The sequence below is a fragment of the Acomys minous genome, assembly GCF_964271855.1.
Source record: "Acomys minous genome assembly, chromosome: 9".
NCBI classification, from domain to species: domain Eukaryota; kingdom Metazoa; phylum Chordata; class Mammalia; order Rodentia; family Muridae; genus Acomys; species Acomys minous.
In genome coordinates, this window is record NC_140490.1 from 119,649,942 (window position 1) to 119,794,120 (window position 144,179).

At 41.4% G+C, this 144,179-nt stretch overlaps 3 protein-coding genes across 5 annotated transcripts; 1 reads left to right on the forward strand and 2 right to left on the reverse strand.

Annotated features, from left to right (window-relative positions):
* Positions 1-4,788: 4,788 nt before the first annotated feature.
* Positions 4,789-20,210, forward strand: LOC311605932 (uncharacterized protein; the record flags this gene model as incomplete). Its single annotated transcript, XM_084796767.1, has 4 exons — positions 4,789-4,939; positions 6,478-6,585; positions 6,963-7,096; positions 20,088-20,210. The coding sequence occupies 4 exons, from the start codon at positions 4,789-4,791 to the stop codon at positions 20,100-20,102; spliced, it is 408 nt and encodes a 135-aa protein (XP_084652893.1). The 3' UTR covers positions 20,103-20,210.
* Positions 16,726-117,702, reverse strand: LOC311605453 (immunoglobulin gamma-1 heavy chain-like). 3 transcript variants are annotated; one of them, XM_084795975.1, is made up of 10 exons: positions 117,583-117,702; positions 107,037-107,393; positions 74,278-74,634; positions 70,679-71,035; positions 33,739-34,095; positions 30,140-30,496; positions 27,445-27,762; positions 26,677-26,991; positions 21,684-21,798; positions 16,726-20,668 (listed from the first exon to the last, which is right to left on the reverse strand). In XM_084795975.1, the coding sequence occupies exons 1-9, from the start codon at positions 117,653-117,655 to the stop codon at positions 21,686-21,688; spliced, it is 2,604 nt and encodes an 867-aa protein (XP_084652101.1). In that variant the 5' UTR covers positions 117,656-117,702; the 3' UTR covers positions 16,726-20,668; positions 21,684-21,685. The 3 variants fall into 3 exon arrangements, with proteins under 3 accessions (XP_084652101.1, XP_084652102.1, XP_084652103.1); XM_084795976.1 differs by lacking the exons at positions 107,037-107,393; positions 117,583-117,702 and adding exons at positions 84,128-84,261; positions 86,226-86,382 and having other exon boundaries at positions 26,659-26,991; XM_084795977.1 differs by lacking the exon at positions 26,677-26,991.
* Positions 57,265-67,883, reverse strand: LOC311605456 (signal-regulatory protein beta-1-like). Its single transcript, XM_084795980.1, has 3 exons — positions 67,198-67,883; positions 62,223-62,337; positions 57,265-61,207 (listed from the first exon to the last, which is right to left on the reverse strand). Exons 1-2 carry the CDS (start codon positions 67,520-67,522, stop codon positions 62,225-62,227), a joined length of 438 nt encoding a protein of 145 aa, XP_084652106.1. The 5' UTR covers positions 67,523-67,883; the 3' UTR covers positions 57,265-61,207; positions 62,223-62,224.
* Positions 117,703-144,179: the final 26,477 nt, after the last annotated feature.

The following is a 144,179-nucleotide window of genomic DNA, read 5'->3' on the forward strand; positions in this document are numbered from 1 at the left end:
CTCTGCCCCTCTTGTCCCCCTGCCCCAATTTAGATCACCCTGCATGCACAGATTACAAGCACACACTACCAAACCCAGTTAGGATTTCATGGTTATTGCAATCTTGCTTTCATACATTTAAGTAGAGTTAAAATAATTATTTAATAAGTGCACCAAAATTTTCTATCTAATAAGATGCACTGAATACAAATACTTCTAAAACTCCAGGACTACAGCTTTCTTTTATATATGAATCTCCCATCTATTGAATTAACCTCCTTCTAGAAGTAACATTTCAAAGGTAAGACAAATCTCACTCTCTTGGGATATGGCGTTTTATGACTAAGGAAAAAAAACCAAAACAAAACCCAACAACATCTTAAAGGTAGTGATAAGATTATAGCAAGTTCAGAAAGCTTTTAGTGATAAATATTTAGGAAAAAAAAAAGAACATTATTAAGCCTTTCCAGACAGCAAAACAAGTTGACTCAGTTTCAGTGTTAAAACCCAATGTTCCATGTAGACAAAGGTACACTATCTGCTTCTCCACTAACTACACAAATACTAATAGCTATCTATGCCTTCTTTGTTTCTTTTTAAGATAATGGATTTTTGGTATAGGTGTCTGACTAAGTGGGTAAGAACATTTGGTGTATAAGCAAGAGGACTTGATCCAAATACTCTGGATCTGACTTAGACCAGTGTGGCTGTGTGTGCCTGTGTCTCAGAGCTGTGGGAAATGTGGAGAGACAGATCCCTGGGGTCTGCTGGCCACCAGGCCAGATAGTGTCCCAGGGAAACAAGGCAGAGAGACACAGAGCGAGACACCCAGTGTCATCCTATGGTGTGGTTCTCAGCCTGTGAGCCACAAGCCCTCTGAGGGTCACAACATGCTTCCTGAGGGATCACCGCAGGCCATCTGGACAGGCAGATATTTACATTATGATGCACAACAGTAGTAAAATCACAGTTATCAAGTAGCCATGAATGTAATTTTATGGTTGGGGAGTCACCATAACATGAGGAACTGTATTAAAGGGTCACAGCATTAGGAAGGTTGAGAGCCACTGTCCGATGGCCTTGACTTACTTAGGGTTTCCATTGCTGTGAAGAGATACCATGAGGATGACAACTCTTTTTTGTTTGTTTGTTTTTGTTTTTGTTGTTGATTTGAGACAGGGTTTCTCCATGTCCTGAACTTGCTTTGTAGACCAGCCTGGCCTCGAACTCATAGTGGTCCACCTGCCTCTGCCTCCCAAGTGCTAGGATTAAAGGCATGCACTACCATGCCTGACTTTTGTTTTTGTTTTTGTTTTTGATGACATCTCTTATAAAGAAAAACATTTAATTGAGGGTGGCCTACTGTTTTATAGATTTAGTCCATTATCATTATGGAGAAATTATGGTGGCACGCAGGCAGGCATGGTGTTGGAGGAGCCTAGAGGTCTACATCTTAATCCATAGGCAGCAGAAGGAGACTGTGTGCCACACTGGCCTTAGCTTGAGCATTAGAGATCTCAAAGCCTACACCGACACCTATTCCAACAAAGCCACACTTTTTAATAATGCCACTCTCTATGGGCCAAGCATTCAAACACATGAATCTATGGGGGTGTAACTATTCAAACCGCCACTTTCTACTAGCTGTCCCCATAGGCTTGTAGCCCTAACACAATGCAAAATATATTTAGTCCAACTTCAAATGTATCACAGTATCAACAATGTTTAAAAATTCAGTCTTTTTTTTTTTTTGAGATTCATGCAGTCTCTTAACCCTATATTTATCCCCTATAATATCAAAATCAAAAACAGATCACATACTTCCAACATACCATGGCACACTCTATACATTACTCTTTCAAAACATAAGAGAAGGGAGCACAGTGAAGAAATACTGGATCAAAGCAAGACTGAAAGCCAGCTGGGCAACTCCAAATTCTGCATCTCCATGTCTGATGTCAAAAACACTCTTCAGATCCCCAACTCCTTCCAGTTTTGTTGACTGTAGCACACTTACTTCCTTTGGGCTGGGTCCACTCCTGGTTAGCATCTTTTTTGGGGTCTCCAAGGAAATATAGGATTCACCTTCCCAGCTTCACACAACGACCTCTCTGGGCTTCCATGTAGGGACACCCCTGCCACACATCTGGCCTCAGTGGCTTTCCTTAGTCATGGAGAGATGGAGATTCCATAACCCCTTTCTTGTATCTTTGACCCTAAAGCCATGTGTCTGAAGCTGCCAAGTTCTGCTACTTTCTGGGGCTGGAACACAGTCCCATCTTTCAATTACATCTTCACCAGCTTTCCCTCTTTTGATGGTTTCCTTCACTGGCTAAGCTTGACTGTCCTGGAACTTGCTTTGTAGACCAGGCTGACTTTGACCTCAGAGATCTGCATTCCTCTGTCTCCGAAGTGCTGGGATGTGCTACAATTCCTGGACCCAAGCTTTTCTTTGATTCCTTTTCACAAGTTGGAAGCAAGATGTGAGGTCTTGGCCCGAGGTCACTATTCCCTTAATTCCATTTAGTTTCTTTAGTCTGCTTATCTTCTTGAATACTGGATTTAGCTCCATTCCACTTCCTGGTGCCCTTTAATCCCCGATCCATAGATTTTGTACTTTCCTTTGCTCAGCTTGCTTCATTTCATCAAAATGCTCTTCTTAAGAGTGAACCTAGGGTCAGAGTCTATGCTAGGCTGTTTTGAGATTTCCTTTGCCAATGTTATCAATCTAAATCTCTTCACCTTAGCCTCAGGCAGATTCTTTGGACCAGGGCAAAAAGCAGCCACATTCTTCATCAAATTTTCACAAAACAATCTGTAGGCAGCATACTACAATTCTTCTCCTCGGAAACTTCTTGATCTAGCCTCCCACAACTCAAATCACCCTCAGTATCACTGTCTTCCATATTCCTGTTAGAATGGGTCATTAAGTCCCACTTAAATCATTTCATTGCTTTCCTAATCCAAAATCCCAAAATCCAAATTCCTCTGGAGCATGGCTATGCCTATCACAGCAGTACCCAGTCCCTGGTACCAATTTCTGTCTTAGTTTGGATTTTATTGCTATGAAGAGACATCATCACCAAGGCAACTCTTATTTAAAAAAAAAACACAACATTTAATTGTTGCTGGCTTACAGTTCTAGAGGTCCAGTCCATTATCATCATGGCAGGAAACATGACAGGATGCAGGTAGGCAGAGTGCTGGAGAAGGAGCTGAGGGTTCTACATCCTGACTGGCAAGCAGCAGCAGAAGACTGTGTACAACAGTGGGCATAGCTTGAGCACTGCAGAAGTCAAATCCCACCACAAGAGTTACATACTTCCTCCAACGCGGCCACACCTACTTCAACAAGGCCATATCTCTTAATAGTGCTAATCTTGGTGGGTCAAGCATTCAAACATATAAGTCTATGTGGGCCATACTTATTGGAACCACCACAGGCCTATATATAAACACACAAACACACACCACATGCACATATTGGTGAACACACACACACACATACACACACACACACACACACACACACACACACACACAGAGAGAGAGAGAGAGAGAGAGAGAGAGAGAGAGAGAGAGAGAGGAAGAGAGATTTAAAAATTGTTCAGCTCTCTGTGTAAAGGCACTTGCTCCCAAACCTGATAACCCTTCCCTTCCCAGAACTCAAAGAAAAGTGTCCTCTGACCTCCACATATGTGCCACAACACAGATGTGCCCATATACACAACACATAAGTTACTTAGCTTCATGTTTTAAAAAGAAAGTAAATGTAAGTTACTTTTATTTTAAAGACTCCTGGAAGTGTTCCAAGAGCTAGTTGTGCTGATCAAAGTGTGCTGATCAGGTGTTGAGAGATGGTGAAGAGTATCAGTTGCTTGTCTTTAAAGCTCTTGCCTCTCTTTGGGGTGAGGTGGGAAAAAAATCCAGAAAACATTTCTTTGTGAGAAAGGACACGAAGTTGTCACAAAACTCTCCTAGTTGCTTTCTGCCCTGTCTCCTTTTTGCCCTTGGAGCTCTGGAGCTAGCTAAAGCTAAGTGTGAGCTAGAACAGGCGTGAGGATGGCTCTTCTGACTTAGGACTTCTAAGACTGATCTGTGTAGGCATAAGGTTATTGTGCAGTTTAAATTCTGATTTCCTGTCTAGATGTTGTATAAACTCTGCTCCCCAATTGTCCTCCTGTTATGTCAATAAAGCAGCTTACAGCCAATCAACCAACAGGGGAGAGAATAGGGCTGGACTTCCTGCCAGCTAGGGCAGAAGGAGTTAGGGATTGAACCCCAGGGAGAGACCCAAGGAAGATCAGGAGGAAGGCGCTGGGGCCAAGTAAAGCTACAAAGTGCAAACATTGCTGGGACATTTTCTGAGAGTAAGACAGGATAGCATAGAGGGTTAAGAACGGACTTAAACTGCTCAGATTGTGCTGTGAAGACTTGTATTATAAAAGAGTCTCAATTATTTGTGTGATAGCCCGGTTAAGAAATAAGCTAAGAGAAACAAACACTGTTTTATAAAAATAACCTCAACAGGCTTGAAGGCAGGCAATAAGCAAACTGGACCAAGAATAATCATTAGGCTGTTACATACGAAACACATTTGCTCTGGCCACATTCATGTAAGTCAAAATTTCAGAATTCCTAGAATAACTTCAAGGTAGTAGTAAGAGACCTAGCAGCAAAAAGAAAGAATATTTACAAAGCCACAGGCACAGCTTCAGGAAACGTTGCAAGGTTCTCAACAGAACTAAGGGAGCTTCTGAAGCCAGATGATGGTTCCCTAAGGCAGGCTGTCATTGTCAATGGCAACAAATGCCTTCTGATGAGCTACACAGGACTAGGGGTGTAACTGTCTCAACCCCACTCTCTTTATCAGAATCAGCTGATCAGAATCATCTAGATACCAGTGACGCTTGCAAAGTAGAGGGAAGAAGCAGATATCAGAGATCCAGCCTGGGACCAGGTAAGGCCATGGCAGGGGGAGTGGAAAGGACACATACTCAGAGACCAGACTACCAAGGCTTTTGAACTGATTAGATTTAGAGTCATGTTGGGGACAATAGGCCATATGGCCAGTGTTCAGCCATCTTGTTAGAGCCTGCACCTTTATGTCTCTGTTTTTCCCAGAGCTTGCCTTTCACCAGAAACTAGCTGACCCTGCTGTGGGTCAGCAGTTAGACTAAAGACAGATAGAGATGGAATAACCTTGTTATGGTTTAGCAGTTAGACTAGACAAAGAAGGAGCCAGATACCCTGTGTGGCAGGACGTTATGACCCTGCCTGGAATTCCCTGTGTTTTGAGAAAAGCATGCAGCTGGGTTGCTATAGCAACATGCTTCCCTACCTTCTGAGTTATAAAAGCTGCTGCCTGACTAATAAAGTTTGAGAGTTTGATCAATCAGACTTGCTCTCCTTCTTCGTGTCTTGCATTCCAACAGGTGAACCTCCTCCCGAGTTTTAGTCGAACCCCGCAGGCCGGGGCAGAGTCAGGAAAAGCCAAAGATGAATTTTCCATCATTAGAGCAAGTTACCAGACTAGAATGAGGACGGCATCATCCGGGACTGTGGTCTCTATTGTATTCCCAAAGGCACGGGTCCTTGGGCAGCCAAGGCAACCTATCAGCTTGTGTGTGGCGGAAGAAAAGCATGAAAGGAAGATGAGGATGAGAAGCAACTTTGAGGGAGGGAAGATTGTGTGTTGTGTAGTTTTATACATAATGAATTTAGAGTAGTATACATTGACCCAGAACCAAGAGGAAAGCTCTTGAATGAATGTAGCGGCTCCTGCCTGTAATCCCAGGATTTGGGAGGCAGAGGCAGGGGGATCAATTCCAAGGCCATATAGCAAATGTAAGACACATTAAAAACATGTATGAAAGCACCAAACTGAAAAGTATTACTTTGTATTCTAACCTAAAACTTAGTTTTAGAAATAAAGCTTGGTATGGTGTTGCATGTGTGCAATGTTAGCGCTTGGGAGAGAGACAGGAGAATCAAGAACTCAAGGTCTCTTCAGCTGTATAGTGAGTTTGAGATCAGCCTCAATTTCCTGTGATCTGGACTGAAAAAAAAAATCAGAAAAATAAAACTCTACTGTGTGATTAAAAAAAAAATTGGATGGCATTACACCAAATATGAGCTCATTCTAATGCCAGGGTCAAAGCACCTACTACACACACATTTTCTTTTTGTCTAACCTTACTTAGCGTGCCTTTTCATCATTGTAAACAACGTTAGATTTTGCTTATTGATCCTTTCTTTGTACCATTTACCGAGGTTTCATACTACGCATTAGAACAGGACTGAGGTAAAACGGCCTATCAAAGTACATCTCAGCAAACAGTAAGCCGAGACAGGTGTACTACCCACCGCCTTAGTGCCTCAAGCCACCATGACTTCGGAATAAAAACTGATATTTGGTTTTCACTAAATCTTTTACGTTTAAAACAGTCCTGGATATGGAGTACTATTAAAGTCTCCATTTTACACGACTTTTTTCAGGCCTAAATAAATATCCCAGGATCAAACCGTGGCACAGGCAGAATCGGAGCCCAGGCTACAGAACCACCAAGCACAACCAAACTGCCAGCCCTATTAAATCCCAAAACAGTACGTAAGTATATCCATGGGACCTGCCTCTGCTCACTCCTAGGGCACAGAGAACGGGGAAATAACTGTCTCGCCCAAACATCTTTTAGATTTACCTCGCAGACAGTGTTATGAAACTCTCTTCTGAAGCTACAGCATCTGCCACCACCTTTGAGCAGCCCGCGTGCTTCCCCGACCCCCCCTGCCCTGCAGCATGCTGGGAAACGTAGTTCTAACCAGGCCCTGAGTTTGTCGACAGACAACCAACACTCAATCCGGCTCGCCACTACGCCCATCAGCTCTCCAATGCCGCCCTCTGCCGGCCTTTCCCTAGCCTCCCAAATTGTGAGCGGATTCTGGGTACCCCGGATGTGAGATTTCTTTTTTCCGGATTACAGTTCGACGTCCGCACATGGTTGCGGGTTATTTGGGTGTTGTAGTGGAGCTACGATTCCGCTGCTGCCCCAAAGTGAATGAATCGAGCCACATCCGGAGCCATGGAGAGACAGAGCTTGAAGGAGCTGCTGGCCAGGTAGAGCAGAAGGCGGCGGCTGAGGAGAAGCTGCCCTTGCATCGTGGTGCATAAGTTGCTCGAGCAAGAGTTCCAAATTGGCCAACCTGCTGGCTTCAGCGGGCGATTTCCAATGTGCTGCTGTCTTTCTCTTGTGAGGCAAGACACATCCCAGGGCGCTCGCTTTAGGTGGCAAAAAGAAAGGAGTGCCTCACCAAGACGGGAAGAGGTGCAAGTGGTAGTCTTCCCACTGCACTTCCCACTGAACCAAGCTAAGGGTTCAGTTGTGCACACTGCAGGCATGTGCAGGAGGTGGAGGCTGCCCTTGAGCTTGGCATTGAAGGAACAGGTTTGCCCCCCCCCCCCGTGTTGCTTTTAACTTTAACTGTCGGTAGAAGTTGTACATGAAGCCAGTGACCTGAGTACTAATGTAGAGTGTGCTTGAAAAAACAAAAAGCAATTACAGTGGTTACAGGAACCACTTGTATTAGGAAAATTCAAAAGTTCTTTTGGTGGTAACTATAATATTAAAAACATAGTGCAACTAATGTTGCTTAAGGTGGTGCATTTGGCCAAATGAACGCATTGCTTTAAATGATAAACTGAAACCACACTAAATAATGGCAATTAACCTTTTTAATCCAGAAAATACTTTTCATTTTGTTTATAACCCGTGGTATTTTGTTTAACTGACATGGGTTTTAGTTTAGCTAGTGCTGGCCTGGAGTTCACTATGGACCGGAGGCTGACCCGGAACTCAAGGCTTTGTGGCTGTGCCCCAAGTGCTGAAATTATAAATGAGCGGTCACATCCAGAAGGAGATTTCGTGTTTCTTGCTGTCCTGGATGTTTCCCCCTGTTATCAGTGTCTAATTTTGATCTTAATAAACTTATCTTTGCATAATTATCTCCTGAAAATTACTAATAACTAATGCAGAATCAAGGGAGGGGACATTTTCTGTAAAGAAAGTGGCCATTATGCGCTTTTTTTTTTTGATTGGGCAGTTGATAGCGGTTTGGAGCTGGGAGTTGGGCTGTCTGTTCCTGCTCCAGGGTTTCATATTTATAGGGTTACCTCTAGAAAATGCAAGGAAAGCTCAACTCATTTCATAGTGAGTAATAAAAGTATGGGCTTTTAATGGCTTTGGATAAAGTTCTGATTAAGTTCGTTGGGCCTTCTTTACTGAACTCTTCCACTGGGGGCATGGCAGCTGAGGAGCCACAGAGCCTCGTCCTAAGTGTCCGTGAGGCTAAAGGCACCTTGAGAACTTTATCAAAACCAAAGCTGTAGGCAGAGACTTAGCATTCAAAGGCTTGCTTTGTGAGTTGTTCTTACTTCTGGAAAACAGGCCAAAGCTGGGTCAGGTTATCTTGCAGAGCAAGTTAGAGGCAGGTGTTTTCCCCTTGGAGTTCAGCCACCAGGACTGGCTGGCAGCTGGAGTCCAGCAGCTGAAGGACAAGGACAAGGACAAGGGAACTGCGATGGCCACAGCTGCACGTGGCCACAGATGCACCAACTCACATCTCACACTTGCTGAGGCACTGGCTGAGTGCAGTGTGAGTACAGGCTGCTGCACCAAGGACGCCACAGTGTTTGCCAACCCCTTGGTGCGTCTAGGCGAGTGGAATCAGGATACGTAACAGAATTCAGAGAAGCAATTGTCACACTGTGTGCTGGGCTGTGCAGGGCCTGACACTGAGGTAGGACAGGATAGTGCAATGTGGCATAGCTACCGTGAAGCAGATAGTCTCCAGAGAAGCTGGCCTGGTCCCACGGTGCAATAGAATTTGTATTGTTGCTAAGACAGTTGTCGTGTGGAAGCAACACGTGTATACCAGGTCTCTGTGCAGAAACCACTCTGTTCCGAGAGTACAACAATGGAAGGCCGAAGAGCCCAGGCTACGTAGAGCCAATGAGTGGCTAGGCACATGTCGCTGGTCTCAGCAGATGGGTTGTGGAAGGGAAAAAACCACATGCAGTTACCCTCCCTGACTGGACTCCTTCCAGAAAGGCCATGTAAGTGAATAGCCAAGTGCCAGAGTCAGCCTTGGAAACGGAAGGTTGAGGAGAGGAACTCTGGCAGAGGAAAGAGCCACACCAGAGGGAGGGTGCAGAGTCCGGGCCTGCCCTACCAGGAGGCAGTAGCGACTGAGACATAACTAGGAAAAGAGTTGATGCACACATCCCAGGTAGCATACACCGCATTCCTGCTATTGGTGGCAGGAAACGATCTTTATGACAGCTCTGGCACACTGATTATTAACCTCTAGTGTGGAGAAATAATTTGTTCAGCGTCACGTAGCTAAGCAGCGGAACAGCTGTAGGTTGAACCTTGGCTTTGCAGGCCTTGTTCCCCAGCCTATAATGAAGTGGTAAGTTGTGTTCTATCGATAGCAGAAAGCTACTAACGCTCTAGTGTCTCGGGATGCCTTGTGGTAAAAAAGTTACACGTGGCCAGGTAAATCTGGGGAAGCTACTTCTCACTGAACTGATGTCTGTGTTAGTGTGCAAAGTGCTTTGAGAAAGTCTTGCAAGAAGGGTACGTGCTTGCATTGTTTTGTGGCAACCTGTGCCACCTTCGTATTTTTAAAGAGCAGCACTATATCCCTTAGGACCCATGTCACCCGGAACGTGTTTGCTACAGCTGCATGGGAAAGGGGTATGGGGTGAGTGCAGTTATGCAGGCACACTCTGGTGCTGGTGGGAAGTGGAGGGAAAAGTAGAAACGTGGAGTGAGTTTTGAAGCAGTTTATTTTACGTGTACTACGGGTGTCTTGCCTGCCTTTGTGTGCCTGTGCATCACTTGTGTGCCTGGAGGGCACAAGAGGGCATTTGACTCCCTGGAACTGAAGTTACTGAGCGCCCTGTGAGCCACCTTGTGGGTTCTGGGAATCAAACCCAATTTCCCTGGAAGAGGGTTGGCGTTGAGCCATCTCTCTAGCCCATGGAAGCAGCTTTAGTAAGGAAGGCGTGCAGGACATTGGGACACAGAGGAAGTGTTCCTCCTTGGGGCCTCAGAAGACGACTACCCCAGACCTGACAGGGAAGACTCAGAAGACTACCCCAGACCTGATAGGGAAGACTCAGAAGACTACCCCAGACCTGACAGGGAAGACTCAGAAGACTACCCCAGACCTGACAGGGAAGACTCAGAAGACTACCCCAGACATGACAGGGGAGACTCAGAAGACTACCCCAGACATGACAGGGAAGACTCAGAAGACTACTCCAGACCTGACAGGGAAGACTCAGAAGACTACTCCAGAACTGACAGGGAAGAACACATTTATCTACAAGTACAGAGGAACTGTAATCCATCAACACGGCTGCTCTGGCAAGGGCTCACATCCCAAGACTTTCTAAGTCTATGTGATCTGGGCTGGAATACAGGCATGGTCTGGATTTCAGTCTGCTATGGCTGGGAATACAGACATGCCCTCAGTATACACTTTTCATTTCTAATGACTAAGTTAAAGTTAGTTTGTAGAAGGAAGCAGCCTGTTTTGAAAGTGACTCTAACTGAGGGGCAGACAAAGGGATGAACCAGAGAAAGATTTGGCCAGAATGAGTCAGAGGTGGGATATTCCCAACTCTCGGGGGAACAGCACAGGAAAGAGAGGCGACTTCAGAGCAGCACAGGGTGACTATGAAGTAGGACTAATAGAGTAGTGTGTGTGGCAGTTTTACTGGGACAGGACAGTTCTACAGAGAGAAATGGCCCAAGAATGAGAGTGAGCCAGGAGATTATAACATATTGCCGGAGTTAGTTTGAAGCCAAGCAGAGCAATTCAGTCAGAAGCCAAGAGAGAAGCCAGATTGAATCAATTAGCTTGGAAAGAGGTTTGGGCCAGTACAGCTGAGTTGAACCAGCCAGGGAAAGTTCAGAATGAGCTAGAAAGGGTGAGTTTACTCAGCAGTAAGTCTCAGGGGCTGAGACATTCTAGTCCTAAGTTAGTGGATGGAGGCTGGAAGCCGAAGCGTTCAATGTTTGGATTCACAGATTAGATTGTATGGAGGCTAGAAGCTTCCAGACCTAGGTCAAGAAACAGACCAGAGAAAAGAGTGCTCTGGGCTCAGTCTAAATTGTGTATGTGCATAACTTGGGTACAGCTCTCATTCCCCCCCCCCCCATCTGAGGAAATAAAAACACTTACATAGAGGAAAGGGGAAGGGAAAGAAAGTGGATCCCAAGCAAGGAAATATCTAGGGCAGAGTTCATGATGTGCAAGGGAGGGAGGAGGTGGGAGCGGAAGGGAGGAGAAAGGAGCTAACACCCAGGGCTGAAGCAAGAACAGGGGCCAAGTGGGCAGGGCTGGGTCTGCACTTTATTTACCGTAGAATTAGCTTTAAAGGAATGAGGTCATTGGGGGAACAGACCTAACGAAGAAGATGCCGTCCAGAAGTCAATTTGGAAACTAGTGAACATCTGAGTCGGAAACGATAGTGGAAGCAGAGTGCAGGAAAGACTGAGAGATAAATGGAGGACTATCTGTGGCCTTGGTATGTGAGACTATAAATGTTAAGGGACAAAGGAAGATGGCAGAAGGCAGGCCTGGAGCAAACCCAGTGGGCAAGATGTGGGCAGAGCGGGCAACAAGCAGGAGACGGAAGGGAGCATTCAAGGCTAGCAGAGAGTCTTGGAACTTAAAGTTTTACCTGCCTACTGGTCTCCACCCTTCCATTTCAACCTATACTTTATTTTTTTAAATTTAATTTATTTACTCACCTTACATCCTTCTTGTAGCCCTATCCCTCCTCACCTCCCAGTCCCACCCCCCTCCTTCTCGTACATCCTCCTTCTCTATTCGCCACAAAAGGGAAGCTCCTCCCTTTCCATCCTCCCTGGCGGCTCATCAAGTCCTATCAGGACTGAGTGCGTGCCCTGTGGCCTGGCGAGGCAATCCTGCCCCGGGGAAGTAATAGAGAAGCTGGCAACAGAGTCTGTGTCAGAGAAAGGCCCTGCTCCCCTTACTGGGGGACACAACCCTGAGCTGCCGGTCAGCCACGGCTACGCCTTTGCAGAGGTCCTGCGTCTATTCCGTAACCCTGAGCTGCCCATCAGCCACGGCTACGCCTTTGCAGAGGGCCTACGTCTATTCCGTAACCCTGAGCTGCCCATCAGCCACGGCTACGCCTTTGCAGAGGTCCTGCGTCTATTCCGTAACCCTGAGCTGCCCATCAGCCACGGCTACGCCTTTGCAGAAGGCCTACGTCTATTCCGTAACCCTGAGCTGCCCGTCAGCCACGGCTACGCCTTTGCAGAGGGCCTACGTCTATTCCGTAACCCTGAGCTGCCCATCAGCCACGGCTACGCCTTTGCAGAAGGCCTACGTCTATTCCATGTATGGTCCTTGCTAGGTGCTTCAGTCCCAGCAGACCCCTCCAGGCCCTGGTTAGTTGGATCTGTTGCTACTCTTGTGAAGCTCCTGTCACTTCCAGGTCTTCCGCCCCCGCCCACTTTTCCACACGGTTCCCTATGCATCGCCCAATGTTTGGCTGTGAGTCTCAGCATCCGTTTCGAGGTGCTGTTGGGTGGAGCCTCGCAGAAGACAGCTCTGTTTGACTCCTGTCTGTAAGCATAGCAGAGTATCCTTAATAGTGCCAGGGGTTGAGTCTCTTCCTATTGGGTTGGTCTTGGGTTGGGGCAGTAACAAGCTGCAGGACATGGGTGGCCACTAGGTGGCAGCCATGACTTATGTTTGTCTTAACATCACTGCGTTCTGAGAGCCCTTGTCCTCCCCTTTACCTTTCTCCTCCCTGAGTGTTTTTGTTGCAGATTTGAATTATGGTGCGGTGGAGGTGGAGATGAGGCTATGAAATCAAGCATTTGCCCACACCCCGCTGAAGCAAAGTCCTATGAGCCATAAAGAAAAACAATGAATAGGAGAAACTGAAGCCAGGGGGAGGGACTGTCCAAGAAATCGTTGATGTGGCATAGAAGGGAGGGAAGTTTCCAGAAAAGAACAGTGGAAAGTGCATAAGTGATAAGTTTCCTGGAGGAGAATGTGCTAGGTTTGTGTGCTGTAGAGACAGGACCAGCTTACAGAGCCTGAGGCTGTGGTGGAGGAGGCAGTGGTGGGACATGAGTAGCTCACGGGGGGAGGCTGGTGGTCTGAGAGCTTCTGGAAGCTTAAGTGCAGTTTGAGGATAAACTAAATACTTTGAAGATGTGTGGAGAATTGCATAGAATGTTCCCTCAATTGGGCCAAGAGCTGAGTGGGATGAGCCACATGGTCCAGTCAAAGCTCCTGACCTGCCTCACAAATCCGGCGCTCTATCAGTGTGTGGCCTCAGCATGTTTCTCATCGCTGTGTGAAGTCCTTGGCTAAGTAGAGCTTGAATAAATAACCTCATGAAAAGGATTATCTGATAAGAACAGACACTACACTTGATCTTAGCCGAAAGGTGGAAAATTAATAAGATGTGGGGGAGAGGGGAGGGGGTGGCAGAGGGGTGTGGGTGGCAGGGGTGGGCGCGGCATGACAGAAGGCATGCAGAGGGAAGAGGAACCATGGGCAGGGGTGTCTGTGAGACAAGTTGGAGACCTGTCACAGGGTCGGTCTTAGGAGAATATGGGGATGACTTTAGCTGAGACTCCTAGCAGAGGGCGGGAATAGAGACTGAAGAGGCCACCCTCTAACCAGACAGGACTCCTAGTGGAGGGAAGGGAGCACCAACTCACCCACAAAACCCTTGACCCAAAATTCACCCTGCTTATACAATATGCAAAGATAAAAAAAGAGTGGAGATTGAGGGAATGTCCAACCAATGCCTGGCCCAACCTGAGACCCACCCCATGGGAGAGAGCCAAGCCCTGACACCATTAAGGGCAATGTGCTATGCTTGCAGACCAGCATAGCTGTCCTGTGAGAGGCTCCACTCAGCAGGGAGTTTAAACAGATGCTGAGACTCACAGCCAGATGTTGGGAAAATCAGAAGGAGTCTTATGGAAAAGTGGGGGTGGGGGGAGATGGAGGGGTAGGTGGATCCAGAGGGGACAGGAACTCCACAAGACCAACAGAGACCACTGTCCAGGGCCCAGGGGGCCTTGAGGATACTGACGCACCAACCAAGTTGCATGGACTGGACCTAGGCCTCCTACAAAGACTTAGCCAATGGGCGCCCCAGGCTTCATGTGGCTCCCCTAGTAAGGGGAGGGGGGCTGTCTCTGACATGGACTCTGTTGCCTTCTTTTTGATCACTTCCCCCTGACAGGACTGGCTTGCCAGGCCAAAATGGAAGAGCGTTTGCTCAGTCCTGATGTGATTTGTTGTGCTGGGGTAGGTTGTTGTTGTTGGGGGGGGGGTGACTCCCTTTTCCTGAGGGGTAAAGGAAAGAGAAGAGGGGAAGGAGGGAGGGAGGATGAGAATGGGGGGACAGTAGGGAGGGGCTGTGATTGGGATGCAAAGTGAATACATAAGTAAGTTTGACAATTCAACTTATGAGAAAAGGATTTTCTGACGTGCTGAAATGACGGTGATGTGTTGGCTTTTGCCACCGGCATTGTTGTGGGTGTGGGATTTTTGTTGGTTTCTGTTCTACACTCTGCCAGCTGCTACTCAGTTCAGTTTAGTTTAGTTTAGACTGTCCTGTAAGAGGTACTTTAAGGCTTTTCACTTTTGGCCTTCCGTTTCTGTTTGTATCTTCCTTTTCCCTAGATGCTAGTGCCCAATTTATTCTCACACTTACTCCCAAGGTAACACACTGTGAGTTTTTACATCAGCTTCAGTTTTTCTTCCCACCACTGGCGTGTACATTTCAATGAAGTGTGGAAAATGGAAATCAAGGCATGTCCGAGACAGGCTGATGAAAACAGCTGCCTCTCATTGTGAAACTGGTAATACGTAGTTTCAAATGAATGCATGTTATTTAATGCCATTTATGCTTTCAATTTTAAATACAGCATTCTTCAAAACTGAAAGTACATTTATGGTCTTTTATGATTATTTAGTTTCTTCGGGAGGCAGGCTCTTGGGTTAAAAGACAACTCTAAAAGCTAAACTAAAGTGACTGCTAGAAGAAGAAAAAACCTTGCCTGTATTCATTTTAAAATAATCTATTTCTTAATAATAAAAATAATAACAAAAGCTTTCAGCTCCCATCATCTTAATCCTTGGCCAGACTCTGTGGTTCATAAAGTTCGCTGTAGCTTCATCATGACCCCAGGTCATCACATGGTTGGCACCAAAGCTGATTTTCTTCTTGGAAGGAGGTAAGCGGAAACACAGGGAGGCACAAAAGGAGAGGTCAGCCCACACATGCTCCTGAACAGAAAGCAAAGCTGGTCTGATGAGGAGTCAAGAGAGGTCAGACCTCAAGGCCTTTCCTGCTTGGTAAGTGGTTCACTCTCAGGGCAGATGGGGCCTCTAGCCATAGCCATGAGGTGGATCCAGCATCTAAGGACCCTGGGAGAAGAGGCACAATTCTGTTATCACCCATTTTGCTCTAATTGTTTTGGCCTTTTTTCTTTCTTTCTTTCTTTCTTTCTTTCTTTCTTTCTTTCTTTCTTTCTTTCCTACTTGAAGAATGGTTTAGAGAAAGATAACTCTAACCTACTGTTTGACCTAAACTTTAGTAGCAGCAGCAGCAGCAGTGGGACTAAGAAAGTTTACAAACCCATGAAGGAATCAGAGAAACGTGGATGTTAATAGGATGCCTTTGCTTTCAGGGAACATGTTTTGTTGTTGTTGTTGTTCTTGTTGTTGTCTGGTTCTGGTCTCTTTTTCTTTAACATCAAAAGCTGGGTGGTACAAATTGTTCTGTAGCCTCTCCTTTATCTTGTGGCTGACCAGACTGAGTACAGATAAGCAGATTGAGAAGAAAGAGCCCAGGGAGAAGGCTTAGGAGAAAAAGACACTTAACATGCAAGCCTGGTGACCTGAGTTGGACCTCAGAACTTGCATGAAGTTGGCTCAACTCCACAAAATTGTCCTCTGAACTCCATATGCATGAGAGACGGTCATCGTGCACACACAACAATAGTAACAACTTCTTCAAATGGGAAATTTATTGACAGCCTTTTATTGCCTCGATATAACAAGTAGCTTTACAGGGGGAAAAATCAGTTTTAAAAAAATATTTTAATATTGACCTACATTTGATGTACAACCATTAAGTGCCAAAAAGTATACATTTAGGTAAGAATGAAAGGAAGATGTTTATGTTCACTGCTGGATTTTATTATCAAAAAACAATTATTGAGGCATACTTTTTGATGCATGCTCTGATGCTACTTTCTGCACCTTTGGCTCTCAGACCCTAACCTTGGGGAAAAGCAGCAGATTATGCCTTTGATGAGGATTTCATTGATTCATTTGAAAGTTCTGCTCTTCATCATTGCAGATAGACCATTTGGGTTAGCGGGAGGAAGTTTGGAATTTTAGGTCATGGTGTCGCGGTGTGAGGGAGGGAAGGATTCTCACTGGCGTTTGGTAGGTCCCCGTGTTGGCAGCCCTGTCTCTAGACTGGCTGGTTGTCTCATTTCACAGCCACTGTGGAGTTTGGGGAGAACACTTGCTATTTTCTCTCAGGGACTCAACCTGTTCTTCCATAGAATGGCTCTCAGTCGACCTTGAGTTTCGTGTCTTCCCTGGGGCATGTGGCCAGCACAGACATGTTATTTGGCCAGCACGGACATGTATTTTGGAAGACACATGCTCTGTGGCTTTCTAGTGTACAAATTTACACCAAAAATAGTTTAAGTGTTCCGCAGGGGCACTAGTGATGCTCTAGTCTTTTTTTCCCTCTCATTTCTACAGCACATTACTCATTGAGGGTCTGTTGTTAGAAAGATTCTACCTTGGAATCAGGAACCATTCTCAGTTTAAGTTTCGCCCCTATGCTCCCGTCTTCTGCCCCTGCTGTAAACAGCCATGGTAGAGACTTGAGGGAGTCAGTGACACATCAGCTGCTCTGACATGAGTGAGGAATCAGCAGGGGGCAGAGTAATTGGAGTCTGGCAAACGGAACCCACTGGTGAAATCGTGCTGGCATCACAGAGAGAGGCGAAGCTCAGAAACTTGACAAAACTACAAATGCACAGGGCCCAGCAAAAGCAGCTCCTTCCTATGCCTGTTGCCAAGAGGGAATAAAGCTGCCTTTTAGAGACAGGATGTGTGAGTGTTTCTACCACAGGTGCTGGGCAACTTGATCTCTGGCTCTAGAGAGCCTAGAATCCCAGAGCTCATCGCTGTTAATATGGCACAGACTTCCCACACAGGTATGATTATTATACACATGTTAATATTGACACAAACATCATATATGTGTGTCACAACAGAGTTCATATATTCAACACAGATTTATGTTCCGGTAGACCCAAAAAACATAAGTATACAAAACCTGTTTGTAATAGACAGCATATGTGTTAAGTATGCATGCATAGTAACCATACATATGTTAATTTATTACAATAAATATAAATTCACAAAAACCATATTTCTACATTTGCAGATAGTATGCATATTAAACACTCATGTATGTTAACCACACACCCATGTCAGTGCAGCCATGTATATTCAGGTCTAATCAGAACTCTGAGTAATTAAGTGACTTTCTCAGTGTCACATAACAAGGTGTAGAAAAATGGCCAGTAGTGTGTGAGTAAATGACATTTTAAAATTGAATAAGAAATAAGCCCTGAGACACACCCACTGATGGCAGGTGGATGGGTGGGCGTGACTAAGATGAGCAAGTGTGTGGTGGAGAAACAGGAGAGAAAGATAATCAGAATAGTTTGTGCACAATGAAGAGAGGAAGAGCTGGAAATTTAAGCATGGCGAGGAACAGCCTGATGTGCGTAGCCTGCACTGCCACCTGAGGCCATGGTGAAGTTCCTGCCTGTGTTGTCCCTGAGGGTCATGTCTGAGTCCATGGCCTTGCAGCAGCAGGGGCCTGTGTCTATGTCTATAGCCCATGTTATCACCAAAGGCCAGGCTGACATCGCTGATCTGGGCTGCTGCCTGGGGGCCACCTTAATATCCCAGGGCTACACCGAGCTGGCCATGTTCTCACCAGCTGGCCCCACCCAATGCTGGTCATGCAATAGTGTGAGGGTGAGTGTGAGAAATATGTCTTCCAGCCGCTTGCTGCTGTTGAATGGTTATTTAATATTGAACTATTATTTTAGTAACGTCAGCGGTTATTCCTTAACCAGCCTTATGCTCAAACAGAGAAGCCAGGATCTATTTAATTAGCTTATACCACAGTGCTGTGCAGTAATTACTCCATCCTAAACCGCTGTGCTAGTATAGCTTATTCACATCCAGCTCGTCCACATTATACTTGCTTTTAAATAATATCCTAGGCCCAATTCATTTCTCTTGATATTTCCCACTCTTTGCTCATGGCTCCATCCTCCCCCATTCCTTCCTTTTTCTCCTCCCCTCACTGGACCAGGATGTCACACCCTATTCTCTGTTATTGCTCAGCATCAGTTAGTTGGTTTTTATTGGCAAGAAAGAGAACAAATGGTGACACGTTTACACAGACTTGAAACTGGAGATACTTAGAATAAACATCATAAAGCAACGTCCGACTGATCCAGAGAGAGGGTAGAGGAGTCAGCATTTGAATGAACAAGGGTGAACTGCGCACAGTCCACAAAAACATCATGCCAACACGTTGCCGCAACAGACAGGAGAGCTGTCCCCTTCCAGTTACAGGACTTGGGAGAGCCAGCCCTTACCATGGATAAGCAGCACAGTAGACCTGGCACTGGTGGCAGAGGCCATCAAGAGCCAGGCCCAAGGGCGCAAGTGCAGGAGAGCTGGTAGGCTCAAATCCAGAGCATTGAGTTGTTGCATTCCAGTCTCTACTCCATCTATGAACTGCTGGAGCAAGAAGGAGGGGACAGTTCTGCAGAACCAAAGGTGCGGGATCTGCCTGGACACGGGGCAACTGCAATATATCATATAGGAGCCTTGGTGAGGGTCAGGTACTGACCTTGGTGAGGGTCAGGTACTGACCGATAGGGCAGCAGAAGCTAGAGGCCCCAGTTAGAGCAATGATTCACTGCAACGAACATTAGTGAGAAAAGATATTTAGGTGAAAGGGCATACTGTGTGACACACACAGCAAGATGTGTTTTTTTTTTAATTTTTTTTACTTTTTGTTTTCTTTTGGGAGGGAAGATGCGAGGGCAGAAGGCAGATATGGAGGGATGGGAGAGATGAATATACCGGGGTGCATGATGTAAATCTCACAAAGAATTAACAAAAAGTTTAACAGAAAGAAAGAAAGAAAGAAAGAAAGAAAGAAAGAAAGAAAGAAAAAAAAAACCCAGAGTGATACAATAGTACTTTAACAACTGCAAAAACCTTCAGATGCAATTTACCACAGGAAAAGTACAGCAAGGCAAGTGACGATCCTGTGTAAGAAAGCGGGGAACATGAGTTTATTAGGAGCACTGCACAGCGACGCTTTATGTTACAACAAGAATGAGTGGGCGGGGGCAGAGTACAAGTGTCTCTAACATATGCAGCGCACAGGGCAACCGGTGTATAAAAGACACACGTACAAGTGACTGAAGCGTTGCACAGGGGCTTATTAGTAAAACTCAATGAACTTCTACTATAGAGAGTCCTACTCCCACTCACGGCAGTTGAGAGGTTCCTTCATACATCTCCTGTGTGGCTTACAGTAGAAGAACAGAGGATATGTTCCCATCTAAGTTGGGATTTTTTTAGAAAACGTGGTGAAAATGGTAAGCTCTTTTTCAGTTGTTAAATCTATTTACAGCAACATACCCCAGGGGAAACCTCAGCAAGGGAAGTGGTGATTTACACTGAGGAAGCAGGTCTCATGAGTTTACTACAGGAGCTCTGCACAAAGACATTTGGGCAATCAATTCTGACTTCTTCTGAAAAAAAAAAAACAGTTGGCAGAGTTTGTTATATTTTTGTTCTACTTTCAAAATTTCCTCATTGGCTTGTTCGTTAACTGTGTCTATTTCATTTTGCACTTCATAAATGTGTTCAATTGCTTCTTGTTGTTCTTTTTCTTCTTTACGCAGGCTAGGAGAGGCTGACTTGTTCTCCAATGTTGGAGCAGGAGCCTGTTTGGATTTCTTGGGCTGAGGCAGGAACATAGACTGCAGTTTCAGGGCCAGGGCCTGAGGGAGGTGGCCTGAAGGCAGAGGATAGAGACCTGATGTTCACAGCAGGAAGAAACTCGCGGGCCCTTTTCTGATAGTTTTGGCTTTTAAAATATTTTCTATCCTCTCTCCCTTTCTGACATGTGGCACTCCATCCACCATGTGTCTGACACTGTGCCTTCTGAAGCAGAAAGCCTGCTTACCCTTTTTTTTTCTTCCATTTTTCTCCTCTGTGAGATTGCTGAGATTTACACTTTGCCTGCACTGAGAACTTTTCTATATGCTTGAATAGATTGTCCGTGATTGAAGCATATCCTTAAATTATTTTAATAATGACAATAAGAACCCCAGGGATAGAGCCCGATATGTACAGCATCAGAGCTCTGGGATAACAATGCTGATGCAGAGGCACAACAAGAAAGTCTGTGTTGGGTTGTCCTTGTAAGAGAGTCATTAGGAGCAGCTGTCAAGGCTCCTAACCACCTCCTTCTAGACTGAACCTGTGAAAGAAATGTGATGACAGATATTCAGGGAACAATATTGTGGAGGATGAAGGGAAGAGCTGCGTACGATCACCTCTCACTCGATACTTCTTTCATTACCTAGCCATTATTTTAATGCTACAGTTTCCCTGGTACTGCTCTTTCCCAGCACTCCTGTCCTGAGTGGATAAGACGCCTATGTCATAAAAGTGTCATCTCAGCCTAGATCCCAAGTCATGCGGTTTTCTGAATCAATTCTTCATGATCACAGAGAGGCCAAAGCAGGGACAGTCGTTACCACAGCCATCTGAAATGTCTAAATTCTGTCTCATGGTGTACATTGCTGTTTCCCATGGGCTCCTTGTCTTCCACTTACTGTAGTAACCTCAAGTAGGAGCACGGAGGCCAGCAGATCACATCCTACCCCTTGTGCCATGCCCTTCACATCCTCTGGCTCGCTTTGAGCACCCTTGTTGATTCTGGACTGAACCATTCTGCCATATGCACACACTTTCTGGGAGCTTGGGATATCTCAAAGGGTTTGGTGGAATTCATGGGAAACCTCAGAATCAGGCCATTACCACAGACCCTGACACTGTGTGGGAACGACATGGCTTCCTGATGGCCCTTTCCCTTCTACGTTAGTCTGTACCCTGATATCCATCTGCTGCTTGTAAAAATGAGCATTCCTGTATTCTAGGATATTTAAATCTTAGTTCCTACTTGGTGGAACCATTCAGGAAGATTTAGGTGGTATAGTCTTGCTAACGGAAGTATATTATTGAAAGTGAGTCTTGAGATAAAAGCTTTTGCCATTTTCAGTTTGTTCAATCTCATTCATGCTTTCTGCTGCAACGTGAGGAATGTCAGTTTTATGTTTTGGTTGTCATTCTTTCCCAGCATGATGGACTCTGTTCCTCTGGAATAGTAAGGGGGAAAATAAAGCCTTTCTTCTATAAGCTTTCTTCTATAAGTCATGGTGTTTTGTCTTAGTAACAGAAAATTAACAAACACACCTCCATCCCTAACTTACCATCAGGCCTTCTGCTTCTTGTACCTGTACATGGCAGAGGCACCTATTACGAGCAGCAGTTTGTGTCCAAGGAGCACAGCTACCAGGACGTTAGTGGTATCTGATGTCTTCAGTTCTGAAATCAAAGAGTAGGAGGAAAAATTAGGAAAGACACATGGAGCGCATCCTCGGCGGTTTTCTCTTGGCTCATCTGTGGACTTGTAAAGCTATGCAAGATCTGGGGATTCTGAATGTGTTCTCAGCTCCAGTTCAGGGCATCAGGCAGAAGCAGAAGACATGACAACAAGGTTCCCGTTTCTCCATTGGCTCTACCTCAGGCCAACAACCTGTCCTTCTAAAGAAAGTGGTTAATAATTTGTAGTCAGTGTCCCATGGCATGTGATTTATGAACAAAAGTTCACACAAAGAAGATGAACATTCAAACCGACCCCATTGAAAGACTGAGAACCTGTTCAAAATGTCAAGGAATTAGAGAATTAGGCATGTTTCAGGTCCAGAGCTATGTCAGGGAATCAGAGAATTAGGCGTGTTTCAGGTCCAGAGCTATGTCAGGGAATCAGAGAATTAGGCATGTTTCAGGTCCAGAGCTATGTCAGGGAATCAGAGAATTAGGAGTGTTTCAGGTCCAGAGCTATGTCAGGGAATCAGAGAATTAGGCGTGTTTCAGGTCCAGAGCTTTGTCAGAGAATCAGAGAATTAGGCGTGTTTCAGGTCCAGAGCTATGTCAGGGAATTAGAAAATTAGGCGTGTTTCAGGTCCAGAGCTTTGTCAGTTATCCTGGGTCATGTTCAAGAAGATATGATTACAGGAAATGGATACATTAATCAAAGAAGATGCAGACTCTAAAAAGTTTCTAGCACAAATCATCTAAGAAATTTGGGATAACGTGAAAAGAGTAAACCAAGAACAATAGGAATAGAAGAAGAAAATGATGACCAGCCCAAAGTTCCATAAAATGTCTTCAACAAAATCATAGAAGAAAAATTCTCTAACCTAAAGAAGGAGATGCCTATACATGTAAAAGAAGACTACAAAACACCAAATTTATTGGACCAAAATAGAAAATCCTCCTGCCACATAATAATCAAAACACTAGCCATTCAGAACAAAGAAAGAATACTGAAAGCTGTAGGGATGAGGGCCAATAACATATAAAGGTAAACCTATTAGACTTCTCAACAGAGGTTTTAAAGGCCCAAAGATCCCGCAGAGATATCTTACAGACCCTAAGAGACCACAGATGCCAGCCCAGACTACTATTACCATAATTTGAGAAAACAAGACTCCATGACAAAACCAAAATTAAACAATATATTTCCACTAACTGATCCCTGTGGAGGATACTAGAAGTAAAATTTCAACACAAAAAGGGTAACTACACCAAACAACAACAACAAGAACAGCAACAGCAACCCTTAGGAAATAAATAATTTTGAACCACTGAAAACAAAAGAAGGGAAACACACACTTAGACTACCACCACCAATATCAAAATTACAGAACCCAACAACCATTGGTCACTAAAATCTCTCAGCATCAATGGAATCAATTTCCTAATGAAAAGGCACATGCTAATAGAGTGGATGTGAAAACAGGGTCAATCATTCTGCTGCATAGAAGAAATGCACCTCAGCTACAAAGGTAGATATTACCTCATACTAAAAGGCTGGGAAAAGGTTTTCTAAGCAAACAGACCCAAGGAAGAAGCATGAGTAGCTATTCTAATATCGAGTAAAATAGACTTCCAGGCAAAATTAATCAAAAGAGAAGGGAAAAGGCACTTCATACTCATTAAAGGAAAATCTACCATGATTATGTCTCAATTCTGAACATCCATGCCCCAAACACAAGAGCACCCACAGTTGTAAAAGAAACATTACAAAACATTACTGAAGCTTAAATTGCACATTGACCACCACACACCCCTCTCACATCAATGAACTCGTCCAAAAAAAGACAGAAACCAACCAGAAATAATGAAACTAATCGACATTATGACTCAAATGGACTTAAAAGACATCTGCAGAACATTTCACCCAAACACAAAAGACTATATCTTCTTCTCAGTATCACACAGAACCTTCTCCAAATTTGATCATATGCTTGATCAACAAATTGAAATAACCCCTTGTATCTTATCAGACCAAAATGGATTAAAGCTGGAACTCATCAACAGAAGAAACAAGAGAAAGCCTATAAACTCATGGAAACTGAAAAACTCTACACAATGACCACTGGTCAGGGAATGAATGAATAAATAAATAAAATACTGTTTAGAATTCAATGAAAATGAAGGAACAACATACCCAAACGTATAGGACACAATGAAAGCAGTGCTAAGAGGAAATTTTATAGCACTAAGCGCCTTCATAAATAAATTGGAGAGATCACATAGTACCAACTTTATAGCACATCTCGAAGATCTAGAACAAAAAGAAGCAAACACACCAAAGAGGAAAAGACAGCAGGAAATAAACTCAAAGATGAAATCAATAACTTAGAAACAAATACATCAATGCAAAGATTTGACAAAACTAAAAGCTGGTTCTTTGAGAAAATCAACAACATAGATAAACCCTTAGCCAAACTAACTAAAATCCAGAGAGTTAATATCCAAATTAACAAAGTCAGAAATGAAAAAGGGTCATAACAATAGATACAATAAGTCCAAAAAATCATTAGGTCTTACTTAAAAAGCCTATATTCCACAAAACTAGAAAATCTAAATCAAGTGAAGAGTTTTCTTGATAGATTCCATTTACCAAAGTTAAATCAAGATCAAATTAACAATGTAAATAGTTCTATAACCCTTACGGAAATAGAAGTAGTCATTGAAATCTCTCAATACAACAGTACATCCCATCACCAGAGGGCTTTAATGCAGAATTCTACTGTACTTTAAAAGAAGATCTAATACCAATATTCTTCAAACTATTCCACAAAATAGAAACTGAAGGAACATAGCAAAACTCATTCTGTGAAGCTACAGTCACCTTGATACCTAAGCCACAAAAGATTCAGCCAAGAAAGAAAATGTCACACCAATCTTCCTCATGAACATTGATGCCAAAATACTCAATAAAATACCTGCAAACTGAATCCATGGGCACATAAAAAAATATCCTCCGTGGGATAGAGCCAACCCTGACACTATCAAGGATACTCTGCTATACTTTCAGACAGGGAGCCTAGCATACTTTCACCTGGCAAATTGAACAGATGTTGAGATTCACAGCAAAACATTAGGTGGAATAGGGGCAGCATTGTGGGAAAGTGGGGGAAGGACAGAAGGACCCAGGAGGTACAAGAACTCCACAAGAAGACCAATGAAATAAATTAACCTGCCACCGATGGGGCTTGCAGAGATTGAAGCTCCAACCAAGGACCATGCATGGGCTGGACCTAGGCCCCTTACACAGGAGTAGGCAATTGACAGCTTAGTCTTCATATGGGTCCTCTAGTAAAGGGAACAGGGGTTCTTCATATGGGTCCTCTAAGGGACCCTCTAGGCAACAGGGGCTGTCTCTGGCCTGGACTGTGCTGCGTGAGTATTGTTCACTTCCTTCTGTCTAGGCCACTTTGCCAGGTGACAAGGAAGAGGTTGTGCTCAGTACTGATGTGACCTCATGTGCTGAGGTGGGTTGATGGGGGCCTGCCCTTTTCTGAGGAGTAGGAGAGGAGGAATAGGGAAAGGGGGGAGGGTGTGAAAAGGGAGGAGAAAAGTGAGTCAGATACAATCAGGATGTATGTTTAATAAAAATTAACAATTAAACAAGCATAAGATTGATGGGTATTAATGGAAAAAATTTACTGAATGTGATAATGATATTGGTTTGGATGAAAATATCCTTATATATTTGATCACTCACTGTGGACTGTGTTTACACTTTATGAGCACACATGACAGAGACATCATGGGGTGTAATTGTACAGCATCTACATAGTTCTTACTGTAAGGGACCCTGTGCTTTCTCATCTTTACTGTTTTAACAGGTGTGTACATAGAAAATTAGGCGAACCAGTGTTTATCCTGCAGAATTGCTCACAAGGAGGAGTGTATGCCAAGGAACCTAGGTTTTTCAAAAGGCATTTGAGCTGAGGGCCCCTCTTATTGTTTCACAAAAGGGAAATAAAACATATTCATATAAATGCATGTCTATGTAACTCAAGATCCTAAGGTAGTAGTAAGTTGAGGAGAAATACTTCTCTAGAAAATTGGTCTTATACTCTGTGTATTGCTGTGCTCCTGGGGACATTGCTTTTCCTTTCTTTCGTTAGACCAGACTACATGGTCTCAGGGCAAGAACGCAACATCCCAATTCTTTTTCTGTTGCTAGATTCCCTGATTGCAAAACTACTGACTCATAAGGTGGTTGAAGAAGGGCAAGAGATCGCAGCTAAACTGAAAACTTTATGTAGTAGTAGTGCGTTCATGGTCACATGTATACATGTGTATGTGTGTATGTATGTGATATATATTATAAACATACATAATATACTATATGTACCAATTCTTTCAAAGGTGTTAGAAAGGAGGCTCCTCTCATAAGACCTCACACTCAGCTGTGTCCCTAAGCCACTGAGAAACTACAGGACTTCAGTAGGACTGTTGAAGTTGAACTCCAGTGAGCTCACAAATGTTTATGTAAAAATCTAAAATGACATGGAGTCAAAGAAGATATTGAAAAGGAAAGATATGAACTTGAGGATGTAACAAATGTTAGGTTAAAAAAAAGGAGAAGAATGAAGAGACTAGGGTTGGACGAAGTCTTTTTTTTTTTCTTTCGGATTTATTCTATGATGTGAAAACATCAGTGGAAAGATGTATTAGACCTTTGAGAAGTTGGGAATGAAATTTGACTTAAACATTTTACTTTGTAGTTGTCAGGATTACCCTACCATTAACATGACTGCTACCTTTACATAAAAGCGGCCAAATTTACACACAGCCAAGAAGGTGGAGTGGAGACCTCACCAGACATTGTGGCAGTACCTTGCTCCGTATGATGTGCCATGGTTACCACAGTATGGGTTTTAATAACTGTTGCCTGTCCATCATGCTCAACCAGGCATGTGAACAACATGTCCTTCTCATGGGCAGACATGGTCACCAAGAGCCAGCTGGTCCGGCTGTAGGTTCCATCCTTGTTTTCTGTGAGTGTAGAAGCCACTTCTGCCTGGGACATATTTCCGTTCTTTAGCCAGGTCAACTGAAGGCTCAAAGGATAGAAATTCTTCACCTGGCAGGTGACATTTACCAGATTCCATATCATTGTTGGCTGCTGGCTGATCTCTACCATGGGCAAAACTGCAACAGCACAAGCAGAACGTGAGGCAGAGGGAACTGAGGTGCAGACAGACCCCAAAACAGAGTCTGGGGTGATGAGGACTCACCCCTGATGCAAATGTGGTCATGGGGACAGATGGAGTGTTTGTTCCAGATTAGAGCCAGCACTAAGCACAGCTCCTGACTTTCAGAAGCTCAGGCAGTGATGGGGTGAGGATTCTAATAAGTAAAATTAATAAGCATAACGCCTGTGTACACCAGGAAAAAATGAATGCCTAAAAATGCTGTGCATGAGTTGTGTGGATCATAATTAGTATAGTTTTAATTTCTTCTGTTAAAATAAGTACAATTTCCTTCAGGTGCTCATCATAGTCTATGACACCCTCTGTGCGATATACATGAATATTTGTGGGGAACTGTGGATAAACCAATCTGACTGGATGTGAGCTTGCTCTGGGATTCCGAGACATCTACCTCGAATGATGTCAGACAAGTTGGCAGTTCCACGGAGAAGTCCTCCTCGCAAGCTGGCATGGGAAACTTCACAGACAACCTGAGAATGGACATCCTCAGGGCTCAGCACCATCTGGGCTATGCTGAAGATATTGTAGGAGGGGCTTTCTCCTTCAGGGTTCACAATTGTTTTGAAGGGAGAGAGCTCATTTCCATTTTTGAACCACTTCAGTGAGATGTTCCGAGGGGAGAATCCATGGGACCTGCATGTGAAGGTCACTGTCTGCCCAGGTGCAGCTCTGGCTGCAGGACCCGAGACCACAGGAGGAGATGGTTTAGCTGTAAACGAGCATGCAGACAAGGATGTGATTGTGATGGCCAGTACTAATAGGGTAACATTATGAAGAACCTTCCTAGACAATGTCGCAATTGTCATGGTTTACTGTGGTGCTTGGGATTAATACCAGAGCTTCAGTCACACCAAAGTCCTTCTTTCCTCCCATGTCACCCCTATGTTCCAGGCATAGATGGTAACTGCTCATCCTCCTCAAAGTTTTTTCCTCCAGGTTTTGTCTTGGTCCCTTTTGTGGTATCCTTTGTTTTGTGTTCCCAGAGGTTAGCAGAGATGCCCAGGGGAAACTGAGGAAGGGCAAGGCTAGCTGCAACTGTAGCTCTAGTCAACGAAGAGTTACAAATGTATTTAATAATTAATATAATTTACTCCTGCTAGCCTCCTCACGAAACCTTGACAACTTAAGGTAAATGTTTCTAGATTTACATCTACTATAATCCAGTGTTGGGATCTGTTTTCTGGAGTGCTTAGCAGAAGCAGGCCAGAGGACTTACAACCTTGGCAAACTCTCACACAGCCTTGAGGACTTAGCAAGATACTTCTGTTGGTTAAGAAAGCTTATTATTAATTCCAGGTATGGATGTGGAGCTTGATATAACTCTTTTACCTAAAATTTGAAAAAAATCCTAAGCATATAGATAACTAAAGCAATTGTTAGCATTTGTTTCTGTTCCAAGAATCCTCTGGTTCACATGTATGTATACTGTATAAAAGGTGTGAGAGAAATAAACTCGGGGCTACAGTATTTACTGTTAGTCCTCCTGAATACTTGTGTTTTTTCTTATCTCTTTTGCTATATCTTGTCTATCTTTTCCTATGTCTTTTTTATTTCTCCAGCCTCACACCACGTATGTAGTTACTGGCTGATATTGTTCCGAGTGACCTCTGGCATCCCAGAAAATAAAATACATGGCTGAAGTGCCACAAAGCTGGAACCCTTCCTGAGTGCTCCAGTTGTGTTTCCTTCCTGCCTTCCTTGCTTCCCTTCTATCTTTCTTTCTTTTGTTCTACCTATCCGCCATTATGTCTAATCTGTATCAAATCATAAATTTAAAACTGAGAGCCCAACGGCCTGCATCTCCAAATATGGGCTTCACGTGGACTTAATTTTAGATTTAAAACAAACAAATAAATAAACAAGCAAACGAGATTACCTTCTGTGAAGGAGGTAGAATAGGTTCATTTTCTAATTGTTAATCTCAAAGGACACAAAGGAAAGCCTGCTGAGTAGACAGAAATAGTCTCCTCTCCTAAAAACACCCTGGGTCTCCTCCCTGAGAGGTAGTTCTTTTGGCTTTAGGTAGTTGTGTTCAGCAGGCTGGGCCCTGATATTCTGAAGCATAAGGAGCTGTCATCCCTCAGCTTGGTGTCTTAACCAGCTCTATCAAGGGAATAATCATGTATCAATTGTTGCCTCAAAGCATGCATTTGATATGTCAGATGCTAGTATACCCATATGGCAACAAGTAAAGGAACATGGACCTAGGGTTTTCCTGTTTTCCATAGAATTCCAAAAAATAGCCAGGTGAAGACCCACCAGCCCCGCTGTGACTTCTTTGATATCTAAGTTCTAGAGAGGGAAAGTGTAGAGTCCAAGGTCACTTGGCCCCTTAGTCACACAGCTCACATGAAATATTTTACACAAGGCAACACAGCTCCCATGAACTATTTCACACAAGTCAGCATTTTCTTTAAGAACGTTATATGACTTCACCCCTTTAGTACAGCCAGTCTACTCACTGTGCTAACGGAAGGGGTACCATGTGAGGCCTCCGTGTGGAAGGTCTTATCCTGGGCACATGTTATGGAGTAGCAGTGCTGGGATGCATAGCCAAGCATTTAGATTCCTTTCTTTCTCCTGCAATTCTGGTGTTCCTAATGACCCTGACATCACCAGCCAAGAATATGTACATTTTTCCTCCCTCATCAAGGATCACCTACCAGGGACCTATGGCTGTCATCATCACAAAACTGAAAACTGGGGATTCCATAGAGAATAAAAGTTTCCCACCCCATGGATTCCTGATGCCAGCCTCTCATCAGTTCTCTAGGTTGCCATCACAGTCTAGAAAAGTGTGCACAGGAGCCAACTTCTACAGAAGAGGAAACTGAGGGTCAGATTTAGTGAGTCATCCAAAAATTTAAAACCATGACATGCCCCCTGGTTTGTTTGTTTGTTTGTTTGTTTGTTTGTTTTGGCATGCTGTTGTGTGAGGTGCTATGCAGAGTGGCCAGCATTTCTCTCTGAAAGCTCTCTGACTATCACGATCCCACAAACAAGGACACTGAGGTTGAAACAGAATCTTGGACACTGTTTTGACCTGTTGAAGAAATCGGAGGTGAAGACAGCAATAAAGTACTCACCAAGCACATACAACTCGGTGCCTCCCCCAGACTGAAGCTCCTTCCCATAATCTGTTAAGTCCCTCTGGAACTTCACACAGTAGTAGGTGCCAGCATCAGCAGGTGTGACATCACTGATGCGGATGGAAAAGTCCAGGTTGTTTCTCTTTGTAGCATCTGTAACATTTGTGACTCTGGGGAAATGCTCTCCTGTGAAACTATATATAAGCTGCCGATTTGAGCCTACACCCTTGAACCACCTTATGGGCCCCGTAGGGAGTGGAGTGGTGATAGTGCAGTTCAGAGTGGCTGAGTCTCCAGCAGAGACAGAAACCGACTTCTCAGGCTGAATCACCTTCAGATCCCGCCCAGTTGCTCCTGTAGGAAAACGTCAGTTAGTGCAGATCCTGATGGGAACCCACGGGTTTGTGATCTAACACTGTTACTTACTAGAGCTCAGTGTGCATGTGATTACCTTTCCTCTTACTTGGGCCTCTTAACACAATAATGTATCACAGATGAGTCAACTGAATCATGGAGATACTAGAAACTTGGCAGGATTGTGACTGAACCCTTAATTTTGTTTGGAATTCTCACGTTTCATCCAGTATCTGTCTGGTGTTTGTTGTCTGTGCGCATGGAATATGTTAGTTCTGTTACAATAGAATTGGGTGTGAAAATGACCATAAAACCACCTTTATGCAGATTACAGAGGTTCTTAAAGAGGAAATTAATGGATGGAATAGAATAGATAGAACTACAACAACAAGAACAACAACAGCAACCCTTAGGAATTAATAATTTTGAACCACTGAAAACAAAAGAAGGGAAACACACACTTAGACTACCTAATCTGTGTCAAGTCATAAATTTAAAACTGAGAGCCCAACGGCCTGCATCTCCAAATATGGGCTTCACGTGGACTTAATTTTAGATTTAAAACAAACAAATAAATAAACAAGCAAACGAGATTACCTTCTGTGAAGGAGGTAGAATAGGTTCATTTTCTAATTGTTAATCTCAAAGGACACAGAGGAAAGCCTGCTGAGTAGACAGAAATAGTCTCCTTTCTGAAAAGCACACATATTTATGGACAATTGGGAGGAAAACAGTGTGCCCTGTAGATGCCTTTTGTTGAGCTTATCACAATTTACCTGTCTTGCAGGCAAAATCTGACAAAAGTCATGCATATTTGTATTTATATATAGGTGATTCCTTCTCAAATGACCATCCAACCAAGAGGGTTAACATGTGTGATTTGAAGTCTTGCTATGTAAACATTAGCACACTTAATGTCCCTAGAGACTCAGAGTTCTATAGCCAGTCACCATTTATTAGGAGTTTCTGGCTGTGCTGACACTGCCCAAATTCAGTGAAAAAACTTTGGTGGGATTAAGATCAGAGTGCATGTGGATGCAGAAGTCACATGGGTTAAAGGGAAAGTTTATCTCACACCCAGCAGGTGATCAAATTATGATCTTTATCAAATGCTCATCGACTCCCCCTTTGAAGGGACTCTGGCCAGCTGGAGCATGGCAGGCATGGCTCAAGTAGGCTCTGCCCTTCTCAACTCCTTCTACTTTGCTAAAAATCCCTTAGATTACACTCCTAAAGCTGGCCACAGTAGTCTGTTCCCTCACCTGATCACTTTCTCTTCCTGAGGTTGACTGCCATTTCCAGCTATCAGAAGCCCCACCTGTCTCACATAATTAACACACCTAATCAAAATTAAACACTTAATCCTAACACAGTGTTCCTCAACTATTAAAATAAACTGTCATTTTCCTCTGAGCCATGTCTGTCTCCTCTCTATACAGAGGCAGTCTTTTGTTCTCTGGGACAAATACAGGCCCTCCTTTTCCCTTGTCCCCTTCCCCTTCTCTGTCACCCTTTCTCTCCTGTCTTTGTCTCTTGTTCCCTGCCCTCTGTTTGTATGGGGTGAATGACTCTCCCTTTGCCTGTGAACTTGCTATTAGTGTTCTTGAGCTGATGATATTTTTTTCTAATACCCTTCCATAATAACTGCATTAAAAACTTCACCCTAGAAAGATGAAAATAAAGTAGAATCCCAGTTGTAAGTATGCATGCACAAATTGTACTTATCAGTGGCCTTGTTACAAGTTTCGGGATCACATCCTCGTTCTGTCTCATCATTTGGGTGCAGGAAAAGCTATACAGAAACAGTAAACTGTGTCTCCGGCTTGTTCCCACTGAAGGAGCAGAAGCCTCTGTACTCTGACTTCCTCCTTTCTCCTAGCGAGCCTTTCACTAAGTTGGACAGTGGTGTTCACGGTACAATCAGGACAATAATCACTTCCTCCATAGGGCTAATTATAGAGAGCACATGACCACGAGAAGCACAGAGCTGTTGTTGACACAGTGTGTCATTAAGGTAGAGTTCTGAGTGAAGCAGAGAAATTTCTGGCCCCAGGAATGGTTTTAGAGCAGACCTGTGCAATATGAAAGCTTTCCCTGAGATGACAGTTGAACAGGGCTTTGCTTTGGTTATGTATTAGGGACCCTGGGTCTCCTCCCTGAGAGTGAGTTCTTTTGGCTTTAGGTAGTTGTGTTCAGCAGGCTGGGCCCTGATATTCTGAAGCATAAGCAGCTGTCATCCCTCAGCTTGGTGTCTTAACCAGCTCCATCAAGGGAATAATCATGTATCAATTGCTGCCTCAAAGCATGCATTTGATATTTTAGATGCCAGTATACCCATATGGCAACAAGTAAAGGAACATGAACCTAGGGTTTTCCTGTTTTCCATAGAATTCCAAAAAATAGCCAGGTGAAGACCCACCAGCCCCGCTGTGGCTTCTTTGATATCTAAGTTCTAGAGAGGGAAAGTGTAGAGTCCAAGGTCACTTGGCCCCTTAGTCACACAGCTCACATGAAATATTTTACACAAGGCAACACAGCTCCCATGAACTATTTCACACAAGTCAGCAGTTTCTTTAAGAATGTTACATGACTTCACCCCTTTAGTACAGCCAGTCTACGCACTGTGCTAACAGATGGGGTACCATGTGAGGCCTCCATGTGGAAGGTCTTGTCCTGGGCACATGTTATGGAGTAGCAGTGCTGGGATGCATAGCCAAGCATTTAGATTCCTTCCTTTCTCCTGCAGTTCCGGTGTTCCTAATGACCCTGACATCACCAGCCAAGAATATGGACATTTTTCCTCCCTCATCCAGGATCCTCTACTAGGGACCTATGGCTGTCATCATCACAAAACTGAAAACTGGGGATTCCATAGAGAATAACAGTTTCCCACCCCATGGATTCCTGATGCCAGACTCTCATCAGTTCTCTAGGTAGCCATCGCAGTCTGGAAAAGTGTGCACAGGAGCCAGCTACCTCAGAAGAGGAAACTGAGGGTCAGATTTAGTGAGTCATCCAAAGTTTTAAAACCATGACATGCCCCCTGGTTTGTTTGTTTGTTTGTTTGTTTGTTTTGGCATGCTGTTGTGTGAGGTGCTGTGCAGAGTGGCCAGCATTTCTCTCTGAAAGCTCTCTGACTACCGCGATCCCACAAACAAGGACACTGAGGCTGAAACAGAATCTTGGACACTGTTTTGACCTGTTGAAGAAATCAGAGGTGAAGACAGCAATAAAGTACTCACCAAGCACATACAACTCGGTGCCTCCCCCAGACTGAAACTCCTTCCCATACTCTGATAAGTCTATCTTGAACTTCACACAGTAGTAGGTGCCAGCATCAGCAGGTGTGACATCACTGATGCGGATGGAAAAGTCCAGGTTGGTTCTCTTTGTTGTATCTGCAACATCTGTGACTCTGGGGAAATGCCTTCCTGTAAAACTATATATAAGCTGCCGATTTGACCCTGTACCCTTGAACCACCTTATGGGCCCAATAGGGATCAGAGCGGTCATAGTGCAGTTCAGAGTGGCTGAGTCTCCAGCAGAGACAGAAACCGACTTCTCAGGCTGAATCACCTTCAGCTCCTGCTCAGCTGCTCCTGTAGGAAACATCAGTTAGTGCTCATCCTGATGGGAACCCACAGGTTTGTGATCTATCACTGTTACTTACTAGAGCTCAGTGTGCATGTGATCACCGTTCCCCTCACTTGGGCCACTTAACACAACAGTGTAGCACAGATGAGTCAACTGAATCACAGAGACACTGGAACCTTGGCAGGATTGTGACTGAACCCTTAATTTTGTTTGGAATTCTCACGTTTCATCCAGTATCTGTCTGGTGTTTGTTGTCTGTGCGCATGGAATATCTTAGTTCTGTTACAATAGAATTGGGTGTGAAAATGACCATAAAACCACCTTTATGCAGATTACAGAGGTTCTTAAAGAGGAAAGTAATGGATGGAATAGAACAGACAGAACTACGAAAAATTATCTTGACTGAAGTAACTCAGACCCAGAAAGACAAGTATAGCGTGTACTCACTTGTATGTTCAGAAATTCAAACTTGGCGAGAGAATGCAGCAAACATGGGTCACAGATCCCCATCTCAAAGGATTCCATCTTTTTTTCTTGCACATTGTATGGTCAGTCACCTGAGCGCATTGCCCTGTGTCCCCTCTCTTCCCTCTTACTGTTTTCTTAGTTACTCTGACCCCCATAACTCTGACAGTTCTGACCCCTTCTTGCCTGGACATTTGTGATCTGGAAAGGCTGCACTGTACTTCACTCACTTACTACACTACTGCACGGAGGCTACACAAACTCACTTAAATATGAAAAAAGCAAAAGGAAGGCATGGAAAACACTAAAGAAAGCCAAGAGTCTAATTAGCAAAATAAGAACACCACACAGAAAGAAATTCTAAGAAGGAAACAAATGATTTTGGGGGAATTAAGGCTTATGGTAACTTAGAAGTTTACAGGGTCTACAGAGGCCTTAAGAATTTTATGAAAAAATTACAAACATAGAAATGGAAACAATAATGTCACTGAGTCAGCAGTTCAGGGGTAGTGGGCAAATAAAGACATTAAATAATTTAGAGTGTAGGAGCAAGATTTTTGAAAATAATGTTGTCAAACATCTTCCCAGTTTGATAAAACACAAGAACTGTAAATCCAACATGATGAATTAATTCAATGTGATACAAACACAGAGAGAATCAAACCAGCACACAGTAGAACTCAACTGAGAAAAGCTGAGTCGTAATAGAAGGCTGAAAGGAAATGAATTAATCTCTTTTAAAATTCCGCAAAAGTATATGAGCACAGCTGATATTAGAAATGTCAACATACGGGAAGCAGTGAGATAGTGTTTTGGTCAAAAAGAGAAAATACACCCAGAATTGAAATCAAACCAGGGATTCTACACATGACAATATTATGGGATCAAGACAAAGGGGGAAACAGGGTATTCCAAATAAAATGTCTGGTCATGACTGTACCTGCCCTTCAGGGGGCGCTAGTGGGCTCTCTGGGCAGAAGGAAAGGATGGCAGAGAGTAAGAACAGTAGTGAACGGTGATGTAACGTTTGTCTGGTAGAGATTATTAAATTTTCATAAATCATTCTGAGCTCATAGCTTCCACTTAGTTGTTGGATAGGAGTAGATCTAATCTTCCGCCTTGATTGGTATTCATTAATAATCTTAGGGAAGGCCACACACCAGGCGCTGCTGAGAGGGATGGAGGATGGCCTCCGACCACATGGTCACTGTTACTTCTCACACTAGAATATAGTGGGGACCCCCAGCTTCCCTAAGGAACTGAAGCCAACAGCAAAAGGAACTGTGACAAGTTAAAACTTTGTGTAATGTCACAATGCCAGATCTAGAAATAATGTGCACAGTATTAGGATACTAACTAATAAAAAATAAAACACAATGAAAATAACAACAGTGAATTACAGTATGTAAGAAAGTAAGGCAACTTATATTTTGGCATAAGTATTTATACAAATTATCTAACTAATTTTTGTCAAAATTCTATAATCTGTTCCAATTTGAAATATCACATTTGTGTTCCAAAATTATTGACAAAATTATTTGTAACAAAGCAACATAGAAGTTTAAAAAACTAAAAAAAGCTTATGTGCTAAGATATCATAACACAAGAAACTGAAAAATAAAGCAACTCTTAAAAATTGTGAACTGATTTATTATAGTATTTTAAAACTCAAATGTAACTTCAAATTTTACTAAACACTTGCACCTATTTTGTGAGACAGGAACACAGCTTAAGTATAGAAATAGAACGTGTGACTTCCTGATCCAGTAGGATTGTCTAGATATGACACAAGTGTGCCATCACTCTTCTGCAACATTTCTTTTTTTTTTTTTTTACTTTTTACTTTTTTATTTTTAAAATTTTTTCCCCTCCTTTATTAATTTATTCTTGTTACATCTCAATGGTTATCCCATCCCTTGTATCCTCCCATTCTTCCCTCCCTCCCAATTTCCCCTTATTCCCCTCCCCTATGACTGTTCCTGAGGTGGATTACCTCCCCCTCTATATGATCATAGGGTATCAAGTCTCTTCTTGGTAACCTGCTGTCCTTCCTCTGATTGCCACCAGGTCTCCCCGTCCAGGGGACATGGTCAAAGGTGAGGCACCAGAGTATGTGAGAAAGTAATATCCCACGCTCCACTCTACTGTGGAGAGTGTTCTGTCCATTGGCTAGATCTGGGTAGGGGCTTAAGGTTTACCGCCTGTATTGTCCTTGGCTGGTGCCTTAGTTTGTGCGGGACCCCTGTGACCAAATCTGCCTATCATAATGTTCTACTTGTAGGCTTCTAGGACCCTCTGGGTCCTTCTACTTTGCCTTTCTCCCATGATTCTCTCATCTAGAGTCCCACTAGAATGTCCTCCCCTCTGTCTCAGTTTCCTGGTAAGTGAAGGCTTTCGTGGGACATGCCCGTTGGGCTAATATGCAGATATAAGTGAGTATATACCATTTGAGTCTTTCTGCTTCTGGGTTAACTCACTCATTATGATCATTTCTAGCTCAATCCATTTATCCACAAATTTCGGGAATTCCTTGTTTTTAATAGCTGAATAGTATTCCATAGTGTATATGCACCAGAGTTTCTTTATCCGTTCTTCTATTGAGGGACACTTAGGCTGTTTCCATGTTCTGGCTATTATGAATAAGGCTGCTATGAACATGGTTGAGCAAATTTTCTTGCTGTGTGCTGGAGCATCTTCTGGGTATATTCCAAGGAGTGGAATAGCTGGGTCTTGAGGAAGCCCTATTCCCATTTTTCTGAGATAGCACCAGATAGATTTCCAAAGTGGTTGTACTAGTTTGCATTCCCACCAGCAATGAAGGAGTGTTCCTCTCTCCCCACATCCTCGCCAGTATGTGGTGTCGCTTGAATTTTTGATCTTAGCCATCGTGATGGGTGTAAGATGGAATCTCAGCGTTGTTTTGATTTGCATTTCCCTGATGATTAAGGAGGTTGAGCATTTCTTTAAGTGTTTCTCAGCCATTTGATATTCCTCTGTTGAGAATTCTCTGTTTAGTTCCATGCCCCATTTCTCGATTGGGTTATTTGCTTTGGTGGTATTTAATTTCTTGAGTTCTTTATATATTTTGGATATTAGACCTTTGTCAGATGTGGGGTTGGTGAAGATCTTTTCCCAGTCTGTAGACTGTCGCTTTGTTCTCTTTACCGTGTCACCTGCCTTACAGAAGCTTCTCAGCCTCATGAGGTCCCATTTATTAATTGTTGACATTAATGCCTGGGCTGTTGGTGTTCTGTTCAGGAAGTTGTCTCCTGTGCCAATATGTTCCAGGCTCTTTCCCATTTTTTCTTCTAAGTGATTTAGTGTCTCTGGTTTTATGTTGAGGTCTTTAATCCACTTGGATTTGAGTTTTGTACAAGGTGACAAATATGGGTCCAGTTGCATTTTTTTACACATAGACATCCAGTTAGACCAGCACTATTTGTTGAAGATGCTATCCCTTTTCCATCGAATTGATTTGGCTTCTTTGTCAAAAATCAAATGACCATATGTGTATGGATTCATATCTGGGTCTTCGATTCGATTCCACTGATCAACCAGCCTGTTGCTGTGCCAGTACCATGCTGTTTTAATTACTATTGCTTTATAGTACAGTTTGGGATCAGGTATGGAGACTCCTCCAGAGCACCTTTTATTGTACAAGATTGTTTTAGCTATTCTGGGTTTTTTGTTTTTCCGTATGAAGTTCAGAATTGAACTTTCAATGTCTTTAAAAAATTGTGTAGGTATTTTGATAGGGATTGCATTGAATCTGTAGATTGCTTTTGGTAGGATGGCCATTTTTATTATGTTAATTCTCCCAATCCATGAGCAAGGTAGATCCTTCCATCTTCTCATGTCATCTTCAATCTCTTTCTTTAGGGTTTTGAAATTTTTTTCAAACAGGTCCTTCACTTGCTTAGTAAGAGTAACTCCTAAGTACTTTATATTGCTTGTGGCTAATGTGAAGGGTGTAGTTTTCCTAATTTCTTCCTCTGCAAGCTTATCATTTGTGTATAGGAAGGCTACAGACTTTTTTGAGTTAATTTTGTATCCAGCCAATTTGCTGAAGGTGTTTATCAGCTGTAGGAGTTCTCTGGTGGAATTTTGAGGGTCACTTATGTAGACTATCATATCATCTGCAAATAGGGATAATTTGACTTTCTCCTTTCCCATTTGAATACCCTTGATCTCCTTATGTTGTCTTATTGCTCTGGCTAGAACTTCGAGTACTATATTGAATGGATATGGAGAGAGTGGGCAGCCTTGCCTTGTTCCTGATTTTAGAGGAATTTCCTTGAGTATCTCACCATTTACTTTGATTTTGGCTATTGGCTTCCTATATATAGCCTTTATTATGTTGAGGAAAGTGCCTTGTATTCCCGATCTCTCTAAAACTTTAAACATGAATGGGTGTTGGATTTTATCAAATGCTTTCTCTGCATCCAAAGAGATGATCATGTGGTTTTTTATTTTCAGTTTGTTTATGTGGTGGATTACATTGATGGATTTCTGTATATTAAACCATCCTTGCATGCCTGGAATGAAGCCTACTTGGTCATGATGAATGATATCTCTGATGTGCTCTTGTATTCGTTTTGCAAGTATTTTATTTAATATTTTTGCATCGATGTTCATCAGCGAAATTGGTCTGAAATTCTCTTTCTTTGTTGAGTCTTTGTGAGGTTTAGGTATCAATGAGACTATGGCCTCATAGAATGAGTTTGGTAATGTTCCATCCCTTTCTATCTTTTGGAGTAGCTTGAAGAGTATCAGTATTAGCTCGCTCTTGAAGGTCTGGTAGAATTCTGCACTGAAGCCATCTGGCCCTGGGCTTTTTTTGGTTGGGAGACTATCAATGATTACTTCAATTTCTGTAGGGGAAATGGGACTATTTAGCTTCTTTATCTGTTCTTCACTCAACTTTGGCAAGTGAAAATGATCAAGAAAATCGTCCATTTCCCTTAGATTTTTCAAATTTTGTGGCATATATGCCTTCAAAGTAGGATCTTATGATTCTTTGTATTTCTTCAGTGTCTGTTGTTATGTCTCCCTTTTCATTTCTGATTTTGTTGATTTCAATACTGTCTCTCTGCCTTTTAGTTAGTTTGGCTAATGGTCTGTCTATCTTGTTGACTTTCTCAAAGAACCAGCTCTTGGTTTTGTTGATTCTTTGGACTGTTTTCTTAGTTTCTAATTTGTTAATTTCACCACTGAGTTTGATTATTTCCAGACGTCTACTCCTTTTGGGTGTTTCTGCTTCTTTTTTTTCTAGGGCTTCGAATTGTGTCAAGGTTTATGGGCGATGCTTCCAATTTCTTTTTAAAGGCACCTAGTGCTATGAATTTTCCTCTTAGCACTGCTTTCAATGTATCCCACAAATTTGGGTATGTTGTTCCTTCATTTTCATTGAATTTCAGAAACTCCTTGATTTCTTTGTTTATTTCTTCCCTGACCCATCTGCAACATTTCTTAACTAGCAAAAGATTCTCTAACATACGGAATAATAAACTAAAGTGAAATAATTTTTAACACTTATAAATGAGTATGATAAATTTAATTCTATAAAGGTAAAATCATAAATATGGGGAGAAATGAAGGACAATGTCATCTGCCCAGGACCCACCTCATCTCTCACAAAGAATTAATAGAGTAGCCAGCCGTATTTTAAGGCAACCCAGTATGGGAGAGTGAAGGAAGCCATCGAGGGAGTGACTAGAACCTTGCCTGTCTGGGATGCATACACAGAAAACTGAGCTAAGTATCCTGGCAACTGTGGAAGTTCCTTAGAGAGGGGGTTTGAGAATCTAGGCTAACTCCGTATGCATGGAGGTGGGTGATCATAGGTAGCGGGAGCATTCAGTCACTACTGGCTTCAGCTGATTTAGGGAGACCAGCTGGAGTCTGCACAGCAGCTATGCTTGGGAGGAACTCCATCCGTCCTCTCTTTGCCATCCCCAGAGCCCAGGACACAGTAGCTATGTAGTATTTAAACCACTGAAGTGCCTCTGACTTCATACTATTTGGGTTGTAGAAGGTCAGACAGTCCTTCAAATCCTCCGCCATGTACAGTCACCGTGGTCCTCACCTATGTGGGTTGCTTATGATCTCATAGTCGTTTTTGACTTGACCATGTTATAGTTACTAATTTCAGCTAAAATGTGCAGGAGGACTTTATTACAGCCCCAGGGTGCCAGGGTGGAAATAAAACTAAGACTCTTTACTCTAAAGTTCCTTTCATCGGTGTAACAGAGATAACAGACCACCAGATGCATAAATATCAAAGTGGAACACAGGAAACCAGACAACGACAGGGCGTCTGGATGCCTTTTAAAGAACAACAGAATTCTAGCTAAGGTTTCTGAAGTATATCTTATTGGTTAAGTTCTTGGCAAGTAATATTAAGACATCCTGCAGATGTCTGGGCCACAAGTCTAGTGTCTAAATTCCCACATCAAGCCTGATCCTCCAGGAAATTCTACAGGCTCCACTTTGTCATGTAACCAAAACCTGACGTCTTTACTGTTTCTTACCTGCCAGTGTCCTGGTCAAGCAGCCCTCTCTTGTTTGCATAGCCCTGGTCTCATGTCACCAGGCTAAAACTCATAGGATAGATCAAAGCTTCTGGGGAGTATTATTGCTAATCCTGTGACCACAGATAGAAAGCCTGAGTTTAAACCACAGGTCTATCTATTGACATTAGTGGTTTTTCTGCTTCTGATTTGTGTGTGTGTGTGTGTGTGTGTGTGTGTGTGTGTGTGTGTGTGTGTGAAAAGAGCATTAACCTGAGATGTTGGCCCATATGAGGTAGAACCATGGAGTGAGTTCCACAGTGTTCGGCACACGACGATCCCTCAGCACATTTAGAAGTAATTTCTCAGTGAATTTGCTGAGTCATGGACCTTGAACTATCAGTGGATGATCTGCACAGTGTCGTGGAGCTAGATATAGATAAGGCAAATGAGCCTAGCTCTAGGTACAGATGCGGATCTGAATTTAATTTCAGCTTGCTAAGTTAGATTGTTATTGATTTGAAAAATAGCTGGGATCAGAAGTTCAAAAGAATAAGTATTTCCTCTGGCTCATTGTTTCAGGCAGTTCAGGGTTCTGAGGGTTGAGGCAGAGCCTCATGATGATGATGGTGTGTGGTGGAATAATATTCCAAGCAGCAACTCATGGCAGCAGGAAATATCAGGGCAAGAATGGATATGAGCTACAATTTTGTCTCCAAAGGCCCCTGTCACCGTCTTCCCTGTTAGACCTTGCTTGAGACAAAGCAAACATTTTGCTAAACAATTTTCCAGAACTGAAGCCAGTTTCTAAGATAAGTCAGTCAATAAAAGCAGAAGTTGGCCTACAGATCGCTGTTTAGAAATTTCAATTTGCTGGCATTCCTGTTGCATTGGGGACTGGAGGAAGACAGATAATCATGGTAGGGAGAGAGTAATAAAGCAAAGCATGGCTAGAATTTGAATAAAAAGAATCCAGAAGGGATACACATTCTTCTTTGTTGTGATACCCCTTTATTCTTCACATGTCTATTGCTGTAGTACTTGTTTAGGTAACATGTGGACTTATAAAGCCCTACTTATATATTTAGGAACATACAGACATATATGAGCATGTGTGTGTGTGTGGAGGTGGTGGTGGTGGTGGTGTGTGTGTGTGTAAAACTCTTAATGAAACAAAGAAAGGTCATGGACTTGAAAAAGAGAGAGCAGGGATACAATGTAATTATATAATAATTGCAGAAAGTTTAGGAAATAGAATACTTCAAGAAGTGCTGTAATCATTAACAAGACCCATCTCCTACTGCTAGTCGCAGGTATACTGAGAGAAGGTAACGAGGGCATTTAGACTTGTGTGAGGTTAGATCGTATAACACCTGAGCCAAAGTGGGGCCTGAGGGCTGATAAACACACACACTAAGCCATGGAGTCAGCAATGGAGTCTTCCTCATTGCCAAAGAAGGAAATGAGGACAAATATCCCTTATAGAATCACAAGCATGGGCCATTCAGAGTGTCACCAATCCTGCTCAACACAAGTAGAAGGAAATAAAACTCACTGGAGAACATCAAGAAGACCAGAGATGTGTGGGGACCTGTTACAGATGGATTCTTCATACTCTACATATCAAAACCACACCACAGTCTAGCATCATGTGACTCCAAGTGATCTAGAATCTTTAAAGAGTTAAAGCCAATTGAGATCATTTGGGTGTGTCTTGACCAAATGTGACTGGTTTTATTTCCGGAAGTGGAGAAGAGTCACAGAGACAGGATAAAGTAAGATCATGTGTGAAGACAGAAGAGGAACATGCAATTTACAATGGAGAAGCATCTTGGAAGAAGTTAGCTCACTGAACACCTTGACCCTGGCCTCCAGCCTCCAGAATTTAGAGGAAAAGAATGTCTGCTGATTCACCCACCAGACTGTGGTACCTTGTCATGGCAACCCCAGCAGTAGAACACTGTCATAGGTAAGACAATATTATAGTACAGGCTCTCAAAGGAGCAGCAGTAAGTGGCAATACTGAGACCAGATGAAGGAGCAACTGGAGGCCAGAGGATAAAATGAGGAACTTAAGTGAGAAGAAATGGTTGCTGAGCATTGCCGGATATAGTTCACCCAGAGCCACGTTACTGGCCTGAACATCAGTCTCTATGTCTCAGGAAGTGAGCAGAGTGATGAGCTTGGAGCCAGGTGGCCCCATCAGCTGCATTGTATGTGACGTGGTGGCTCTGATGGGACTAAGAGATGATAGGCTGATTTAAGTGGCTTCTGCTGAAAAGAATATTGTTAGATGAGACACTAGAAATTATCGTTGTTGAAGCACTATCACATAGGATGCTCTCGCCACATGTTGAAAGTTGTTGGCATGCAGAGCAGCTCTCAGGAGTCTAGCTCTAGGCCCCGAGGCAATGTTCTGACTGTCTTTCCTGTGACAGTTCAGGTGGCTGACTGGAAGTCCTTTAATTTCCATGGGATGGAGCTAAGAGGCAGGGAGATGATTCCATTTATGGGGCATGCTCACCTATTGTAAGTCCCAGCAGCAGCAATAGCAGGAAGCAGTGAGGAGTGTGTGGCCAGGAGTCCAGGTGAAGCATGTTCAGGTTTAAGGAGCCTGCTCTGCCTAGTGTTAGTTCTTGTGAGATCCCAGGCTCTGATCTGCTGAGAAAGAGGTACTTGCCTTGCTATATAAAGAACACTCCAGTGTTATGAAGAAACAGGAACTACGCTGGTTATTTTGAAATAGATACACACTTTCAGGCAGCTGTAGGGATGTTGCTGTATTATTATCCATGTTCATAGGAACTCAGATACGCCTAGTGAAACTAGCCCTTTGCCTTTCATTTGAACGTGTGCTGGATCCATGTAGTCTCAATACATCTTGGTAACTCAACAGTTAGAATCCAGTACAAAACAATGTCTCCCAAACATCTAAGTCTCAGACACTAGATGTTGATTATGGCACATTTTTCCAATTGTCACATAAGACTTTTCAGTTAAGTACATTAATATTTGTGTGAGCAGCTCAGTGCTGGAGTAAAGCAGCTGTTGTCCTGGAATGATTCCCTCGGATATCTGTAACTTAGATATCCTGGTAAATGTAGTCCAAAGGACACTTAGGAGTCTTTTTTCCTACACAAACACAGAAACTATGTTGTAATTAATGTTAATTTATAACTTGGCACACATGAAGCAGGTCACCAGGGATAGCTGTAAGAGATTGTTGAGGTTTACAATGTATCTGAACCCATCTGTGAGGGATTTTCTTTAGTTAATTGATTTGAAAAAACTCATCTTAATTCTGGTCAGAATAATGTCCTGAGTAGGCCTTCTTGCACTATAAAATAGAGAGGTACACCTGAATGCTAGCATGCATGGACTAAGTCACTGCTAGCATACATGGACTAAGTCACGGCTTTCTGCTGTTGTCTAGGTATATAATGTCAAGTGCTGCTTCAAAGCCTTGCTGCCTGGATGCAGATGCAATTATAAGCTGTTATGTGGCACTGTGAACCAAATAAACCCTTAATCTCTTAATTTGCCTTTGTCAGCATATTCAATCACATCATCGGATTACTTCCAGAGAGCATGTGATACCATTTTAATAAATATATGCTTAATGGAACATGGAAGAGGAAATCAAATGGTCTTGAGATAGGAAGAGCACACTGACACAATGTCGTCAGAGTCTGATTTGGATGGAAATAAAATATTCCACTTTTTATTGTGTGAAGCCAGTAATGAGGGAGAGAGAAAGATAAATCCTTTCATCAACTTCAGATGTGTGCCTAGGAAAAGTAGCAAGATAATATATCCAGGTTTTTTGTTGTTGTTGTTGTTTTGTTTTTTCAAGACAGGGTTTCTCTGTGCAGCCCCTACAAGATGTATAAGAATAAAGATGGAGCAAAGACTGAAGAAATGTCCAACCAATCCATGGCCCAACCTGAGGCCCACCCCACCCCATGGGGAAGAACCCAACCCTGTAAAGACACTATGCTATGCTTATAGATGGTAGTTTAGCATAGCTATCTTCTGAGAGGCTCCACCCAGCAGTGGGGCAAAACAGGTGCTGAGATTCACAACCAAACATTAAGGAGAGAATAGAGTCTCATGGAAGAATGGGGAGAAAGAATAGAAGGTCTTGGAAGGGTAGGAGCTCCACAGGAAGACCAGCAGAGCCAACTAACCTGCGCCCAAGGGGGAATATGAAGACCAATAGACTAACCAAGACCATACATGGACTCAATCTAGGTCCCCCCCACATATGTAGCCAATGGGTAGCTTGGCCTTTCTGTGTGTCTCCTAAAAATGAGAGTAGGGGTTATCTCTGACAGGGACTGTTGTCTGGTTTTAGATCACTTCCCCCTGATGGGGCTATTTGGCTAGATCACAGAAGAAGAAGATGAGCTCTGTCCTATGCTGATCTGCCAATGTGGGTTGGGGGGGGTCCCCTTATCTAAGGAGTAGGGGAGGGGAGATAAGGGGAAGAGTGAGCAAGGGTGAGACCAGGAGGAGAAGAGGGAGGGGGCTATAATTGGGATTTAAAGTGAATGAGAGAGAGGGAGAGAGAGAGAGAGAGAGAGGGGGGGGGGGGTTTAAACTTTCTAGACTGAATTTTCTTACCTCTTAACTGGGTTTAAGAAGTCTTTGCAGTGTTGTTTCAGTGGCAGTGAACTAGACACCCGAGAACAGGGAACCTCAATTGAGCAATTTCCTGCTTCTTGTTGGCTCATGGGCACATCTGTGGGGTAACTTTTTCCATTGCTAACTACGGATCTAGCACACCATGGGAAATGCTACCCTAGGCAGATGAATCAGAGTTGAATGAGAAATTAACTGAAGCCAGGTGTGGTGGCACAGACCTTTCGTTTCAGCACTCAGGGAGAAGGATCTCTGTGAGCTCGAGGCCAGCTTAGTCTACAAAGTGAGTCTATGAGCCAACGCTACTCAGGGAAATCCTGTCTCTTAAGACCAAAAAAGAACAAAGAAAAAAAAAGAAAGAAAGAAAAAGAAAAGAATAAAGAAGGAAAACTAAAAGAAAGAAACAGAAAATTAAAAAAAAAGAAAGGAACTCAAGGTGGGCATGATGGTACTGAGAAATAGTCAGGTGGACCTCTCTGAGTTCCAGGTCACCCAAGATTATGTAGCAAGATCCTGTCAATGGATAATGAAAGTTCTACTTGCTTTCAGTTTATTTGAATATTCTTATTTTCATCATATGTCAACATAGCCCCATGATGTCTGCATTTCAGTGTCATTTGGTAAGTCATGCCAACAGAATGTTAATGGAAGTAAGACCGCCAATGAGAACTTCAAGATATCTCTTTACACGTATTGGGCTGAAGGCTGTGCCTACATATAAAGCTGCACAGATGCCTAGAGAGGACTGCAGAGGCTTCAGTGAAGGACTTCTCATTGAACACGATGCTGTTTTCCTAGAGGCATATGAAAACCAACAGACATGTAGAAGTTCCAGAACTTCGAAAAACTTTTTTTTGAGTCACATTATGAATTGGCCAAGAGTCTTTGTCTAATTTCATAATATCATACACTAAACATGTATGGAATTGAAGCGTATTTGAATGGTTAAATTTGGGCCATTTATGTCCTTGGCACTTATACTGGGAGGAAAATATATTCATATGGTTAGAGGATTATATGTGCTCATATGAGGAACATAATCCCTTGACAATCATAGCTCATAAAAATCCAAACAAAAACTAATCAATTCACTTATGTGAGACAGAAGTCAGTGTTTATTATTGTGTGTAGTTAGAATATTGGCTATTGCTTGTTCTATAGCAATAGATGACTAATTAAATAATTTATGAACATTATTATCAAATGAAACTTAAAATCTATAGTACTAACAGTGGGCTAGATTCAGAAAAGTAAATGATATAGAAAGGGGAAGGTCACGAAGCTGTAAATTACGTGGCAATGGTGTCCCCTGGAATCCTCCAGAAGGAAAATTTGAAATTTAAATACTTGCTTTCCATGAAATAATTCATTATCAGTTTCTAAAAATAGGTTATATAAGGTAAATTGCCTTTATGGAAATACTCACCAATTTTGTTATCATTGTCAAAAAGAGTGCTGTTGCTCTCTAAATCTTGGTGGGTTCATCCTATCAAGCTTGGTGGCAATGCTTTGTCATAGTGATTGTCAGTAGACACTGCCTGAGTGGAACGTAGTAAATATAATGTAAGCCAATGGACAGAAGAAGGAGAATCTGAGGTGTACCCTAAGTGTAGAGTCATGCTCTACTGAAGCATAGCCAGCTTGCATATCCATAACTCAGTGACACATTCTTACTATTCTATGCCACTGAGTGTAATGTCAGGTTTGTAAATTGATAACTTAGAAGCACTCTCAAGTACAAATACTGTAACATGCCAGACATATACATTTATATTATTACACATATATATGATTAAGTACTTACAGCAAGAAGAACCACAAAACAGTCACGAATTACATAAATGTTACATTCATAGTGTTTTGGCTATTTGTATTTGGCACCCTTGAAGGAAATATCTTTTCTATCCTGGTGAGTCTAAATATCTGAATGAAATCAATATCTATCATATCTCATTTTTATCAAATTAAAGCATCTATCTAGGCCTAAAAACATCTTAACCCCTAAACAACTAAGCTTAATTGTAAAACTAAACTATCTCGTCTTCAACCCCATTAGTGAATTGAGAAGGAATAACATTAATTATCTGAGTAAACAGGAAGCACAGGTTAGCAGCTTCCAAAATGAAAGATACAGTTTGCTGCTTGAACAGTCACACAAATCTCTCTATAATGATGATGTTGGAGCATCATCTTCAGCGCTCTGGCTGAATAAATATAACAGACATATTTGTGAGGCAGGAAGCATTGAGGATTTGCTTACTCTGTCTTGGGAGACTTTGGCTGGCAACTCTGCCTGCATCCAGCTTGCCCATTTTTAAGCGGAATTCTGTCTAGAGAAGAAACAAGGACATTTTCCCCAGGGGCTGGTTTGCCACATTTGAAACCATCTCTTAAGGAGTTCCTTTGATACTCATCATTTCTTTGAAGTAGGCTGGGTTTTGCCAGGAGTTAACCTATCTTATTGTCAAATAATCTTTAAAATAGTAAAAACATCTTTAAATACCATATTCTGTAGGTCTTTGAGGTTTTTGAATACCTTATCCAACTCTTTTACATTATCTATCTATAGAATAATGTTTATATGTTAAACCTAGGATGTATATTCTTGTGATAAAAAATAGATCAGTAATTGATATAACCATGATTTGATCAACTAACAATTAATGTGTATTACCTAATTATCCTAAGCAGCTTGAAATAGCACTTTCAAAGTATTGGAAGTTAACCTTTTGTTAGAATTGAATTGTATGGGTGCAATACTTCATATTAGAGTAGAAATATATATCATGTGTGGAGAATAATCTTAATTTGAATTACATACCAATGTATAAAAACTAAACTTATTTTTCATCAGTATACAAAATTCTATACCAGTGAATTAAAATTAACCTTGTGAGTAACAATTAAGTCCTTAAATTGAGGAGTAGACCCACTAATCTACTTTTTGTTGTATCTTCCCTATATATTTCTATATTCCCCCTTCTTTCTTCTCAATCCCCATCTTCAAACCTAAGGAATAAAGATAAAGAAAAAGAGAGACATCCTTGAGTCCAACTTTGATTTCTCTCTGAATAAAACCAATAGTGACTTTTAACCAACTCACAATGAAAATAAACACATATAGCCCAAGATAGCAACCAAAATCCTACGCAGCCCCTATTAAGGGCAATAGGGTGTTGTTCTCTTAAGGTTTCTTCTGGCTGATTTGGGATGAATGATTACTCTGTAGCATCCTAAATAAAGCTGGGGAAAATGGTTAAGCAAGCCAGGGATAGCTTTGTGGTCCAGTTTTTAAATGTTGAGAAGTTCTGGGCTTAATCAAAGTCCTGAGTGGGACAGTCAGAATTGGTGGAGCAATTGAGATCTGAAACTTTCTCTGAAGCTGTTGTGTTCTCATCCAGAACTACATCTTAAGCACTTGGTGCTGGAACATGGAGGATGCAGGATGTCAGCATCCAGCATGCTAAGAGGAATGAATCCTGTCCGGTCTGATCCAGTGTCAGTGTATGGTTCTTTTGTTCTGAAAATGTATGATTTCTCACAAGCATTATACAGTCCTAAAATTATAAGTGTTGAAGACTTGAACTCTTTCCATTAAGATTTAATTATTCTGCTTTAATTTGTTATAATTCAGCTTTAGGACAAATCTTGTACCAAGTCAGAACTTCCTAACTAATTTAAAAATTACTCAGTTTTCCTCTTAATTATTATACACAGTGATAGGCATTTTCATAGGAATTTTGTATTTCAGTATCTATTCCTGTTTAAGTCATATGTCTGCATGTTGAAGTAAGGATAAATAAAATTCACATAGATTAAAAGAAATAATGTATTGGAATAAATTTAACCAAAAACCCAAAAAGTATGCATGAAGAATTTACAACCCTGATGGAACTGATGACAACAAAAGATGCAAAGATATCATTTTATTAAGTACCAGACCAAATTTTTTAAAATACATCTCTCAATCTCGAGCCATGATGTATCTTGTACAAACGGAAGGGCAGGAATAACCTTTAAAGTTCATATGTTACAACAGGCAAAAGAGAGAATATCATGGCAGCCTGGTAGATTTCACAGTCTGGCAGAAGGACTGGCAGGATTAATACTTTGAAACCATCCTACCAAAAGCAATCTACAGATACAACTCAATCCCATCAAACTTCCTGTGTAATTCTTCAAAAAATAATTTTAAATTTTATATGGAAACACAAAATGACCCTGGAGATTCAAGGCAACCCCTACAAAAACAAGCAAGTAAGCAAATAAACAGGCAAATAAAAACACCTACTACAGGTATCGACATAGCAGATTTAAAGTTATATTGGCAAACCTCCCACAATGGAAATGCACAGCTAAGTGGAGGTTTTCCCATACATTAGCCTTGAAATCTGTCCTTGAGTTACACCAACATCATTCGCAGCCTCTTGTCACCAGATGACTGAATGTCATGTGGCTGCTACAGTGGACTTAATCTCATGAGTCCCTTCATCACACGACTTGAGTCAAGGCTCCAGGAGGACTCTCTCCATGGCACTACAGAACATTTCAATCAACCTTCTTTATGGCCTGCCTATTTTTCCTGCCACACTTTACAATTTCTTTGATGAGAAAATTCAGGTCTAGAGTCTGAATTCAAATTCTTCAGTTTGCAGGGGAGCCTGTACTAATGCAGTAGCTATATGGCACTTTCTTTCCTCAGAATTAAATTTTGAAACACTTTGAAATGTATTTGGAAAGTATTTTCCTCTTTTGTAAAAGATAATACTCAGTTGGAGTCTAGACTGTAGTGATAGGATGTTTTTAAATGCCCAAGCATGGTGAAATGCCACAGGCACTTTTAAATTAATGTCGTTATTGATCATTTCTATATTGGGGCCCTCTATCATACATGTAGCTGGAGAAATATTTTTTCTATCTGTAGGCTGTCACTTTGTCTGATATTTCCCCTTTCTATGCAGAAAACTTTTAGGGCTTCAGGGAAATGTGTGCTGAAGGCTGGTTGCTGATATTCTGAAGCATAGATGCTGTTATGCCTCAGCTTGATGTGCTAACAGCCGTATCCAAGGAGTAATTCCAAGTTCCTCTATTTGCCTTACAGCATGTAATTGAGGGATTTTCAACCCGGGGTGTGTACTGGAACCTTCTGGAGTCATTAGATATTTCAGATGTCCAGAACCATATCCAATCAATTGAAGAACCTGGACTGAGATGTCTCTCACTTTTCCAGTTTATTCCACAGAGCAGCCTTGTGGAGAGCCTCCTATCCCACCTTAACTACATGGATAACTAAATCTGGAGAGGGACATGAGAAGTCCAAGGTCACATGGCCTTGGTCACATGGCCTCTGAGTAACAGACCACACAGTGATAAACTATTACCCTCAAGTCAAAAGTTTCTCTAAGTAATGTTATACGAGTTCGCTCTTTCACTATAGACAGTCTACATACTGTACCAGCAGGGAGAGGGTATCATGTAAGGCCACCATATGGAAGCCCTGGTCCTCCTCACATGTTACATCAGCAGTGATGGATGCAGACCCAAGGTTTTACAAAATGATTTTCCACCTGGTTTGGGGTATGGTTCTGCCAGGTGATAAAAAAAAGTCCAACCTTTCCCTCTACAGCAACGGTTATCAACCTTCCTAACGCTGGGACCCTTTAACACAGTGTCTCATGTTGTGGTGACCCCAACCATAAAGTTATTTTGTTGTTACTTCATAATTATAATTTTGCTACTATTAAGAATTGTAATATAAATATCTGATAAGCATGATATCTGATATGAGGCCTCCCTGAAAGGTTCCTTTGATTGCCTAAAGAGGTCACAACTCTAAGGTGAGTCCCACGGCTCTAAGGGATCTGTCATTACGATGTCACAGGTGAGGATACAGAGGCTGAAATGAAAACTCTTGTCTCCTCTTCTGAGCTGTGTCAGCGGTCATTTTCTGGGCCCTCACTTTCATTTACCACAGAAAGCAACTGTCCCCACTCCGAAGTCTTGACATTGCAAGCCCAGACACTGTCTCTTCTCTAAGAGCCTAACGTGGGGAATTGTAGGCCAAATCTCTTTTCAAGGTAGCTGTTGGGGGCTGTTGTTCTGTGGCTTCTGCAGAGCCTGCCTTTTTCCTTCTTCCATGGCCAGGCCCCATGTTCAAGGATGGATGTAGACGGCAGCTCTACCCTGTGTCTTCTGCTCAAAGAATAGCTATGTAAGATCAGTAAGTATGAAGGAGGGTGCTGGAGTCAACCCTTCCCTCTTCTTCACCTGGGTGCAAGTCAGGGGTCCTCTCTGAAGGGAAGAAGTCACCTTTCCTCTCTATCACAAGCTTAAGGAGAAAATGATGTAATAGAGTTTTACACATAGCGGATTGCTATTTTGTGCCACACCTTCCACTAACATGCTTCTCAAGGACACCCTTAGGGCACATGACATGGCAAATAAAGCTAGTATCCCCAGAAAACTATGAATTGCATTTTACCTGAGCTGCTCAGAGGTTTGGGTTGCCTATGCAGTATGTTACCCTGCATTTCAGTGTCCATATTTATGATGTGTACGGATTCAGTCAGTGTGAAGCCACACTACCTGTCTTTCTCCATTGAGGGGTTGTGAGAAGACTTGCTACACCACATCCAGGTGGAAAAATGGCAACATCCTCATAAACTCAAATGCAGCAGGCCTCCCCAAGAGAGTATGTGCTTATCGGCAGGACTGTGGCTCTGTGAGGACGTCTATTCTGGCACTATTTTAGAAGCTACAAATGAAACATTCATGATTTTGGATCTGAGTTAGAGAACTCTCCCTACTGGAACATGTTGCCTTGTTTAGACATGAGAACAGTTCTCAATTCCAATATGGATGACATTGGGGTGGCTTTGCAAAACTACTGCATACAAGCACCTGCATGTAAGGAACATCTTGAAACCTTGGTGTATAAGGAACTGTTATAGATGAATTGCTTATACTCTACATATCAAAGTTACAGCCGAGCACATCCTAATGTGATGATAGTTGGTTTAGAGTCCTTACAGGGGTAAAGGTTACTTGAGGTCAAAGGGAGAAAATCTACAGAGACAGAGTGAAGATCCTGTGTGAAGAGAGGAGATGGCACAATTTCCCAAAGAAGGAACATCATGGAATAAAGCAACTCTATGGATAGCTGGTCCTGGGCTTCCAGCCCACAATATTGTGTGTAAATGAATGTCTATGGCTTTAGCTGCCAGCCCTAGGGTGGGTGCCTTGCCATGGAAACTGTAGCATTAAAACACAAGCACTGGGAAGACAAAATAATAGTATAATTTCTCAAAGAAGCACTAAATCAGAAGATTGAGATCAGATGAGGAATGAAGTAGAGGACCGAAGACACAATGAGGCAGCTCACTGAGAAGGAATGGTGGCTCAGCATTTCCGGAAACACTTTGCCCACAGTCATGTCAGTGCTCGGCATGTCAGCTTCAATGTCTCTGGACGTGAGCAGAGAGTGCTGAACTGCTACATGGCCCCATCAGCTGCATTGGAAATGACTTGGTGGCTGCTAGGGGCCTCAGAGTTACAGTAGTTTAAATGATATTCTGTGATAATATTACAATACTGAGTTATTGTTTTTGAAGTGTTATCAGATAGAGTGTTTCTGGCCACCCGTGGCGACCGATGGATATGCAGAGCTGTAATTCGGCTATAGGATATCAAATGATGCTCTGAACACTTTTCCTGAATCAGTTTTGTGTTTAGCTGGAGTCCTTGAGTTCCATTGGCAAGAGGAGCCCAGGGTCAGAGAGAAGACTGTTTTCCAGGGACATGCCCACCTGTGAGTACCAGCAGTAGAGTTAGCAGCAGGATATTGTGAGGAATATAAGGCCAGGATTCCAGGTCAAGCAGAGTCAGAGCTAAGGAGCCTGCTCTACCCAGTGTCTATGCTGGTGAGATCCCAGATTCCAATCTGAAGAGAAAAGAGCTACTGTGGCTCATTCTAAATAAAGAACATGTCAGTGGCATGGAGCAACAGGAACTTGTTATTTTGAAATAGAAACAATGTTACAGGAAGCTGCACAGCAGGAGTTATATATCATGCATTTCCACAGGGACTCAGGTATGCCCAGAAAAGGAATCCTTTCTCCTTCTGTGGACTCTACACTGGATCCACTTTATTTCAGGTCATATTGTCTAAGTACTTCACCAACTGGAATCCAACACTAAAGGTTGTTTCCAAACACCTGAATCTAAGATCCTTGACATTGATTAAGTCCTATTCTTCCCAGTCTTACCTAAGAGTTCTCACTTAAGCGCATATGGTGTTTATGAGAGCAGCCCAATGCTAGAGTAATCCAGCTGTCCTTTTGGAGGGACCCTTGGAAATTCTTCATTGATATCCTGGTAAACATGGGCTGTTAGACTACACAAATCCAGTAGACTGTGCAATGTTTAGTATTAATTGTCAACGGCATAGAGGAAGCCAGCCTCCAGATACACCTGTGAGAGATTGTTTAGATTTAGAATGTGTCTTGGACTGTCTGTGAGGGATTGTCTTTAGTTAATTGATTTCTGAAAACTCATTTTATTTGTGAGCAGAATAATTTCCTGAGCAGGGGATCTTTGACTCTAAAATGGGGTGGGACAGTTGAATACCAGCATGACTGAAGTAATTAATTTCCCCTTGATCCTGTCTATGGATATGTGACTCTTCTGATTGACTCTCCCATGGGAGAGAGCCAAGCCCTGACACCATTAAGGGCAATGTGCTATGCTTGCAGACCAGCATAGCTGTCCTGTGAGAGGCTCCACTCAGCAGGGAGTTTAAACAGATGCTGAGACTCACAGCCAGATGTTGGGAAAATCAGAAGGAGTCTTATGGAAAAGTGGGGGTGGGGGGAGATGGAGGGGTAGGTGGATCCAGAGGGGACAGGAACTCCACAAGACCAACAGAGACCACTGTCCAGGGCCCAGGGGGCCTTGAGGATACTGACGCACCAACCAAGTTGCATGGACTGGACCTAGGCCTCCTACAAAGACTTAGCCAATGGGCGCCCCAGGCTTCATGTGGCTCCCCTAGTAAGGGGAGGGGGGCTGTCTCTGACATGGACTCTGTTGCCTTCTTTTTGATCACTTCCCCCTGACAGGACTGGCTTGCCAGGCCAAAATGGAAGAGCGTTTGCTCAGTCCTGATGTGATTTGTTGTGCTGGGGTAGGTTGTTGTTGTTGGGGGGGGGGTGACTCCCTTTTCCTGAGGGGTAAAGGAAAGAGAAGAGGGGAAGGAGGGAGGGAGGATGAGAATGGGGGGACAGTAGGGAGGGGCTGTGATTGGGATGCAAAGTGAATACATAAGTAAGTTTGACAATTCAACTTATGAGAAAAGGATTTTCTGACGTGCTGAAATGACGGTGATGTGTTGGCTTTTGCCACCGGCATTGTTGTGGGTGTGGGATTTTTGTTGGTTTCTGTTCTACACTCTGCCAGCTGCTACTCAGTTCAGTTTAGTTTAGTTTAGACTGTCCTGTAAGAGGTACTTTAAGGCTTTTCACTTTTGGCCTTCCGTTTCTGTTTGTATCTTCCTTTTCCCTAGATGCTAGTGCCCAATTTATTCTCACACTTACTCCCAAGGTAACACACTGTGAGTTTTTACATCAGCTTCAGTTTTTCTTCCCACCACTGGCGTGTACATTTCAATGAAGTGTGGAAAATGGAAATCAAGGCATGTCCGAGACAGGCTGATGAAAACAGCTGCCTCTCATTGTGAAACTGGTAATACGTAGTTTCAAATGAATGCATGTTATTTAATGCCATTTATGCTTTCAATTTTAAATACAGCATTCTTCAAAACTGAAAGTACATTTATGGTCTTTTATGATTATTTAGTTTCTTCGGGAGGCAGGCTCTTGGGTTAAAAGACAACTCTAAAAGCTAAACTAAAGTGACTGCTAGAAGAAGAAAAAACCTTGCCTGTATTCATTTTAAAATAATCTATTTCTTAATAATAAAAATAATAACAAAAGCTTTCAGCTCCCATCATCTTAATCCTTGGCCAGACTCTGTGGTTCATAAAGTTCGCTGTAGCTTCATCATGACCCCAGGTCATCACATGGTTGGCACCAAAGCTGATTTTCTTCTTGGAAGGAGGTAAGCGGAAACACAGGGAGGCACAAAAGGAGAGGTCAGCCCACACATGCTCCTGAACAGAAAGCAAAGCTGGTCTGATGAGGAGTCAAGAGAGGTCAGACCTCAAGGCCTTTCCTGCTTGGTAAGTGGTTCACTCTCAGGGCAGATGGGGCCTCTAGCCATAGCCATGAGGTGGATCCAGCATCTAAGGACCCTGGGAGAAGAGGCACAATTCTGTTATCACCCATTTTGCTCTAATTGTTTTGGCCTTTTTTCTTTCTTTCTTTCTTTCTTTCTTTCTTTCTTTCTTTCTTTCTTTCTTTCTTTCTTTCCTACTTGAAGAATGGTTTAGAGAAAGATAACTCTAACCTACTGTTTGACCTAAACTTTAGTAGCAGCAGCAGCAGCAGTGGGACTAAGAAAGTTTACAAACCCATGAAGGAATCAGAGAAACGTGGATGTTAATAGGATGCCTTTGCTTTCAGGGAACATGTTTTGTTGTTGTTGTTGTTCTTGTTGTTGTCTGGTTCTGGTCTCTTTTTCTTTAACATCAAAAGCTGGGTGGTACAAATTGTTCTGTAGCCTCTCCTTTATCTTGTGGCTGACCAGACTGAGTACAGATAAGCAGATTGAGAAGAAAGAGCCCAGGGAGAAGGCTTAGGAGAAAAAGACACTTAACATGCAAGCCTGGTGACCTGAGTTGGACCTCAGAACTTGCATGAAGTTGGCTCAACTCCACAAAATTGTCCTCTGAACTCCATATGCATGAGAGACGGTCATCGTGCACACACAACAATAGTAACAACTTCTTCAAATGGGAAATTTATTGACAGCCTTTTATTGCCTCGATATAACAAGTAGCTTTACAGGGGGAAAAATCAGTTTTAAAAAAATATTTTAATATTGACCTACATTTGATGTACAACCATTAAGTGCCAAAAAGTATACATTTAGGTAAGAATGAAAGGAAGATGTTTATGTTCACTGCTGGATTTTATTATCAAAAAACAATTATTGAGGCATACTTTTTGATGCATGCTCTGATGCTACTTTCTGCACCTTTGGCTCTCAGACCCTAACCTTGGGGAAAAGCAGCAGATTATGCCTTTGATGAGGATTTCATTGATTCATTTGAAAGTTCTGCTCTTCATCATTGCAGATAGACCATTTGGGTTAGCGGGAGGAAGTTTGGAATTTTAGGTCATGGTGTCGCGGTGTGAGGGAGGGAAGGATTCTCACTGGCGTTTGGTAGGTCCCCGTGTTGGCAGCCCTGTCTCTAGACTGGCTGGTTGTCTCATTTCACAGCCACTGTGGAGTTTGGGGAGAACACTTGCTATTTTCTCTCAGGGACTCAACCTGTTCTTCCATAGAATGGCTCTCAGTCGACCTTGAGTTTCGTGTCTTCCCTGGGGCATGTGGCCAGCACAGACATGTTATTTGGCCAGCACGGACATGTATTTTGGAAGACACATGCTCTGTGGCTTTCTAGTGTACAAATTTACACCAAAAATAGTTTAAGTGTTCCGCAGGGGCACTAGTGATGCTCTAGTCTTTTTTTCCCTCTCATTTCTACAGCACATTACTCATTGAGGGTCTGTTGTTAGAAAGATTCTACCTTGGAATCAGGAACCATTCTCAGTTTAAGTTTCGCCCCTATGCTCCCGTCTTCTGCCCCTGCTGTAAACAGCCATGGTAGAGACTTGAGGGAGTCAGTGACACATCAGCTGCTCTGACATGAGTGAGGAATCAGCAGGGGGCAGAGTAATTGGAGTCTGGCAAACGGAACCCACTGGTGAAATCGTGCTGGCATCACAGAGAGAGGCGAAGCTCAGAAACTTGACAAAACTACAAATGCACAGGGCCCAGCAAAAGCAGCTCCTTCCTATGCCTGTTGCCAAGAGGGAATAAAGCTGCCTTTTAGAGACAGGATGTGTGAGTGTTTCTACCACAGGTGCTGGGCAACTTGATCTCTGGCTCTAGAGAGCCTAGAATCCCAGAGCTCATCGCTGTTAATATGGCACAGACTTCCCACACAGGTATGATTATTATACACATGTTAATATTGACACAAACATCATATATGTGTGTCACAACAGAGTTCATATATTCAACACAGATTTATGTTCCGGTAGACCCAAAAAACATAAGTATACAAAACCTGTTTGTAATAGACAGCATATGTGTTAAGTATGCATGCATAGTAACCATACATATGTTAATTTATTACAATAAATATAAATTCACAAAAACCATATTTCTACATTTGCAGATAGTATGCATATTAAACACTCATGTATGTTAACCACACACCCATGTCAGTGCAGCCATGTATATTCAGGTCTAATCAGAACTCTGAGTAATTAAGTGACTTTCTCAGTGTCACATAACAAGGTGTAGAAAAATGGCCAGTAGTGTGTGAGTAAATGACATTTTAAAATTGAATAAGAAATAAGCCCTGAGACACACCCACTGATGGCAGGTGGATGGGTGGGCGTGACTAAGATGAGCAAGTGTGTGGTGGAGAAACAGGAGAGAAAGATAATCAGAATAGTTTGTGCACAATGAAGAGAGGAAGAGCTGGAAATTTAAGCATGGCGAGGAACAGCCTGATGTGCGTAGCCTGCACTGCCACCTGAGGCCATGGTGAAGTTCCTGCCTGTGTTGTCCCTGAGGGTCATGTCTGAGTCCATGGCCTTGCAGCAGCAGGGGCCTGTGTCTATGTCTATAGCCCATGTTATCACCAAAGGCCAGGCTGACATCGCTGATCTGGGCTGCTGCCTGGGGGCCACCTTAATATCCCAGGGCTACACCGAGCTGGCCATGTTCTCACCAGCTGGCCCCACCCAATGCTGGTCATGCAATAGTGTGAGGGTGAGTGTGAGAAATATGTCTTCCAGCCGCTTGCTGCTGTTGAATGGTTATTTAATATTGAACTATTATTTTAGTAACGTCAGCGGTTATTCCTTAACCAGCCTTATGCTCAAACAGAGAAGCCAGGATCTATTTAATTAGCTTATACCACAGTGCTGTGCAGTAATTACTCCATCCTAAACCGCTGTGCTAGTATAGCTTATTCACATCCAGCTCGTCCACATTATACTTGCTTTTAAATAATATCCTAGGCCCAATTCATTTCTCTTGATATTTCCCACTCTTTGCTCATGGCTCCATCCTCCCCCATTCCTTCCTTTTTCTCCTCCCCTCACTGGACCAGGATGTCACACCCTATTCTCTGTTATTGCTCAGCATCAGTTAGTTGGTTTTTATTGGCAAGAAAGAGAACAAATGGTGACACGTTTACACAGACTTGAAACTGGAGATACTTAGAATAAACATCATAAAGCAACGTCCGACTGATCCAGAGAGAGGGTAGAGGAGTCAGCATTTGAATGAACAAGGGTGAACTGCGCACAGTCCACAAAAACATCATGCCAACACGTTGCCGCAACAGACAGGAGAGCTGTCCCCTTCCAGTTACAGGACTTGGGAGAGCCAGCCCTTACCATGGATAAGCAGCACAGTAGACCTGGCACTGGTGGCAGAGGCCATCAAGAGCCAGGCCCAAGGGCGCAAGTGCAGGAGAGCTGGTAGGCTCAAATCCAGAGCATTGAGTTGTTGCATTCCAGTCTCTACTCCATCTATGAACTGCTGGAGCAAGAAGGAGGGGACAGTTCTGCAGAACCAAAGGTGCGGGATCTGCCTGGACACGGGGCAACTGCAATATATCATATAGGAGCCTTGGTGAGGGTCAGGTACTGACCTTGGTGAGGGTCAGGTACTGACCGATAGGGCAGCAGAAGCTAGAGGCCCCAGTTAGAGCAATGATTCACTGCAACGAACATTAGTGAGAAAAGATATTTAGGTGAAAGGGCATACTGTGTGACACACACAGCAAGATGTGTTTTTTTTTTAATTTTTTTTACTTTTTGTTTTCTTTTGGGAGGGAAGATGCGAGGGCAGAAGGCAGATATGGAGGGATGGGAGAGATGAATATACCGGGGTGCATGATGTAAATCTCACAAAGAATTAACAAAAAGTTTAACAGAAAGAAAGAAAGAAAGAAAGAAAGAAAGAAAGAAAGAAAGAAAAAAAAAACCCAGAGTGATACAATAGTACTTTAACAACTGCAAAAACCTTCAGATGCAATTTACCACAGGAAAAGTACAGCAAGGCAAGTGACGATCCTGTGTAAGAAAGCGGGGAACATGAGTTTATTAGGAGCACTGCACAGCGACGCTTTATGTTACAACAAGAATGAGTGGGCGGGGGCAGAGTACAAGTGTCTCTAACATATGCAGCGCACAGGGCAACCGGTGTATAAAAGACACACGTACAAGTGACTGAAGCGTTGCACAGGGGCTTATTAGTAAAACTCAATGAACTTCTACTATAGAGAGTCCTACTCCCACTCACGGCAGTTGAGAGGTTCCTTCATACATCTCCTGTGTGGCTTACAGTAGAAGAACAGAGGATATGTTCCCATCTAAGTTGGGATTTTTTTAGAAAACGTGGTGAAAATGGTAAGCTCTTTTTCAGTTGTTAAATCTATTTACAGCAACATACCCCAGGGGAAACCTCAGCAAGGGAAGTGGTGATTTACACTGAGGAAGCAGGTCTCATGAGTTTACTACAGGAGCTCTGCACAAAGACATTTGGGCAATCAATTCTGACTTCTTCTGAAAAAAAAAAAACAGTTGGCAGAGTTTGTTATATTTTTGTTCTACTTTCAAAATTTCCTCATTGGCTTGTTCGTTAACTGTGTCTATTTCATTTTGCACTTCATAAATGTGTTCAATTGCTTCTTGTTGTTCTTTTTCTTCTTTACGCAGGCTAGGAGAGGCTGACTTGTTCTCCAATGTTGGAGCAGGAGCCTGTTTGGATTTCTTGGGCTGAGGCAGGAACATAGACTGCAGTTTCAGGGCCAGGGCCTGAGGGAGGTGGCCTGAAGGCAGAGGATAGAGACCTGATGTTCACAGCAGGAAGAAACTCGCGGGCCCTTTTCTGATAGTTTTGGCTTTTAAAATATTTTCTATCCTCTCTCCCTTTCTGACATGTGGCACTCCATCCACCATGTGTCTGACACTGTGCCTTCTGAAGCAGAAAGCCTGCTTACCCTTTTTTTTTCTTCCATTTTTCTCCTCTGTGAGATTGCTGAGATTTACACTTTGCCTGCACTGAGAACTTTTCTATATGCTTGAATAGATTGTCCGTGATTGAAGCATATCCTTAAATTATTTTAATAATGACAATAAGAACCCCAGGGATAGAGCCCGATATGTACAGCATCAGAGCTCTGGGATAACAATGCTGATGCAGAGGCACAACAAGAAAGTCTGTGTTGGGTTGTCCTTGTAAGAGAGTCATTAGGAGCAGCTGTCAAGGCTCCTAACCACCTCCTTCTAGACTGAACCTGTGAAAGAAATGTGATGACAGATATTCAGGGAACAATATTGTGGAGGATGAAGGGAAGAGCTGCGTACGATCACCTCTCACTCGATACTTCTTTCATTACCTAGCCATTATTTTAATGCTACAGTTTCCCTGGTACTGCTCTTTCCCAGCACTCCTGTCCTGAGTGGATAAGACGCCTATGTCATAAAAGTGTCATCTCAGCCTAGATCCCAAGTCATGCGGTTTTCTGAATCAATTCTTCATGATCACAGAGAGGCCAAAGCAGGGACAGTCGTTACCACAGCCATCTGAAATGTCTAAATTCTGTCTCATGGTGTACATTGCTGTTTCCCATGGGCTCCTTGTCTTCCACTTACTGTAGTAACCTCAAGTAGGAGCACGGAGGCCAGCAGATCACATCCTACCCCTTGTGCCATGCCCTTCACATCCTCTGGCTCGCTTTGAGCACCCTTGTTGATTCTGGACTGAACCATTCTGCCATATGCACACACTTTCTGGGAGCTTGGGATATCTCAAAGGGTTTGGTGGAATTCATGGGAAACCTCAGAATCAGGCCATTACCACAGACCCTGACACTGTGTGGGAACGACATGGCTTCCTGATGGCCCTTTCCCTTCTACGTTAGTCTGTACCCTGATATCCATCTGCTGCTTGTAAAAATGAGCATTCCTGTATTCTAGGATATTTAAATCTTAGTTCCTACTTGGTGGAACCATTCAGGAAGATTTAGGTGGTATAGTCTTGCTAACGGAAGTATATTATTGAAAGTGAGTCTTGAGATAAAAGCTTTTGCCATTTTCAGTTTGTTCAATCTCATTCATGCTTTCTGCTGCAACGTGAGGAATGTCAGTTTTATGTTTTGGTTGTCATTCTTTCCCAGCATGATGGACTCTGTTCCTCTGGAATAGTAAGGGGGAAAATAAAGCCTTTCTTCTATAAGCTTTCTTCTATAAGTCATGGTGTTTTGTCTTAGTAACAGAAAATTAACAAACACACCTCCATCCCTAACTTACCATCAGGCCTTCTGCTTCTTGTACCTGTACATGGCAGAGGCACCTATTACGAGCAGCAGTTTGTGTCCAAGGAGCACAGCTACCAGGACGTTAGTGGTATCTGATGTCTTCAGTTCTGAAATCAAAGAGTAGGAGGAAAAATTAGGAAAGACACATGGAGCGCATCCTCGGCGGTTTTCTCTTGGCTCATCTGTGGACTTGTAAAGCTATGCAAGATCTGGGGATTCTGAATGTGTTCTCAGCTCCAGTTCAGGGCATCAGGCAGAAGCAGAAGACATGACAACAAGGTTCCCGTTTCTCCATTGGCTCTACCTCAGGCCAACAACCTGTCCTTCTAAAGAAAGTGGTTAATAATTTGTAGTCAGTGTCCCATGGCATGTGATTTATGAACAAAAGTTCACACAAAGAAGATGAACATTCAAACCGACCCCATTGAAAGACTGAGAACCTGTTCAAAATGTCAAGGAATTAGAGAATTAGGCATGTTTCAGGTCCAGAGCTATGTCAGGGAATCAGAGAATTAGGCGTGTTTCAGGTCCAGAGCTATGTCAGGGAATCAGAGAATTAGGCATGTTTCAGGTCCAGAGCTATGTCAGGGAATCAGAGAATTAGGAGTGTTTCAGGTCCAGAGCTATGTCAGGGAATCAGAGAATTAGGCGTGTTTCAGGTCCAGAGCTTTGTCAGAGAATCAGAGAATTAGGCGTGTTTCAGGTCCAGAGCTATGTCAGGGAATTAGAAAATTAGGCGTGTTTCAGGTCCAGAGCTTTGTCAGTTATCCTGGGTCATGTTCAAGAAGATATGATTACAGGAAATGGATACATTAATCAAAGAAGATGCAGACTCTAAAAAGTTTCTAGCACAAATCATCTAAGAAATTTGGGATAACGTGAAAAGAGTAAACCAAGAACAATAGGAATAGAAGAAGAAAATGATGACCAGCCCAAAGTTCCATAAAATGTCTTCAACAAAATCATAGAAGAAAAATTCTCTAACCTAAAGAAGGAGATGCCTATACATGTAAAAGAAGACTACAAAACACCAAATTTATTGGACCAAAATAGAAAATCCTCCTGCCACATAATAATCAAAACACTAGCCATTCAGAACAAAGAAAGAATACTGAAAGCTGTAGGGATGAGGGCCAATAACATATAAAGGTAAACCTATTAGACTTCTCAACAGAGGTTTTAAAGGCCCAAAGATCCCGCAGAGATATCTTACAGACCCTAAGAGACCACAGATGCCAGCCCAGACTACTATTACCATAATTTGAGAAAACAAGACTCCATGACAAAACCAAAATTAAACAATATATTTCCACTAACTGATCCCTGTGGAGGATACTAGAAGTAAAATTTCAACACAAAAAGGGTAACTACACCAAACAACAACAACAAGAACAGCAACAGCAACCCTTAGGAAATAAATAATTTTGAACCACTGAAAACAAAAGAAGGGAAACACACACTTAGACTACCACCACCAATATCAAAATTACAGAACCCAACAACCATTGGTCACTAAAATCTCTCAGCATCAATGGAATCAATTTCCTAATGAAAAGGCACATGCTAATAGAGTGGATGTGAAAACAGGGTCAATCATTCTGCTGCATAGAAGAAATGCACCTCAGCTACAAAGGTAGATATTACCTCATACTAAAAGGCTGGGAAAAGGTTTTCTAAGCAAACAGACCCAAGGAAGAAGCATGAGTAGCTATTCTAATATCGAGTAAAATAGACTTCCAGGCAAAATTAATCAAAAGAGAAGGGAAAAGGCACTTCATACTCATTAAAGGAAAATCTACCATGATTATGTCTCAATTCTGAACATCCATGCCCCAAACACAAGAGCACCCACAGTTGTAAAAGAAACATTACAAAACATTACTGAAGCTTAAATTGCACATTGACCACCACACACCCCTCTCACATCAATGAACTCGTCCAAAAAAAGACAGAAACCAACCAGAAATAATGAAACTAATCGACATTATGACTCAAATGGACTTAAAAGACATCTGCAGAACATTTCACCCAAACACAAAAGACTATATCTTCTTCTCAGTATCACACAGAACCTTCTCCAAATTTGATCATATGCTTGATCAACAAATTGAAATAACCCCTTGTATCTTATCAGACCAAAATGGATTAAAGCTGGAACTCATCAACAGAAGAAACAAGAGAAAGCCTATAAACTCATGGAAACTGAAAAACTCTACACAATGACCACTGGTCAGGGAATGAATGAATAAATAAATAAAATACTGTTTAGAATTCAATGAAAATGAAGGAACAACATACCCAAACGTATAGGACACAATGAAAGCAGTGCTAAGAGGAAATTTTATAGCACTAAGCGCCTTCATAAATAAATTGGAGAGATCACATAGTACCAACTTTATAGCACATCTCGAAGATCTAGAACAAAAAGAAGCAAACACACCAAAGAGGAAAAGACAGCAGGAAATAAACTCAAAGATGAAATCAATAACTTAGAAACAAATACATCAATGCAAAGATTTGACAAAACTAAAAGCTGGTTCTTTGAGAAAATCAACAACATAGATAAACCCTTAGCCAAACTAACTAAAATCCAGAGAGTTAATATCCAAATTAACAAAGTCAGAAATGAAAAAGGGTCATAACAATAGATACAATAAGTCCAAAAAATCATTAGGTCTTACTTAAAAAGCCTATATTCCACAAAACTAGAAAATCTAAATCAAGTGAAGAGTTTTCTTGATAGATTCCATTTACCAAAGTTAAATCAAGATCAAATTAACAATGTAAATAGTTCTATAACCCTTACGGAAATAGAAGTAGTCATTGAAATCTCTCAATACAACAGTACATCCCATCACCAGAGGGCTTTAATGCAGAATTCTACTGTACTTTAAAAGAAGATCTAATACCAATATTCTTCAAACTATTCCACAAAATAGAAACTGAAGGAACATAGCAAAACTCATTCTGTGAAGCTACAGTCACCTTGATACCTAAGCCACAAAAGATTCAGCCAAGAAAGAAAATGTCACACCAATCTTCCTCATGAACATTGATGCCAAAATACTCAATAAAATACCTGCAAACTGAATCCATGGGCACATAAAAAAATATCCTCCGTGGGATAGAGCCAACCCTGACACTATCAAGGATACTCTGCTATACTTTCAGACAGGGAGCCTAGCATACTTTCACCTGGCAAATTGAACAGATGTTGAGATTCACAGCAAAACATTAGGTGGAATAGGGGCAGCATTGTGGGAAAGTGGGGGAAGGACAGAAGGACCCAGGAGGTACAAGAACTCCACAAGAAGACCAATGAAATAAATTAACCTGCCACCGATGGGGCTTGCAGAGATTGAAGCTCCAACCAAGGACCATGCATGGGCTGGACCTAGGCCCCTTACACAGGAGTAGGCAATTGACAGCTTAGTCTTCATATGGGTCCTCTAGTAAAGGGAACAGGGGTTCTTCATATGGGTCCTCTAAGGGACCCTCTAGGCAACAGGGGCTGTCTCTGGCCTGGACTGTGCTGCGTGAGTATTGTTCACTTCCTTCTGTCTAGGCCACTTTGCCAGGTGACAAGGAAGAGGTTGTGCTCAGTACTGATGTGACCTCATGTGCTGAGGTGGGTTGATGGGGGCCTGCCCTTTTCTGAGGAGTAGGAGAGGAGGAATAGGGAAAGGGGGGAGGGTGTGAAAAGGGAGGAGAAAAGTGAGTCAGATACAATCAGGATGTATGTTTAATAAAAATTAACAATTAAACAAGCATAAGATTGATGGGTATTAATGGAAAAAATTTACTGAATGTGATAATGATATTGGTTTGGATGAAAATATCCTTATATATTTGATCACTCACTGTGGACTGTGTTTACACTTTATGAGCACACATGACAGAGACATCATGGGGTGTAATTGTACAGCATCTACATAGTTCTTACTGTAAGGGACCCTGTGCTTTCTCATCTTTACTGTTTTAACAGGTGTGTACATAGAAAATTAGGCGAACCAGTGTTTATCCTGCAGAATTGCTCACAAGGAGGAGTGTATGCCAAGGAACCTAGGTTTTTCAAAAGGCATTTGAGCTGAGGGCCCCTCTTATTGTTTCACAAAAGGGAAATAAAACATATTCATATAAATGCATGTCTATGTAACTCAAGATCCTAAGGTAGTAGTAAGTTGAGGAGAAATACTTCTCTAGAAAATTGGTCTTATACTCTGTGTATTGCTGTGCTCCTGGGGACATTGCTTTTCCTTTCTTTCGTTAGACCAGACTACATGGTCTCAGGGCAAGAACGCAACATCCCAATTCTTTTTCTGTTGCTAGATTCCCTGATTGCAAAACTACTGACTCATAAGGTGGTTGAAGAAGGGCAAGAGATCGCAGCTAAACTGAAAACTTTATGTAGTAGTAGTGCGTTCATGGTCACATGTATACATGTGTATGTGTGTATGTATGTGATATATATTATAAACATACATAATATACTATATGTACCAATTCTTTCAAAGGTGTTAGAAAGGAGGCTCCTCTCATAAGACCTCACACTCAGCTGTGTCCCTAAGCCACTGAGAAACTACAGGACTTCAGTAGGACTGTTGAAGTTGAACTCCAGTGAGCTCACAAATGTTTATGTAAAAATCTAAAATGACATGGAGTCAAAGAAGATATTGAAAAGGAAAGATATGAACTTGAGGATGTAACAAATGTTAGGTTAAAAAAAAGGAGAAGAATGAAGAGACTAGGGTTGGACGAAGTCTTTTTTTTTTTCTTTCGGATTTATTCTATGATGTGAAAACATCAGTGGAAAGATGTATTAGACCTTTGAGAAGTTGGGAATGAAATTTGACTTAAACATTTTACTTTGTAGTTGTCAGGATTACCCTACCATTAACATGACTGCTACCTTTACATAAAAGCGGCCAAATTTACACACAGCCAAGAAGGTGGAGTGGAGACCTCACCAGACATTGTGGCAGTACCTTGCTCCGTATGATGTGCCATGGTTACCACAGTATGGGTTTTAATAACTGTTGCCTGTCCATCATGCTCAACCAGGCATGTGAACAACATGTCCTTCTCATGGGCAGACATGGTCACCAAGAGCCAGCTGGTCCGGCTGTAGGTTCCATCCTTGTTTTCTGTGAGTGTAGAAGCCACTTCTGCCTGGGACATATTTCCGTTCTTTAGCCAGGTCAACTGAAGGCTCAAAGGATAGAAATTCTTCACCTGGCAGGTGACATTTACCAGATTCCATATCATTGTTGGCTGCTGGCTGATCTCTACCATGGGCAAAACTGCAACAGCACAAGCAGAACGTGAGGCAGAGGGAACTGAGGTGCAGACAGACCCCAAAACAGAGTCTGGGGTGATGAGGACTCACCCCTGATGCAAATGTGGTCATGGGGACAGATGGAGTGTTTGTTCCAGATTAGAGCCAGCACTAAGCACAGCTCCTGACTTTCAGAAGCTCAGGCAGTGATGGGGTGAGGATTCTAATAAGTAAAATTAATAAGCATAACGCCTGTGTACACCAGGAAAAAATGAATGCCTAAAAATGCTGTGCATGAGTTGTGTGGATCATAATTAGTATAGTTTTAATTTCTTCTGTTAAAATAAGTACAATTTCCTTCAGGTGCTCATCATAGTCTATGACACCCTCTGTGCGATATACATGAATATTTGTGGGGAACTGTGGATAAACCAATCTGACTGGATGTGAGCTTGCTCTGGGATTCCGAGACATCTACCTCGAATGATGTCAGACAAGTTGGCAGTTCCACGGAGAAGTCCTCCTCGCAAGCTGGCATGGGAAACTTCACAGACAACCTGAGAATGGACATCCTCAGGGCTCAGCACCATCTGGGCTATGCTGAAGATATTGTAGGAGGGGCTTTCTCCTTCAGGGTTCACAATTGTTTTGAAGGGAGAGAGCTCATTTCCATTTTTGAACCACTTCAGTGAGATGTTCCGAGGGGAGAATCCATGGGACCTGCATGTGAAGGTCACTGTCTGCCCAGGTGCAGCTCTGGCTGCAGGACCCGAGACCACAGGAGGAGATGGTTTAGCTGTAAACGAGCATGCAGACAAGGATGTGATTGTGATGGCCAGTACTAATAGGGTAACATTATGAAGAACCTTCCTAGACAATGTCGCAATTGTCATGGTTTACTGTGGTGCTTGGGATTAATACCAGAGCTTCAGTCACACCAAAGTCCTTCTTTCCTCCCATGTCACCCCTATGTTCCAGGCATAGATGGTAACTGCTCATCCTCCTCAAAGTTTTTTCCTCCAGGTTTTGTCTTGGTCCCTTTTGTGGTATCCTTTGTTTTGTGTTCCCAGAGGTTAGCAGAGATGCCCAGGGGAAACTGAGGAAGGGCAAGGCTAGCTGCAACTGTAGCTCTAGTCAACGAAGAGTTACAAATGTATTTAATAATTAATATAATTTACTCCTGCTAGCCTCCTCACGAAACCTTGACAACTTAAGGTAAATGTTTCTAGATTTACATCTACTATAATCCAGTGTTGGGATCTGTTTTCTGGAGTGCTTAGCAGAAGCAGGCCAGAGGACTTACAACCTTGGCAAACTCTCACACAGCCTTGAGGACTTAGCAAGATACTTCTGTTGGTTAAGAAAGCTTATTATTAATTCCAGGTATGGATGTGGAGCTTGATATAACTCTTTTACCTAAAATTTGAAAAAAATCCTAAGCATATAGATAACTAAAGCAATTGTTAGCATTTGTTTCTGTTCCAAGAATCCTCTGGTTCACATGTATGTATACTGTATAAAAGGTGTGAGAGAAATAAACTCGGGGCTACAGTATTTACTGTTAGTCCTCCTGAATACTTGTGTTTTTTCTTATCTCTTTTGCTATATCTTGTCTATCTTTTCCTATGTCTTTTTTATTTCTCCAGCCTCACACCACGTATGTAGTTACTGGCTGATATTGTTCCGAGTGACCTCTGGCATCCCAGAAAATAAAATACATGGCTGAAGTGCCACAAAGCTGGAACCCTTCCTGAGTGCTCCAGTTGTGTTTCCTTCCTGCCTTCCTTGCTTCCCTTCTATCTTTCTTTCTTTTGTTCTACCTATCCGCCATTATGTCTAATCTGTATCAAATCATAAATTTAAAACTGAGAGCCCAACGGCCTGCATCTCCAAATATGGGCTTCACGTGGACTTAATTTTAGATTTAAAACAAACAAATAAATAAACAAGCAAACGAGATTACCTTCTGTGAAGGAGGTAGAATAGGTTCATTTTCTAATTGTTAATCTCAAAGGACACAAAGGAAAGCCTGCTGAGTAGACAGAAATAGTCTCCTCTCCTAAAAACACCCTGGGTCTCCTCCCTGAGAGGTAGTTCTTTTGGCTTTAGGTAGTTGTGTTCAGCAGGCTGGGCCCTGATATTCTGAAGCATAAGGAGCTGTCATCCCTCAGCTTGGTGTCTTAACCAGCTCTATCAAGGGAATAATCATGTATCAATTGTTGCCTCAAAGCATGCATTTGATATGTCAGATGCTAGTATACCCATATGGCAACAAGTAAAGGAACATGGACCTAGGGTTTTCCTGTTTTCCATAGAATTCCAAAAAATAGCCAGGTGAAGACCCACCAGCCCCGCTGTGACTTCTTTGATATCTAAGTTCTAGAGAGGGAAAGTGTAGAGTCCAAGGTCACTTGGCCCCTTAGTCACACAGCTCACATGAAATATTTTACACAAGGCAACACAGCTCCCATGAACTATTTCACACAAGTCAGCATTTTCTTTAAGAACGTTATATGACTTCACCCCTTTAGTACAGCCAGTCTACTCACTGTGCTAACGGAAGGGGTACCATGTGAGGCCTCCGTGTGGAAGGTCTTATCCTGGGCACATGTTATGGAGTAGCAGTGCTGGGATGCATAGCCAAGCATTTAGATTCCTTTCTTTCTCCTGCAATTCTGGTGTTCCTAATGACCCTGACATCACCAGCCAAGAATATGTACATTTTTCCTCCCTCATCAAGGATCACCTACCAGGGACCTATGGCTGTCATCATCACAAAACTGAAAACTGGGGATTCCATAGAGAATAAAAGTTTCCCACCCCATGGATTCCTGATGCCAGCCTCTCATCAGTTCTCTAGGTTGCCATCACAGTCTAGAAAAGTGTGCACAGGAGCCAACTTCTACAGAAGAGGAAACTGAGGGTCAGATTTAGTGAGTCATCCAAAAATTTAAAACCATGACATGCCCCCTGGTTTGTTTGTTTGTTTGTTTGTTTGTTTGTTTTGGCATGCTGTTGTGTGAGGTGCTATGCAGAGTGGCCAGCATTTCTCTCTGAAAGCTCTCTGACTATCACGATCCCACAAACAAGGACACTGAGGTTGAAACAGAATCTTGGACACTGTTTTGACCTGTTGAAGAAATCGGAGGTGAAGACAGCAATAAAGTACTCACCAAGCACATACAACTCGGTGCCTCCCCCAGACTGAAGCTCCTTCCCATAATCTGTTAAGTCCCTCTGGAACTTCACACAGTAGTAGGTGCCAGCATCAGCAGGTGTGACATCACTGATGCGGATGGAAAAGTCCAGGTTGTTTCTCTTTGTAGCATCTGTAACATTTGTGACTCTGGGGAAATGCTCTCCTGTGAAACTATATATAAGCTGCCGATTTGAGCCTACACCCTTGAACCACCTTATGGGCCCCGTAGGGAGTGGAGTGGTGATAGTGCAGTTCAGAGTGGCTGAGTCTCCAGCAGAGACAGAAACCGACTTCTCAGGCTGAATCACCTTCAGATCCCGCCCAGTTGCTCCTGTAGGAAAACGTCAGTTAGTGCAGATCCTGATGGGAACCCACGGGTTTGTGATCTAACACTGTTACTTACTAGAGCTCAGTGTGCATGTGATTACCTTTCCTCTTACTTGGGCCTCTTAACACAATAATGTATCACAGATGAGTCAACTGAATCATGGAGATACTAGAAACTTGGCAGGATTGTGACTGAACCCTTAATTTTGTTTGGAATTCTCACGTTTCATCCAGTATCTGTCTGGTGTTTGTTGTCTGTGCGCATGGAATATGTTAGTTCTGTTACAATAGAATTGGGTGTGAAAATGACCATAAAACCACCTTTATGCAGATTACAGAGGTTCTTAAAGAGGAAATTAATGGATGGAATAGAATAGATAGAACTACAACAACAAGAACAACAACAGCAACCCTTAGGAATTAATAATTTTGAACCACTGAAAACAAAAGAAGGGAAACACACACTTAGACTACCTAATCTGTGTCAAGTCATAAATTTAAAACTGAGAGCCCAACGGCCTGCATCTCCAAATATGGGCTTCACGTGGACTTAATTTTAGATTTAAAACAAACAAATAAATAAACAAGCAAACGAGATTACCTTCTGTGAAGGAGGTAGAATAGGTTCATTTTCTAATTGTTAATCTCAAAGGACACAGAGGAAAGCCTGCTGAGTAGACAGAAATAGTCTCCTTTCTGAAAAGCACACATATTTATGGACAATTGGGAGGAAAACAGTGTGCCCTGTAGATGCCTTTTGTTGAGCTTATCACAATTTACCTGTCTTGCAGGCAAAATCTGACAAAAGTCATGCATATTTGTATTTATATATAGGTGATTCCTTCTCAAATGACCATCCAACCAAGAGGGTTAACATGTGTGATTTGAAGTCTTGCTATGTAAACATTAGCACACTTAATGTCCCTAGAGACTCAGAGTTCTATAGCCAGTCACCATTTATTAGGAGTTTCTGGCTGTGCTGACACTGCCCAAATTCAGTGAAAAAACTTTGGTGGGATTAAGATCAGAGTGCATGTGGATGCAGAAGTCACATGGGTTAAAGGGAAAGTTTATCTCACACCCAGCAGGTGATCAAATTATGATCTTTATCAAATGCTCATCGACTCCCCCTTTGAAGGGACTCTGGCCAGCTGGAGCATGGCAGGCATGGCTCAAGTAGGCTCTGCCCTTCTCAACTCCTTCTACTTTGCTAAAAATCCCTTAGATTACACTCCTAAAGCTGGCCACAGTAGTCTGTTCCCTCACCTGATCACTTTCTCTTCCTGAGGTTGACTGCCATTTCCAGCTATCAGAAGCCCCACCTGTCTCACATAATTAACACACCTAATCAAAATTAAACACTTAATCCTAACACAGTGTTCCTCAACTATTAAAATAAACTGTCATTTTCCTCTGAGCCATGTCTGTCTCCTCTCTATACAGAGGCAGTCTTTTGTTCTCTGGGACAAATACAGGCCCTCCTTTTCCCTTGTCCCCTTCCCCTTCTCTGTCACCCTTTCTCTCCTGTCTTTGTCTCTTGTTCCCTGCCCTCTGTTTGTATGGGGTGAATGACTCTCCCTTTGCCTGTGAACTTGCTATTAGTGTTCTTGAGCTGATGATATTTTTTTCTAATACCCTTCCATAATAACTGCATTAAAAACTTCACCCTAGAAAGATGAAAATAAAGTAGAATCCCAGTTGTAAGTATGCATGCACAAATTGTACTTATCAGTGGCCTTGTTACAAGTTTCGGGATCACATCCTCGTTCTGTCTCATCATTTGGGTGCAGGAAAAGCTATACAGAAACAGTAAACTGTGTCTCCGGCTTGTTCCCACTGAAGGAGCAGAAGCCTCTGTACTCTGACTTCCTCCTTTCTCCTAGCGAGCCTTTCACTAAGTTGGACAGTGGTGTTCACGGTACAATCAGGACAATAATCACTTCCTCCATAGGGCTAATTATAGAGAGCACATGACCACGAGAAGCACAGAGCTGTTGTTGACACAGTGTGTCATTAAGGTAGAGTTCTGAGTGAAGCAGAGAAATTTCTGGCCCCAGGAATGGTTTTAGAGCAGACCTGTGCAATATGAAAGCTTTCCCTGAGATGACAGTTGAACAGGGCTTTGCTTTGGTTATGTATTAGGGACCCTGGGTCTCCTCCCTGAGAGTGAGTTCTTTTGGCTTTAGGTAGTTGTGTTCAGCAGGCTGGGCCCTGATATTCTGAAGCATAAGCAGCTGTCATCCCTCAGCTTGGTGTCTTAACCAGCTCCATCAAGGGAATAATCATGTATCAATTGCTGCCTCAAAGCATGCATTTGATATTTTAGATGCCAGTATACCCATATGGCAACAAGTAAAGGAACATGAACCTAGGGTTTTCCTGTTTTCCATAGAATTCCAAAAAATAGCCAGGTGAAGACCCACCAGCCCCGCTGTGGCTTCTTTGATATCTAAGTTCTAGAGAGGGAAAGTGTAGAGTCCAAGGTCACTTGGCCCCTTAGTCACACAGCTCACATGAAATATTTTACACAAGGCAACACAGCTCCCATGAACTATTTCACACAAGTCAGCAGTTTCTTTAAGAATGTTACATGACTTCACCCCTTTAGTACAGCCAGTCTACGCACTGTGCTAACAGATGGGGTACCATGTGAGGCCTCCATGTGGAAGGTCTTGTCCTGGGCACATGTTATGGAGTAGCAGTGCTGGGATGCATAGCCAAGCATTTAGATTCCTTCCTTTCTCCTGCAGTTCCGGTGTTCCTAATGACCCTGACATCACCAGCCAAGAATATGGACATTTTTCCTCCCTCATCCAGGATCCTCTACTAGGGACCTATGGCTGTCATCATCACAAAACTGAAAACTGGGGATTCCATAGAGAATAACAGTTTCCCACCCCATGGATTCCTGATGCCAGACTCTCATCAGTTCTCTAGGTAGCCATCGCAGTCTGGAAAAGTGTGCACAGGAGCCAGCTACCTCAGAAGAGGAAACTGAGGGTCAGATTTAGTGAGTCATCCAAAGTTTTAAAACCATGACATGCCCCCTGGTTTGTTTGTTTGTTTGTTTGTTTGTTTTGGCATGCTGTTGTGTGAGGTGCTGTGCAGAGTGGCCAGCATTTCTCTCTGAAAGCTCTCTGACTACCGCGATCCCACAAACAAGGACACTGAGGCTGAAACAGAATCTTGGACACTGTTTTGACCTGTTGAAGAAATCAGAGGTGAAGACAGCAATAAAGTACTCACCAAGCACATACAACTCGGTGCCTCCCCCAGACTGAAACTCCTTCCCATACTCTGATAAGTCTATCTTGAACTTCACACAGTAGTAGGTGCCAGCATCAGCAGGTGTGACATCACTGATGCGGATGGAAAAGTCCAGGTTGGTTCTCTTTGTTGTATCTGCAACATCTGTGACTCTGGGGAAATGCCTTCCTGTAAAACTATATATAAGCTGCCGATTTGACCCTGTACCCTTGAACCACCTTATGGGCCCAATAGGGATCAGAGCGGTCATAGTGCAGTTCAGAGTGGCTGAGTCTCCAGCAGAGACAGAAACCGACTTCTCAGGCTGAATCACCTTCAGCTCCTGCTCAGCTGCTCCTGTAGGAAACATCAGTTAGTGCTCATCCTGATGGGAACCCACAGGTTTGTGATCTATCACTGTTACTTACTAGAGCTCAGTGTGCATGTGATCACCGTTCCCCTCACTTGGGCCACTTAACACAACAGTGTAGCACAGATGAGTCAACTGAATCACAGAGACACTGGAACCTTGGCAGGATTGTGACTGAACCCTTAATTTTGTTTGGAATTCTCACGTTTCATCCAGTATCTGTCTGGTGTTTGTTGTCTGTGCGCATGGAATATCTTAGTTCTGTTACAATAGAATTGGGTGTGAAAATGACCATAAAACCACCTTTATGCAGATTACAGAGGTTCTTAAAGAGGAAAGTAATGGATGGAATAGAACAGACAGAACTACGAAAAATTATCTTGACTGAAGTAACTCAGACCCAGAAAGACAAGTATAGCGTGTACTCACTTGTATGTTCAGAAATTCAAACTTGGCGAGAGAATGCAGCAAACATGGGTCACAGATCCCCATCTCAAAGGATTCCATCTTTTTTTCTTGCACATTGTATGGTCAGTCACCTGAGCGCATTGCCCTGTGTCCCCTCTCTTCCCTCTTACTGTTTTCTTAGTTACTCTGACCCCCATAACTCTGACAGTTCTGACCCCTTCTTGCCTGGACATTTGTGATCTGGAAAGGCTGCACTGTACTTCACTCACTTACTACACTACTGCACGGAGGCTACACAAACTCACTTAAATATGAAAAAAGCAAAAGGAAGGCATGGAAAACACTAAAGAAAGCCAAGAGTCTAATTAGCAAAATAAGAACACCACACAGAAAGAAATTCTAAGAAGGAAACAAATGATTTTGGGGGAATTAAGGCTTATGGTAACTTAGAAGTTTACAGGGTCTACAGAGGCCTTAAGAATTTTATGAAAAAATTACAAACATAGAAATGGAAACAATAATGTCACTGAGTCAGCAGTTCAGGGGTAGTGGGCAAATAAAGACATTAAATAATTTAGAGTGTAGGAGCAAGATTTTTGAAAATAATGTTGTCAAACATCTTCCCAGTTTGATAAAACACAAGAACTGTAAATCCAACATGATGAATTAATTCAATGTGATACAAACACAGAGAGAATCAAACCAGCACACAGTAGAACTCAACTGAGAAAAGCTGAGTCGTAATAGAAGGCTGAAAGGAAATGAATTAATCTCTTTTAAAATTCCGCAAAAGTATATGAGCACAGCTGATATTAGAAATGTCAACATACGGGAAGCAGTGAGATAGTGTTTTGGTCAAAAAGAGAAAATACACCCAGAATTGAAATCAAACCAGGGATTCTACACATGACAATATTATGGGATCAAGACAAAGGGGGAAACAGGGTATTCCAAATAAAATGTCTGGTCATGACTGTACCTGCCCTTCAGGGGGCGCTAGTGGGCTCTCTGGGCAGAAGGAAAGGATGGCAGAGAGTAAGAACAGTAGTGAACGGTGATGTAACGTTTGTCTGGTAGAGATTATTAAATTTTCATAAATCATTCTGAGCTCATAGCTTCCACTTAGTTGTTGGATAGGAGTAGATCTAATCTTCCGCCTTGATTGGTATTCATTAATAATCTTAGGGAAGGCCACACACCAGGCGCTGCTGAGAGGGATGGAGGATGGCCTCCGACCACATGGTCACTGTTACTTCTCACACTAGAATATAGTGGGGACCCCCAGCTTCCCTAAGGAACTGAAGCCAACAGCAAAAGGAACTGTGACAAGTTAAAACTTTGTGTAATGTCACAATGCCAGATCTAGAAATAATGTGCACAGTATTAGGATACTAACTAATAAAAAATAAAACACAATGAAAATAACAACAGTGAATTACAGTATGTAAGAAAGTAAGGCAACTTATATTTTGGCATAAGTATTTATACAAATTATCTAACTAATTTTTGTCAAAATTCTATAATCTGTTCCAATTTGAAATATCACATTTGTGTTCCAAAATTATTGACAAAATTATTTGTAACAAAGCAACATAGAAGTTTAAAAAACTAAAAAAAGCTTATGTGCTAAGATATCATAACACAAGAAACTGAAAAATAAAGCAACTCTTAAAAATTGTGAACTGATTTATTATAGTATTTTAAAACTCAAATGTAACTTCAAATTTTACTAAACACTTGCACCTATTTTGTGAGACAGGAACACAGCTTAAGTATAGAAATAGAACGTGTGACTTCCTGATCCAGTAGGATTGTCTAGATATGACACAAGTGTGCCATCACTCTTCTGCAACATTTCTTTTTTTTTTTTTTTACTTTTTACTTTTTTATTTTTAAAATTTTTTCCCCTCCTTTATTAATTTATTCTTGTTACATCTCAATGGTTATCCCATCCCTTGTATCCTCCCATTCTTCCCTCCCTCCCAATTTCCCCTTATTCCCCTCCCCTATGACTGTTCCTGAGGTGGATTACCTCCCCCTCTATATGATCATAGGGTATCAAGTCTCTTCTTGGTAACCTGCTGTCCTTCCTCTGATTGCCACCAGGTCTCCCCGTCCAGGGGACATGGTCAAAGGTGAGGCACCAGAGTATGTGAGAAAGTAATATCCCACGCTCCACTCTACTGTGGAGAGTGTTCTGTCCATTGGCTAGATCTGGGTAGGGGCTTAAGGTTTACCGCCTGTATTGTCCTTGGCTGGTGCCTTAGTTTGTGCGGGACCCCTGTGACCAAATCTGCCTATCATAATGTTCTACTTGTAGGCTTCTAGGACCCTCTGGGTCCTTCTACTTTGCCTTTCTCCCATGATTCTCTCATCTAGAGTCCCACTAGAATGTCCTCCCCTCTGTCTCAGTTTCCTGGTAAGTGAAGGCTTTCGTGGGACATGCCCGTTGGGCTAATATGCAGATATAAGTGAGTATATACCATTTGAGTCTTTCTGCTTCTGGGTTAACTCACTCATTATGATCATTTCTAGCTCAATCCATTTATCCACAAATTTCGGGAATTCCTTGTTTTTAATAGCTGAATAGTATTCCATAGTGTATATGCACCAGAGTTTCTTTATCCGTTCTTCTATTGAGGGACACTTAGGCTGTTTCCATGTTCTGGCTATTATGAATAAGGCTGCTATGAACATGGTTGAGCAAATTTTCTTGCTGTGTGCTGGAGCATCTTCTGGGTATATTCCAAGGAGTGGAATAGCTGGGTCTTGAGGAAGCCCTATTCCCATTTTTCTGAGATAGCACCAGATAGATTTCCAAAGTGGTTGTACTAGTTTGCATTCCCACCAGCAATGAAGGAGTGTTCCTCTCTCCCCACATCCTCGCCAGTATGTGGTGTCGCTTGAATTTTTGATCTTAGCCATCGTGATGGGTGTAAGATGGAATCTCAGCGTTGTTTTGATTTGCATTTCCCTGATGATTAAGGAGGTTGAGCATTTCTTTAAGTGTTTCTCAGCCATTTGATATTCCTCTGTTGAGAATTCTCTGTTTAGTTCCATGCCCCATTTCTCGATTGGGTTATTTGCTTTGGTGGTATTTAATTTCTTGAGTTCTTTATATATTTTGGATATTAGACCTTTGTCAGATGTGGGGTTGGTGAAGATCTTTTCCCAGTCTGTAGACTGTCGCTTTGTTCTCTTTACCGTGTCACCTGCCTTACAGAAGCTTCTCAGCCTCATGAGGTCCCATTTATTAATTGTTGACATTAATGCCTGGGCTGTTGGTGTTCTGTTCAGGAAGTTGTCTCCTGTGCCAATATGTTCCAGGCTCTTTCCCATTTTTTCTTCTAAGTGATTTAGTGTCTCTGGTTTTATGTTGAGGTCTTTAATCCACTTGGATTTGAGTTTTGTACAAGGTGACAAATATGGGTCCAGTTGCATTTTTTTACACATAGACATCCAGTTAGACCAGCACTATTTGTTGAAGATGCTATCCCTTTTCCATCGAATTGATTTGGCTTCTTTGTCAAAAATCAAATGACCATATGTGTATGGATTCATATCTGGGTCTTCGATTCGATTCCACTGATCAACCAGCCTGTTGCTGTGCCAGTACCATGCTGTTTTAATTACTATTGCTTTATAGTACAGTTTGGGATCAGGTATGGAGACTCCTCCAGAGCACCTTTTATTGTACAAGATTGTTTTAGCTATTCTGGGTTTTTTGTTTTTCCGTATGAAGTTCAGAATTGAACTTTCAATGTCTTTAAAAAATTGTGTAGGTATTTTGATAGGGATTGCATTGAATCTGTAGATTGCTTTTGGTAGGATGGCCATTTTTATTATGTTAATTCTCCCAATCCATGAGCAAGGTAGATCCTTCCATCTTCTCATGTCATCTTCAATCTCTTTCTTTAGGGTTTTGAAATTTTTTTCAAACAGGTCCTTCACTTGCTTAGTAAGAGTAACTCCTAAGTACTTTATATTGCTTGTGGCTAATGTGAAGGGTGTAGTTTTCCTAATTTCTTCCTCTGCAAGCTTATCATTTGTGTATAGGAAGGCTACAGACTTTTTTGAGTTAATTTTGTATCCAGCCAATTTGCTGAAGGTGTTTATCAGCTGTAGGAGTTCTCTGGTGGAATTTTGAGGGTCACTTATGTAGACTATCATATCATCTGCAAATAGGGATAATTTGACTTTCTCCTTTCCCATTTGAATACCCTTGATCTCCTTATGTTGTCTTATTGCTCTGGCTAGAACTTCGAGTACTATATTGAATGGATATGGAGAGAGTGGGCAGCCTTGCCTTGTTCCTGATTTTAGAGGAATTTCCTTGAGTATCTCACCATTTACTTTGATTTTGGCTATTGGCTTCCTATATATAGCCTTTATTATGTTGAGGAAAGTGCCTTGTATTCCCGATCTCTCTAAAACTTTAAACATGAATGGGTGTTGGATTTTATCAAATGCTTTCTCTGCATCCAAAGAGATGATCATGTGGTTTTTTATTTTCAGTTTGTTTATGTGGTGGATTACATTGATGGATTTCTGTATATTAAACCATCCTTGCATGCCTGGAATGAAGCCTACTTGGTCATGATGAATGATATCTCTGATGTGCTCTTGTATTCGTTTTGCAAGTATTTTATTTAATATTTTTGCATCGATGTTCATCAGCGAAATTGGTCTGAAATTCTCTTTCTTTGTTGAGTCTTTGTGAGGTTTAGGTATCAATGAGACTATGGCCTCATAGAATGAGTTTGGTAATGTTCCATCCCTTTCTATCTTTTGGAGTAGCTTGAAGAGTATCAGTATTAGCTCGCTCTTGAAGGTCTGGTAGAATTCTGCACTGAAGCCATCTGGCCCTGGGCTTTTTTTGGTTGGGAGACTATCAATGATTACTTCAATTTCTGTAGGGGAAATGGGACTATTTAGCTTCTTTATCTGTTCTTCACTCAACTTTGGCAAGTGAAAATGATCAAGAAAATCGTCCATTTCCCTTAGATTTTTCAAATTTTGTGGCATATATGCCTTCAAAGTAGGATCTTATGATTCTTTGTATTTCTTCAGTGTCTGTTGTTATGTCTCCCTTTTCATTTCTGATTTTGTTGATTTCAATACTGTCTCTCTGCCTTTTAGTTAGTTTGGCTAATGGTCTGTCTATCTTGTTGACTTTCTCAAAGAACCAGCTCTTGGTTTTGTTGATTCTTTGGACTGTTTTCTTAGTTTCTAATTTGTTAATTTCACCACTGAGTTTGATTATTTCCAGACGTCTACTCCTTTTGGGTGTTTCTGCTTCTTTTTTTTCTAGGGCTTCGAATTGTGTCAAGGTTTATGGGCGATGCTTCCAATTTCTTTTTAAAGGCACCTAGTGCTATGAATTTTCCTCTTAGCACTGCTTTCAATGTATCCCACAAATTTGGGTATGTTGTTCCTTCATTTTCATTGAATTTCAGAAACTCCTTGATTTCTTTGTTTATTTCTTCCCTGACCCATCTGCAACATTTCTTAACTAGCAAAAGATTCTCTAACATACGGAATAATAAACTAAAGTGAAATAATTTTTAACACTTATAAATGAGTATGATAAATTTAATTCTATAAAGGTAAAATCATAAATATGGGGAGAAATGAAGGACAATGTCATCTGCCCAGGACCCACCTCATCTCTCACAAAGAATTAATAGAGTAGCCAGCCGTATTTTAAGGCAACCCAGTATGGGAGAGTGAAGGAAGCCATCGAGGGAGTGACTAGAACCTTGCCTGTCTGGGATGCATACACAGAAAACTGAGCTAAGTATCCTGGCAACTGTGGAAGTTCCTTAGAGAGGGGGTTTGAGAATCTAGGCTAACTCCGTATGCATGGAGGTGGGTGATCATAGGTAGCGGGAGCATTCAGTCACTACTGGCTTCAGCTGATTTAGGGAGACCAGCTGGAGTCTGCACAGCAGCTATGCTTGGGAGGAACTCCATCCGTCCTCTCTTTGCCATCCCCAGAGCCCAGGACACAGTAGCTATGTAGTATTTAAACCACTGAAGTGCCTCTGACTTCATACTATTTGGGTTGTAGAAGGTCAGACAGTCCTTCAAATCCTCCGCCATGTACAGTCACCGTGGTCCTCACCTATGTGGGTTGCTTATGATCTCATAGTCGTTTTTGACTTGACCATGTTATAGTTACTAATTTCAGCTAAAATGTGCAGGAGGACTTTATTACAGCCCCAGGGTGCCAGGGTGGAAATAAAACTAAGACTCTTTACTCTAAAGTTCCTTTCATCGGTGTAACAGAGATAACAGACCACCAGATGCATAAATATCAAAGTGGAACACAGGAAACCAGACAACGACAGGGCGTCTGGATGCCTTTTAAAGAACAACAGAATTCTAGCTAAGGTTTCTGAAGTATATCTTATTGGTTAAGTTCTTGGCAAGTAATATTAAGACATCCTGCAGATGTCTGGGCCACAAGTCTAGTGTCTAAATTCCCACATCAAGCCTGATCCTCCAGGAAATTCTACAGGCTCCACTTTGTCATGTAACCAAAACCTGACGTCTTTACTGTTTCTTACCTGCCAGTGTCCTGGTCAAGCAGCCCTCTCTTGTTTGCATAGCCCTGGTCTCATGTCACCAGGCTAAAACTCATAGGATAGATCAAAGCTTCTGGGGAGTATTATTGCTAATCCTGTGACCACAGATAGAAAGCCTGAGTTTAAACCACAGGTCTATCTATTGACATTAGTGGTTTTTCTGCTTCTGATTTGTGTGTGTGTGTGTGTGTGTGTGTGTGTGTGTGTGTGTGTGTGTGTGAAAAGAGCATTAACCTGAGATGTTGGCCCATATGAGGTAGAACCATGGAGTGAGTTCCACAGTGTTCGGCACACGACGATCCCTCAGCACATTTAGAAGTAATTTCTCAGTGAATTTGCTGAGTCATGGACCTTGAACTATCAGTGGATGATCTGCACAGTGTCGTGGAGCTAGATATAGATAAGGCAAATGAGCCTAGCTCTAGGTACAGATGCGGATCTGAATTTAATTTCAGCTTGCTAAGTTAGATTGTTATTGATTTGAAAAATAGCTGGGATCAGAAGTTCAAAAGAATAAGTATTTCCTCTGGCTCATTGTTTCAGGCAGTTCAGGGTTCTGAGGGTTGAGGCAGAGCCTCATGATGATGATGGTGTGTGGTGGAATAATATTCCAAGCAGCAACTCATGGCAGCAGGAAATATCAGGGCAAGAATGGATATGAGCTACAATTTTGTCTCCAAAGGCCCCTGTCACCGTCTTCCCTGTTAGACCTTGCTTGAGACAAAGCAAACATTTTGCTAAACAATTTTCCAGAACTGAAGCCAGTTTCTAAGATAAGTCAGTCAATAAAAGCAGAAGTTGGCCTACAGATCGCTGTTTAGAAATTTCAATTTGCTGGCATTCCTGTTGCATTGGGGACTGGAGGAAGACAGATAATCATGGTAGGGAGAGAGTAATAAAGCAAAGCATGGCTAGAATTTGAATAAAAAGAATCCAGAAGGGATACACATTCTTCTTTGTTGTGATACCCCTTTATTCTTCACATGTCTATTGCTGTAGTACTTGTTTAGGTAACATGTGGACTTATAAAGCCCTACTTATATATTTAGGAACATACAGACATATATGAGCATGTGTGTGTGTGTGGAGGTGGTGGTGGTGGTGGTGTGTGTGTGTGTAAAACTCTTAATGAAACAAAGAAAGGTCATGGACTTGAAAAAGAGAGAGCAGGGATACAATGTAATTATATAATAATTGCAGAAAGTTTAGGAAATAGAATACTTCAAGAAGTGCTGTAATCATTAACAAGACCCATCTCCTACTGCTAGTCGCAGGTATACTGAGAGAAGGTAACGAGGGCATTTAGACTTGTGTGAGGTTAGATCGTATAACACCTGAGCCAAAGTGGGGCCTGAGGGCTGATAAACACACACACTAAGCCATGGAGTCAGCAATGGAGTCTTCCTCATTGCCAAAGAAGGAAATGAGGACAAATATCCCTTATAGAATCACAAGCATGGGCCATTCAGAGTGTCACCAATCCTGCTCAACACAAGTAGAAGGAAATAAAACTCACTGGAGAACATCAAGAAGACCAGAGATGTGTGGGGACCTGTTACAGATGGATTCTTCATACTCTACATATCAAAACCACACCACAGTCTAGCATCATGTGACTCCAAGTGATCTAGAATCTTTAAAGAGTTAAAGCCAATTGAGATCATTTGGGTGTGTCTTGACCAAATGTGACTGGTTTTATTTCCGGAAGTGGAGAAGAGTCACAGAGACAGGATAAAGTAAGATCATGTGTGAAGACAGAAGAGGAACATGCAATTTACAATGGAGAAGCATCTTGGAAGAAGTTAGCTCACTGAACACCTTGACCCTGGCCTCCAGCCTCCAGAATTTAGAGGAAAAGAATGTCTGCTGATTCACCCACCAGACTGTGGTACCTTGTCATGGCAACCCCAGCAGTAGAACACTGTCATAGGTAAGACAATATTATAGTACAGGCTCTCAAAGGAGCAGCAGTAAGTGGCAATACTGAGACCAGATGAAGGAGCAACTGGAGGCCAGAGGATAAAATGAGGAACTTAAGTGAGAAGAAATGGTTGCTGAGCATTGCCGGATATAGTTCACCCAGAGCCACGTTACTGGCCTGAACATCAGTCTCTATGTCTCAGGAAGTGAGCAGAGTGATGAGCTTGGAGCCAGGTGGCCCCATCAGCTGCATTGTATGTGACGTGGTGGCTCTGATGGGACTAAGAGATGATAGGCTGATTTAAGTGGCTTCTGCTGAAAAGAATATTGTTAGATGAGACACTAGAAATTATCGTTGTTGAAGCACTATCACATAGGATGCTCTCGCCACATGTTGAAAGTTGTTGGCATGCAGAGCAGCTCTCAGGAGTCTAGCTCTAGGCCCCGAGGCAATGTTCTGACTGTCTTTCCTGTGACAGTTCAGGTGGCTGACTGGAAGTCCTTTAATTTCCATGGGATGGAGCTAAGAGGCAGGGAGATGATTCCATTTATGGGGCATGCTCACCTATTGTAAGTCCCAGCAGCAGCAATAGCAGGAAGCAGTGAGGAGTGTGTGGCCAGGAGTCCAGGTGAAGCATGTTCAGGTTTAAGGAGCCTGCTCTGCCTAGTGTTAGTTCTTGTGAGATCCCAGGCTCTGATCTGCTGAGAAAGAGGTACTTGCCTTGCTATATAAAGAACACTCCAGTGTTATGAAGAAACAGGAACTACGCTGGTTATTTTGAAATAGATACACACTTTCAGGCAGCTGTAGGGATGTTGCTGTATTATTATCCATGTTCATAGGAACTCAGATACGCCTAGTGAAACTAGCCCTTTGCCTTTCATTTGAACGTGTGCTGGATCCATGTAGTCTCAATACATCTTGGTAACTCAACAGTTAGAATCCAGTACAAAACAATGTCTCCCAAACATCTAAGTCTCAGACACTAGATGTTGATTATGGCACATTTTTCCAATTGTCACATAAGACTTTTCAGTTAAGTACATTAATATTTGTGTGAGCAGCTCAGTGCTGGAGTAAAGCAGCTGTTGTCCTGGAATGATTCCCTCGGATATCTGTAACTTAGATATCCTGGTAAATGTAGTCCAAAGGACACTTAGGAGTCTTTTTTCCTACACAAACACAGAAACTATGTTGTAATTAATGTTAATTTATAACTTGGCACACATGAAGCAGGTCACCAGGGATAGCTGTAAGAGATTGTTGAGGTTTACAATGTATCTGAACCCATCTGTGAGGGATTTTCTTTAGTTAATTGATTTGAAAAAACTCATCTTAATTCTGGTCAGAATAATGTCCTGAGTAGGCCTTCTTGCACTATAAAATAGAGAGGTACACCTGAATGCTAGCATGCATGGACTAAGTCACTGCTAGCATACATGGACTAAGTCACGGCTTTCTGCTGTTGTCTAGGTATATAATGTCAAGTGCTGCTTCAAAGCCTTGCTGCCTGGATGCAGATGCAATTATAAGCTGTTATGTGGCACTGTGAACCAAATAAACCCTTAATCTCTTAATTTGCCTTTGTCAGCATATTCAATCACATCATCGGATTACTTCCAGAGAGCATGTGATACCATTTTAATAAATATATGCTTAATGGAACATGGAAGAGGAAATCAAATGGTCTTGAGATAGGAAGAGCACACTGACACAATGTCGTCAGAGTCTGATTTGGATGGAAATAAAATATTCCACTTTTTATTGTGTGAAGCCAGTAATGAGGGAGAGAGAAAGATAAATCCTTTCATCAACTTCAGATGTGTGCCTAGGAAAAGTAGCAAGATAATATATCCAGGTTTTTTGTTGTTGTTGTTGTTTTGTTTTTTCAAGACAGGGTTTCTCTGTGCAGCCCCTACAAGATGTATAAGAATAAAGATGGAGCAAAGACTGAAGAAATGTCCAACCAATCCATGGCCCAACCTGAGGCCCACCCCACCCCATGGGGAAGAACCCAACCCTGTAAAGACACTATGCTATGCTTATAGATGGTAGTTTAGCATAGCTATCTTCTGAGAGGCTCCACCCAGCAGTGGGGCAAAACAGGTGCTGAGATTCACAACCAAACATTAAGGAGAGAATAGAGTCTCATGGAAGAATGGGGAGAAAGAATAGAAGGTCTTGGAAGGGTAGGAGCTCCACAGGAAGACCAGCAGAGCCAACTAACCTGCGCCCAAGGGGGAATATGAAGACCAATAGACTAACCAAGACCATACATGGACTCAATCTAGGTCCCCCCCACATATGTAGCCAATGGGTAGCTTGGCCTTTCTGTGTGTCTCCTAAAAATGAGAGTAGGGGTTATCTCTGACAGGGACTGTTGTCTGGTTTTAGATCACTTCCCCCTGATGGGGCTATTTGGCTAGATCACAGAAGAAGAAGATGAGCTCTGTCCTATGCTGATCTGCCAATGTGGGTTGGGGGGGGTCCCCTTATCTAAGGAGTAGGGGAGGGGAGATAAGGGGAAGAGTGAGCAAGGGTGAGACCAGGAGGAGAAGAGGGAGGGGGCTATAATTGGGATTTAAAGTGAATGAGAGAGAGGGAGAGAGAGAGAGAGAGAGAGGGGGGGGGGGTTTAAACTTTCTAGACTGAATTTTCTTACCTCTTAACTGGGTTTAAGAAGTCTTTGCAGTGTTGTTTCAGTGGCAGTGAACTAGACACCCGAGAACAGGGAACCTCAATTGAGCAATTTCCTGCTTCTTGTTGGCTCATGGGCACATCTGTGGGGTAACTTTTTCCATTGCTAACTACGGATCTAGCACACCATGGGAAATGCTACCCTAGGCAGATGAATCAGAGTTGAATGAGAAATTAACTGAAGCCAGGTGTGGTGGCACAGACCTTTCGTTTCAGCACTCAGGGAGAAGGATCTCTGTGAGCTCGAGGCCAGCTTAGTCTACAAAGTGAGTCTATGAGCCAACGCTACTCAGGGAAATCCTGTCTCTTAAGACCAAAAAAGAACAAAGAAAAAAAAAGAAAGAAAGAAAAAGAAAAGAATAAAGAAGGAAAACTAAAAGAAAGAAACAGAAAATTAAAAAAAAAGAAAGGAACTCAAGGTGGGCATGATGGTACTGAGAAATAGTCAGGTGGACCTCTCTGAGTTCCAGGTCACCCAAGATTATGTAGCAAGATCCTGTCAATGGATAATGAAAGTTCTACTTGCTTTCAGTTTATTTGAATATTCTTATTTTCATCATATGTCAACATAGCCCCATGATGTCTGCATTTCAGTGTCATTTGGTAAGTCATGCCAACAGAATGTTAATGGAAGTAAGACCGCCAATGAGAACTTCAAGATATCTCTTTACACGTATTGGGCTGAAGGCTGTGCCTACATATAAAGCTGCACAGATGCCTAGAGAGGACTGCAGAGGCTTCAGTGAAGGACTTCTCATTGAACACGATGCTGTTTTCCTAGAGGCATATGAAAACCAACAGACATGTAGAAGTTCCAGAACTTCGAAAAACTTTTTTTTGAGTCACATTATGAATTGGCCAAGAGTCTTTGTCTAATTTCATAATATCATACACTAAACATGTATGGAATTGAAGCGTATTTGAATGGTTAAATTTGGGCCATTTATGTCCTTGGCACTTATACTGGGAGGAAAATATATTCATATGGTTAGAGGATTATATGTGCTCATATGAGGAACATAATCCCTTGACAATCATAGCTCATAAAAATCCAAACAAATACTAATCAATTCACTTATGTGAGACAGAAGTCAGTGTTTATTATTGTGTGTAGTTAGAATATTGGCTATTGCTTGTTCTATAGCAATAGATGACTAATTAAATAATTTATGAACATTATTATCAAATGAAACTTAAAATCTATAGTACTAACAGTGGGCTAGATTCAGAAAAGTAAATGATATAGAAAGGGGAAGGTCACGAAGCTGTAAATTACGTGGCAATGGTGTCCCCTGGAATCCTCCAGAAGGAAAATTTGAAATTTAAATACTTGCTTTCCATGAAATAATTCATTATCAGTTTCTAAAAATAGGTTATATAAGGTAAATTGCCTTTATGGAAATACTCACCAATTTTGTTATCATTGTCAAAAAGAGTGCTGTTGCTCTCTAAATCTTGGTGGGTTCATCCTATCAAGCTTGGTGGCAATGCTTTGTCATAGTGATTGTCAGTAGACACTGCCTGAGTGGAACGTAGTAAATATAATGTAAGCCAATGGACAGAAGAAGGAGAATCTGAGGTGTACCCTAAGTGTAGAGCCATGCTCTACTGAAGCATAGCCAGCTTGCATATACATAACTCAGTGACACATTCTTACTATTCTATGCCACTGAGTGTAATGTCAGGTTTGTAAATTGATAACTTAGAAGCACTCTCAAGTACAAATACTGTAACATGCCAGACATATACATTTATATTATTACACATATATATGATTAAGTACTTACAGCAAGAAGAACCACAAAACAGTCACGAATTACATAAATGTTACATTCATAGTGTTTTGGCTATTTGTATTTGGCACCCTTGAAGGAAATATCTTTTCTATCCTGGTGAGTCTAAATATCTGAATGAAATCAATATCTATCATATCTCATTTTTATCAAATTAAAGCATCTATCTAGGCCTAAAAACATCTTAACCCCTAAACAACTAAGCTTAATTGTAAAACTAAACTATCTCGTCTTCAACCCCATTAGTGAATTGAGAAGGAATAACATTAATTATCTGAGTAAACAGGAAGCACAGGTTAGCAGCTTCCAAAATGAAAGATACAGTTTGCTGCTTGAACAGTCACACAAATCTCTCTATAATGATGATGTTGGAGCATCATCTTCAGCGCTCTGGCTGAATAAATATAACAGACATATTTGTGAGGCAGGAAGCATTGAGGATTTGCTTACTCTGTCTTGGGAGACTTTGGCTGGCAACTCTGCCTGCATCCAGCTTGCCCATTTTTAAGCGGAATTCTGTCTAGAGAAGAAACAAGGACATTTTCCCCAGGGGCTGGTTTGCCACATTTGAAACCATCTCTTAAGGAGTTCCTTTGATACTCATCATTTCTTTGAAGTAGGCTGGGTTTTGCCAGGAGTTAACCTATCTTATTGTCAAATAATCTTTAAAATAGTAAAAACATCTTTAAATACCATATTCTGTAGGTCTTTGAGGTTTTTGAATACCTTATCCAACTCTTTTACATTATCTATCTATAGAATAATGTTTATATGTTAAACCTAGGATGTATATTCTTGTGATAAAAAATAGATCAGTAATTGATATAACCATGATTTGATCAACTAACAATTAATGTGTATTACCTAATTATCCTAAGCAGCTTGAAATAGCACTTTCAAAGTATTGGAAGTTAACCTTTTGTTAGAATTGAATTGTATGGGTGCAATACTTCATATTAGAGTAGAAATATATATCATGTGTGGAGAATAATCTTAATTTGAATTACATACCAATGTATAAAAACTAAACTTATTTTTCATCAGTATACAAAATTCTATACCAGTGAATTAAAATTAACCTTGTGAGTAACAATTAAGTCCTTAAATTGAGGAGTAGACCCACTAATCTACTTTTTGTTGTATCTTCCCTATATATTTCTATATTCCCCCTTCTTTCTTCTCAATCCCCATCTTCAAACCTAAGGAATAAAGATAAAGAAAAAGAGAGACATCCTTGAGTCCAACTTTGATTTCTCTCTGAATAAAACCAATAGTGACTTTTAACCAACTCACAATGAAAATAAACACATATAGCCCAAGATAGCAACCAAAATCCTACGCAGCCCCTATTAAGGGCAATAGGGTGTTGTTCTCTTAAGGTTTCTTCTGGCTGATTTGGGATGAATGATTACTCTGTAGCATCCTAAATAAAGCTGGGGAAAATGGTTAAGCAAGCCAGGGATAGCTTTGTGGTCCAGTTTTTAAATGTTGAGAAGTTCTGGGCTTAATCAAAGTCCTGAGTGGGACAGTCAGAATTGGTGGAGCAATTGAGATCTGAAACTTTCTCTGAAGCTGTTGTGTTCTCATCCAGAACTACATCTTAAGCACTTGGTGCTGGAACATGGAGGATGCAGGATGTCAGCATCCAGCATGCTAAGAGGAATGAATCCTGTCCGGTCTGATCCAGTGTCAGTGTATGGTTCTTTTGTTCTGAAAATGTATGATTTCTCACAAGCATTATACAGTCCTAAAATTATAAGTGTTGAAGACTTGAACTCTTTCCATTAAGATTTAATTATTCTGCTTTAATTTGTTATAATTCAGCTTTAGGACAAATCTTGTACCAAGTCAGAACTTCCTAACTAATTTAAAAATTACTCAGTTTTCCTCTTAATTATTATACACAGTGATAGGCATTTTCATAGGAATTTTGTATTTCAGTATCTATTCCTGTTTAAGTCATATGTCTGCATGTTGAAGTAAGGATAAATAAAATTCACATAGATTAAAAGAAATAATGTATTGGAATAAATTTAACCAAAAACCCAAAAAGTATGCATGAAGAATTTACAACCCTGATGGAACTGATGACAACAAAAGATGCAAAGATATCATTTTATTAAGTACCAGACCAAATTTTTTAAAATACATCTCTCAATCTCGAGCCATGATGTATCTTGTACAAACGGAAGGGCAGGAATAACCTTTAAAGTTCATATGTTACAACAGGCAAAAGAGAGAATATCATGGCAGCCTGGTAGATTTCACAGTCTGGCAGAAGGACTGGCAGGATTAATACTTTGAAACCATCCTACCAAAAGCAATCTACAGATACAACTCAATCCCATCAAACTTCCTGTGTAATTCTTCAAAAAATAATTTTAAATTTTATATGGAAACACAAAATGACCCTGGAGATTCAAGGCAACCCCTACAAAAACAAGCAAGTAAGCAAATAAACAGGCAAATAAAAACACCTACTACAGGTATCGACATAGCAGATTTAAAGTTATATTGGCAAACCTCCCACAATGGAAATGCACAGCTAAGTGGAGGTTTTCCCATACATTAGCCTTGAAATCTGTCCTTGAGTTACACCAACATCATTCGCAGCCTCTTGTCACCAGATGACTGAATGTCATGTGGCTGCTACAGTGGACTTAATCTCATGAGTCCCTTCATCACACGACTTGAGTCAAGGCTCCAGGAGGACTCTCTCCATGGCACTACAGAACATTTCAATCAACCTTCTTTATGGCCTGCCTATTTTTCCTGCCACACTTTACAATTTCTTTGATGAGAAAATTCAGGTCTAGAGTCTGAATTCAAATTCTTCAGTTTGCAGGGGAGCCTGTACTAATGCAGTAGCTATATGGCACTTTCTTTCCTCAGAATTAAATTTTGAAACACTTTGAAATGTATTTGGAAAGTATTTTCCTCTTTTGTAAAAGATAATACTCAGTTGGAGTCTAGACTGTAGTGATAGGATGTTTTTAAATGCCCAAGCATGGTGAAATGCCACAGGCACTTTTAAATTAATGTCGTTATTGATCATTTCTATATTGGGGCCCTCTATCATACATGTAGCTGGAGAAATATTTTTTCTATCTGTAGGCTGTCACTTTGTCTGATATTTCCCCTTTCTATGCAGAAAACTTTTAGGGCTTCAGGGAAATGTGTGCTGAAGGCTGGTTGCTGATATTCTGAAGCATAGATGCTGTTATGCCTCAGCTTGATGTGCTAACAGCCGTATCCAAGGAGTAATTCCAAGTTCCTCTATTTGCCTTACAGCATGTAATTGAGGGATTTTCAACCCGGGGTGTGTACTGGAACCTTCTGGAGTCATTAGATATTTCAGATGTCCAGAACCATATCCAATCAATTGAAGAACCTGGACTGAGATGTCTCTCACTTTTCCAGTTTATTCCACAGAGCAGCCTTGTGGAGAGCCTCCTATCCCACCTTAACTACATGGATAACTAAATCTGGAGAGGGACATGAGAAGTCCAAGGTCACATGGCCTTGGTCACATGGCCTCTGAGTAACAGACCACACAGTGATAAACTATTACCCTCAAGTCAAAAGTTTCTCTAAGTAATGTTATACGAGTTCGCTCTTTCACTATAGACAGTCTACATACTGTACCAGCAGGGAGAGGGTATCATGTAAGGCCACCATATGGAAGCCCTGGTCCTCCTCACATGTTACATCAGCAGTGATGGATGCAGACCCAAGGTTTTACAAAATGATTTTCCACCTGGTTTGGGGTATGGTTCTGCCAGGTGATAAAAAAAAGTCCAACCTTTCCCTCTACAGCAACGGTTATCAACCTTCCTAACGCTGGGACCCTTTAACACAGTGTCTCATGTTGTGGTGACCCCAACCATAAAGTTATTTTGTTGTTACTTCATAATTATAATTTTGCTACTATTAAGAATTGTAATATAAATATCTGATAAGCATGATATCTGATATGAGGCCTCCCTGAAAGGTTCCTTTGATTGCCTAAAGAGGTCACAACTCTAAGGTGAGTCCCACGGCTCTAAGGGATCTGTCATTACGATGTCACAGGTGAGGATACAGAGGCTGAAATGAAAACTCTTGTCTCCTCTTCTGAGCTGTGTCAGCGGTCATTTTCTGGGCCCTCACTTTCATTTACCACAGAAAGCAACTGTCCCCACTCCGAAGTCTTGACATTGCAAGCCCAGACACTGTCTCTTCTCTAAGAGCCTAACGTGGGGAATTGTAGGCCAAATCTCTTTTCAAGGTAGCTGTTGGGGGCTGTTGTTCTGTGGCTTCTGCAGAGCCTGCCTTTTTCCTTCTTCCATGGCCAGGCCCCATGTTCAAGGATGGATGTAGACGGCAGCTCTACCCTGTGTCTTCTGCTCAAAGAATAGCTATGTAAGATCAGTAAGTATGAAGGAGGGTGCTGGAGTCAACCCTTCCCTCTTCTTCACCTGGGTGCAAGTCAGGGGTCCTCTCTGAAGGGAAGAAGTCACCTTTCCTCTCTATCACAAGCTTAAGGAGAAAATGATGTAATAGAGTTTTACACATAGCGGATTGCTATTTTGTGCCACACCTTCCACTAACATGCTTCTCAAGGACACCCTTAGGGCACATGACATGGCAAATAAAGCTAGTATCCCCAGAAAACTATGAATTGCATTTTACCTGAGCTGCTCAGAGGTTTGGGTTGCCTATGCAGTATGTTACCCTGCATTTCAGTGTCCATATTTATGATGTGTACGGATTCAGTCAGTGTGAAGCCACACTACCTGTCTTTCTCCATTGAGGGGTTGTGAGAAGACTTGCTACACCACATCCAGGTGGAAAAATGGCAACATCCTCATAAACTCAAATGCAGCAGGCCTCCCCAAGAGAGTATGTGCTTATCGGCAGGACTGTGGCTCTGTGAGGACGTCTATTCTGGCACTATTTTAGAAGCTACAAATGAAACATTCATGATTTTGGATCTGAGTTAGAGAACTCTCCCTACTGGAACATGTTGCCTTGTTTAGACATGAGAACAGTTCTCAATTCCAATATGGATGACATTGGGGTGGCTTTGCAAAACTACTGCATACAAGCACCTGCATGTAAGGAACATCTTGAAACCTTGGTGTATAAGGAACTGTTATAGATGAATTGCTTATACTCTACATATCAAAGTTACAGCCGAGCACATCCTAATGTGATGATAGTTGGTTTAGAGTCCTTACAGGGGTAAAGGTTACTTGAGGTCAAAGGGAGAAAATCTACAGAGACAGAGTGAAGATCCTGTGTGAAGAGAGGAGATGGCACAATTTCCCAAAGAAGGAACATCATGGAATAAAGCAACTCTATGGATAGCTGGTCCTGGGCTTCCAGCCCACAATATTGTGTGTAAATGAATGTCTATGGCTTTAGCTGCCAGCCCTAGGGTGGGTGCCTTGCCATGGAAACTGTAGCATTAAAACACAAGCACTGGGAAGACAAAATAATAGTATAATTTCTCAAAGAAGCACTAAATCAGAAGATTGAGATCAGATGAGGAATGAAGTAGAGGACCGAAGACACAATGAGGCAGCTCACTGAGAAGGAATGGTGGCTCAGCATTTCCGGAAACACTTTGCCCACAGTCATGTCAGTGCTCGGCATGTCAGCTTCAATGTCTCTGGACGTGAGCAGAGAGTGCTGAACTGCTACATGGCCCCATCAGCTGCATTGGAAATGACTTGGTGGCTGCTAGGGGCCTCAGAGTTACAGTAGTTTAAATGATATTCTGTGATAATATTACAATACTGAGTTATTGTTTTTGAAGTGTTATCAGATAGAGTGTTTCTGGCCACCCGTGGCGACCGATGGATATGCAGAGCTGTAATTCGGCTATAGGATATCAAATGATGCTCTGAACACTTTTCCTGAATCAGTTTTGTGTTTAGCTGGAGTCCTTGAGTTCCATTGGCAAGAGGAGCCCAGGGTCAGAGAGAAGACTGTTTTCCAGGGACATGCCCACCTGTGAGTACCAGCAGTAGAGTTAGCAGCAGGATATTGTGAGGAATATAAGGCCAGGATTCCAGGTCAAGCAGAGTCAGAGCTAAGGAGCCTGCTCTACCCAGTGTCTATGCTGGTGAGATCCCAGATTCCAATCTGAAGAGAAAAGAGCTACTGTGGCTCATTCTAAATAAAGAACATGTCAGTGGCATGGAGCAACAGGAACTTGTTATTTTGAAATAGAAACAATGTTACAGGAAGCTGCACAGCAGGAGTTATATATCATGCATTTCCACAGGGACTCAGGTATGCCCAGAAAAGGAATCCTTTCTCCTTCTGTGGACTCTACACTGGATCCACTTTATTTCAGGTCATATTGTCTAAGTACTTCACCAACTGGAATCCAACACTAAAGGTTGTTTCCAAACACCTGAATCTAAGATCCTTGACATTGATTAAGTCCTATTCTTCCCAGTCTTACCTAAGAGTTCTCACTTAAGCGCATATGGTGTTTATGAGAGCAGCCCAATGCTAGAGTAATCCAGCTGTCCTTTTGGAGGGACCCTTGGAAATTCTTCATTGATATCCTGGTAAACATGGGCTGTTAGACTACACAAATCCAGTAGACTGTGCAATGTTTAGTATTAATTGTCAACGGCATAGAGGAAGCCAGCCTCCAGATACACCTGTGAGAGATTGTTTAGATTTAGAATGTGTCTTGGACTGTCTGTGAGGGATTGTCTTTAGTTAATTGATTTCTGAAAACTCATTTTATTTGTGAGCAGAATAATTTCCTGAGCAGGGGATCTTTGACTCTAAAATGGGGTGGGACAGTTGAATACCAGCATGACTGAAGTAATTAATTTCCCCTTGATCCTGTCTATGGATATGTGACTCTTCTGATTGAAGGCCTTGCCACCTACAATTCACTTCAGTAATAAGCTTTAAGTTGGACATGTGAGCCTAATAAACCCCTGCTCTTTTAAGTTGAATTTGGCAGGGCATTTTTATCATAGCTCCCTGATTTCTTCCAGAGAGCAAGTGGGTAGACTTTAATAAGCATGTGCTTGATGGAGCACAAAGGGGGTATATCACTATACTGAAAAGGGGTTCACGTAGACTCTTTCCCAAGACAGACAGAATAGGTGGGCACAATGACGTCAGAGTCATTCAGGATGGAAAGGAGATATTCCGTTTCCAAGTATGTGCACCGAGGAACTAGGGAAAGAGAAGGATACATGCCCTCACTGACCACAGACAAGAGCCTAGGAGAAAGGAAAAGAGAGCCAAATTCTTAAGACTCAGTTTTCTCCCCTCTAATCCAGGTCTAAGGATTGTTTGCTTTGGTGTTTCCATTTTTGTGATAGTTAATCTCGGCTGTGAACTTGAAATGTGAGCATAGGAACCTCAATTGAGCGATTTCCTGCTTCATGGTGGCCATGGGTGTATCTGTTGTGCATTTTCTCCATTGCTATATAGGGAGACTCTATACCCATGGGGCACTGTTATGTAGCAGTAGGTTATTAATAAAATAATTGGTGTACACTACTGGCTATTGTTAATTGAAAACTTAAAATCTGTCATAGTAACAGTGGTTCTCAATTTTAGCAAATTATATCTCATAGGCAACTGGACTGTTACCAAGATGTTAAGTCAGATGCAAACCTGTTTCCTGTGATCGTCCAGAAGGTAGAAATTTACCCTGGAAAACTTTCAATTTAAGTATTTTTTTCATGAAACAAGAATTATCTTTTAAAAAAAAAAAGGTTATCTAATATGATAAAGTATTTTGCTTTGGGGCAAATACACATTACTTTTTGTTAACACTGTAGAAAAGTTCTCTTGCCTGCCAAACCTTGGTGGGCTCATCCATGTAACATGCTTTGTCAAAATGATTGACAGCAGATGCTGTATGAGAGGAAGGATTATGAATATCAAAAACTAACTGTACAAAAGAATAGAAAGCTTGCACCAAGACAAGTCTAGAAAAAGTAGAGATTTAGGTGATGTCAGCTGCAAGGGAACCTTACTCAATGCTAGACTGTTTAGCCGTGAGAACCAGTTCCCTGGGTATTTGTGTTTAGCCCTTAGGGTTACTGCTTCTAGAATAGTGCAAATGACAAATGTACTGTCTGTGGTCTGAGACTTCTCAAAATTAATTTTAACTTACTATCACTTCCTTATCCCATGCTCGATTGTACCCTTAAGTTCTCAGAGGGTACTTATACGTACCTATAAGTATTCCTTGTTTTACAGATACAAATTTAAAGTGGCAAGTTTTTATGGGAAGTGTTTTCTGAAGACTGGGGGATATTAATCTGTAGGAGACTCATTTACAGCAAACATCTCAAGGGATAGCTGGTGAAGCAATATTATATATAATTTACATTGTGGCTTCATGTTGAGCAGATATAGGAGAAAGAGAAAAAGATAGAGCCAAAAACTTAAAAAAATAATTATTCCTCCACATCAAGAAGTGCACAATCCAAGGTAGATGAGTATTTCTGTGGAGGCACTGTAGATACATAAGCTCTCTTTTAATCCTGATATGTATCACACTTGTGGTTCTTTTCACTTATACTTTGGATATCCATAATGCAGATGTGTACAACAGGAAGCTCTGACCTTGAGTCTACTGTGAACATCTGCTATGGAATGAAGCTCTGGGGTGATTTTTGCAAAACACCCTGTTGAAAACACACAGGAGGGAAAGTTTGTATCAGTGAAGTGGTGTTTTCAAATGAGTGGAATGGTGCTCTGAAGACATACATAATAAAAAACTGCCTTAGGAAATAATGTATCATGATTATATGTATCTGTCCCCTTAACTTCAATAGTAGTGTTTAACAGAAGAGTTGCTTTTAGTTGAAAACAAAAGGAAATATAATTTAATTGGGAACACCAAGCAGATGACTCAAGGATCACAAGAGAAACTGAAACAATAGATGTGTGATGTAAATTTTTTCTTAAGAAAAGATACTTAGCTTTGTAAAAACTTGTATTTCCTGAACCCTTACCTTTCCCTTTGTGCAATTAGTCAACTGCGTTATTTCTGAAGCTGAACTCCCAACCAATGAGATGAGATGCTCTCACCACCTGTATAAGAGCTAAAAATATAACAGCTATGTTCAGTTCTGTGTGTTGCCAGCCAGATTGGGTTTTGGTGTACTTTATTTTGGAAAATAGTTATCCTGTTGAGATGTGTTTTCTACTTTCTTTGTGTGGTTCTATGTGTCATATGGGAGTTACTAATTTTTTTATTTTTAATATTTGCACAAAGGAAAGGTGAGATTTCCCCAGAAATCAATGTACGATTTTTGAGGCTCTAAAGTCTAGTCAGTGTGTGCTGGCAGAAGATCCAGAAACATTTCTAAAGCCATTTGCTATGTTTCTCTACTATGCAGGAGGGTGGAGTAGGAAATCTTTGTCTGTTCCATTGAGAAAATGATCCAGTGATAGGATGGGGCCCACACATGCTAGAGAGAGAAACTGATTTACTCAAAGTCCACCTATTTAAGCTACACACATACACACACACACACACACACACACACACACACACACACACATACACACACACACATTCAGCAAAGTAATACCCACAAACAAACAAACAAACAAAAAAACAAATGACATCAACAAAACTCTCTTTGTAAAATCATCCAGATTATTGTTTTCCAAAACATGTGAGATCTATGACCTAAATGGACTTATAAAAAATTAACCGTAACAAACCAGACATGATGCCACTCACCTGTAGTCCCAGCCATCAGGAGCTGATTCAAGAGAATCTCCTTAGTCCAGAACTTCAGTGACATTCTTGGCTGGATAGGAAGACATAGTCTCAGAGATGGGGAAGAAGAGAAGGAGGAGCCTGGGCACGAGGAGAAGAAGGAGAGGACAACGAAGAGCAAGTTGATGCAGAGAAGCTGGGAAAAAAGATGAATATTTAGCTATACTCAAATTCAATAGCTGCTACCTGTGAGCCAAGAAAGTACCATGTTAAACCAATTGTTCTCTGAGTATGACTAGTGTAATGTTGTCTACCTATCAATTAGACATATTTTGTTCTTGGAACTAATAGATTAATTCCAGCTTAGCCAGTTGAGGACATAGTAATGTACATATTTCAAGGCATACTGGGAGCTTAAAAACAGACTCAAAGCAAAATGAAAGACTGGTTATTACCAGGGAAGCAGGTATTCAACATCCAGGCATTTACTTCCCGTTCTGATCCCCTAACTTCTATGCCTCAGTCTCACCCCCATCTCTGCAACAGAACACTTAACACAGCCTCCTTTCTCCCATGCCCCCACCTCCTGTGGATCCCACAGGCCTTCCATCGTAAGCCCCTTATGGCCAGTACTTGCTTTGTCCCTGCTCTCAGGGAAATTATAGGCCATTCTGACCAGGTAAAATGGTAGGCTGACATCAGATCACCCTCATCTCCTCCAAATTTAATCCTCCAATGTTATCCTCAGGTCTTTAGCAAGCTTTCTTCTGTGACTTTAACTCAATTTCAGGTCCAGAGGTATGTCAGGGAATCAGAGAATTAGGCGTGGTTCAGGTCCAGAGCTGTGTCAAGGAATCAGAGAATTAGATGTGTTTCAGGTCCAGAGCTCTGTCAGGGAATCAGAGAGTTAAATGTGTTTCAGGTCCAGAGCTCTGTCAGGGAATCAGAGAATTAAATGTGTTTCAGGTCCAGAGCTCTGTCAGGGAATCAGAGAATTAGGTGTGTTTCAGGTCCAGAGCTATGTCAGGGAGTCAGAGAATTAGGCCTGTTTCCGGTCCAGAGCTATGTCAGGGAATTAGAGAATTAGGCGTGTTTCAGGTCCAGGACTCTATCAGTAAATCAGAGAATTAGATTTGTTTCAGGTCAAGAGCTCTGTCAGGGAATTAGAGAATTAGGCGCGTTTCAGGTCCAGACCTATATCAGGGAAACAGAGAATTAGGTGTGTTTCAGGTCCAGAGCTATGTCAGGGAATTAGAGAATTAGGCGTGTTTCAGGTCCAGAGCTATGTCAGGGAGTCAGAGAATTAGGCCTGTTTCAGGTCCAGAACTCTATCAGTAAATCAGAGAATTAGATTTGTTTCAGGTCCAGTTCTATGTCAGGGAATTAGAGAATTAGGCGCGTTTCAGGTCCACAGCTATGTCCGGGAATCAGAGAATTAGGCGTGTTTCAGGTCCAGAGCTATGTCAGGGAGAATTAGGCATGTTTCAGGTCCAGAGCTATGTCAGGGATCAGAGAATTATGTGTGTTTCAGGTCCAGAGCTATGTCAGGGAATCAGAGAATTAGGCATGTTTCAGGTGCAGCGCCAAGTTACCCTGCGCCGTGTTTAGGAAGATATGATACAGGAAGTGGATACATTAATCAAAGTAGATGTAGACTCTAAAAAGTTTCTAGCAGAAATCATTGAAGGAATTTGCCACAAAGTGAAAAGAGTAAACCAAGGACAATAGGAATAGAAGAAGAAAATGATGACCAGCCCAAAGTTCCATAAAATGTCTTCAACAAAATCATAGAAGAAAAATTCTCTAACCTAAAGAAGGAGATGCCTATACATGTAATAGAGGACTACAAAACACCAAATTTATTGGACCAAAATAGAAAATCCTCCTGCCACATAATAATCAAAACACTAGCCTTTCAGAACAAAGAAAGAATACTGAAAGCTGTAGGGATGAGGGTCAATAACACATAAAGGTAATCCTATTAGACTTCTCAACAGAGGTTTTAAAGGCCCAAAGATCCCGCAGAGATATCTTACAGACCCTAAGAGACCACAGATGTCAGCCCAGACTACTACTACCATAATTTGAGAAAACAAGACTCCATGACAAAACCAAAATTAAACAATATATTTCGACTAACTGATCTCTGTGGAGGATACTAGAAGTAAAATTTCAACACAAAAAGGGTAACTACACCAAACAACAACAACAAGAACAGCAACAGCAACCCTTAGGAAATAAATAATTTTGAACCACTGAAAACAAAAGAAGGGAAACACACACTTAGACTACCACCACCAATATCAAAATTACAGAACCCAACAACCATTGGTCACTAATATCTCTCAACATCAATGGAATCAATTTCCTAATAGAAAGGCACATGCTAATAGAGTGGATGTGAAAACAGGGCCAATCATTGTGCTGCATAGAAGAAATGCACCTCAGCTACAAAGGTAGATATTACCTCATACTAAAAGGCTGGGAAAAGGTTTTCTAAGCAAACAGACCCAAGGAAGAAGCATGAGTAGCTATTCTAATATCGAGTAAAATAGACTTCCAGGCAAAGTTAATCAAAAGAGAAGGGAAAAGGCACTTCATACTCATTAAAGGAAAATCTACCATGATTATGTCTCAATTCTGAACATCCATGCCCCAAACACAAGAGCACCCACAGTTGTAAAAGAAACATTACTAAACATTACTGAAGCTTAAATTGCACATTGACCACCACACACCCCTCTCACATCAATGAACTGGTCAAAAAAAAAAAAAAAAAGACAGAAACCAAACAGAAATAATGAAACTAATCGACATTATGAATCAAATGGACTTAAAAGACATCTGCAGAACATTTCACCCAAACACAAAAGACTATATCTTCTTCTCAGTATCACACAGAACCTTCTCCAAATTTGATCATATGCTTGATCAACAAATTGAAATAACCCCTTGTATCTTATCAGACCACAATGGATTAAAGCTGGAACTCATCAACAGAAGAAACAAGAGAAAGCCTATAAACTCATGGAAACTGAAAAACTCTACACAATGACCACTGGTCAGGGAATGAATGAATAAATAAATAAAATACTGTTTAGAATTCAATGAAAATGAAGGAACAACATACCCAAAAGTATAGGACATAATGAAAGCAGTGCTAAGAGGAAATTTTATAGCACTAAGCGCCTTCATAAATAAATTGTAGAGATCACATAGTACCAACTTTATAGCACATCTCAAAGAACTAGAACAAAAAGAAGCAAACACACCAAAGAGGAAAAGACAGCAGGAAATAAACTCAAAGATGAAATCAATAACTTAGAAACAAATAAATCAATACAAAGATTGACAAAACTAAAAGCTGTTTTTTTTTGAGAAAATCAACAAGATAGATAAACCCTTAGCCAAACTAATTAAAATCCAGAGAGTTAATATCCAAATTAACAAAGTCAGAAATGAAAAAGGGTTATAACAATAGATACAATAAGTCAAAAAAAATCATTAAGTCTTACTTCAAAAGCCTATATTCCACAAAACTAGAAAATCTAAATCAAGTGAAGAGTTTTCTTGATAGATTCCATTTACCAAAGTTAAATCAAGATCAAATTAACAATGTAAATAGTTCTATAACCCTTAAGGAAATAGAAGTAGTCATTGAAATCTCTCAATACAACAGTACATCCCATCACCAGAGGGCTTTAGTGCAGAAGTCTACCGTACTTTAAAAGAAGATCTAATACCAATATTCTTCAAATTATTCCACAAAATAGAAACTGAAGGAACATAGCAAAACTCATTCTGTGAAGCTACAGTCACCTTGATACCTAAGCCACAAAAGATTCAGCCAAGAAAGAAAATGTCACACCAATCTTCCTCATGAACATTGATGCCAAAATACTCAATAAAATACTTGCAAACTGAATCCATGGGCACATAAAAGAAATATCCACCGTGGGATAGAGCCAACCCTGACACTATCAAGGATGCTCTGCTATACTTCAGGCAGGGAGCCTAGCATACTTTCACCTGGCAAATTGAACAGATGCTGAGATTCACAGCAAAACATTAGGTGGAATAGGGGCAGCCTTGTGGGAAAGTGGGGGAAGGACAGAAGGACCCAGCAGGTACAAGAACTCCACAAGAAGACCAATGAAATAAATTAACCTGCCACCGATGGGGCTTGCAGAGATTGAAGCTGCAACCAAGGACCATGCATGGGCTGGACCTATGTCCCTTACACAGGAGTAGGCAATCGGCAGCTTAGTCTTCATATGGGTCCTCTAGTAAAGGGAACAGGGGTTCTTCATATGGGTCCTCTAAGGGATCCTCTAAGGGAACAGGGGCTGTCTCTGTTCTGGACTCTGCTGCGTGATTTTTGTTCACTTCCTTCTGTCTAGGCCACTTTGCCAGGTGACAAGGAAGAGGTTGTGCTCAGTACTGATGTGACCTCATGTGCTGAGGTGGGTTGACGGGGGCCTGCCCTTTTCTGAGGAGTAGGAGAGGAGGAATAGGGAAAGGGGGGAGGGTGTGAAAAGGGAGGAGAAAAGTGAGTCGGATACAATCAGATGTACGTTTAATAAAAACTAACAATTAAACAAGCATAAGATTGATGGGTATTAATGGAAAAAATTTACTGAATGTGATAATGATATTAGTTTGGATGAAAATATCCTTATATATTTGATCACTCACTGTGGACTGTGTTTACACTTTATGAGCACACATGACAGAGCCATCAGGGGGTGTAATTGTACAGCATCTACATAGTTCTTACTGTAAGGGACCCTGTGCTTTCTCATCTTTACTGTTTTAACAGGTATGTACATAGAAAATTAGGTGAATCAGTGTTTATCCTGCAGAATTGCTCACAAGGAGGAGTGTATGCCAAGGAACCTAGGTTTTTCAAAAGGCATTTGAGCTGAGGGCCCCTCTTATTGTTTCACAAAAGGGAAATAAAACATATTCATATAAATGCATCTCTACATAACTCAAGATCCTAAGGTAGTAGTAAGTTGAGGAGAAATACTTCCCTAGCAAATTGGTCTTATACTCTGTGTATTGCTGTGCTCCTGGGGACATTTGCTTTTTCTTTCTTTCATTAGACCAGACTACATGGTCTCAGGGCAAGAACGCAACATCCCAATTCTTTTTCTGTTGCTAGATTCCCTGATTGCAAAACTACTGACTCATAAGGTGATTGAAGAAGGGCAAGAGATGACACCTAAACTGAAAACTTTATGTAGTAGTGGTACATTCATGGTCACATGTATACACGTGTATGTGTGTATGTATGTGATATATTATATACATACATAATATACTATATATACCAATTCTTTCAAAGGTGTTAGAAAGGAGGCTCCTCTCATAAACCCTCACACTCAGCTGTGCACCTAAGCCATTGAGAAACTACAGGACTTCAGTAGGAATGTTGAAGTTGAACTCCAGTGAGCTCACAAATGTTTATGTAAAAATCTAAAATGAAATGGAGTCAAAGAAGATATTGAAAAGGAAAGATATGAACTTGAGGATGTAACAAATGTTAGGTTAAAAAAAGGAGAAGAATGAAGAGACTAGTGTTGGACGAAGTCTTTTTTTTTTTTTTTCCTTACGGATTTAATCTATGATGTGAAAACATCAGTGGAAAGATGTATTAGACCTTTGAGAAGTTGGGAATGAATTTTGACATAAACATTTTACTTTGTAGTTGTCAGGATTGCCCTACCATAAACATGACTGCTACCTTTACATAAAAGCGGCCAAATTTACACACAGCCAAGAAGGTGGAGTGGAGACCTCACCAGACATTGTGGCAGGACCTTGCTCCTTATGATGTGCTATGGTCACCACAGTATGGGTTTTAATAACTGTTGCCTGTCCATCATGCTCAACCAGGCATGTGAACAACATGTCCTTCTCATGGACAGATATGGTCACCAAGAGCCAGCTGGTCCGGCTGTAGGTTCCGTCCTTGTTTTCTGTGAGTGTAGAAGCTACTTCTGCCTGGGTCATATTTCCGTTCTTTAGCCAGGTCAACTGAAGGCTCAAAGGATAGAAATTCTTCACCTGGCAGGTGACATTGACCAGATTCCATATCATTGTTGGCTGCTGGCTGATCTCTACCATGGGCAAAACTGCAACAGCACAAGCAGAACGTGAGGCAGAGGGAACAGAGGTGCAGACAGACCCCAAAACAGAGTCTGGGGTGATGAGGACTCACCCCTGATGCAAATGTGGTCATGGGGACAGATGGAGTGTTTGTTCCAGATTAGAGCCAGCACTAAGCACAGCTCCTGACTTTCAGAAGCTCAGGCAGTGATGGGGTGAGGATTCTAATAAGTAAAATTAATAAGCATAACTCCTGTGTACACCAGGAAAAAATAAATGCCTAAAAATGCTGTGCATGAGTTGTGTGGATCAAAATTAGTATAGTTTTAATTTCTTCTGTTAAAATAAGTACAATTTCCTTCAGGTGCTCATCATAGTCTATGACACCCTCTGTGCGATATACATGAATATTTGTGGGGAACGGTGGATAAACCATTCTGACTAGATATGTGCTTCCTCCGGGGTCAGAGACATCTACTTTGAATGATGTCAGACAAGTTGGCAGTTTCACGGAGAGATCCTCCTCGCAAGGTGACATGGGACACCTCACAGACGACCTGAGAATGGACATCCTCAGGGCTCAGCACCATCTGGACTATGCTGAATATAATGTAGGAGGGGCTTTCTCCTTCGGGGTTCACAGTAGTTTTGAAGGGAGAGAGCTCATTTCCATTTTTGAACCACTTCAGTGAGATGTTCCGAGGGGAGAAGCCATGGGACCAGCATGTGAAGGTCACTGTCTGCCCAGGTGCAGCTCTGTCTGCAGGACCCGAGACCACAGGAGGAGATGGTTTAGCTGTAAAGGAGCATGCAGACAAGGATGTGATTGTGATGGTCAGTACTAATAGGGTAACATTATGAAGAACCTTCCTAGACAATGTCGCAATCGTCATGGTTTACTGTGGTGCTTGGGATTAGTACCAGAGCTTCAGTCACACCAAAGTCCTTCTTTCCTCCCATGTCACCCCTTTGTTCCAGGCATAGATGGTAATTGCTCATCCTCCTCAGAGTTTTTTCCTCCAGGTTTTGTCCTGGTCCCTTTTGTGGTATCCCTTGTTTTGTGTTCCCAGAGGTTAGCAGAGATGCCCAGGGGAAACTGAGGAAGGGCAAGGCCAGCTGCAACTGTAGCTCTGGTCAACGAAGAGTTACAAATGTATTTAATAATTAATATAATTTACTCCCGCTAGCCTCCTCACAAAACCTTGACAACTTAAGGTAAATGTTTCTAGATTTACATCTACTATAACTCAGTATCGGGATCTGTATTATAGAGTGCTTAGCAGAAGCAGGCCAGAGGACTTACTGCCTTGGCTTGGAAACTCTCACACAGCCTTGAGGACTTAGCAAGATACTTCTGTTGGTTAAGAAAGCTTATTTATTAATTCCTGGTGTGGATGTGGAGCTTGATATAACTCTTTGACCTAAAATTTGAAAAAAATCCTAAGCATATAAATAACTAAAGCAATTGTTAGCATTTGTTTCTGTTCCAAGAATCCTCTGGTTCAAACGTATGTATACTGTATAAAAGCTGTGAGAGAAATAAACTCGGGGCTACAGTATTTACTGTTAGTCCTCCTGAATACTTGTGTTTTTTCTTATCTCTTTTGCTATATCTTGTCTATCTTTTCCTGTGTCTTTTTTATTTCTCCAGCCTCACACCACGTATGCAGTTACTGGCTGATATTGTTCAGAGTGGGCTCTGGCATCCCAGAAAATAAAATACATGGCTGAAGTGCCACAAAGCTGGAACCCTTCCTGAGTGCTCCAGTTGTGTTTCCTTCCTGCCTTCCTTGCTTCCCTTCTATCTTTCTTTCTTTTGTTCTACCTATCCGCCATTATGTCTAATCTGTGTCAAGTCATAAATTTAAAACTGAGATCCCAACGGCCTGCATCTCCAAATATGGGCTTCACGTGGACTTAATTTTAGATTTAAAACAAACAAATAAATAAACAAGCAAACGAGATTACCTCCTGGGTAGGAGGTAGAATAGGTTCATTTTCTAATTGTTAATCTCAAAGGACACAGAGGAAAGCCTGCTGAGTAGACAGAAATAGTATCCCCTCCTAAAAGCACCCTGGGTCTCCTCCCTGAGAGTGAGTTCTTTTGGCTTTAGGTAGTTGTGTTCAGCAGGCTGGGCCCTGATATTCTGAAGCATAAGGAGCTGTCATCCCTCAGCTTGGTGTCTTAACCAGCTCTATCAAGGGAATAATCATGTATCAATTGCTGCCTCAAAGCATGCATTTGATATGTCAGATGCCAGTATACCCATGTGGCAACAAGTAAAGGAACATGGACCTAGGGTTTTCCTGTTTCCATAGAATTCCAAAAAATAGCCAGGTGAAGAGCCACCAGCCCCACTGTGGCTTCTTTGATATCTAAGTTCTAGAGAGGGAAAGTGTAGAGTCCAAGGTCACTTGGCCCCTTAGTCACACAGCTCACATGAAATATTTTACACAAGGCAACACAGCTCCCATGAACTATTTCACACAAGTCAGCAGTTTCTTTAAGAATGTTACATGACTTCACCCCTTTAGTACAGCCAGTGTACGCACTGTGCTAATGGATGGGGTACCATGTGAGGCCTCCATGTGGAAGGTCTTGTCCTGGGCCCATGTTATGGAGTAGCAGTGCTGGGATGCATAGCCAAGCATTTAGATTCCTTTCTTTCTCCTCCAATTCTGGTGTTCCTAATGACCCTGACATCACCAGCCAAGAATATGTATATTTTTCCTCCCTCATCAAGGATCACCTACCAGGGACCTATGGCTGTCATCATCACAAAACTGAAAACTGGGGATTCCATAGAGAATAAAAGTTTCCCACCCCATGGATTCCTGATGCCAGACTCTCATCAGTTCTCTAGGTAGCCTTCTCAGTCTACAAAAGTGTGCACAGGAGCCAGCTACCTCAGAAGAGGAAACTGAGGGTCAGATTTAGTGAGTCATCCAAAGTTTTAAAACCATGACATGCCACCTGGTTTGTTTGTTTGTTTGTCTGTTTGTTTGTTTTGGCATGCTGTTGTGTGAGGTGCTATGCAGAGTGGCCAGCATTTCTCTCTGACTAACATGATCCCACAAACAAGGACACTGAGGCTGAAACAGTATCTTGAGCTCTGTTTTGACCTGTTGATGAAATCAGAGGTGAAAACAACAATAAAGTACTCACCAAGCACATACAACTCGGTGCCTCCCCCAGACTGAAGCTCCTTCCCATACTCTGATAAGTCAATCTGGAACTTCACACAGTAGTAGGTGCCAGCATCAGCAGGTATGACATCACTGATGCGGATGGAAAAGTCCAGGTTGTTTCTCTTTGTTGTATCTGTAACATTTGTGACTCTGGGGAAATGCTCTCCTGTGAAACTATATATAAGCTGCCGATTTGAGCCTACACCCTTGAACCATCTTATGGGCCCCACAGGGAGTGGAGTGGTCACAGCGCAGTTCAGAGTGGCTGAGTCTCCAGCAGAGACAGAAACTGACTTCTCAGGCTGAATCACCTTCAGCTCCCGCTTAGTTTTTCCTGCAGGAAAACGTCAGTTAGTGCAGATCCTGATGGGAACCCACAGGTTTGTGATCTAACATTGTTACTTATTAGAGCTCAGTGTGCATGTGATTACTGTTCCTCTTCCTTGGGCCTCTTAACACAATAATGTATCACAGATGAGTCAACTGAATCACGGAAACACTGGAAACTTGGCAGGATTGTGACTGAACTCTTAATTTTGTTTGGAATTCTCACGTTTCATCCAGTGTCTGTCTGGTGTTTGTTGTCTGTGCGCATGGAATATGTTAGTTCTGTTACAATAGAATTGGGTGTGAAAATGACCATAAAACCACCTTTATGCAGATTACAGAGGTTCTTAAAGAGGAAATTAATGGATGGAATAGAATAGATAGAACTACAACAACAAGAACAACAACAGCAACCCTTAGGAATTAATAATTTTGAACCACTGAAAACAAAAGAAGGGAAACACACACTTAGACTACCTAATCTGTGTCAAGTCATAAATTTAAAACTGAGAGCCCAACGGCCTGCATCTCCAAATATGGGCTTCACGTGGACTTAATTTTAGATTTAAAACAAACAAATAAATAAACAAGCAAACGAGATTACCTTCTGTGAAGGAGGTAGAATAGGTTCAATTTCTAATTGTTAATCTCAAAGGACACAGAGGAAAGCCTGCTGAGTAGACAGAAATAGTCTCCTCTCTGAAAAGCACACAGATTCATGGACAATTGGGAGGAAAACAGTGTGCCCTGTAGATGCCTTTTGTTGAGCTTATCTTGCAGGCAAAATCTGACAAAAGTCATGCATATTTGTATTTATATATAGGTGATTCCTTCTCAAATGACCATCCAACCAAGAGGGTTAACATGTGTGATTTGAAGTCTTGCTGTGTAAACATTAGCACACTTAATGTCCCTAGAGACTCAGAGTTCTATAGCCAGTCACCATTTATTAGGAGTTTCTGGCTGTGCTGACACTGCCCAAATTCAGTGAAAACTTTGGTGGGATTAAGATCAGAGTGCATGTGGATGCAGAAGTCACATGGGTTAAAGGGAAAGTTTATCTCACACCCAGCAGGTGATCAAATTATGATCTTTATCAAATGCTCATCGACTCCCCCTTTGAAGGGACTCTGGCCAGCTGGAGCATGGCAGGCATGGCTCAAGTAGGCTCTGCCCTTCTCAACTCCTTCTACTTTGCTAAAAATCCCTTAGATTACACTCCTAAAGCTGGCCACAGTAGTCTGTTCCCTCACCTGATCACTTTCTCTTCCTGAGGTTGACTGCCATTTCCAGCTATCAGAAGCCCCACCTGTCTCACATAATTAACACATCTAATCAAAATTAAACACTTAATCCTAACACAGTGTTCCTCAACTATTAAAATAAACTGTCATTTTCCTCTGAGCCATGTCTGTCTCCTCTCTATACAGAGGCAGTCTTTTGTTCTCTGGGACAAATACAGGCCCTCCTTTTCCCTTGTCCCCTTCCCCTTCTCTGTCACCCTTTCTCTCCTGTCTTGGTCTCTTGTTCCCTGCCCTCTGTTTGTATGGGGTGAATGACTCTCGCTTTGCCTGTGAACTTGTTATTAGTGTTCTTGAGCTGATGATATTTTTTTCAAATACCCTTCCATAATAACTGCATTAAAAACTTCACCCTGGAAAGATGAAAATAAAGTAGAATCCTAGTTGTAAGTATGCATGCACAAATTCTACTTATCAGTGGCCTTGTTACAAGTTTCGGGATCACATCCTCGTTCTGTCTCATCATTTGGGTGCAGGAAAAGCTATACAGAAACAGTAAACTGTGTCTCCGGCTTGTTCCCACTGAAGGAGCAGAAGCCTCTGTACTCTGACATCCTCCTTTCTCCTAGCGAGCCTTTCACTAAGTTGGACAGTGGTGTTCACGGTACAATCAGGACAATAATCACTTCCTCCATAGGGCTAATTATAGAGAGCACATGACCACGAGAAGCACAGAGCTGTTGTTGACACAGTGTGTCATTAAGATAGAGTTCAGAGTGAAGCAGAGAAATTTCTGGCCCCAGAAATGGTTTTAGAGCAGACCTGTGCAATATGAAAGATTTCCCTGAGATGACAGTTGAACAGGGCTTTGCTTTGGTTATGTATTAGGGACCCTGGGTCTCCTCCCTGAGAGTGAGTTCTTTTGGCTTTAGGTAGTTGTGTTCAGCAGGCTGGGCCCTGATATTCTGAAGCATAAGGAGCTGTCATCCCTCAGCTTGGTGTCTTAACCAGCTCCATCAAGGGAATAACCATGTATCAATTGCTGCCTCAAAGCATGCATTTGACAGTATACCCATATGGCAACAAGGAACATGAACCTAGGGTTTTCCTGTTTTCATAGAATTCCGAAAAATAGCCAGGTGGAGAGCCACCAGCCCCGCTGTGGCTTCTTTGATATCTAAGTTCTAGAGAGGGAAAGTGTAGAGTCCAAGGTCACTTTGTCCCTTAGTCACACAGCTCACATGAAATATTTTACACAAGGCAACACAGCTCACATGAACTGTTTCACACAAGTCAGCAGTTTCTTTAAGAATGTTACATGACTTCACCCCTTTAGTACAGCCAGTCTACGCACTGTGCTAACGGATGGGGTACCATGTGAGGCCTCCGTGTGGAAGGTCTTGTCCTGGGCACATGTTATGGCGTAGCAGTGCTGAGATGTATAGCCAAGCATTTAGATTCCTTTCTATCTCCTGCAGTTCTGGTGTTCCTAATGACCCTGACATCACCAGCCAAGAATATGTACATTTTTCCTCCCTCATCAAGGATCACCTACCAGGGACCCATGGCTGTCATCATTACAAAACTGAAAACTGGGGATTCCATAGAGAATAAAAGTTTCCCACCCCATGAATTCCTGATGGCAGACTCTCATCAGTTCTCTAGGTAGCCATCTCAGTCTAGAAAAGTGCACAGGAGCCAGCTACCTCAGAAGAGGAAAGTAAGGGTCAGATTTAGTGAGTCATCCAAAGTTTTAAAACCATGACATGCCACCTGTTTTGTTTGTTTGTTTGTTTGTTTGTTTTGGCATGCTGTTGTGTGAGGTGCTATGCAGAGTGGCCAGCATTTCTCTCTGAAAGCTCTCTGACTATCACGATCCCACAAACAAGGACACTGAGGCTGAAACAGAATCTTGGACACTGTTTTGACCTGTTGAAGAAATCAGAGATGAAGACAACAATAAAGTACTCACCAAGCACATACAACACGGTGCCTCCTCCAGACTGAAACTCCTTCCCATACTCTGATAAGTCCGTCAGGAACTTCACACAGTAGTAGATGCCAGCATCAGCAGGTGTGACATCACTGATGCGGATGGAAAAGTCCAGGTTGTTTCTCTTTGTTGAATCTGCAACATTTATGACTCTGGGGAAATGCTCTCCTGTGAATCTATATATAAGCTGCCGATTTGGTCCTGTACCCTTGAACCACCTTATGGGCCCATGAGGGAGCAGAGTGGTCATAGTGCAGTTCAGAGTGGCTGAGTCTCCAGCAGAGACAGAAACCGACTTCTCAGGCTGAATCACCTTCAGCTCCTGCTTAGTTCCTCCTGCAGGAAACATCAGTTAGTGCAGATCCTGATGGGAACCCACGGGTTTGTGATCTATCACTGTTACTTACTAGAGCTCAGCGTGCAGGTGATTACCGTTCCCCTCACTTGGGCCACTTAACACAACAGTGTAGCACAGATGAGTCAACTGAATCACAGAGAAACTGGAAACTTGGCAGGATTGTGACTGAACCCTTAATTTTGTTTGGAATTCTCACGTTTCATCCAGTATCTGTCTGGTGTTTGTTGTCTGTGCGCATGGAATATGTTAGTTCTGTTACAATAGAATTGGATGTGAAAATGACCGTAAAACCACCTTTATGCAGATTACAGAGGTTCTTAAAGAGGAAAGTAATGGATGGAATAGAACAGACAGAACTACAAAAAATTATCTTGACTGAAGTAACTCAGACCCAGAAAGACAAGTATAGCATTTACTCACTTGTATGTTCAGAAATTCAAACTTGGTGAGAGAATGCAACAAACATGGGTCACAGATCCCCATCTCAAAGGATTCCATCTTTTTTTCTTGCACATTGTATGGTCAGTCACCTGAGCGCATTGCCCTGTGTCCCCTCTCTTCCCTCTTACTGTTTTCTTAGTTACTCTGACCCCCATAACTCTGACAGTTCTGACCCCTTCTTGCCTGGACATTTGTGATCTGGAAAGGCTGCACTGTACTTCACTCACTTACTACACTACTGCACGGAGGCTACACAAACTCACTTAAATATGAAAAAAGCAAAAGGAAGGCATGGAAAACACTAAAGAAAGCCAAGAGTCTAATTAGCAAAATAAGAACACCACAGAGAAAGAAATTCTAAGAAGGAAACAAATGATTTTGGGGGAATTAAGGCTTATGGTAACTTAGAAGTTTACAGGGTCTACAGAGACCTTAAGAATTTTATGAAACCATGTTCATAGCTGCTTTATACACAATAGCCAGAACATGGAAACAGCCTAAGTGTCCCTCAGTAGAAGAATGGACTAAGAAACTATGGTACATTTACACTATGGAGTATTACTCAGCTATTAAAAACAAAGAATTCCCGAAATTTGTGGACAAGTGGATTGATCTAGAAATTATCATAATGAGTGAGTTCACTCAGAAGCAAAAAGAGACAAACGGTATATACTCACTTATATCAAAACACTAGTCCAAGGGATAGGTCCCATGAAAAACTTTACTTACCAAGAAAGTGGGTCAGAGGAGAGGACATCCTATTGAGACTTTAGGCGAGAGTAGCATGGAAAAATGGGGAAATAGTAGGACCCACAGTGTCCTGGAAACCTACAAGAAGAACTTTATGACAGGCAGATCTGGGTCCTGGGGTCCTCCTCAAACTAAGGCATCAGCCAAGGAGAAATAGGCAGTAAACTTCGAATCCCTACCAATACCTAGCCGACGAACACGATATTCTCCACCGTTGAGTGGAGAGTGAGATCTGATTCTCACATGAACTCTGGTGCCCCTTTTCTGACCATGTCCCCAGGATGGGGAGGCCTGGTGGCACTCAGAGGAAGGATAGCAAGTTACCAAGAAGAGACTCAATACTCTAAGAGCATATATAGGGGGTAGAAGTCACCCTCAACCACAGACATAGGGGAGGGGAGAAGGGGGGAAGTGGGAGGGAGGGAAGAATGGGAGGAAACAGGGGAAGGGCTAACAATCAAGATGTAATATGAATAAATTAATAAAAAAAGAAGAAAAAAAGAATTTTATGAAAAAATTACAAACATAGTAATGGAAACAATAATGTCACTGAGTCAGCAGTGCAGGGGTAGTGGGCAAATAAAGACATTAAATAATTTAGAGTGTAGGAGCAAGATTTTTGAAAATAATGTTGTCAAACATCTTCCCAGTTTGATAAAACACAAGAACTGTAAATCCAACACGATGAATTAATTCAATGTGATACAAACACAGAGAGAATCAAACCAGCACACAGTAGAACTCAACTGAGAAAAGCTGAGTCGTAATAGAAGGCTGAAAGGAAATGAATTAATCTCTTTTAAAATTCTGCAAAAGTATATGAGCACAGCTGATATTAGAAATGTCAACATACGGGAAGCAGTGAGATAGTGTTTTGGTCAAAAAGAGAAAATACACTCAGAATTGAAATCAAACCAGGGATTCTACACATGACAATATTATGGGATCAAGAAAAGGGGGAAACAGGGTATTCCAAATAAAATGTCTGGTCATGACTGTACCTGCCCTTCAGGGGGCGCTAGAGGGCTCTCTGGGCAGAAGGAAAGGATGGCAGAGCGTAAGAACAGTAGTGAACGGTGATGTAACGTTTGTCTGGTAGAGATTATTAAATTTTCATAAAGCATTCTGAGCTCATAGCTTCAACTTAGTTGTTGGATAGGAGTAGATCTAATCTTCCGCCTTGGTTGGTATTCATTAATAATCTTAGGGAAGGCCACACACCAGGCGCTGCTGAGAAAGATGGAGGATGGCCTCCGACCACACGGTCACTGTTACATCTCACACTAGAATATAATGGGGACTCCCAGCTTCCCTAAGGAACTGAAGCCAACGGCAAAAGGAACTGTGACAAGCTAAAACTTTGTGTAATGTCACAATCCCAGATCTAGAAATAATGTTCATAGTATTAGGATGCTAACTAATAAAAAATAAAACACAATGAAAATAACAACAGTGAATTACAGTATGAAGAAAGCAAGGCAACCTATATTTTGGCATAAGTATTTATACAAATTATCTAACTCATTTTTGTCAAAATTCTATAATCTGTTCCAATTTGAAATATCAAATTTGTGTTCCAAAATTATTGACTAAATTATTTGTAACAAAGCAACATAGAGGTTTAAAAAACTAATTAGCTTATGTGCTAAGATAACATAACACAAGAAACTGAAAAATAAAGCAACTCTTTAGTATTTTAAAACTCAAATGTAACTTCAAATTTTACTAAACACTTGCACCTATTATGTGAGACAGGAACACAGCTCAAGTATAGAAACAGAACGTGTGACTTCCTGCTCCAGTAGGATTGTCTAGATATGACACAAGTGTGCCATCACTCTTCTGCAACATTTCTTAACTAGCAAAAGATTCTCTAACATACGGAATAATAAACTAAAGTGAAATAATTTTTAACAATTATAAACGAGTATGATAAATTTAATTCTATAAAGGTAAAATCATAAATATGGGGGGAATTGAAGGACAATGTCATCTGCCCAGAACCCACCTCATCTCTCACAAGGAACTAATAGAGTAGCCAGCCGTATTTTGAGGCAATGCACTATGGGAGAGGGAAGGAAGCCATCGAGGGAGTGACTAGAACCTTGCCTGTCTGGGATGCGCACACAGAAAACTGAGCTAAGTATCCTGGCAACTGTGGAAGTTCCTTACAGAGGGGGTTTGAGCATCTCAGCTAACTCCGTATGCATGGAGGTGGGTGATCATGGGTAGCGGGAGCATCCTGTCACTACTGGCTTCAGCTGACTTAGGGAGACCAGCTGGAGTCTGCACAGCAGCTATGCTTGGGAGGAACCCCATCCGTCCTCTCTTTTCCATCCCCAGAGCCCAGGACACAGTAGCTATGTAGTATTTAAACCACGGAAGTGTCTCTGACTTCATACTGTTTGGGTTGTAGAAGGTCAGACAGTCCTTCAAATCCTCCGCCATGTACAGTCACCGTGGTCCTCACCTATGTGGGTTGCTTATGATCTCATAGTCCTTTTTGACTTGACCATGTTATAGTTACTAATTTCAGCTAAAATGTGCAGGAGGACTTTATTACAGCCCCAGGGTGCCAGGTGGAAATAAAACTAAGACTCTTTACTCTAAAGTTCCTTTCATCAGTGTAGCAGAGATAACAGACCACCAGATGCATAAATATCAAAGTGGAACACAGAAAACCAGACAACAACAGGGCGTCTGGATGCCTTTTAAAGGACAACGGAATTCTAGCTAAGGTTTCTGAAGTATATCTTATTGGTTAAGTTCCTGGCAAGTAATATTAAGACATTCTGCAGATGTCTGGGCCACAAGTCTAGTGTCTAAATTATCACATCAAGCCTGATCCTCCAGGAAATTCTACAGGCTCCACTTTGTCATGTATCCAAAACCTGACATCTTTACTGTTTCTTACCTGCCAGTGTCCTGGTCAAGCAGCCCTCTCTCGTTTGCATAGCCCTGTTCTCATGTCACCAGGCTAAAACTCATGGGATAGATCAAAGCTTCTGGGGAGCATTATTGCTAATCCTGTGACCTCAGATAGAAAGCCTGAGTTTAAACCACAGGTCTATCTATTGACATTAGTGGTTTTTCTGCTTCTGATGTGTGTGTGTGTGTGTGTGTGTGTGTGTGTGTGTGTGTGTGTGTGTGTGAAAAGAGCATTAACCTGAGATGTTGGCCCACATGAGGTAGAACCATGGAGTGAGCCCCACAATGTTCGGCACACGACGATCCCTCAGCACATTTAGAAGTAATTTCTCAGTTAATTTGCGGAGTCATGGACCTTCAACTATCAGTGGATGATCTGCACAGTGTCATGGAGCTAGATAAAGATAAGGCAGATGAGCCTAGCTCTAGGTACAGATGCGGATCTGAATTTAATTATAGCTTGCTAAGTTAGATTGTTATTGATTTGAAAAATAGCCAGGATAAGAAGTTCAAAAGAATAAGTATTTCGTCTGGCTCATTGTTTCAGGCAGTTCAGGGTTCTGAGGGTTGAGGCAGAGCCTCATGATGATGATGGTGTGTGGTGGAATGATGTTGCTCAACTCATGGCAGCAGGAAATATCAGGGCAAGAATGGATATGAGCTACAATTTTGTCTCCAAAGGCATGGCCCCTGTCACCGTCTTCCCTGTTAGACCTTGCTTGAGACAAAGCAAATATTTTGCTAAACAATTTTTCAGAACGAAGCAAATTTCTAAGATAAGTCAGTCAATAAAAGCAGAAGTTGGCCTACAGATCGCTGTTTAGAAATTTCAATTTGCTGGCAGTCCTGTTGCACTGGGGACTGGAGGAAGACAGATAATCATGGTAGGGAGAGAGTAATAAAGCAAAGCATGGCTAGAATTTGAATAGAAAGAATCCAAAAGGGAGACATATTCTTCTTCATTGTGAAACTCCCTTTATTCTTCACATGTCTATTGCTGTAGTACTTGTTTAGGTAACATGTGGACTTATAAAGCCCTACTTATATATTTAGGAACATATAGACATATATGAGCATGTGTGTGTGTGTGTGTGTGTGTGTGTGTGTGTGTGTGTGTGTGTAAAACTCTTAATGAAACAAAGAAAAGTCATGGACTTGAAAAAGAGAGAGCAGGGAAACAATGTAATTATATAATAATTGCAGAAAGTTTAGGAAATAGAATGCTTCAAGAAGTGCTGTAATCATTAACATGACCCATCTCCTGCTGCTAGTCTCAGGTATACTGAGAGGTAACGAGGGCATTTAGACTTGTGTGAGGTTAGATCGTATAACACCTGAGCCAAAGTGGGGCCTGAGGGCTGATAAACACACACACTAAGTCAAGGAGTCAGCGATGGAGTCTTCCTCATTGCCAAAGAAGGAAATGAGGACAAATATCCCTTATAGAATCACAAGCATGGGCCATTCAGAGTGTCACCAATCCTGCTCAACACAAGTAGAAGGAAATAAAACTCACTGGAGAACATCAAGAAGACCAGAGATGTGTGGGGACCTGTTACAGATGAATTCTTCATACTCTACATATCAAAACCACACCACAGTCTAGCATCATGTGACTCCAAGTGATCTAGAATCTTTAAAGAGTTAAAGCCAATTGAAATCATTTGGGTGTGTCTTGACCAAATGTGACTGGTTTTATTTCAGGAAGTGGAGAAGAGTCACAGAGACAGGATAAAGTAAGATCATGTGTGAAGACAGAAGAGGAACATGCAATTTACAATGGAGAAGCATCTTGGAAGAAGTTAGCTCACTGATCACCTTGACCCTGGCCTCCAGCGTCCAGAATTTTGAGGAAAAGAAGGTCTGCTGATTCACCCACCAGACTGTGGTACCTTGTCATGGCAACCCCAGCAGTAGAACACTGTCATAGGTAAGACAATATTATAGTACAGGCTCTCAAAGCAGCAGCACTAAGTGGCAATACTGAGACCAGATGAAGGAGCAACTGGAGGCCAGAGGATAAAATGAGGGACTTAAGTGAGAAGAAATGGTTGCTGAGCATTGCCGGATACAGTTCACCCAGAGCCACGTTACTGGCCTGAACATCAGTCTCTATGTCTCAGGAAGTGAGCAGAGTGCTGAGCTTGGAGCCAGGTGGCCCCATCAGCTGCATTGTATGTGACGTGGTGGTTCTGATGGGATTAAGAGATGATACGCTGGTTTAAGTGGCTTCTGCTGAAAAGAATATCGTTAGATGAGACACTAAAAATTATCGTTGTTGAAGCACTATCGCATAGGATGCTCTCGCCACATGCTGAAAGTTGTTGGCATGCAGAGCAGCACTCAGGAGTCTAGCTCTAGGACCCGAGGCAATGTTCTGATTGTCTTTCCTGTGACAGTTCAGGTGGCTGACTGGAAGTCCTTTAATTTCAGTGGGATGGAGCTAAGAGGCAGGGAGATGATTCCATTTATGGGGCATGCTCACCTATTGTAAGTCCCAGCAGCAGCAATAGCAGGAAGCAGTGAGGAGTGTGTGGCCAGGAGTCCAGGTGAAGCATGTTCAGGTTTAAGGAGCCTGCTCTGCCTAGTGTTGGTTCTTGTGAGATCCCAGGCTCTGATCTGCAGAGAAAGAGGTACTTGCCTTATGCTGTATAAAGAACACGCCAGTGTTATGAAGAAACAGGAACTACGCTGGTTATTTTGAAATAGATACACACTTTCAGGCAGCTGTAGGGATGTTGGTGTATTATTATCCATGTTCATAGGAACTCAGATACGCCTAGTGAAACTAACCCTTTGACTTTCATTTGAAAGTGTGCTGGATCCATGTAGTCTCAATACATCTTGGTAACTCAACAGTTAGAATCCAGAAAAAAAAATGTTTCCCAAACATCTAAGTCTCAGGCACTAGATGTTGATTATGGCACATTTTTCCGATTGTCACATAAGACTTTTCAGTTAAGTACATTAATATTTGTGTGAGCAGCTCAATGCTGGAGTAAAGCAGCTGTTCTTTTGGAATGATTCCCTCGGATGTCTGTAACTTAGAAATCCTGGTAAATGTAGTCCAAATGACACTTAGGAGTCTTTTTTCCTACACAAACACAGAAAAAATGTTGTAATTAGTGTTAATTTTTAACTTGGCACACATGAAGCAGGTCACCAGGGATAGCTGCAAGAGATCGTTGAGGTTTACAATGTATCTAAACCCATCTGTGAGGGATTTTCTTTAGTTAATTGACTTGAAAAAACTCATCTTAATTCTGGTCAGAATAATGTCCTGAGTAGGCCTTCTTGGACTATAAAATAGAGAGGTACACCTGAATGCTAGCATGCATGGACTAAGTCACTGCTAGCATACATAGACTAAGTCACAGCTTTCTGCTGTTGTCTAGGTATATAATGTGAAGTGCTGCTTCAAGGCCTTGCTGCCTGGATGCAGATGCAATTATGAGCTGTTATGTGGCATTGTGAACCAAATAAACCCTTAATCTCTTAATTTGCCTTTGTCAGTGTATTCAATCACATCATCGGATTACTTCCAGAGAGCATGTGATACCATTTTAATAAATATATGCTTAAAGGAACATGGAAGAGGAAATCAAATGGTCTTGAGATAGGAAGAGCACACTGACGTCAGAGTCTGATTTGGATGGAAATAAAATATTCCACTTTTTATTTTGTAAAGCCAGTAACGAGGGCGAGAGAAAGAAAAGCCTTTTCATCAACTTCAGATGTGTGCCTAGGAAAAATAGCAAGATAGTATATCCAGGGTTTTTTGTTTGTTTGTTTGTTTTGTTTTGTTTTTTCAAGACAGGGTTTCTCTGTTCAGCCCCTACAAGATGTATAAGGATAAAGATGGAGCAAAGATTGAAGAAATGTCCAACCAATGCATGGCCCAACCTGAGGCCCACCCACCCCATGGGGGAGAACCCAACCCTGACACTATTAAAGACACTCTGCTATGCTTATAGATGGGAGTTTAGCATAGCTATCCTCTGAGAGGCTCCACCCAGCAGTGGGGCAAAACAGGTGCTGAGATTCACAACCAAACATTGGGGAGAGAATAGAGTCTCATGGAAGAATGGGGAGAAAGAATAGAAGGTCTTGGAAGGGGTAGGAGCTCCACAGGAAGACCAGCAGAGCCAACTAACCGGGGCCCAGGGGGGATTATGGAAACTGATAGACTAACCAAGACCATACATGGACTCAATCTAGGCCCCCCCCACATATGTAGCCAATGGGTAGCTTGGCCTTTCTGTGCGTCTCCTAAAAATGAGAGTAGGGGGTATCTCTGACAGGGACTGTTGTCTGGTTTTAGATCACTTCCCCCTGATGGGGCTATTTGGCCAGATCACAGAAGAAGAAGATGAGCTCTGTCCTGATGCTGATCTGCCGATGTGGGTTGATGGGAGGGGGGTCCCCTTATCTAAGGAGTAGGGGAGGGGAGATAAGGGGAAAAGTGAGCAAGGGTGAGACCAGGAGGAGAGGAGGGAGGGGGCTATAATTGGGATTTAAAGTGAATGAGAGAGAGAGAGAGAGAGAGAGAGAGAGAGAGAGAGAGAGAGAGAGAGAGAGAGAGAGTTTTAAACTTTCTTGACTGAGTTTTTTTTTACCTCTTAACTGGGTTTAAGAAGTCTTTGCAGTGTTGTTTTAGTGGCAGTGAACTAGACACCCGAGAACAGGGAACCTCAATTGAGCAATTTCCTGCTTCTTGTTGGCTCATGGGCACATCTGTGGGGTAACTTTTTCCATTGCTAACTACGGATCTAGCACACCATGGGAAATGCTACCCTAGGCAGATGAATCAGAGCTGAATGAGAAATTAACTGAAGCCAGGTGTGGTGGCACAGACCTTTCGTTTCAGCACTCAGGGAGAAGGAATCTCTGTGAGCTCGAGGCCAGCTTAGTCTACAAAGTGAGTCTATGAGCCAACGCTACTCAGAGAAATCCTGTCTCTAAAGACCAAAAAATAACAAAGAAAAAAGAAAGAAAGAAAAAGAAAAGAATAAAGAAGGAAAACTAAAAGAAAGAAAGAAACAGAAAAGAAAAAAAAAAAGAAAGGAACTCAAGGTGGGCATGATGGTACTGAGAAATAGTCAGGTGGACCTCCCTGAGTTCCAGGTCACCCAAGATTATATACCAAGACCCAGTCAATGGATAATGAAAGTTCTACTTGCTTTCAGTTTATTTGAATATTCTTATTTTCATCATTTATCAACATAGCCCTATGATGTTTGCATTTCAGTGTCATTTGGTAAGTCATGCCAACAGAATGTTAATGGAAGTAAGACCGCCAATGAGAACTTCAAGATATTTCTTTACACGTATTGGGCTGAAGGCTGTGCCTACATATAAAGCTGCACAGATGCCTAGAGAAGTCCTATAGTGAAGGACTTCTCATTGAACACGATGCTGTTTTTCTAGAGGCATATGAAAATCAACAGACATGTAGAAGTTCCAGAACTTTGAAAAACTTTGTTTTTGAGTCACATTATGAATTGGCCAAGAGTCTTTGTCTAATTTCATAATATCATACACTAAACAAGAATGGAATTGAAGTGTATTTGAATGGTTAAATTTGGGCCATTTATGTCTTTGGCACTTATACTGGGAGGAAAATCTATTCATATGGTTAGAGGATTATATGTGCTCACATGAGAAACATAATCCCTTGACAATCATAGCTCATAAAAATCCAAACAAAAACTAATCAATTCACTTATGTGAGACAGAAGTCAGTGTTTATTATTGTGTGTAGTTAGAATATTGGCTATTGCTTGTTCTATAGCAATAGATTACTAATTAAATAATTTATGAACATTATTATCAAATGAAACTTAAAATCTATAGTAGTAACAGTGGGCTAGATTCAGAAAAGTAAATGAGACAGAAAGTGGAAGGCCACGAAGCTGTGAATTACGTGGCAATGGTGTCCCCTGGAATCCTCCAGAAGGAAGAACTTTATGCAATAAAATTTGAAATTTAAATACTTGCTTTCCATGAAATAATTCAGAATCAGTTTCTCAAAATAGGTTATATAAGCTAAATTGCCTTTTGGGAAATACTCACCAATTTTGTTATCATTGTCAAAAAGAGTGCTGTTGCTCGCTAAATCTTGGTGGGTTCATCCTATCAAGCTTAGTGGCAATGCTTTGTCATAGTGATTGTCAGTAGACACTGCCTGCGTGGAACGTAGTAAATATAATGTAAGCCAATGGACAGAAAGAAGGAGAATCTGAGGTGTACCCTAAGTGTAGAGTCATGCTCTACTGAAGCATAGCCAGCTTGCATATACACAACTCAGTGACACATTCTTACTATTCTATGCCACTGAGTGTAATGTCAGGTTTGTAAATTGATAACTTAGAAGCACTCTCAAGTACAAATACTGTAACATGCCAGACATATACATTTATATTATTACACACATAAATGATTAAGTACTTACAGCAAGAAGAACCACAAAACAGTCACGAATTACATAAATGTTACATTCATAGTGTTTTGGCTATTTGTATTTGGCACCCTTGAAGGAAATATCTTTTCTATCCTGGTTTCTTTGAAGTAGGCTGGGTTTTGCCAGGAGTTAACCTATCTTATTGTCAAATAATCTTTAAAATAGTAAAAACATCTTTAAATACCATATTCTGTAGGTCTTTGAGGTTTTTGAATACCTTATCCAACTCTTTTACATTATCTATCTATAGAATAATGTTTATATGTTAAACCTAGGATGTATATTCTTGTGATAAAAAATAGATCAGTAATTGATATAACCATGATTTGATCAACTAACAATTAATGTGTATTACCTAATTATCCTAAGCAGCTTGAAATAGCACTTTCAAAGTATTGGAAGTTAACCTTTTGTTATAGTTGAATTGTATGGGTACAATACTTCATATTAGAGTAGAAATATGTAACATGTGTGAAGAATAATCTTTATTTGAATTACATACCAATGTATAAAAACTAAACTTATTTTTCATCAGTATACAAAATTCTATACCAGTGAATTAAAATTAACCTTATGAGTAACAATTAAGTCCTTAAATTGAGGAGTAGACTCACTAATTTACTCTTTGTTGTATCTTCCCTATGTATTTCTATATTCCCCCTTCTTTCTTTTCAATCCCTATCTTCAAACCTAAGGAAAAAAGATGAAGAAAAAGAGAGACATCCTTGAGTCCAACTTTGATTTTTCTCTGAATAAAACCAATAGTGACTTTTAACCAACTCACAATGAAAATAAACACATATAGCCCAAGATAGCAACCAAAATCCTACGCAGCCCCTATTAAGGGCAATAGGGTGTTGTTCTCTTAAGGTTTCTTCTGGCTGATTTGGGATGAATGATTACTCTGTAGCATCCTAAATAAAGCTGGGGAAAATGGTTAAGCAAGCCAGGGATAGCATTTGTGGTCCAGATTTTAAATGTTGAGAAGGTCTGGGCTTAGTCAAAGTCCTGAGTGGGACAATCAGAATTGGTGGAGCAATTGTGATCTGAAACTTTCTCTGAAGCTGTTGTGTTCTCATCCAGAACTACAGCTTAAGCACTTGGTGCTGGAACATGGAGAATGCAGGATGTCAGCATCCAGCATGCTAAGAGGAATGAATCCTGTCCGGTCTGATCCAGTGTCAGTGTATTGTTCTTTTGTTCTGAAAATGTATGATTTCTCACAAGCATTATACAGCCCTAAAATTATAAGTGTTGAAGACTTGAACTCTTTCCGTTAAGATTTAATTATTCTGCTTTAATTTGTTATAATTCAGCTTTAGGACAAATCTTGTACCAAGTCAGAACTTCCTAACTAATTTAAAAATTACTCAGTTTTCCTCTTAATTATTATACACAGTGATAGGCATTTTCATAGGAACTCTGTATTTCAGTATCTATTCCTGTTTAAGTCATATGTCTGCATGTTGAAGTAAGGATAAATAAAATTTACATAGACTAAAAGAAATAATGTATTGGAATAAATTTAACCAAAAACCCAAAAAGTATGCGTGAAGAATTTACAACCCTGATGGAACTGATGACAACAAAAGATGCAAAGATATCATTTTATTAAGTACAAGACCAAATTTTTTAAAATACACCTCTCAATCTTGAGCCATCATGTATCTTGTACAAATGGAAGGGGAGGAATAACCTTTAAAGTTCATATGTTATAACAGGCAAAAGAGAGAATGTCATGGCAGCCTGGTATATTTCACAGTCTGGCGGAAGGACTGGCAGGATTAATACTGTGAAACCATGGTACCAAAAGCAATCTACAGATACAACTCAATCCCATCAAACTTCCTGTGTAATTCTTCAAAAAATAATTTTAAATTTTATATGGAAACACAAAATGACCCTGGAGATTCAAGGCAATCCCTACAAAAACAAGCAAGTAAACAAATAAACAGGCAAGCAAAAACACCTACTACAGGTATCGACATAGCAGATTTAAAGTTGTATTGGCAAACCTCCCACAATGGAAATGCACAGCTAAGTGGAGGTTTTCCCATACATTAGCCTTGAAATCTGTCCTTGAGTTACACCAACATCCTTCACAGCATCTCGTCACCAGATGACTGAATGTCATGTGGCTGCTACAGTGGACTTAATCTCATGAGTCCCTTCATCACACGACTTGAGTCAAGGCTCCAGGAGGACTTTCTCCATGGCACTACAGAACGTTTTCATCAACCTTCTTTATGGCCTGCCTATTTTTCCTGCCACACTTTACAATTTCTTTGTTGGGAAAATTCAGGTCTAGAGTCTGAATTCAAATTCTTCAGTTTGCAGGGGAGCCTGTACTAATGCAGTAGCTATATGGCACTTTCTTTCCTCAGAATTAAATTTTGAAACACTTTGAAATGTATTTGGAAAATATTTTCCTCTTTTTGTAAAAGATAATACTCAGTTGGAGTCTAGACTGTAGTAATGGGATGTTTTTAAATGCCCAAGCATGGTGAAATGCCACAGGCACTTTTAAATTAATGTTGTTATTGAATCCTTTCTATATATCATTATTATTGTGTCAATAATGTCATTACTCCCTTGTACATGGCATCTACAATTATTTCAAGTAACATCTAGGGTATATGCATTCACAGAATATTTGGCTTCTTGTGTCTTTTTTTCCTTTTTATTGAAAATAGATTTTTTTCTCACATATTATATCACAGTTTCTCTTCTCTCTCTTCCTCTCAGTTCTTCCCCACGTCCTCTTCCATCCAAGTGCACTGGATTTCTCATGAGAGAACAAACAGGGGTATAAATTATAGATAAAATAATATGAGATAACATAAGCTAATATATTATAAAATCAACACTTCAGAGTTGGACAAGACAAACAGAAGATCCCCAAGGACAGGCATGAGAATCACTCATTCACACATGTGAGAATCCCATAAAAACACTAAACTGGAAGCCATTGTGTGTGTGTGTGTGTGTGTGTGTGTGTGTAGAGAACCTAGTGTAGATAGGTGTAAGCGCTGTGCATGTTGCATCATTCTCTGTGAGTTCTATGAGCTTTGCTTATGTGGGTTTAGAGGAGCCTGTTTTCCATCCCCTCTGGCTCTTGTACTTTCTACAACCTCTTCCAGAGTGTCCAGGACCCTGAAGGGAGGATTTGATGGAGACATCCATGTAGGGATGAGTGTTTCAAGGCCTTTCTCTCACTCTCTGCATAATGTATAGATGGGAATCTACATATTTATTCTTATGCATTGCAGGGAAGAGTCTTCTCTGATGATGGCTGAGCATGGCATTGATTTATGGGTATGGCAGAATGCTTTTAGGAGTCATTTTATTGTTTTTTTTTTTTTTTTTTTTTTAGTTAGAACAGTAGCATTTGATTTTACATTAGGTGTGTGGGCTATCTAGTCTCTGGTTCTTGGTCACTGAAGTAGTGTCAATATAGCTTCCATCTTTTGTGAAGTGTGCCTTCCATCAAATCAGATGTTTGTTGGTAACTCCCAACAAGCTCTGAGCCACAATTGTCCTAGCATATCTTGCAGGCAGGACACCATTATAATTGAACAGATTACAGGCTGACTTTGTGTTTATGTTTCTCTTTTAATAGAGTGAAGAGTACATTTCTGAACCAAAGATTCTAGCATGCAGTGGTGAAAGTTATATGTAGGCACCACACTGACTTCTCCATGTTCATTGAGTTATGTAGCTGTTGTATTCATCAATAGAGCCTTGCTTTCGCTTTGTAGAGTGTAACCTAAAGTCTTGGCAATTGCTTAGCTTGTTTGATGATTTCTATGGGACCTCTTTGACCAACAATGTAACCCAACCTGGTACAGGAAGATTTATTTGGTGACAAGATGTGTTCAATTTGAACTCTGTATACCTAGTAGCTATTTTTATAGAACAGTATTTATTTCTCTTTATTTCTTATAGAACAGTTTATAGAAACAGTTTATTTCTTAAACTGGCTAACACTCAAATAATAGAGAGTGTATTACATTTGTTTATAAAGCTTTACTGTGCAATCTTGAACAACTTAACTCCAAATCCTTACTTTCTCCTGACTCTGTCTTTGCCAAAATCCCCAAATTACTTGCTTTTTAGTTTTCTTTGCTGTGGCTGAATCTTCTTCATCTCTCCTGCATCTCTGCCTGTTGTTGAATTCCCTACTGCCTCCTCTAACTCCTCCTCCCTTACATGGCAGGAAGTCCAGCCCTATTCTCTCCTCTGCTCAGCGACTGGATGTAAGCTGCTTTATTGGCACACAGGGGACAATTTGGGAACAGTGTTTACACAACATTGAGATGAGATTCTTGGAGCAAGACTTGCAACTAGATATGGGAGATACAGAATTCAGCATTTGAATTACACAATAACTTTACACCAACATATACCTTATTATCTGGTAATATAATTTATGTTGCCTTTGTGTAAATATTTGCTATAGGAAGCTTCTATTTCACTAGGTTTCCATAGTACCTCTTAAGTAGCCCTTAATTTTATCTTTCCCCATATTCCCTCCTTCATCACCGCCCCTCCAATTTGATCCTAATGTTCCAGTCACCCTATTTAGCTGTAATTATGTATTCTATTTTCTTAGGCTTATGTGGTCTATCTGTACCCCTAGTCTTTTACTATATGTCTAATTTCTGTAGGTTTATGGATTGTGGTTTGGTGATTATTCCCATCATTGATTTAACAGATATTAACATATAAAGGAACACATACTATATTTCTCTTTCTGTGTATAGGATACTTCATTCAAAATAAAAATTTATATTTCTATTCATTTTTCTGTGCATTTTGTGATTTATTTTTAAAGGCTAAATAATATACCACTGTGCAAACGTAGCACATTTATCCATCTTTCATTAGAGGAACACTTAGATTGTTTTAATTTTTGGCTATTATGAATAGAGTAGCAATGAATATGGTTGAGCAAATGATTCTGTGTTAGGATGACACACTCTTTGGATATACATCCAAGAGTGATATGGCTGCATATTAGAGTAGGTTGATTGTGGTCTCCCTGGTGTATCGCCACACTGATGCCCATACCGACTGTACAAATTTTCATTCCTATCAGCAATGAATAAGTGTTTCCCTTTTTCCACATCCTCACCAGCAAGAACTGTCATTTAAGCAACTGATCTTAGTCATAATGACTGGTTTAAGATAAAATCTCACAATGGTTTGGATTTTCATTTCCCTTGTGACTAAGGATGTTGAGCATTTACTTAACTGCTTCTCAGCTATTTGAGTTCCCTCTTTTGAGAATTCTTTGTTTAGATGTATATCCAAATTTTAATTGGGTCCTTTGTTTTGTTGATACCTAGTTTTAAAAAATTTTGTACATTTTGACATTAGCCCTCTATCATACGTGTAGTTGGAGAAATATTTTTTTCATTTGTAGGCTGTCACTTTGTCTGATATTTCCCCTTTCTATGCAGAAAACTTTTAGGGCTTCAGGGAGATGTGTGTTGAAGGCTGGTCGCTGATATTCTGAAGCATAGATGCTGTTATGCCTCAGCTTGATGTGCTAACAGCTGTATCCAAGGAGTAATTCCAAGTTCCTCTATTTGCCTTACAGCATGTAATTGAGGGATTTTCAACCCAGAGTGTATACTGGAACCTTCTGGAGTCATTAGATATTTCAGATATCCAGAACCATATCCAACCGATTAAAGAACCTGGACAAGGATGTCTCTCACTTTTTCCAGTTTATTCCAAAGAGCAGCCTTGTGGAGAGCCACCTACCCTACCCTAACTACATTGATAACAAAATCTTGGAGAGGGACATGAAAAGTCCAAGGTCACATGGCCTCGGTCACATGGCCTCAGTCACATGGCCTCTGAGTAACAGACCACATAGTGATAAACTATTACCCTCAAGTCAAAAGCTTCTCTAAGTAACGTTGTACGAGTTTGCTCTTTCACTATAGACAGTCTACATACTGTACTAGCAGGGAGAGGGTATCATGTAAGGCCACCGTATATAAGCCCTTGTCCTCCTCACGTGTTACATCAGCAGTGATGGATGCAGACCCAAGGTTTTACAAAATGATTTTCCACCTGGTTTGGGGTATGGTTCTGCCAGGTGATATAAAGAAAGTCCAACTTTTCCCTCTACATCAACGGTTATCAACCTTCCTAACGCTGGGACCCTTTAACACAGTGTCTCATGTTGTGGTGACCCCAACCATAAAGTTATTTTGTTGTTACTTCATAATTATAATTTTGCTACTATTAAGAATTGTAATATAAATATCTGATAAGCATGATATCTGATATGAGGCCTCCCTGAAAGGTTCCTTTGACTGCCTAAAGAGGTCACAACTCTAAGGTGAGTCCCACGGCTCTAAGGGATCTGTCATCATTACGATGTCACAGGTGAGGATACAGAGGCTGAAATGAAAACTCTTGTCTCCTCTTCCAAGCTGTGTCAGCAGTCATTTTCTGGGCCCTCACTTTCATTTACCACAGAAAGCAACTGTCCCCACTCCGAAGTCTTGACATTGCAAGCCCAGACACTGTCTCTTCTCTAAGAGTCTAAAGAGGGGAATTCTAGGCCAAATCTCTTTTCAAGGTAGCTGTTGGGGGCTGTTGTTCCGTGGCTTCTGCAGAGCCTGCCTTTTTCCTTCTTCCATGGCCAGGCCCCATGTTCAAGGATGGATGTAGACGGCAGCTCTACCCTGTGTCTTCTGCTCAAAGAATAGCTATGTAAGATCAGTATGTATGAGGGAGGGTGCTGGAGTCAACCCTTCCCTCTTCTTCACCTGGGTGCAAGTCAGGGGTCCTCTCTGAAGGGAAGAAGTCACCTTTCCTCTCTATCACAAGCTTAAGGAGAAAATGATGTAATAGAGTTTTGCACATAGCGTATTGCTACTTTGTGCCACACCTTCCACTAACATGCGTCTCAAGGGCACCCTTAGGGCACATGACATGGCAAATAAAGCTAGTATCCCCAGAAAACTATGAATTGCATTTTACCTGAGCCACTCACAGGTTTGGGTTGCCTATGCAGTATGTTACCCTGCATTTCAGTGTCCATATTTATGATGTGTACGGATTCAGTCAGTGTGAAGCCATACTACCTGTCTTTCTCCATTGAGGGGTTGTGAGAAGACTTGCTACACCACATCCAGGTGGAAAAATGGCAACATCCTCATAAATTCAAATGCAGCAGGCCTCCCCAAGAGAGCATGTGCTTATGGACAGGACTGTGGCTCTGTGAGGACGTCCATTGTGGCACTATTTTAAAAGCCACAAACGAAACATTCATGACTTTGGATCTGAGTTAGAGACCTCTACCGACTGGAACATGTTGCTTTGTTTAGACATGAGAACAGTTTTCAGTTCCAATATGGAGAGAATATGGATGACATTAGGGTAGCTTTGCAAAAACTACTGCATACAAGCACCTGCATGTAAGGAACATCTTGAAACCTTGGTGTATAAGGAACTGTTATAGATGAATTGCTTATACTCTGCATATCAAAGTTACAGCCGAGCACATCCTAATGTGATGATAGTTGGTTTAGAGGCCTTACAGGGGTAAAGGTTACTTGAGGTCAAAGGGAGGGAGAAAAAAATCTACAGAGACAGAGTGAAGATCATGTGTGAAGAGAGGAGACGGCACAATTTCCCAAAGAAGGAACATCATGGAATAAAGCAACTCTATGGATAGCTGGTCCTGGGCTTCCAGCCCACACAATTGTGTGTAAATGAATGTCTATGGCTTTAGCCACCAGCCGCAGGGTGGGTGCCTTGCCATGGAAACTGTAGCATTAAAACACAAGCACTGGGAAGACAAAATAATAGTATAATTTCTCAAAGAAGCACTAAATCAGAAGATTGAGATCAGATGAGGAATGAAGTAGAGGACTGAAGACACAATGAGCAAGCTCACTGAGAAGCAATGGTGGCTCAGCATTTCCGGAAACACTTTGCCCACGGTCATGTTAGTGCTCGGCATGTCAGCTCAATGTCTCTGGATGTGAGCAGAGAGTGCTGAACTGCTACATGGCCCATCAGCTGCATTGGAAATGACTTGGTGGCTGCTAGGGGCCTCAGAGTTACAGTAGTTTAAATGATATTCTGTGATAATATTACAATACTGAGTTATTGTTTTTGAAGTGTTATCAGATAGAGTGTTTCTGGCCACCCGTGGCGACCGATGGATATGCAGAGCTGTACTTCGGCTATAGGATATCAAATGATGTTCTGAACAATTTTCCTGAGTCAGTTTTGTGTTTAGCTGGAGTCCTTGAGTTCCATTGGCAAGAGGAGCCCAGGGTCAGAGAGAAGACTGTATTCCTGGGACACGCTCACCTGTGAGTACCAGCAGTAGAGTTAGCAGCAGGATATTGTGAGGAATATGAGGCCAGGATTCCAGGTCAAGCAGGGTCAGAGCTAAGGAGCCTGCTCTACCCAGTGTCTATGCTGGTGAGATCCCAGATTCTGATCTGCAGAGAAAAGAGCTACTGTGGCTCATTCTAAATAAAGAACATGTCAGTGGCATGGAGCAACAGGAACTTGTTATTTTGAAATAGAAACAGTGTCGCAGGAAGCTGCACAGCAGGAGTTATATATCATGCATTTCCACAGGGACTCAGGTTTGCCCAGAAAAGGAATCCTTTCTCCTTCTGTGGACTCTACACTGGATCCACTTTATTTCAGGTCATATTGTCTAAGGACTTCACCAACTGGAATCCAACACTAAAGGTTGTTTCCAAACACCTAAATCTAAGATGCTTCACATTGATTAAATCCTATTCTTCCCAGTCTTACCTCAGAGTTCTCACTTAAGCGCATATGGTGTTTATGAGAGCAGCCCAATGCTAGAGTAATCCAGTTGTCCTTTCGATGGGACCCTTGGAAATTCTTCATTGATATCCTGGTAAACATGGTCTGTTAGACTATACAAATCCAGTAGACTGTGTAATGGTTAGTATTAATTGTCAACGACATAGAGGAAGTCAGCCTCCAGATACACCTGTGAGAGATTGTTTAGATTTAGAATGTGTCTTGGACTGTCTGTGAGGGATTGTCTTTAGTTAATTGATTTCTGAAAACTCATTTTATTTGTGAGCAGAATAATTTCTTGAGCAGGGGATCTTGGACTCTAAAATGTGGTGGGACAGTTGAATACTAGCATGACTGAAGTAATTAATTTCCCCTTGATCCTGTCTATGGATATGTGACTCTTCTGATTGAAGGGCTTGCCATCTACAATTCACTTCAGTAATAAGCTTTAAGTTGGACATGTGAGCCTAATAAACCCCTGCTCTTTTAAGTTGAATTTGGCAGGGCATTTTTATCATAGCTCCCTGATTTCTTCCAGAGAGCAAGTGGGTAGACTTTAATAAGCATGTGTTTGATGGAGCACAAAGGGGGTATATCACTATACTGAAAAGGGGTTCATGTAGACTTTTCCCAAGACAGGCCGAATAGGCGGGCACAATGACGTCAGAGTCATTCAGGATGGAAAGGAGATATTCCATTTCCAAGTATGTGCACTGAGGAACTAGGACAAGAGAAGGATACATGCCCTCACTGACCACAGACAAGAGCCTAGGAGAAAGGAAAAGAGAGCCAAATTCTTCAGACCCAGTTTTCTCCCCTCTAATCCAGGTCTAAGGATTGTTTGCTTTGGTGTTTCAATTTTTTTAATAGTTAATCTTGGCTGTGAACTTGAAATGTGAGCATAGGAACTTCAATTGAGCAATTTCCTGCTTCATGGTGGCCATGGGTGTATCTGTTGTGCATTTTCTCCATTGCTATATAGGGAGACTCTATACCCATGGGGCACTGTTATGTAGCAGTAGGTTATTCATAAAATAATTGGTGTACACTACTGGTTATTGTTAATTGAAAACTTAAAATCTGTCATAGTAACAGTGGTTCTCAATTTTAGCAAATTATATCTCATAGGCAATTGGACTGTTACCAAGATGTTAAGTCAGATGCAAACCTGTTTCCTGTGATCCTCTAGAAGGTAGAAATTTACCCTGGAAAACTTTCAATTTAAGTATTTTTTTTCATGAAAAGAATTATCTTTTTTTAAAAAAGGTTATCTAATATGATAAAGTATTTTGCTTTGGGGCAAATACACATTACTTTTTGTTAACATTGTAGAAAAGTTCTCTTGCCTGACAAACCTTGGTGGGCTCATCCATGTAACATGCTTTGTCAAAATGGTTGACAGCAGATGCTGTATGAGAGGAAGGATTATGAATATAAAAAACTAACTGTACAAAAGAATAGAAAGCTTGCACCAAGACAAGTCTAGAAAAAGTAGAGATTTAGGTGATGTCAGCTGCAAGGGAACCTTACTCAATGCTAGACTGTTTAGCCATGAGAACCAGTTCCCTGGGTATTTCTGTTTAGCCCTTAGGGTTACTGCTTCTAGAGTAGTGCAAATGACAAATGTACTGTATGTGGTCTGAGACTTCTCAAAATTAAGTTTAACTTACTGTCACTTCCTTATCCCATGCTCGATTGTACCCTTAAGTTCTCAGAACGTATCTATAAGTATTCCTTGTTTTACAGATATAAATTTAAAGTGGCAAGTTTTTATGGGAAGTGTTTTCTGAAGACTGGGGGATATTAATCTGTAGGAGACTCATTTACAGCAAACATCTCAAGGGATAGCTAGTGAAGCAATATTATATATAATTTACATTGTGGCTTCATGTTAAGCAGATATAGGAGAAAGAGAAAACTGCCCAAAGATAGAGCCAGAAACTTTAGCAAATAATTATTCCCTCACATCAAGAAGTACACAATCCAAGGTAGATGAGTATTTCTGTGGAGGCATTGTAGATACATAAGCTCTCTTTTAATCCTGATATGTATCACACTTGTGGTTCTTTTCACTTATACTTTGGATATCCATAAAGCAGGAAGCTCTGACCTTGAGTCTACCGTGAACATCTGCTATGGAATGAAGCTCTGGGGTGATTTTTGCAAAACACCGTGTTGAAGCACACAGGAGGGAGAGTTAAGGTGATGTATCAGTGAAGTGGTGTTTCAAATGAGTGGAATTGTGCTTTGAAGACATACATAATAAAAAACTGCCTTAGGAAATAATGTATCATGATTATATGTATCTGTCCCCTTAACTTCAATAGTAGTGTTTAACAGAAGAGTTGCTTTTAGTTGAAAACAAAAGGAAATATAATTTAATTGGGAACACCAAGCAGATGACTCAAGGATCACAAGAGAAACTGAAACAATAGATGTGTGATGTAAATTTTTTTCTTAATAGAAGATACTTAGCTTTGTAAACACTTGTATTTCCTGAACCCTTACCTTCCCCTTTGTGCAATTAGTCAACTGCGTTATTTCTGAAGCTGATCTCCCACCAATGAGATGAGATGCTCTCACCACCTATATAAGAGCTAAAAATATAACAGCTTATGCTCAGTTCTGTGTGTTGCCGGCCAGATTGGGGTTTTGTGTACTTTATTTTGGAAAATAGTTATCCTGTTGAGATGTGTTTTCTACTTTCTTTTTTTTTTTTTTTATTATTATTAATTTATTCTTGTTACATCTCAATGGTTATCCCGTCCCTTGTATCCTCCCATTCTTCCCTCCCTCCCATTTTCCCCTTATTCCCCTCCCCTATGACAGTTCCTGAGGGGGATTACCTCCCCCTCTATATGATCATAGGGTATCAAGTCTCTTCTTGGTAACCTGCTGTCCTTCCTCTGAGTGCCATCAGGTCTCCCCATCCAGGGGACATGGTCAGAGGTGTGGCACCAGAGTGTGTGAGAACGTAATATCCCACTCTCCACTTTACTGTGGAGAGTGTTCTGTCCATTGTCTAGCTCTGGGTAGGGGTTTAAGGTTTACCGCCTGTATTGTCCTTGTCTGGTGCCTAGTTTGAGTGGGACCCCTGTGCCCAAATCTGCCTATCATAATGTTCTACTTGTAGGCTCCTAGGACCCTCTGGGTCCTTCTACTTTGCCTTTCTCTCATGAATCTCACATCTAGAGTCCCACTAGAATGTCCTCTCCTCTGTCTCTGTTTCCTGGTAAGTGAAGGCTTTCGTGGGACATGCCCGTTGGGCTAATATGCAGATATAAGTGAGTATATACCATTTGAGTCTTTCTGCTTCTGAGTTAACTCACTCATTATGATCATTTCTAGCTCACTCCATTTATCCACAAATTTTGGGAATTCCTTGTTTTTAATAGCTGAATAGTATTCCATAGTGTATATGTACCACAGTTTCTTTATCCATTCTTCTACTGAGGGACACTTAGGTTGTTTCCATGTTCTGGCTATTATGAATAGGGCTGCTATGAACATGGTTGAGCAAATTTTCTTGCTGTGTGCTGGAGCATCTTCTGGGTATATTCCAAGGAGTGGAATAGCTGGGTCCTGAGGAAGCCCTATTCCCATTTTTCTGAGATAGCACCAGATAGATTTCCAAAGTGGTTGTACTAGTTTGCATTCCCACCAGCAATGAAGGAGTGTTCCTCTCTCCCCACATCCTCGCCAGCATGTGGTGTCGCTTGAATTTTTGATCTTAGCCATTCTGATGGGTGTAAGATGGAATCTCAGCGTTGTTTTGATTTGCATTTCCCTGATGATTAAGGAGGTTGAGCATTTCTTTAAGTGTTTCTCAGCCATTTGATATTCCTCTGTTGAGAATTCTCTGTTTAGTTCCATGCCCCATTTCTCGATTGGGTTATTTGGTTTGGTGGTATTTAATTTCTTGAGTTCTTTATATATTTTGGATATTAGACCTTTGTCAGATGTGGGGTTAGTGAAGATCTTTTCCCAGTCTGTAGACTGTCGCTTTGTACTCTTAGCCAAAATCAAAGTAAATGGTAAGATACTCAAGGAAATTCCTCTAAAATCAGGAACAAGGCAAGGCTGCCCACTCTCTCCATATCTCTTCAATATAGTACTCGAAGTTCTAGCCAGAGCAATAAGACAACATAAGGAGATCAAGGGTATTCAAATGGGAAAGGAGGAAGTCAAATTATCCCTATTTGCAGATGATATGATAGTCTACATAAGTGACCCTCAAAATTCCACCAGAGAACTCCTACAGCTGATAAACACCTTCAGCAAATTGGCTGGATACAAAATTAACTCAAAAAAGTCTGTAGCCTTCCTATACACAAATGACAAGCTTGCAGAGGAAGAAATTAGGAAAACTACACCCTTCTCATTAGCCACAAGTAATATAAAGTACTTAGGAGTTACTCTTACTAAACAAGTGAAGGACCTGTTTGAAAAAAATTTCAAATCCCTAAAGAAAGAGATTGAAGATGACATGAGAAGATGGAAGGATCTACCTTGCTCATGGATAGGGAGAATTAACATAATAAAAATGGAATCCTACCAAAAGCAATCTACAGATTCAATGCAATCCCTATCAAAATACCTACACAATTTTTTAAAGACATTGAAAGTTCAATTCTGAACTTCATATGGAAAAACAAAAAACCCAGAATAGCTAAAACAATCCTGTACAATAAAAGGTTCTCTGGAGGAATCTCCATACCTGATCTCAAATTGTACTATAAAGCAATAGTAATTAAAACTGCATGGTACTGGCACAGCAACAGGCTGGTTGATCAGTGGAATCGAATCGAAGACCCAGATATGAATCCACACACATATGGTCATTTGATTTTTGACAAAGAAGCCAAATCCATTCGATGGAAAAGGGATAGCATCTTCAACAAATGGTGCTGGTCTAACTGGATGTCTATGTGTAAAAAAATGCACCTGGACCCCTATCTGTCACCTTGTACAAAACTCAAATCTAAGTGGATTAAAGACCTCAACATAAAACCAGAGACACTAAATCACTTAGAAGAAAAAGTGGGGAAGAGCCTGGAACATATTGGCACAGGAGACAACTTCCTGAACAGAACACCAACAGCCCAGGCATTAATGTCAACAATTAATAAATGGGACCTCATGAGGCTGAAAAGCTTCTGTAAGGCAGATGACACCGTAAAGAGTGTTTTCTACTTTCTTTGTGTGGTTCTATGTGCCATATGGGAGTTACTAATTTTTATATTTTTAACATTTGCACAAAGGAAAGGTGAGATTTCCTCAAGAAATCAATGTACAATTTTTGAGGCTCTAAAGTTTAGTCAGTGTGTGCTGGCAGAAGATTCAGAAAGATTTCTAAAGCCATTTGCTATGTTTCTCTATTCTGTAGGGGGGTGGAGTAGGAAATCTTTGTCTGTTCCATTGAGAAAATTGATCCAATGATAGGATGGGGCCCACACATGCTAGAGAGAGAAACTGATTTACTCAAAGTCCACCTATTTAAGCTACACACACACACACACACACACACACACACACACACACACACACACACACTCTGCAAATACCCACAAACAAACAAACAAACAAAAAACCAAATGACAACAACAAAACTCTCTTTGTGAAATCATCCAGATTTTTGTTTTCCAAAACATGTGAGATTTATGACCCAAATGGAGTTATAAAAAATTAACCGTAACAAACCAGACATGATGCCACTCACCTGTAGTCCGAGCCATCAGGAGCTGATTCAAGAGAATCTCCTTAGTCCAGAACTTCAGTGACACTCTGGGCTGGATAGGAAGACATAGTCTCAGAGATGGGGAAGAAGAGAAAGAGGAGCATGGGCACGAGGAGAAGAAGGAGAGGACAACGAAGAGCAAGTTGATGCAGAGAAGCTGGGAAAAAAGATGAATATTTGGCTATACTCAAATTCAATAGCTGCTACCTGCGAGCCAAGAAAGTACCATGTTAAACCAACTCTGCGTATACTAGTGTAGTGTTGTCTACCTATCAATTAGACATATTTTGTGCTTGGAATTATTAATAGATTAATTCCAGCTTAGCCAGTTGAGGACATAGTAATGTACATATTTCAAGGCATACTGGGAGCTTAAAAACAGACTCAAAGCAAAATGAAAGACTGGTTATTACCAGGGAAGCAGGTATTCAACATCCAGGCATTTACTTCCCCTTCTGATCCCCTAACTTCTATGCCTCAGTCTCACCCCCATCTCTACAACAGAACACCTAACGCAGCCTCCTTTCTCCCATCCCCCACCTCCTGTGGATCCCACAGACCTTCCATAAGCCCCTTATGGCCAGTACTTGCTTTGTCCCTGCTCTCAGGGAACATATAGTCCGTTCTGACCAGGTAAAATGGTAGGCTAACATCAGATCACCCTCATCTCCTCCAAATTTAATCCTCCAATTTTATCCTCACGTCTTTAGCAAGCTTTCTTCTGTGACTTTACCTCACTTCCTATCCCCATAATCAGGGGACTAGCTGAGCAGATCCCAGAGGAATACCTTACATTCCTCCCTCATTTGATGTGCCTCCTCCACCCCAGACCCTTCCTGCTTTGTATAACCCAGAACCCAATACACAGAAACAGGTTTTACCTGGAAGTCCTAGTATTGTCTATCAGGACCCCAGAAGAGTTTTCTATATGCCACACACAGCCACCACTCTCTCATAAGAACCAGATATTAAACAAAAAACAAGGAGCAAAATAAAGATAAGACCAGATATCAGCACCTAGAATTACAGTGGTCCCAATCTCAGATGTCTAGATGCCAGGTTAAAACACAATCAATTATATCTTGGACAATACGTCTCCACTAGAGCCCAACAACCCCACTACCCATGCTTGAATATTACAACATAGCTGAATTACAAGTAAAAGACCATAAAACAACCCATATCATTGGAATAGATGTCCTTAATGAGTAAACAAGCAAGTCTTTTAGAGAAATATATGCAAACACAAAACAAAAATTGGAAGGAAATGAATGAATCAATTCAAGACGTCAGTGAAAAGCGAAATTGAAGGTAATCCGGAAATCACAAATTTAGAAACTAAACCATGAACCACAGAGGAATGCTTCACTAACAGAATACACGCCATGGAAAAGAGGACATCGCAGACTGAAGACACAATAAACTGTGTGTACAGGTTTTAGAAAACAATGGTAAATATAAAATATTCCTGATACCAAAATCTGGAAAAAACAGTATAAAAAGACAAAAATCTGCTGGGTTGGGTTCTGCTCCTTGTTTTATGACTTTACTAGAAGATCTTCAACTGTTTTTCACTCTTACTACTGTAATCACATCTAAACATTTTATAATTTGTATTTACTTCTGTATCACTGAAGTCAAGGGAGGAAGAACTCTGCTGTATTCACTGTTATATACACAGGACCTGCCTATAGGTACTTGAACTTTGGAGACAGTCAATGTTTGATAAATAAATAAATGGAGAATGAATATAATTTATTGGTTTAAATTGAAAAAGAAATCTACAGTTAGTAAATGGGACCTCATGAAATTGAAAATCTTCTGTAAGGCAAAAGGCACAGTCAATAGGATAAAATGGCAGCCTCCAGAATGGGGAAAGATTTTTGTCAACTCTACATCTGTCATATTTTCAAAACATATAAATAACTGAAGAAAATGGATATTCTTTTAATCATATATATATTTTTAAAATAATTTATTCAGATTATACCCCAATTGTTATCCCTCCACTTATATCTTCCCGTTCCTACCCTCCCTCTCTCTTCTACCTATTCTCCTAGACCTCTGACAGAAGGGGACCTCCTCACACACCATATGACCACAGCCTACAGGGTCTCATCTGGATAACCTGCTTTGCCTTCTTCTGAGTGTGTGCTGGGACTCACCATCAGGGGGAAGTGATCAAATCAAAGGCACCAGAATTCACATCAGAGTCAGGCTCTGCTACTTCTACAACCATGGAGAATGAGTTGTCCATTGGCTATATCTGAACAGGAGGGTCTAAGTTAACTGCATGCATTGTCCTTGGCTAGAGCAACAGTTTGTGTAGGCCTCCTTGGGTCCAGATTAGCCTGCTTTGATGGTCTACTCCTGAGGCTCCTGAACTCTTAGTGTCCTTCCATTCCCCCATTCTTCCATACCAGTCTCCATGCTCAATCCAGAGTCCAGCATCTAGACCCGGCATGTGTCCCGATCCTCTGCTAGGTGGAGTCTCTCAGAGGACATCTGTGTTGGGCTAATATCTAGTTATAAGTGAGTATGTCCCTTATGAGTCTCTCTGGGTCAGGGTTACCTCACTCAGGATGATTGCTTCTAGTTCCATCTCTTTGTCTGCAAATTTCAAGATTTCAATTGTTTTTAATAGATGAGAAGTCTTCCAGTGTGTAACTGTACCAGAGTTTGTTTATCCATTCTTCGGTTGAGGGACATCTAGGTTGTTTCCAGATTCTGGCTGTTACAAATAAATCTTTTATGAACATAGTTTACCAAATGTCCTTGTTGTATGGTGGAGCATCTTTTGGGTATAAGTCCAGAAGTGGGATAGCTGGATATTAATGTAGTGCTCTTCCCAATTTTCTGAGAAAATGCCAGATTGCAAAGTGGTTGTACAAGTTTGCACTCCCACTGGCAATGGAAGAGTGTTCGCCTTTCTCCACATCCTCACCAACATGTGCTATCACTTCAATTTTTTTATATTAGCCATTTTGATAGGTGTAAGATTTACATCTCGGAGTTGTTTTGATTTGGATTCCCCTGATAACTAAGGATGTTGAGCATTTCTTTAGCTGTTTCTCAGCCATTTGATATTCTGTTGTTGGGGATTATCTGTTTAGCTCTGTACCCCTTATTTAATTGGATTATTTGGTTTCATGGTGGTTAATTTCTTGAGTCCTTTATATATTTTGGATATTAGCCCATTGTCAGATATGGGGCTGGAGAAGATCTTTTCCCAGTCTGTAGACGGTCGTTTTGTTCTGTTTACAGTGTTCTTTGCCTTACAGAAGCTTTTCAGTTTCATGAGGTCTCATTTGTTAATGGCTGATCTTAGAGCCTGAGCTATTGGTGTTCTGTTCAGGATGTTGTCTCCTGTGCCAATGAGTTCAAGGTTCTTCTCCATTTTTTCTTCTAACCGATTTAGTGTCTCTGCTTTTATATTAAGGTCTTTAATTCACTTGGACTTTAGTTTTGTGTCTCCATTTTTTCTTCTAACAGTACCATGTAAGTACTATGCCAGTAACATACTGTTTTTATTACTGTAGCTGTATAGTACAACTTGAGATCAGGGGTGAATAGTCCTCCAGAAGATCTTTTATTGTACAGGATTATATTTTTTAGCTACTCTAGGTTTTTTCTTTTTCCATATCAAGTTGAGAATTGATCTTTCAAGGTCTGTAAAGAATTGTGTAGGTATTTTAATAGGATTGCATTGATTCTGTAGTAAAAATGGGTATTTTTATTATGTTGATCCTCCTGATCCACTAGCATGGGAGATCTGATATCTTCTTCAATTTCTGTCTTCAGAGACTTGAAGTTGATAGCCAACATCAAGTTAAATGGAGAGAAACTCAAAGAAATTCCACTAAAATTCAGGGGTAGACAAGCTGCCCACTCTCCACCTCTTCAATACAGTACTTGAATGCTAGCTAGAGCAATAAGATGACGAAACTAGATCAAGGGGAGCCACTTTGGAAAGGAAGAAGTCAAAGTATCGTTATTCACAGATATGATGGTATATATAAGTGACCCAAAAATTCCACCAGAGAACTCTTACAGCTGATAAACCTCTTTAGCAAAGTGGCCTGATACAAGATTAATTTTAAAAATCAGTAGTTCTCCTGTATACAAATGGCAAATGGGCTGAGAAATAAATTAGGGAAAGAACACACTTCACAACAGCCACAAATAGTATAAAGTATGTTGGTGTAACTCTAACCAAGAAAGTGAAAGACATGTATGAAAAAAAAAAAGACCTTCAAGTTTCTAAAGATAGAATTTGAAGATATCAGAAGATGAAAAGGTCTCTCATGTTCCTGGGTTGAGAAGATAAACATAATATAATTAGTCATCTTACCAAAAGCAATCTGCAGATTCAATGCAGTCACTACTAAAATACCTACACAATTCTTTGCAGACCTTGAAAGATCAATTCTCAATCGCATATGGAAAAAAGAAAAACCCAGAAGAGCTAAAACAATCCTGTATAGTAAAAGATCTAGAGGAATCTCCATCCCTGATCTCAAGCTGCACTATAGAGCAAGAGAAATATAAAGGCCATGGTACTGGCAAAAAAATAGGCTCATTGATCAATGGAATCAAATTGAAGCCAAATCGATACAGTGGATTATTATGTTGATCCTCCTGATCCACTAGCATGGGATAGCATCTCCAACACACAGTGCTAGTGTAACTGGATGTATACATGTAGAAAAATACAAATAGACCCATATTTATCACCCTGCACAAGTGGATTAAAGTCCTGGACATAAACCAGACACACTAAATCTGTTAGAAGAAAAAGTGGGGAAAAATCTTGAACTTATTTGCACAGGAGACAACTTCCTGAACAGCACACCAAGAGCAAAGGATCTAAGGTCAACAATTAATAAATGGGACCTCATAAAACTGAAAAGCTTTTATAAGGCAAAGACATTGTCAACGGCACAAAATGATAGCCTACATACTGGGGGAAGATCTTCATTAACCCTACATCTGACAAAGGGCTAATATCCAAAACACCACCAAACCAAATAATCAAATTTAAAAAATGGGGTACAGAGCTAAATGGAAAATTCTCAACAGAGGAACTTCCAATGGCTGAGAAACACATAAAGAAATGTTCAATGTCCTTGGTTGTTGGAGAAATGCAAATTAAAAGGACTGAGATTCTACCTTACACCTAATAGAATATCTAAGATCAAAAATTCAATTGACAGCACATGCTGGTGATGATGTGGAGAAAGGGGCACACTCCTACCTTTCTGGAGGTTGTACAAACTTGTACAACCACTTCAGAAACCAATCTTGTGCTTTCTGAGAAAACTGGGAATAGTTCTACCTTAAGACCCAGCTATACCAGTCCTGGAAGTACTCCTGAAAGACATTCCACCATACAACAAAGACATTTGCTCAACTATTTTTCATGTCAGCTTTATTCATAATAACCAGAATCTGGAAACAACCTAGATGTCCCTCAACTGAAGAATGGCTAAAGAAACTGTAATACAATGGAGTACTTTCTCAGATATTAAAAGCAGGGAAATCTTGAAATTGGCAGGCACATTTTTTGGCTCTAGAGAAGAACATTCTGAGTGAGCTAACCAAGATCCAGAAAGACCTAGACTCCATGTTTAGACATAAGGAATGGACAGCTCATTCTCCAACATTGTGTGGGTAGCAGGACTGCCTCCGACTTGAACTCTGTTGCCTGAGATCTGATCATTTTCCCTTGGCGTGGAATCCCAGCGGGCAAACAGAGGTGCAAACCAGCCCAGCAGGTTATCCAGGTGAGACCTGATAGGCTGTGGTCATAAGGTGGTGGAGAAGGGCCTCCCTATCAGTGGTCTAGGGGAGGGAAATTGGGTGGAAGAGGGAGGGAGGTTGGGAATGGGAGGATACAAGAGAGGGGATAACAATAGGGATGTAACATGAATAATTTACTATAAACAAATACAGTTTTAAAAGGTTCCAGCTCCATTAAAACTCACTGGTCACTAGAGAACGTATTAAACATTTGCATATGTGTTCTCTACCATAATTTTCTCCTTCCCTTCCATGAATACAAGAGGAAGTCGAAGTCAGCAATTTACAGAAGTTCAGCTTTGACAGAGTTATGTTAAAAAGAGGAAAGTTTGAAATTTTGCTTACTATAAGCTTTTAGAGAAGTTTCAAGAGTTCGAAGAGAACAAGCGGGTAGGGAACAGTACTGGATGAACCTGAACCCGAAACTAGAATGCTGTGTCAATAGTATGCAAATTAGTTCAAGTAACAGTAAAGAAAAAGAAATATGCTTTAAAGTCCTGTCTCTCTGCATGTACATTGACTAACACTCACATGAATATATATGTACACATATACATGTGTGTGTGTGTGTGTGTTAGTATGTGTAAAAAATGGCCTTCAATGATATTACATAAGATCATTTTATTTTATTTTATTTTTTTTATTAATTTATTCTTGTTACATCTCTATGGTTATCCCTTCCCTTGTATCCTCCCGTTCTTCCCTCCCTCCCATTTTCTCCTTACTCCCCTCCCCTATGACTGTTCCTGAGGGGGATTACCTCCCCCTCTATATGTTCATAGGGTATCAAGTCTCTTCTTGGTAACCTGCTGTCCTTCCTCTGAGTGCCATCAGGTCTCCCCCTCCAGGGGACATGGTCAAAGGTGAGGCACCAGAGTATGTGAGAAAGTAATATCCCACTCTCCACTCTACTGTGGAGAGTGTTCCGTCAATTGGCTAGATCTGGGTAGGGGTTTAAGGTTTACCGCCTGTATTGTCCTTGGCTGGTGCCTTAGTTTGAGCGGGACCCCTATGCCCAAATCTGCCTATCATAATGTTCTACGTGTAGGCTTCTAGGACCCTCTGGGTCCTTCTACTTTGCCTTTCTCCCATGATTCTCTCATCTAGAATCCCACTAGAATGTCCTCTCCTCTGTCTCAGTTTCCTGGATAAGATCATTTTAAAGACATGAAATTTTAACATTGGAAATCTTGGTAAAGTATATGCAATGAGAGAAAGTCAACACATTATTTAGAGTTTACTATGGTCATTTAATGGCTATTCTCTGATTTATAATTGATTATAATGAAAATCTCCTTTGAAATAAGGAAATCACGCATGTGTCTGTGTCTGTGTCTGTGTCTTGTGAAGTCATCCTTGTCCGGGTGGGACACTGTGATCTGAAACCCGGTGCTGTCTTTGATTCCCGCGTTTCTAGATCCTCCTCTGGATGAAGGAAATATTTTACCACAGCTTTATATTTTGGTCCCTCTCAGAAACTTTCTTTACTTGAGAAGATGGAAACATCCAAGTTCAGTTTCCTCTCATGTTCTTTCACTAGAAATGGAATTCTCAAGTCCAGCTTCCTCTAAACACCATCCTTTCATCTTTTGATCAGGAAACACAGCATCCATAAGTCAATGAATTGTGTTTACCCATATGTCAAGTACAAATTCTCAAGGGCAATGTTTTCTCACAGTTAGGAGCACATTCTTTTGGTCTGGATGTGGTTTGTGCAATAAGGCTCATGTACTGGAAGCTAGGTCCCAGTGTGCTTCAGGTCAGCTGGTAGACTTTGACAGAGATGATGTCTAGTATGCACTCTGTAGGCCATGATAGTGCCACAACTCATGAGAGGATTTTTTTAAAAGGTGGTAAATCATGTATTTTTATTACATTTTTATTATTGTATTTCCTTTTTACAATATACACTTATATTATTACACATAAATAAAATAAGCTACATACAAATAGGAAGAACCACTAAACAATCACGAATTATACAAATATTACATTCATAGGGATTTGGCTATTTCTACTTGGCGACCTTGAAGTAAACATCTTTCCTATCTTGTTGAGTCTAAAATTCTGAATGAAAATCAATATCTATCAAAACTCATATCTATTGACCTAAGCCATCTATCTAGATCTAAAAACATCTTAACCTTTAACTAAGCTTAATTGTAAGACTAAGCTATCTGGCCTTCAACCCCATCAGAGACTTGAGAAGGAATAAAACTTAATTACCTGAGTGAACTGAAAGTGCAGGTTAGTAGCTTCCGAAATGAAA

Coding starts and splice junctions, on each gene's coding strand:
- LOC311605456 (XM_084795980.1), bottom strand. CDS start 67,522: ATGGTAGAGATCAGCCAGCAGCCAACAATGATATGGAATCTGGTAAAT. Junction 62,338..67,197: donor AGGTACTGCCACAATGTCTG/GTGAGGTCTCCA, acceptor CTTTGATTTCAG/AACTGAAGACATCAGATACC.
- LOC311605453 (XM_084795975.1), bottom strand. CDS start 117,655: ATGCTTCACCTGGACTCCTGGCCACACACTCCTCACTGCTTCCTGCTA. Junction 30,497..33,738: donor CACCGAGTTGTATGTGCTTG/GTGAGTACTTTA, acceptor GTTTTCCTACAG/GAGCAACTGGGCGGGATCTG. Junction 27,763..30,139: donor CACCGAGTTGTATGTGCTTG/GTGAGTACTTTA, acceptor GCTCGTTTACAG/CTAAACCATCTCCTCCTGTG.